General features: G+C 45.4%; 1 protein-coding gene and 3 non-coding genes across 4 annotated transcripts; 1 reads left to right on the forward strand and 3 right to left on the reverse strand.

Moving 5' to 3' along the window:
* Positions 1-9,604: 9,604 nt before the first annotated feature.
* LOC139235661 (zinc finger protein 271-like) lies at positions 9,605-116,088 on the forward strand (the record flags this gene model as incomplete). The annotated part of the gene is made up of 2 exons (XM_070866706.1): positions 9,605-10,201; positions 115,194-116,088. Coding segments are annotated over 2 exons (1,431 nt in total), but the record flags the coding sequence as incomplete, so codon positions are not given.
* On the reverse strand, positions 48,599-48,681 carry trnal-uaa (transfer RNA leucine (anticodon UAA)). The gene has a single exon. It is a non-coding gene; the product is annotated as a tRNA-Leu (tRNA).
* trnas-aga (transfer RNA serine (anticodon AGA)) lies at positions 61,929-62,010 on the reverse strand. Its single transcript has one exon. It is a non-coding gene; the product is annotated as a tRNA-Ser (tRNA).
* On the reverse strand, positions 63,853-63,934 carry trnas-aga (transfer RNA serine (anticodon AGA)). The gene has a single exon. It is a non-coding gene; the product is annotated as a tRNA-Ser (tRNA).
* Positions 116,089-144,179: the final 28,091 nt, after the last annotated feature.

Consider the following 144,179-nt stretch of genomic DNA (forward strand, 5'->3'; position numbering starts at 1 on the left):
AATTTTCAGCGTTATGGGGCAAGAGTAGGACAGGAGTCCCCTGAGTGCATCTCGCTCGCTAACCGGTTTTCCGTTCTGGATACTGTTGAGGGCGATGGTTTCTCTGGAGAGTGCAGCCACAGCCATGTCCACGACACCGTCGGTGGCTCAACTGCACAGAGCGGGGAGGAAGAAGAGTGGAAGAGCAATAGTGGGAGTGGATTTGATAGTTAGGGGAACAAACAAGCGCTTCTGCAGGCACAGACATTATTCCAGGATGGTATGTTGCCTCCCTGGTGCCAGGGTCAAGGATGTCACTGAGCGGCTGCAGGACATTGTTGAGGGGGGAGGATAAACATCCAGAGCTTGTGGTCCATATCGGGACCAATGACACAGGTAGAAAGAGGGATGAGATCCTGCAGGCACATTTTAGGAAGCTAGGAAAGAGACCTCAAAGGTAGTAATGTCCGGATTACTCCCGGTGCCACGAGCTGGTGAGTACAGAAATAAGAGGATAGAGCAGATGAATGCATGGCTGGAGTTTGGTGCAGGAGGGAGGGCTTTAAATTCCTGAGGCATTGGGAGTGTTTCTGGGGGAGTGGCACCAGTACAAGCTGGACAGGTTGCACCTCAACAGGACCGGACGACCGGACAATATCCTCACTGGGGGTTTTGATAGTGTTTGGAAGGCAGAGGAAACAAAGGCTAGAAAATAGACAATAAGGGAGTTTGGCAGCGCTAAATGCCAGTGCCAGTGTGTTTCAATGAGATCACTTCTCATTCGTCTAAATCCAGAGAGTATAGCCCCATTCCACACAACCTCTCATCATAAGATAGCTCTCTCATCACAGGAATCAATCTAGAAATATTTCAATGTCAGTGTAAGGAGTCTCGGGATTAAGGCAGATAAGCTGAGGGCACAGACAGACATGTGGGGGTATGATATTGTAACTATTAGTGAAACACAGCTAAAAGAACTGCAGGAATGGCAGCTCAATATTCCTGGTTACAGGGTTTTAAGACGAGATAGAGACAGGGATAAAAAAAAGGCGGGCGTGTCGCAGTGTTGATTAAAGAAATAATTCCAGCTGTGGAGAGGGATGATATGTTCGAAGGATCATGAAATGAGGCCACATGGGAGAAGTGAAGAACAAAAAAGGGCAATCACACTGCTGGGGATGCACAATAGACCCAAAAACAGTCAGAGGGAGACAGAAGAGCAAATATGTCGGCACATTTCTGATACATGCAAAAATAATAGGGCAGTCATAGTCGGCGATTTCAACTACCCAAATATTAACTGGGATAGAATTAGTTTGAAAGATATAGAAGAAGCAGAATTCTTAAAATGCATCCCGGAGAACTTTTTTAGCCATTACGTAGCAAGCCCAACAAGAGAGGGGGTGGTTCTGGACTTAGGTTTAATGAATGAAGCTTGGGCAGGTGGAAGGGGTATCAGTGGGAGAGTATTTTGGTGCTGGTGATCATAATTCAGTTAGATTTAGGGTAGTGATGGAAAAGGACAAAGATGGAACAGGAATAAAAGTTCTCAATTGCGGTAAAGCTAATGTTACTTCACAGAGATGTGATTTAATCAAAGTGGACTGGAAACAGCTACTTGAAGGTAAAATAGTGTCAGAGCAATGGGAGGCATTCAAGGAGGAGATAGTGAGGGTTCAGAGCAAGTGTGTTCCCTTAAGATAAATGTTGGGACTAATAAATCGAGAGCCCATTAGATGTCAAAATTAGAATATCAGAGATATGAGCAAGATTAGGTCATACGGCCCCGCGAGCCTGCTCCGCCATTCAATAAGATCATCGCACACAACTCCACTTTCCCACCTGATCTCCATATCCCTTGATTCCCCGAGAGTCCAAAAATCTATCTATCTCAACCTTGAATAGACTGAGCATCTACAGCCCTCTGGGGCAGAGAATTCCAAAGATTCACAAACCACAGAGTGAAAAAATTTCTCATCTCTGTCTTAAATGGCCTACCTCCTATCTTGAGCCCCCGAGTTCTAGTCACTCCAGCCCGGGGTAATCGAGCTCTCAGCATCTACCCTGTCAATACCCTTCAGAATCTTGTATTTTGCATTGAGATCCCCTCTCATTCTTCGAAACTCCAGAGAGTATCGGTCCATTCCACACAAACTCTCATCGTAAGACAGCTCTCTCATCCCAGGAATCAATCTTGTGAACCTCCGTTGCACCATCTCCAAGGCAAGTATATCTTTCCTTAGATAAGGAGACCGAAACTGCCCAGTACTCCAGGTGTGGTCTCACCAAGGCCCTGTACAATTGTAGCAATAGATCTTTACTCTTATACTCCACCCCCTTACTGCTTGCTGTTCCTGCATGCTCGCTTTATGTGTTTCTTGCCCAAGGACACCCAAATCTCTCTCAACACCAACATTTAAAGTTTCTCACCATTTAAAAGATATATTGTTTTTCTATTCTTCCTGCCAAAGTGAATAACCTCACATTTCCCGACATTATACTCAATCTGTCACCTTAATGCCCATTGACATCGTCTATCTATATATCTTTGCACTCTTATGTTCTGCTCACAGCTTACTGTCTCACCTAGCTTTGTATAGTCAGCAAATATTACACTCGGTCCCTTTATCTCGGTCATTAATATAGATTGTAAATAGCTCAGGCCCCAGCACTGATCCTTGCTGCACCCGACTGGTTGCAGCCTGCCGGAAGCACCGCCCCTCACACACTCCAATTGGTTGGATGACCAACCGCACATTCGGTCCTCCAGCCCCGCCCCGCTCTTCCTATTGGTAGGGAGCTGCCGTCAATCACCCGGGCAGTGTGAGCTGAGCATGTGCAGGCGGCGGTGACAGACGCTGACGCAGGAGGTGAGCGAGCTCCAGGGAGCGGGTTAAAGAAACGCTGGGGACAACAACACCGAGTGCAGCCCCGGGCCCAGATATAAACCGGGGAACATTCTCCCCACACCGGGGGGAGGGGGGGGATATAAACCGGGGAACATTCTCCCCACACCAGCGGGGGGGGGGATATAAACCGGGGAACATTCTCCCCACACCAGCGGGGGGGGGATATAAACCGGGGAACATTCTCCCCACACCGGGGGGGGGATATAAACCGGGGAACATTCTCCCCACACCGGGGTGGGGGGATATATACCGGGGAACATTCTCCACACACCATGGGGGGGAGATATAAACCGGGGAACATTCTCCCCACACCGGGGGGGATATAAACCGGGGAACATTCTCCCCACACCATGGTGGGGAGATATAAACCGGGGAACATTCTCCCCACACTGGGGGGGGGGGGGGGATATAAACCGGGGAACATTCTCCCCACACCGGGGGGGGGATATAAACCGGGAAACATTCTCCCCACACCGGGGGGGATATAAACCGGGGAACATTCTCCCCACACCGGGGGGATATAAACCGCGGAACATTCTCCCCACACCGGGTGGGGATATAAACCGGGGAACATTCTCCCCAAACCGGGGGGATATAAACCGAGGAACATTCTCCCCACACCGGGGCGGGGGGGATATAAACCGGTGAACATTTCCCACCTGCCTGCCGGGTCCTCAGTCCGCTCCAGCCCGAAGGAGCGGTCAGTGCATGCGCTGTGTCTGCGTCAAACTCTCTGCGTCTGTAAATTAACGAGAAATAGTAATGGACCAGGGAGCGTCTGTAAATGAAGGAGCGATGGTGACTGAGAAGGGAGCGCCTGTAAAGAATTCTAGAATCAGAGAATATTGCAGCACAGAAGGGGGCCATTCGGCCCATCGAGTCTGCGCCGATACTTTCGGGAAACAATCCGGTTATCCCACTTCCCCCGCTCTTTCCCCAAATCCCTGCAATATAATTCTGCTTCAAGTGTTTGTCCAATTCACTTTTGAAGGCTACTATTGTCTCTGTCTCCACCGCTCCGTCAGGCAGTGCATTCCAAATCCTAACCACTGCTTGTGGGAAAATGGTTTTCCTCATGTGACCTCTGTTTTTGCCAATCGCCTCAAATCTGTGCCCTCTGGTTATCAGTTTTAGAAACAGTTTCTCTATTGATTCTATCTCATCTTCATGATTTTTAACACCTCTATCAAATTTCGTCTTCGCCTTCTCTGCTCCAAGGAGAACAATCCCAGCTTCTCCAGTCTCCACATAAATGAAGTTCCTCATCCCTGGCACCATTCCAGTAAATCTCTTCTGTCCCCTCTCCAAAGTCTTTGTGTCCTTCCTGAAGTGTGCCAGGAATTGGACCCAATCCTCCAGCTGGGGTCGAGCTAGTGTTTTATATCGCTTCAGCATAACTTCCCGGCTTTAGTACACTGTGCCTCGATTTATAAAGCCCAGGATCCTTTATGCTTTATTAACAGCTTTGTTAACCTGTCCTGCGACCTTCAAAGATTTATTAAAATCTTTAAATATTTCAAAAAATGTAGCAGAAATGGAGAGTAGTGAGGGAGCGTCTGTAAAGGAAGGAGAAATGGAGAGTGGTCAGGGAGCGTCTGTAAAGGAAGGAGAAATGGAGAGTGGTCAGGGAGCATCTGTAAAGGAAGGATAAGTGGAGAGTGGTCAGGGAGCGTCTGTAAAGGAAGAAGAAATAGAGGTGGTTAGGGATGCGTCTGTCAAGGAAGGAGAAATGGGGAGTGGTCAGGGAGCGTCTGTAAAGGAAGGAGAAATGATGACTGCGTTCGAAGCTCAATTTAAAAATTCTCATCCTTATTTTCAAATCCCTCCGTGCCCTCGCCCCTCCCTACCTCTGTAACCTCCTCCAGCCCTACAACCCTCCAGGATCTCTGGCGTCCTGCACATTCCTGATTTTAATCACACCACCATTGGTGGCCATGCCTTCAGCTGCCTAGGCCCTAAGCTCCAGAATTCCCTCCCTAAACCTCTCCCTCCTCCTTTAAGACCCTAAGAACAGAAGGAATAGGAGCAGGAGTAGGCCATTTGGCCCCTCGAGCCTGCTCCGCCATTCAATTAGATCATGGCTCATCTGATCATGGACTCAGCTCCACTTCCCTGCCCACTCCCCGTAACCCTTTACTCCCTTATTGTTCAAAAATCTGTCTATCTCCACCTTAAATATATTCAGTGACCCAGCCTCTACAGCTCTCTGGGGCAGAGAATTCCACAGATTTACAACCCTCTGAGAGAAGAAATTTCTCCCCATCTCAGTTCTAAATGGGCGGCCCATTATTATAAGACTATGTGCTCTAGTTTTAGTTTCCCCTATGAGTGGATGCAAATATGCTCTCTGCATCCACCTTATCGAACCCCCTCATTATCTTATATGTTTCAATAAGATCACCTCTAATTCTTCTGAACTCCAATGAGTAAAGGCCCAACCTATTCAACCTATTTTCATAAGTCAACCCCCTCATATCCGGAATCAACCTAGTGAACCTTCTCTGACAGCCTCCAATGCAAGTATATCTCTCCTTAAATAAGGAGACTAAAACTGCATGCAGTACTCCAGGTGTAGTCTCACCAATACCCTGTACAGGTGTAGCAGGACTTCTCTGCTTTTATACTCTATTCTCCTTGCATACTAACTTTTTGTGTTTCATGCACAAGGAACCCCAGGTCTCTTTGTACTGCAGCACTTTGCAATTTTTCTCCATTTAAATTATAATTTGCTTTTCTATTATTTCTGCCAAAGTGGATAATCTCACAGTTTCCCACATTATACTCCATCTGCCAAATTTTTGCCCACTCACTGAGCCTTTGCAGATTTTTTGTGTCCTCCTCTCAATTTACTTTCCCACCCATCTTTGTATCATCAGCAAACTTGGCTACATTACACTCTGTCCCTTCATCCAAGTCATTAATATGGATTGTAAATTGTTGATGACCCAACACCGATCCCTGTGGCACCCCACTAGTCACTGTTTGTCAACTGGAAAATGAACCATTTATCCCGACTCTATGTTTTCTGTTAGTTAGCCAATCCTCTATCCATGCTAATATATTGCCCTGAACCCAGTGAGATTTTATCTTGTGCAGTAACCTCTTATGTGGCACCTTATCGAATGCCTTCTGGAAATCCAAATACACCACATCCACTGGTTCCCCCTTATCCATCCTGCTCGTTACATCCTCAAAGAACTCCAGCAAATATGTCAAACATCATTTCCCTTTCATAAAACCATGCTGACTCTGCTTGATTGAATCATGCTTTTCCAAATGTCCCATTGCTGCTTCCTTAATAATGGACTCCAGCATTTTCCCAACGACAGATATTAGGCAAACTGGTCTGTAGTTTACTGCTTTTTGTCTGCCTCCTTTTTTAAATAGGGGCGTTACATTTGTGGTTTTCCAATCTGCTGGGACTGCCCCAGAATCGAGGGAATTTTGGAAGATTAGAACCAATGCATCCACTCTGCAGCCATTTCTATTAAGACCCTAGGATGTAAGGCATCAGGTCCAGAGGACTTGTCCACCTTTAGTCCCATTATTTTACCTAGTACCACTTCATTACTGATAGTAATTGTTCCTCCCTACCGAAAGCCCCTTGATTATCCACTATTGAGATGTTTTTAGTTTCTTCTACCGTGAAGACCGATACAAAACATTTGTTCAACGTCTCTGCCATTTCCCTGTTCTCCATTATTAATTCCCCAGTCTCATCATCCAGGGGACCAAAATTTACTTGAGCCACTCTTTTCCTTTTTAACCCTCTTTAAAATGTGCCTCTTTGACCCTCGGTGTCAAATTCTATCTGATAATGCTCCTGTGAAGCACCAGGGGCCATTTTACAGTGTTATTTCAAGGCTGAGATAGATACATTTTTGGCGTTTGGGGAATCGAGGGATATGGAGATCGGGCGGGAAAGTGGAGTTGAGGTTGATGATCAGCCATGATGTTATTGAACGGTGGAGCAGGCTCGAGGGGCCGTATGGCCTACTCCTGCTCATAACTCTTATGTTCTTAAAGGTGCTATATGAATGAACGTTGTTGTTGTCTATAAAGGAAGGAGAAATGGTGATGGGTCAGGGAGAGCATTTTATCAGGACTGTGAGATATGGCAGATGGACAGCTTATAGGGAGCGATAGAGTGAGGGAAAGGAGAGAGAGGGAGAGACCATGTACACAAGAAATGAATTGTAAAGTTGGGTGGGGAAGAGGAGGTGGGGAAGTGACAGCAGACAAAAGGAGGCACAATGGGAGAATGGAGAGTAATTAAAGACATATAGAAAATAAAAAGACTTGCATTTATTTCGCACCTGTCACCACCACCAGATGCCCCAAAACGCTTTACAGTCAATTAAGTTATTTTTGAAGTGTAGTCACTATCGTAATGTAGGAAACGCAGCAACCAATTTACAATGTGATAATGACCAGATAATCTGCTTAACTGATGTTAAGGGAAAATATTGGCCAGGACATCGGGGATAACTCCCCTGTTCTGCCTGAAATAGTGCAATGGGACCTTTTACGTCCACCTGAGGGAGCAGACGGGGCCTCAGTGTAACATCTTATCCAAAAGACAGCACCACCGACAGTACAGCAGTCCCTCAGCATTGCACTGGAACATCAGCCGAGATTTTTGTGTTCATGTCTCTGGAGTGCGACGTCAACCGACAATCTTGTGACCCAGAGGCAAGTGTGTTACCCACTGAGTCACAGCTGACACAAATACTGACATAGTTAGAGCAGGTTAGCTCAGTTGGAGATGTTAGATGATGCATTTATCAATGCTTAGATATTTTGTCTATTCCTCAAAATTATCTCACGAACACCCTGTACAGTTGTAGCAAGACTTCTCGACTTTTATACTCCATTCCCCTTGCAATAAAGGCCAACATTCCATTTGCCTTCCTGATTACTTGCTGTACCTACATGCTAACTTTTTGTGTTTCATGCACAAGGACCCCCAGGTCCCTCTGTACCGCAGCATTTTGTAGTCTCCATTTAAATATTAATTTGCCTTTTTATTCTTCCTACCAAATGCATAACCTCACATTTTCCCACATTATACTCCATCTGCCAAATTTTTGCCCACTCACTGAGCCTGTCTATAACCCTTTGCAGATTCTTTGTGTCCTCCTCACAACTTGCTTTCCCACCTATCTTTGTATCAGCAGCATATTTGGCTGCAGTGCACTCCGTCCCTTCATCCAAGTCATTAATATAGATTGTAAATAGTTGAGGCCCCAGCACTGATCCCTGTGGCACCCCACTAGTTACAGTTTGCCAACCTGAAAATGACCCATTTATCTGTGTTTTCTCTCAGTTCGCCAATCCAACATCAATGATAATATATTACCCCCAACCCTGTGAGCGCTTATATTGTGCAGCAACCTTTTATCTGGCATCTTATCGAATGAGTTCTGGAAATGCAAATACACAACTGCTACTATTTCCTATTCATCCACTCTGCTCGTTACATCCTCAAAGAACTCGAGCAAATTTGTCAAACGTGATTTCCCTTTCATAAAACCATGCCGTCTCTGCTTGACTATTATGATTTTCTAAATGTCCTGCTACTATTTCCTTAATAATGTGCTCCAGCATTTTCCCAATGATAGATATCAGGCTAACTGCTCTATAGTTTCCTGCTTTCTCTCCCCCGTCCTCCCTTGTTGAATAGGAGTGTTGCATTTGAGGTTTTCCAATCCACTGGGACCTTGCCATAATCCAGGGAATTTTGGTCGATTCCAACCAATCCAACCACTTTCTCTGCAGCCACTTCTTTTATGACCCCAGGATGCAGGCCATCAGTTCCAGGGGACGTCCACCTTTAGTCCCAATCGTTTGTCTGGTACTTTTTCTCTAGTGATAGTGATTGTTTTAAGTTCCTCGCACCCTGTGACGCCTTGATTATCTATTATTATTGGGATGCTTTTAGTGTCTTCCACCGTGAAGACCATACAAAATATTTGTTTAAAGTCTCTGCCATTTCCCTGTTTTCCATTATTAATTCCCCGTCTCATCCTCGAAGGGACCAACGTTTATTTTAGCTATCTCTTCATTTTTATATATCTGTAGAAGCTCTGACTGTATTTATATTTCTTGCCAGTTTACTCTCAATCTACCTTCTCCCTCTTTATTATTTTTTATTAAGTCAATACTTAAAACCACACAGCAGAAGGAAAGAATGTTCCATAGAAACTAGAATTGTCTCTTCTGAAATTCGATCCTGTACTTACAGTGATGACTTTTGTAAACTCCTTTTGCAGGGTGTTAGAAGGGGAGGATTTGAAGAAGGGAAACTCAAACTAAACGCCACGTCGTGATCAGATAGAGTCACTCGATTCATCAGGACTTGAATATCATCGGCCTTTGAATGTGGAAGAATAAATGTTTTTTTGTTTTGTCTGTGGGGAAAGATTACAAACATCAGTGTGACTGAAAAACACTGAGACACACACCCGAGTGAGAGTGTATCACTGCACTGATTGTGGAAAGAGCTTTAACCAGTTACAAAGCCTGAAAAACCATCACACCATTAACAGAGGGGGAGAAACTGTAAACGTGTTGTGTGTGGAGGCGGCTTCAACTGATCATCCAACCTGGAGAGACGGAAGCACACCCGCACCACGGAGAAACCGTGGAAATGTCGGGACTGTGGGAAGGGATTCAGCTACCTGTCTGCGCTGCAAATTCATCAACACAGTCACACTGGGGAGAGGCCGTTCACCTGCCCAGTGTGTGGGAAGCGATTCACTCGGTCATCCGACCTGCTGATACACCAGCGAGTTCACACTGGGGAGAGACCATTCATCTGCTCTCAGTGTGGGAAGGGATTCAGTGTGTCATCCCGCCTGCTGGCACACCAGCGGGTTCACACCGGCGAGAGGCCGTTCACCTGCTCAGAGTGTGGGAAGCGATTCACTCAATCATCCAGCCTGCTGACACACCAGCGAGTTCACACTGGGGAGAGGCCGTTTACCTGCCCTGTGTGTGGGAAGCGATTCACTCGGTCATCCGACCTGCTGACACACCAGCGAGTTCACACTGGGGAGAGGCCATTCACCTGCTCAGAGTGTGGGAAGCGATTCACTCATTCATCTAGCCTGGTGATACACCAGCGAGTTCACACTGGGGAGAGGCCGTTCACCTGCTCTGAGTGTGGGAAGGGATTCACTGTTTCGTCCGACCTGCTGACACACCAGCGAGTTCACACTGGGGAGAGGCCATTCACCTGCTCGGAGTGTGGGAAGCGATTCACTCAGTCATTCCCCCTGCTGACACACCAGCGAGTTCACACTGGGGAGAGGGCGTTCTCCTGCTCTGAGTGTGGGAAGCGATTCACTCGGTCATCCCACCTGCTGAGACACCAGCAAGTTCACAAGTGACTGCAGGGGTTGGATTCTGCTATCATTGCAGCTGTTAATCACATCCCGACTGAATCGTGTCCATTCTGACAGTTGAAGTTTGTTTTTGATGATAATAACCCTATAAATGGGCTGGAATATAATATTTTGATATTTCAATAACCGAGTGTGTCGACATTTAATGTTCCAAGATAAAAGGAGACTAATTGATGTCCTGTTATTGACTGCACCATTTTGGGGCCTTTTCTCCTTTCTAACTCTGGATTATTTCAGATCTCATACCTTCGGTTACTCTCGTGGACAAATGCCAGTTTCCCTTACCTTCCAGAGTGCCTCTCCTAGCCTTGGTATTGTAGGAAGGTGTCGGTAACATGCCTGGGAGCCCTGAACACAAACCCCAGTCTGTGAATCACTTTCAGATACTGGACTTAGCGTGTCTCCCACAGCATCTCTCACCTTCGATGTGTGAATGGAGCATCACGCCTGCAAACCTGGGTTCAATTTAAATTTGAATCCACTCAGGAAATGTATTTAAGAAAATACAGATCACATCAAATAATTGCCAACGGTTTCGAGTCAACAATATGAACAATTAAATACATCCCGGCCCAATATTTCAGCTCTGCATTCACAGGAGAAAGTCTGTTATCAAACTCCTCGAGTAGACAGAATAGAGAACAATGCTACCTCTCAGAATATCTAGCATCTGCTGTAAATATCTTTCAAATCCCGACTGATACAATCTGGCGTTTTCCTTTCAGTTGAAGTGAATGGAAGATGAGAGGGGTGTTGGCAACGGGAACTCGGCAAATTCAGCTTCTGAAAGGTGTTCATATTTAGTTCATTTCATATCGGGGAAAATGTGGTTGTTATCATTCGAGAGAGATTTCACTGAGCAGCAGTTGGTGTTTGCAACCAGCTGGCTGAGGATAATTTCATCATAGAATGTTTAGATTAGAAATATTATGTTAGAATAAGAAGAGTTCAAAGACTAGTGGTTTGTGCTTGTCACAGGAAGACCAGTGCATCCAACATTGTTGATGTATGTTGACGAAAATGCAGACTTGTGTCTCTGGACTATGCAGTAGCCAAAGACGACCATGTTAGGCAATGCCAGTTCCAGTTGGATAAGAGGTTGATGGCATAGCAAAAGATCCAGCAGTTAAAATACAATTTTCTCCAGTTATCTGCAGACATCGAATGTCGCAGCATGCTGACAAAGTTGGACTTAAGAATTTAAAGTATTGAGTTAAATTATTGGGATTGATTGTTATAGAATTGAATTGTTATAGAATGGAGAAGTGGTGAAATTATGCTAAACTTGTATCGAATCTTGGTTAGACTTTGTGTGTGCAATTCTGGTCACCATATTACAAAAAGGATATGGAGGCACTGGAGAGGGTACAGAGAAGATTTACAAGGATGATACCAGAAAGTCGAGCGTATACCTATCGGGAAAGGATGGACAGGCCGGGTCTCTTCTCTCTTGGAAAAAAAACTGAGGGGTGACCTAATGTCTTTAAAATGATGAAAGGTTTTGATAGAGTAGACACAGTGTTTCCACTTGTGGGGACCAGCATAATTAGAGGCCATCAACATAAGATAGTCACCAAGAAATCAAATAGGGAATTCAGAAGAAACCTGTACCCGGAGAGTGGTGAGAATGTGGAACTCACTGCCACAGGGAGGGGTTGAAGCGAATAGTGTCGATGCATTTAAGGGGAGGCTAGAGAAACAAATGAGGGAGAAGGGAATCGAGGGTTATGTGGATATAGTTAGATGATGAAAGAAGGGAGGAGGCGCGAGTGGAGCGTAAACGCCGGCATGGACTGGTTGGGCCGAATGGCCTGTTTCTGTGCCGTATATCCGATGTAAGCCTATTGTCCAAGTTACACTGCTAGAAGGGGAAGATAAATGACCTGCATCCAAACGCAATTGTTACTTTTGTCTTCTTTGTAAAATGACAAACTCTGAGCATAATTTGTTTGTGAAATTAAAACTGATTTTATATATATATATATATATTGCTAAGCGTCGCTGGTCAAACACATGGGAAGGAAAATTTAGCTGAAAATTGAGATAATTAAGTTTTATTTTTGAAAAAGTCCCGTCTCTGTGGTTCTGTCCAAACTATGTATTCAGAAATAAGTTTTTGGAGGCGACTGTTATGCTAAAGGTAACTAACATCCTTCCTCTTGTAGACTGAATTGCTCTCTGGCATATTTTGGAGAATAAAAGGTCCAAGAAGAGGTTTGGTTAAATAAAATTAAACAAAGAAACTGGGTCAAAACTTGGACCAAGTGGGAATGTTTGATCGATGTTTAAAGACAGTATGATAATATTGTATTAGACAATAAAGTTCCTCCGGGCTCATGAATGAAATGGTGAACACTGTATAAAATGTAATGAGAGGACATGAGTGAGGATATAAGAGGAAAACAGGAAAGTTACACCCCCAAATAGAAATTTTTCTTAACTCATTGTTCCTGGGCGAATTGTCATAAATCACCTGGGTACAATCTGGTGTTAATGTAAATTCTTGTTCAAGTCAGGGAAGTGTAGGAAATTGCTAAGATTTCTCTGAGATGTTTGTGTCATTGCCTACACTGAACAATAAGAAAATTGAATTTGATCGCCTGGCCACTACCCGAGACATCGGGACCGTGCAGAGGGAGATGAGCAAAGATCTTCAGACACCCCACGATCTTTTGATAAGATCACATCAAATGGCTTGGGTCAGATGTCACATGTGGCATGATACTGGGATACCGCTGCGTGTGTGTGAACGAGTCTCAGGCATGCTCAGTTATCGACAACAGCACAACATGAAATGGCTAATGTGGCACAGGAGAGTGAGGGAACTGTTTAAACCATCATGGTCGTGATACATTCTCCATAGAGAAACCGACTTTGAAATAATCAGGATAGAGTTAAGCACACTGCTACCTGTCAGAGGCATTATAATTAACAGTGGCTAGAAGGCTGATCAAATTAGGATTTCCTTACAGCTAGAATGGTCGTCAGTTTCAAGGCCTCCACTACGTACTGAACAAAAAAACTTGTAGAGAGGCTAAAAACAAAAAAAGTCAGCCTGTCTCTGTCTGGACAAGGTGGCCATGGCTGTGTACAGATCAGCTACAAGCTGAAGGTGGGAGATAAGGAGGCCAGACCTCACAGGCTCCATAACAAAGCATGGATCCAAGTGAGAGGCGATCTCCAGGAGGAAGCAGAGGACCTCAAAAGGTTTACTTTTGAAATCCGTGATAAACCGAGGCAGAGACCCTCAAAAGCATACTTTTGGTGGCAATAGAGAAAGAATCCTAAAGCGTGCTCCTTGGAAATATTGGGAGACCAGGAAAACTCCACTGAACCAGGTGGGTTGGGACACACCCTGACCCCAAACGCTAAATTAATAGTGTTCACTTAAAGATTTAGTATCACTCCAGGACAATAAGTAATTCAAGACCATTAGAAAATACTTCAATACAAACTAAAAGTAATGACGGCAGGTTATTTTAAAGTAAGGCATGTCGTATGTTGATCAGTAATGTTAACTATTGGTTTGCCAATTCCAAATGCTGATAGTGATCATCATATATGGGACATAAATAAAATTACATTGCACCTCACAAAAAGAACTTGACCTGTCCGATTCAGTAAAAGAACCCACATTTTAATGGACTAGAAGTAACTGAATCAGGAAATGTATTATATAACAATGTGTGTTTTTAAATTGTGAATTGAAATCAAAAGATTTAAACATGAGCTTGAATCTATCAACTAGATTATGTGAAGGGAGATATTCATAGTTAATAGACAAAATTGGAAGAGAATTAGTAAAGGATGTGTTAGTAAAGAATAGAAAACAGGAACCAAGGGATGAGGAAGATGGGGAACACAAGGAGAATCAGTTTAAATCGCAAGGAAAGTGAGAGCTGACAGGATAGCTCAGAATAGGAGCCACAGCAAGGTTAGCAGGAGTAAACAGAATAGATATAGAACGTGAATGGGAACACGATGTGGCTTACTGGAGGTATCATGTGTAGCCTCTGATACATTTATGATGAATGTGGTACAGAAGGGACTAGACAAGAGAGAGAGTAATCAAATCCCTTTGTTTATTCATGAAGGACAACTGAGAAAATGGTTTAGGGGAATAAAGTCATAGGCTTTGATGTGATGCAGCCAATAGGAATGGGGATTTTGTCCCCTCGGGAAGGAGAAAGAAGTGAAGATATTACACCAGTGAGATTGGACTTGCCTTTGCTAAGGAAAAATGGAAATGAAACGAAACCTTGGACGGTGTAAATGGAAGAATCGTTTGCAAGGGTGGAAGACTGAGTTAGGTCCGATCATGAACAGTATGAGGAATATCCAAGATATCTGATTAAGAAGGGAGGAACTTGGATAGCAGCAGATATGTAGTGTTGTACTCTGAAAGGAGCAACATGGCTGTAGCATTGACGGGGAAGGAGGTAATCTGTATAAAGAATTAGAAGCGGTAAGCTGCAGGACAAGTTATAACGAACCACAGAAGGCTGAAAACCAAGGGTGGGATCGGTGTTTTGCCTGAAAAAGAAGGAATACAACTAAAGGGAGAGTGTACCCCAGCGATCGTTAGAGGAAATATACGGCGTATGACCTGAAGCGTGACATGGTAATAACACAGTGAAGCTGGTATTGATCATGCGTAGTGCAAGCAAGAAGGAATTCGAGCTAAAAAGTGGGGTGGGACCCCAGGATCCTAGGAAAACTGGCCAGTGGGATAAAATGCCAGCTGAAATAAATGCAAAATTAATAAAAGAAAAGAAAAATGTTGGAAAAGCAAATTGAATTTACAAAGGACAGTTTGTTTTTACCAAAAGATACAAATGCGAACTTGAAAGCTGCAGCAGCTTGAAAGAGAAACAAAGATGTTGAGGGAAATGGACTGGAGGAAGATCATCAAATTACAAAAACTAATTTAAAGAAACGAGATTTAAATAGGCTGTGAAAAAGATATTGGTTTAAATATAAAAACTTATGAGTTAAACCCGACAACGCTTTGTGCTGAGAAAGAGAAACAACGATGTTTAACTATGGACTGGAGTAAGGTCATCAAAAAATGATTAAGTTCGGATTCAAAAGGGCGAAAAGTAGTAAGCTAGGCGAACTCAGCACAGAAAGAAAAAACTGGGAGTCACAGAATTCTTAAAAAAGATGGACCGGCACCGAAGTTTAGATTTTGTGCCGAGAGAAATAAAACCTAAAATTTGCTCAGTGAACGGGATCGTAAAAAAACCAAACTGCTGGAATGTATATAGATTGCGTGGAAATTGGATTTCTGTAAACAGAATAGCTATTAAAAATGTGTGGTCTCGCTTTAAATCAATGAAAAACTCGTTGGCAAGTATTTGAATTGGATGTGCAGAGAAATTGGAGTTTAATCTAAAATGCTGCCTTTCCCGCTGAGAAGGTTTTATTATGACAACTTTACTAATAATTTCTGCTATTTTAACGGATTCCTAATTTCTTATCAAGTTTTGAAATCACAAAGATTTGGGGAAATATTTTCAGCTGAATTCCCGAAGACACGTAATGACGTCAGACCTTCTTACAAACCTGTAGTGGAGTTAACCCATTCCATTGACAGCTGTTTTATTTATACTGGACATTATTAGTTTGCATTTCTTAATGAAAGAAAGAAGACTCACCCGACAGACAGAGGACATGGTGGGATAGTCAGAATAAAAATAAAACGAAGAAAGCCTATGCAATAATATTTGCCTGCTATGGAGAACAGATAGATACTCAAACAAAACAATTCAAGAGTTAGAAGCTAAGATAAATAAGCTGGAAGAGATAAAGACAGGACCAGACGGATAGTGCAGTGCACTATCCCTACGGTGTACCCCACGGTGGGTAAGTGTAGTCCACAAACCCAACCTAACCGTCAATCAGACAGGGATAATGACTGCGGAGTGGAGGGGCACCGGCACATGATAATGGCTATTTATCAGTGACACGATACGCACCACCACCATTCGCTCCAGCGGATGTAGAGCAGCCCACATTACCAAGCAGGAGGTGCCCCTCAGCCCACAGGAGACAAATTATATTGAATAAGTTACTAACCGCTAAAGCAAAATAGTAGAAATACAGAATTCTGACAAAAGTTTGGAGCAGAATATTTTGACTCAAAAGGCAGGGAAAAGGGTTGGGGAGTATGGGGAACGAAAGTGGATTGAATATAAAAACCACTCTGAGGCTGATGACCGCAACAGAAATGATGCAGCATTCTTGAAAATGTTTAAGGATAGACTATGAAAGGCACATCAAAAGATAATTAAGTGAGTATTTAACATTGGAGATGATTATGATGAAACTTTGGAATGGGCAGAACATGCAGAGGAGTTAAAGTTCGAACAAAGGGAAAAAAGAGCAAAAATAGCAGCTACAGCTGTAGCAGCCGAGACGAAGGAGGAAGAGATGCACTCCCGGCCAGCTCAACTGATATGTTTAAACTGCAATCAGGAAGGCAACTTCAGTCGGGATTGCCCGCAGAAAAGCAGAGGTTACGGAAATTCTAAAGGAAGATGTCAAAATTGTGGTAAACTTGGACATTTGGCCAAAGATTGCTGGTGTAATGGGGGAGGCGCAGGAAGGTGATACCACCAACAGGCAAAGAAGGGAACACCATTAACCAGGGAAGATCTGATGGACATGCTCAGGCAGGTACCAGCACCACTGGTACTACTGCCACCACTGCCCCAACCCGAAAACACCCAATAACCAACTTAGATTTGCCCCTGACCCATAGGACCATCAACGTACAAATAGAGGGTGGGGGATATCAGAAAGCAACCCGACGTGAGATGGTGTTGTTAGAAGTACAGGGGTAATGCTACCTGCTCAGTTTTGTTACTGTCAGAATACAGAAGACAACATATTGGGCATCGATACATTAAGGGAGATAGGGGTACTGATAGATCCTCAGCATAACCGGATAATTTTGGGGGATAAGCACGAAAACCGAATTAAGTTCGAACATCCGGGACACCAGCAGCAACGAGTGGTCGGAACAACCATAATCCAACCCGAGTGGGAAACAAAGGCTGTATGGAGTAGCGTGTGCCAATTATACCCGACTCTGTGGGCACAATGCAACAAGATTATGGATTAGCAGAGATGTCACCCATCAAAATTCCTGGACCCGAACACAACGCTCACCGACAGTTCCAATTAACACCAGAAGCTGAGGTAGCGGTCTTCAGATAGTGCAAGAATTAGAGGAGCAAAGTATATTGAAACATGTAATAGCCTCCATTAATTCACCAGTGTGGCTGATAAAGAAACCCAACAGGGCTTACCGACTGACTATCGATTAGACCGCCCTGAATAAGGTGACTTCAGGAGAACAACCTATAGTGGCAAATCAGGCCACAGTTTTTAATGGCCTGGATCCAGATCATAAGATATTCACCGTGTTGGTATAATGAATTGAACTTAGACCATCCCCTTAGACAAAGTATCCCAAGGAAATGTTGTCTTCACTGTAAAGGGAACACAATACACATGGGCCAAGGTACCACAGCGATTCAATAACAGCCGGAGCAAAATTCATCGAATATTTTCAGGGATTTTGAATCCAGTAGACGTAGGAGAAGGAAGGAGCGAAGTAACCTATCTGGGATACATAATATCGTAAGGGAAGAGCCAGATGCCCGAGAACAGTAAGGAAGCAATTCAATCAATCCCCAGGCCAGGAACCGTGAAAGGGGTCAGGCAGGTACTAGGGCTATTCAACGACTGCAGAAATGTTATTCCCGAATATGCCAAGATGACCTAACCTATATTGACCAGGTCAAAGGATGGAAACCCTCCTAAGAGCCAGTAAACTGGGGCCTAGATCAAGAAACTGCATGTGTGCGGTTAAAACAAACTCTCACAAGTGGTCCAGCCCTGGGACTACCAGACCAGAATTGGCCCTTTCACGTCCATACCTACCATATTAACCATCATTATAATGCGGTGGTGATTCAATTACATGGAGACAGGCATAGAACGTGGCATATTACTTAGATAAACAGCAGCCTGTAGCTGCAGGACTGTCCAGGTGCGTTGCTGCCCTCGACTGTGCGGCTTGGGCCATCAGAGTTAACGAACCAATAATAATGTCAGGGTGCATTATTCTACACACCCAGCATACCTTAGTAGAATTACTTAAAACTGGAAGGCTAAAAACGGTATTCGATGCACAAAGGGCAAGGTGGCAAGGTGGAAAATAATGCTCTCCCCCATCCTCTCACCCCCCCACCCCACCCAACGGGACGGTAACAATAATAAAAGACGCCTGCAGGGTGGATCATTACAGAGGGAGAGGAGCATCAGTGTAGCCCAACAGAAGAAGATGAGGGAAGTAGTCAGGCAAGTGAAACCCCGCTTGAGGAGGCAGACGTGGATCTATATGTAGATGTGTTTCGGCGCTATATCAATGGGACACCACAGACGGGATGGGCAGTGGTAGATAGCAGCGGTCAGGCCAAAGGGGAAGGATGGTTAGAAGAGAATCTGTTAGCTCAAGTGGTTGAATTAGTGGTTCTCACTGAGGCTCTGAGGCTTGCTGGGGGAAAAAGAGTAAACATCTACACAGACAGTCGATACGCTTTCGGAGTAGAGCATGATTATATGATAGCCTGGAGCAGACGGGAAACACGACCTTAGGAGGAGACCCGATTAAACATGAGGAGATTGATAAACATCTAGTGGAAGCCTCTCTCCTACCCGAGGAGTGTGCGATATTAAAGGTCAAAGCACACCTAAAAAATAATGATCAGTATGAACAGGGGAATGCATGGACAGATGAAGCAGCCAAGCGAGTGGCAGGTACACTGGCCGGAGAAGCCCAAGGCGGAGCATGTACAATCGGGCCTGAGGAAGTAAACATGCTTAAGGTACAAGGAGAAGCTACTCCGCAGGAACAGGAGGGATGGAAGCAGAGAGGGCCCAACAAGGGACCGACGGGATATGGAGAAAGATGGGAATGTGGTGGCCCCAGAATGCATCCAGGGGAGCCTATTAAATTTATTCCACGGGTATGTCCATACTGGTAGAACCAACATGATAAGCTCGATGTCCAGATGCTGGTGGTGGAAGGAAATAGGTAGAGATATAGAGCACCTCTGCAGCAGTTGCATGATATGCGCAAAATACAACCCATGGGAAAAAGTAAAGATCAGAATGGGACATCAGCCCCAACCGAAGGGAATCTGGGAAAATTTGCAGATAGATTTTACTGGACCATTATCCAGCAACAAGGGGAAGACATACTGCTTAGTTATAATACACCAGTTTACGAAGTGGGTAGAAGCTTTCGCCACTGGGAATTGTTCAGTAGAAATCAAGGCCAGGATCCTAGCAAAAGAAATAATGGCACAACAGCTGAACTCAGATCAAGGTACACACTTCACAGGGAAGATAATGAAACAGGACTGCGCCTAGGGTTTAGGCAGAAATATCCCACATAAAAGAGATTGGAAAGAGACGGGTAGACAGGATACCCCGAGTATAAATAAAGCTCAAAGCAACCCCTAGTCGGACGACAGGAATGATACCTTTGAGCTAAAAAAAAATGGAAATTTGTAATGGAACTCTGTAAGCAGTTACATGATTTAAAGACACAGGCTAGAGATTAGCAAATCAAGGATTTAGCTAGCGACACTAAGAAACAGAAGTTCCAAACAACCCAAATAGGCAGTCAAGACATTACCCCAGAGAGGTCCTGGCTCGCATCCAAATGGACCGGACTCTATCAGGTAATCATGGTAAGTTATCGTACTTATAAGGAGTATCAGCAAGTGGAAACACTGGACCAAGTTAAAGAAGCGTGGTCACTAACTAACCGGTGACGACCGGGAAATATTGTTTTTTGTAGGACTCGAGAGCTCGTGGAAACAACGTGGGGTAAGGTAGCCTCATATCAGGGACAACAGACTGAGGGATGGCAAGGCCAGTATTACAGGGACTTGGGCGACATTAGTTTAATAAAAAATCAAAAACACTGATGGTGACGGACAGAACAATAGTCGAGTTAAATCATGGGCATAAAACAACGTTACAAGGAAACGAAACAACATTGGGGATGGGTCAATAATACGGGACCATAATTAGTGGGAATAAGAAAGCAGTGTGTTTTATAATCAGGAAGGACAAATATACTGCACCCGGGGAAGGGGGTGCAGATTTCACTCAACATCTATGAATGGTGGTGGATGGATATCTCCAGAGACAGACCCACCAACACGGCCCCACCCACTACTTTAGCAACAGTGAGAATAACCAGGGCCTCGACCATCTGAACGCTGGGGCAAAAGAGAAATTGCAATGCAGACCAAGGATAAGATACACTTCAGGGTACGTCAGCGAATAATTACTGTATCCGTAAATTTAAACAATATAACTATCCCCAACATCTACAGGTTAAACAGTATAAGTCTGTGTAGAAACCTGACCCTGCGAGCACTTAAAGGCCCTGAATCAAAAGCCATGAAGTTTATTGTGGAAAGAGGGTCAGATAAAAAACGGGACAGGGGAAAAAGAGGGATACCAGAAATGGTACACGGTGGGATACGTTGCGGGAGTTGCAACACTATAGAGCCAGACACGATAGATGATCGAGTTAACGCCCAAACACAAACATTACAGGGATTGCTGGAAAGGGATGAGGATCATGAAAAGTTACAGACACAACTGGGTAATGGCGCAGAAAGGGAATTATTAAAGTGGCCCACACATTGCGAGACCACGCCAGAACTATAAATGAATAGAGCAGAAACGAACTTAAGTAAAACCATACAGACAGAACTAGTTTGTATAGGATATGGAATATGGTTGCTGAATGGAATACAACATAACATTGAATAGCTTCAGAATGGAAAGGTGCCGGATTGGATAACACTCGATATATTTACCAACTGGACCTTAGACAAAAACATGACTCATGCCTGCGAGGTGTAGAGAAACAATCATGCTTGGGTCCTAAAGCCCTGCTGTGTAACCGGACATTAAATAGATATTTTATTATCTATATGACAGTATGGTGTGACAATGGTAGATACTCTACATCAAACAATGTAGGAGAAATAAGGAATCAAACTCGCGTGCGGTACAATGAAAAACCAGAAATTTAATTGAAGAGAACAACAGTACGAAGATTCCCAGCATATGTAGATTGTTATAAAAATAACCACGTTGCTTTATGTCGAGATCCACTAAGAATGATCAAAGATGACTGTGGATATAACCAAGTGGACAGGTGCACCTTACGTATCACCCCCCTAACACAAGACTACTAAATTATCGCTGTTCCACGAGGATATGGAGATTGATGTGTGAGCACCACGGCAACTGAAATGAAGAAAGGAACACCTCATGCACCATTATGGATATTGACTTCTGCTTTACTCCACTTAACGAGACAGATATAAACGGGTTTATTATAACCCCTGAGCTAAAGGATGAAAGATCAATGGGACAATGATGGACATTACCTGAGGAGGTCATGCGAAGGCCATCGGACAACAAGGAAAACCGATACTCGACCTGAACGAGAAAAAAACTGGACTGAATTGGACGCCATTCGACAACATAGAGGATACCCCAGGCAGGGCAGAAATTCGGTAGAATAGAGAAGACCCCAAGTGGAGGAAAAATAGAAGAAAGAGAGGATACCCCAGGCGGGGCATAATTCGAACACCGAGAAAATATTGGCTAGAAAGGACTTATACACGAACTATGCTGGACTCAATGTACTGGTTGTAGTTCAAGAGAACTCACCTTGCTAATATTATCCTTTAAAAAGCTGTAACCGACGTAAGAGGCAGGCCCTAGTCCCTACTATGGATAAAACATTGAAGAAAGCGAAATCAGACAGTCCAGCAGAAAGGACTTACATAGTATAACCTTGATGGGAAAACCAACAGATAGGTCCAGGAGCTCGGAAAGTAGCACTACCGAAGTAAAAGGACACCCCTGGAAGCTCACCCATGTGGAATTAATTGCGAAATTGCCTATCTTGGGCATATAGCCATGGGCCATTAGGGGGAATTGTAAAAGAGAAATAGTAAGGTTGTAGATAAGGGGTCAGAATTATGCTGAAGGTTGTGAACTTATCAATTACCTATGTATGTAACACTTGCTTATAAAGGTATAAGACACTTATACGCATTATATTATAACTTAACCTTAGTAAGACTTAAGCAGCCAAAGTCAGCAGTTTTCTTTACAAGTCCCTGAGAAGAGATAAAGAAGCCAGGACAACCACACCAGGCATCGGATAGACTGGGGTAGAGGGCAAAATGGAACAAAACAAAGATGAGAGATGGGCAGTTGCATGTTCCACTCAGAGCCCGTCTGATAAGAGTCAACAAATCAATGTAACTTCGCTAAGAGCAATAGACCTATCGAGGATTTTGTAGGAGGAAAGCTCCTGTCCAACACCTGTATAAATTATGCTTCAAAACTCTTCTATTTCAGAGGTTCCAAGATTGAACCTTCCCGTGCATTGCTCGTAATAAAACCAATAAACCTGAGGTTTCGTTTTTTTACTTCCTTGGTCGTTATACAGTGGGAAGCTGGGCGAGGTGTCGTTTTACTATATCAGTTAGTCCATCCCGAGGGAGAGAAGCCTCCTTTTAGCTCAACGAACGGGCATGTATCGATTAACTACATCAGTTTGTCCAACTTAAAGGAGAGAAGCCTCCTTTTTACCCCAACACCTCCCCTCCTCACCCCTCCCCTCTCCTCTCCTCTCTCCTCACTTCTCTCCTATGCTTGTCTCCTCTCCTCTCCCCTACCTTCTCCCCTCCTCTACTCTATTCTCCTCTCCTACCATCTCCTCTCCACTGCCCAGTCCTCTCCTCTTCACTCCACTTTCCTCTCCTCTCCTCTCATCACATCCACTCTCCGTTCCTCTACTCTCCTCTGCTCTGCTTTCTTCTCACCTCTCCTCCACTACACTCTCGTCCCCTCCCTGCTCATCTCTACCCTCCTCTCTCCGCTCGTCTCTCTTTTCCTCCCCTCTCCACAACTCTCCTCCTCTCGCCTCCCCTCTCCTACACACTCCTCTCATCTCCTCTGCTCACCTCCTTTTCCTATCATCTTCTCTCCTCCTCTCCCCTCTCCTCCTCTATTCTCTCCACTCAGCTCATCCCTTCTCCCATCTCCTCCTCTCTCCTCTCCACTTCTGTCCTCACCTGTCTTACCGTTCTCTCCTGTCTCCTCTCCCCTCTACGCAACTCTCCTCCCCTTTCAGCTGTTCTCCTCACCTCTCTTGTGTTCTCATTTTCTCCCCTCTCGCCTACCTTCTCCACGCCTCCATTCCATTCTCCCCTCTCCCTGACCCTCTTCTCCTCCCCTTTCCTCTCCTCCATTCTACTCTCATCTCCTCTCCTCCCCTAACCTCTCCTCTCCCCTGTTTTCAAGTCGCTTCTATCTCCACTCTCCTCTCCACTCCAATCATCTCTACTCCGCAACCCTAAATTCTCCCCTCCTCCTCACCTCTTCTCCCCTTTCATTTTAACTCCTCTCCTCAACTTGTGTCCTCTGATGTTCTCCCCTCTCTTCTCCTTCCCGCTCCTCTTGTTCCCTCTGCTCTCCTGTACCCTCTCTACTCCTCTCTTCTCCACTCCTCTCCTCGCCCTCCTACCCTCTCCTCCCATCTGCTCTCCTTTCCTCTACCCGCTTTTCACCTCCTCCTCTCATTCACTGTCTTCTCTCTCCTCTCCTCTCCCCTAACTTCACCACCCCTCTTTTCCATTCACCTCTACTCACCTCTGCACTACCCACTCTTCTATCCTCTCCTGCCCTCTCTTCTACTCTCCTCTCTTGTCCCATCTCTTGTCCTCTCCTCTCCTCTAATCTACCACCCTCCTCTCTCCACTCAGCTTTCTTTTTTTCTCTCCTCTCCTCTCATCTCCTCGACTCTCCACTCCGTTGCTCGACTCTCCACAGCTCTTCTCCCCTCCATTCTCATCCCCATTTCCCCTCTCTTCTCCCCTCTCCTGCCCCCCCTTCTCATCACTTCTCGCCCCTGCTCTCCCCACTCTCTTCCTCTCTTCCCTTCTGATGGTCTCTCCTCTGCTCTCCCGCTGCCCTTCCCCTCTCCTCTGCTCTACTTTCCTTCCCTCGCATCCTCTCTCCCCTCTCCACTTCTCTCCATTCCTCCCTTCTGCGCTCCGCTCCTCTCCTCCTCTCCCCTCTCATCTCTCTTCTCTCCCCTACCTTCTCCCCACCTCTATTCCACTCTCCTCTCCTACCATCTCCCCTGCACTCTCATCTCCATTCCCCTCCTCTCCTCTCTTCCCCTTTCCTATCTCCTCCTCTGCCCTCTTTTCTCCTCTCTTGTCCTCTCCTTTCCTCTTATCAACTCTCCTCTCCATTCCTCTACTCATCTCTGCACTGCACTCCTCTCTACTTCCCCTCTCCTCTATCCTCTCCTCCACTAAACACTCCTCCTCTTCCTGCTCATCTTCTCTCTTTCCTCTTCCCACCTCTCCTCTCACCTCCTATCCTCTACTCTGCTCTGCTGTCTTCTCCACTCCACTCATCTGCTCCCCTCACCTCTGCTCTCCTATTCCCCTCCTCTCCTCTCCTCCACACTCATCTCCTCTCGTCTACTCCCCTCCCGCGTCCTGTCCTCTCTCTTCTCCCCTCCTCACCTCTCTGCTCCTTTCATCTCCTTTCCTCACCTCAAGTCTCTCCATTCCCTGCTCTGAGGAAAATAAACGATAGGATGGCGTGTGACTATCTGTATGGCATCGGTCGCCATGAATCCTTACTGAGCACTGTATTATCTGACCCCATGAACCATTACTGACCAATATATTATCTGCCCCATGTCCCCTTACTGACCACTGTATTATCTGTCCCCTTGTATCCTTACTGACCTCTGTATATTCTATACGCATGTATCCTTACTCACGATTATATTAACAATCACCATGTACCCTTACTGACCATTTTATTATCCTTCCCAATGTAACCTTTAATGACCATTGTATTATCTGTCGCCATGTATCCTTATTGACCACTGTTTTATCCATCCGCATGTACACTTAGTGACCACTGTATTATCAGTCCTCATGTACCTTTACTGACCACTGTATTATCTGTCCCCATGTACCCTTACTGACCACTGTATTATCAGTCCCCATGTTCCTTACTCGCCATTATATTAAAAGTCGCCATGTACCCTTACTGACCATTGTATTATCAGTTCTCATGTACCCTTACTGACCACTGTATTATCAGTCCCCATGTACCCTTACTGACCATTGTATTATCAGTCCTCATGTACCCTTACTGACCACTGTATTATCAGTCCCCATATCCTTACTGATCATTGTGTGATCAGTAGTCATATATCTTTACTGACCATTGTTTTATCAGTGCCCATGTATCCTTAATTAGCACTGTACTGTTAGTGCCCATGTATGTTGCTGACCTTTACTTAGCCTACATCTATCCTTCCATTTGTTTTATTTCACTTCTGTCACCCCGAGATAAATTGAAAATCTGAAATTACAGAGTTATTTTACATCTCAGTAATAATAGAAACTCCCTAAATGAAGTTGCTCCCTTCACATGCATGCTGTGATTCTTTGGAATTAACTATTTCTGCTTTTAGCAATAGTGCTTGGTTTTGGATAAGGTTATTTGATCTGATAGCCACGTTGCTTTTAAGATATTTTGCAATTGAAAGTGATGCAAAGAAAACGTTCGGACAACTTGTTTATTCAGTGACTGTGATTAATATGCTTCAGTGTGCAGTTTAATTGTCTCACTGGAGAGTTCCCTCAGGCTATAAATAGGGATTTTTTTTCAGTCTGTACAACAATGTTTGACTGAAGTTGTCGTCTAAAACGAACAGCGCTCATTGGAGGTCACATAAAGTCAAATCATGTTCTGGGAGATTCCAACTGAGCTTTGGATCCTGTGGGCATTTTTCAAAGTGGAACGTATTTATTACCCGCTCCTCGCTGCTGTTGGTGTTCCTGGTGAGTCCTTCATCTGCAATTAATTACGTAACCCATGTTTCTCTGTATTTGCTGTCCTTGTCCTTTAGATCTAGTTATTAATTGTATTCAATTTCAACCTCTTGTTCTGAGTCTGGCAATGAAAATAAGTTTCTGTCATGTAATGTTTGATCATTTGTTAATTCGCTGCTCCCTGTTCAATGAACAGTATGTTGTTTTCACAATTTAAACATGTTTTCTGTGTCTGACAATGCACGGAAGTTTCTGTCATGTAATGTTTGATAATTTGCTGATTCGCTGATCCCAGTTCAATGAACAGTATGTTGTTTTCACAATTTAAATCTCTTGTTCTGTGTCTGGCAATGCACAGAAGTTTCTGTCATGTAATGTTCGATCATTTGCTGACTCGCTACTCCCAGTTCAATAAACAGTGTGTTGTTTCCACAACTTGTTTCCAGTGATAGTGGTTTACAGGATTTGACAGAAATTTGATTTTATTGACACAAGATATGTTAGTGAACGATTATATTATTGAACAGCTTGCAGTCAGCTTTCTGCACTGATGCCCAGTGTTGGATAATAAGTATGCATTCAGTGGCAATAAGTATTTTAAGGACCGCGGGTTATTGTTAATGACACTGATCTGTGGAAATCAGCGTTGAGAGATCCTTCACAAATACACTGAGATATGAGACATTATTCACTAATGATTCAGCTATAGACAGTTGTCGTAATTTCCACCGCCTCCCGCTCTGCCTCACAGTCACTAATTCCAGATGATCAGGACAGGGTTAAAACTGCAATACGTCTTCCAGTAAAATGTTTATTCAGTTGTGTTTGAATTGATTTATTTCCTTTGTTCAGCCACAGTTCAGGAGATCTCGGTGTGGGCCGCACGAAAGCAACTATTCAAAAGGTAGCACTATATTGTGAAATATTTTGATATTTCCAGTATCAAACTCTTTCTGTCAACTGGAAGTTTGTAACTTTCTCATACCCGGTGACAGGCAGCTGGTTGACATGGTTCCAGCTGTAAACAGACACGTTCGAAAATCTTCTGTTACATCATACAACATGGGTCATCATCAGTCTATTGTAAAGCGACAGTCCCTTCTTTAAAAATTATTTGCAATATTCTTCGAAAGTCAGCTTAAGCCAGTTACAAAGTGTTCTTACAATAGGTTCTGATTTCGATACATAATGCAATTCAAGTCATCTTCTTCAGCCTTCGACACAATCGCTATAATCTCGCCAAAGACTCCATTCCCCTCTCTGGCAACAGATTTCATTCCCCACCTTGGCCACAGACTCCATTTCCCTCCCTGTACAGACTCCATTCCTTTTCTTGGCCACAGACTCCATTCCTCCCTTGGCCCACAACTCCATTCTCCTCCCTGGACACAGATTCCATTCCGCTCACTGTCCCCAGACTACATTCCCATCACTGGACAATGACTCTATTCCCCTCAATGGACACAGGTTACACACAAACTCGCGGATTCTTGTGCTGAATTATTGCTTCCTCTGACTTGGATATGGCGTTATATCATAGTCTCATTCGGAGCTTTACCCACCTGGCAAAAGTCCAATACATTAATTCTTTCAGTCATGACCCAGCACCCACATATCACATCCACCGCTTCACTCACTCGCTGTCACAACACCCAAACATCCCATCCACTGGTACATTCAGTCCATACCCAACACCCACACGTCCCATCCATTGGTACATTCAGTCCTTGTCCCCACACCCACACGTCCCATATATTGGCTCTTTCAATACCTGTGCCAAACACCACACGTCCCATCCACTGGTGTAATCAGTCCTGTCCCAAAAACCACACATCCCATCCGATGATTTCATCAGTCCTGACCCAAACACCACAAGTCCCATTGGCTGGTTCATTTAATCCAGACACATTTCACACATAATTCTTTGAGACAGCTGTTGTTGCTCTCAATCTGAAATATAAATTCCCTATTTTTCTCTTTCTTGCAGTGAACTTAGTGACAATAATGATCCTTTCTCGAGGAAGGTGCTGTCTCTCCAAGTGTGTCAGCCGTTACCTGGTGGCAATGGCAGCGGCAGATCTACTGGTCGTTATCCTCGACCTGATATCCAGGCAGATTCCTATTCGTTATTGGACTGCATTTGAGTTCATGTGGAAGATTAAAGTTTGTAATATCCATGCTATCCTGCTTTACGCAGTCACAGACTGTTCCGTCTGGGTCACAGTTGCTTTTACCTGTGATCGATGTATAGCCATTTGTTGTCAGAAGCTCAAAACCAAATTTTGCACCGAGAAAACGGCGACTGTGGTTGTGGGAACAGTGAATGCGCTGTTCTGTGTAAAGAACACTTTATGGTACTTTATGTTTGGAGGTATGTATCAGATTGGCAATAGTCCCCTGGTTTTGTTTTGTTAGATGGGAAGTCTCTGAGTCACTAGTATGGGCAGTAATTGAATTCCTTCATTATAATATAACACCGTTTATTCCATTTGTTCTGATCCTTCTGCTCAATGCTTTAACTGTCAGATATGTTTTAGTGTCGAGCAGAGCCCGCAGGAGACTCCGGGCCCACAGCAGTGGGGAGAGTCCCAGTGACCCAGAGATGGAGAAGCGAAGGAAATCCATCATTTTACTGTTTGTTATATCCGGCAATTTTATCCTCTTATGGGCAGTTTTTCTGTTGTATTCTGTGGCTGTTCGATTGTATTTGTTAAACTTTATTCCTATGTATCTACCTCAATATGTACAGGAAATTGGATTTATGCTTCTGCTCCTGAGTTGCTGCACCAACACATGTATTTATGCCGTGACCCAGACGAAATTCAGAGAGGAGTTGAAGAATGTGGTGAAATATCCCTTTACTGTAATTGTTAAATACATTAAATAATAAGAATCACACAATGTTTTGGGCGTGTATTCTGCCCAATCCGGTCATCTCTGTGATACACACACAGTGAGGCCTGTTTTCATCTTTCACCGCGCGGATTCAGCGACTAACAAAAATGATAGAGGTGGGGAAGTCCACGGAGATCAGTCCCGCTGGACTCCTGCAGGTTTTATCCCCACTAAGACGTCTGCTGCGGCCTGGGACGGGTTTATAAAGCTCCCGACAGCCAGGCTCGTGTTGGATGTGTTTACCCAAAGGGAGCGGCAAGGGGAAGGTGGCTCTGTTACTTTTCAGTCCACGGGCGGAAGGGCCGCTCAGTCCCCAGCACTCCCAGGGAAAGCTGGGGGGAAATTGCCTGGGACCAATCAACAGCCAGAGAGGGAAGGTTTCAAAGGCTCAAATGCCAGTGCTTTCATCCTTTTGCAGGCTCCTTGTGTTTTTCTCCCAGTGGGGTTTAACCTGAGCAGCCCCTGCGCCTGGTGATACCGACGTATCCTTGTTTCAGATAATCTACCTTTGGGATTAAAGGGTCTCCTGCAGACGGAGTATATCCCAGTGACATTCACCACTATAATGTTCCTTTGTAAGTTTGCCTGAGCAATGCGGTGAGCTGCAGGATGAAGTGTTCCCCGCACACACTCGACACACATTGAACTCAGCTCCTCCTCACTCTCTGTATAATCTCCGTGCTAAATATAGCCCATAATATGCAGTGTTCAGGGAGGGTGGTAACGAGCTTTGTTGCTAGGTATTGCAGTATGTGTGATGTAATAAAACGCATGACACTGTGCCTTAGCATTGTGACATCACAGACCTGCCCTTCTGACCATGCCCTGGTCTGTGGTTGACCCAGAATTGCATTTCAGACATCCCATCTCCTCACTTTACATAGAGTTACTTAATATCTGCAGCACAGAAATAGGCCATTCGGTGCTCGCGGCTGCAAACTGGTCTGAGACGGTTCCACTGAGGTTTCCCTGGGGGTGCTGGGAGTTAGCAGCCCATCTGCCTGTGGACTGCAAATTTACAGAGTGACCTTCTCCACCCCGACCCTTTCGGCCCAGCAGAGCATGCCAGAGTTTACTCTATCACCACATCCTGATCTGAAACGGAGTGCACAAAGAGAGTGGTAAACTTGGGAACGTCGAGAAAGTGAGATTCAGTGGTCAGTCCGGGGTGAGTCTGGCTGAGTATTAGATGTAAGAAGGGAAATTTAGTTTAACGTTTTGAATTGAACTTAGAACTTTAAATACAGAAGTTAGCAGAAACTGCCTGTTAGTGGTAGTTAACTATCAGTCAGCTGTAAGTGTTAGTCTTAAATATGTGCTAATTACTGCGAGCAATGGACATGGAGCTGAGACAGCACTTGTAACTTGTGTGTGGCTCCAAAGGTATAAAACTAAACACTAACTGCTGATGCACAGTGTGTTCTGCACAGTGATATTAAACGGAATTTGGTGAGAGTTTGAATGGGAACAGTGGTTGAAGGAGGTGCTGCTTTGGCCTCCAAAATACAGCAGGTAGATGAACGTTTGGTGAGTATTACCTTTTTTCTCGAAGCTTGGTCCACACTAAGATCTGGGAGCAATAACAATACTTTATTAAATTAATAATTTAACTATAATTACTAATTAATGAATATAATTATAAATAACCATTTGAATAAAAACTAAGTAATTAAATTAATTCAGTGTGTAAATAAGCAAATACATTTATAAAAAATAACTAAAGATGGCAGGGCAGGCAATGAGTCGAGAAGGTAGTGTGTGTGAGTTTGTGGACATCAAATCTGTCCCACATTCCCACATCTGCAGGAAATGTCTATGCTTTATTCGCTCTGGCTCAGCGTAATTGGGCTGGAGTGCGAGTTCGATACACTCTGAAACACTCAGGATAAGTGATTTAATCCAGAAAACAGTCACAGCCAACAGAAAAGCGCAGGTTCAGTAAAATCCGTGGCTGATTGGGTGCCGTGTTGCGAGAACTGAAGAGAGGCTGAGAATGAGATACTGCTCCTGCCCAGCGATAAGGATAAAGATTGCATGGAGGACATCCACAATACATACCAAGGTACGTGGCTCACAAGTTGTCCACAAGCAGAGATTGGAAGAAATATTAAACAATTACTTTGCATCAGTATTTATCAGTGAGTCAATACAGGTGGACATGACATTGGATGATATTAGAAATGAAATAACTGCATTTGAAATAACAAGACGAAAATATTATATAAACTAATCAAACCGAAAATGGATAAAATGCCGGCTTCGGACAAATTACATCGAGGGAAGAGATAGCAGAGGCATTAATAAACATATTTAATATTTCGCTGGAATAAAGTGCAGTGCCGGAGGATTGGCAGATACCTAATGTAATACCTATTTTTAAGAAGTGAGGTAGAACTATAATCCAGTCAACTTAACGTCGTTGGGAGGAAAAATAATGGATTCCCTACTAAAGGAGAAAGTGGAAGAACAACTAGAAACCAAAAATGAATAGTCAGCATGGATTATAAAATGGAAAGTCATGAATTGACCAAATTCTTTGAATTTTTCGAAGAGGTAACAGATAGCGTAAACTAACGTAATGTAGTCGATGTAATGTATCTAGATTTCCAAAGGCCTTCGATAAGATACCCCATAATAGACTGAAGGGCAGATCACAAATCGTAATTACAATTAATAATAATAATTGGGATGTTTTAAAATGGAGTTAACAGAATTTTAAAATGGATCCCACAGCCTGTTTTTCAGACTGTGTGAAGCATGTGTGGGATGCCTTCCACAGAGGAGCAGATGTTCCAATTCATAGACCAAAGGCCTTGGGAGCTGGGCACAGACACAGATAACATAGAATTTGAATTCTGTAACAAGATACAAGTTAAATAAAAAGAATCATAACAACATGTATCCTGAATTACCAATTCAAGTATATAGAGGCCAGATTGGAGGAAGCTACCTACCAGATAACCATGTATTAATCAATCAGCACATATTAATTGTAACTTGCGTAATTAAGTAAGACTATAATCTGAAACTGTATAAAATAAGATGTCTCTGGCAGTTTCTCTGAGCATTCCTTCAAAGATAGATCCCCTGCTAGCTTGTTTCTTTTATTGATAAAAACAGCATTTACTTTAAGACTAACGGACTGCGAGTGGTGGATTGAAGTTAACCCTAACAACCTGGCACAGTCAGCAGGATCTACTGGACGGGCAGATTCGACTCAAAAACCAAAAGTAGAGAATTACCTTGAGAAATTCTCCTTGCAAAGTAAACAGAGATCCAACGAATCTGAGGTAGAGTCCATGCAGCCAGTAAATCCAGTTGAGGGGCGCGTCAGGACACTGTAAGTAAATACTGTAAGTGTCGGTACAATAAGTACGTATACGGGATATCGGGGAAAAAGCCTCAGGGTAAATAGTTCCGCATAAGTAAAGGCGGAAAAACAGCACTGATTAAAAAGCCTTGGTGTAAAAAGTTCTGCTTAAGTAAAGATGGTAAAACAGGAATTGGGATAAAAGCCCTAATGTATGAAATGGCAAAGGAATCTGCCAAGGCCCTTGGAGGGTTGAGGTATAAACTACCAGAAGAGTTTCTGAGCGATAAAACTGAAAGGGTCATGAATATGGTTAAGGCAGGATATGATGAAGGGAAAAAGATAGTTTTAACAGCCGGAAAGATGAATAGAAAGATACTCGAAGGTGAGATGGACAGAGAAAGTGACAAAATACAACAGGATGTATGTATAAAAATAGATATAGATGACAGAAGGGAATGGAAGAGGAATTTGGCCCAAATTTGTATCCCCCACTAACAGGGTTATGATTAGGACCTGATGAAAATGAAGGATTGATTGGGGGCCAGAAGGCTCGCTTAGTAGATATTTTTCGGAAGTCCATAACAAAAACTGTTAGTGACTTTCTTAAGTGAAGTATGGATACAAAAATAGAGCCGGCCAAACAATAAGCTTTGTTGAATGAAGCAAAACTTTTGTGAATGTCTGTCTTTGAATGAAAGTGCTTGTGTGATTTTTGACTGCGAAATATTTGAGGTGGGAATTAATGAATTTTTCATGTGTCTGAAAGCTTGATTCAGAAAGTGGTAGAGCTGTCTGTTGTTTTGGTCCCACCCACTTTTTCAGACAGAGTGAATTTTTTTTAAGCTTTTGCAGTGTTGTCCTGTATGAAGGAAGTTTTAAGAAAGTGTGAACCTAGAATTGAATTACATTTTAATTTAGAAACCCAGGTGTGGATTTATTCAGATGATATGTTATGGAGCAAGGAAATACACAAAGGATAGGTTTGTTGAGCAAAAGATAAAAAATGTGTGGTCCCGATGGTTTTTAAAAAAGAATTTCGACATGCTCACTTGTCAAAAGATTACATTTGTTTGAAAGACAATACATTTAGTCTAGGAATGAGATAAATAACGGAGAAGGGAAATTGTAATGCCTTAAAAAAAGAATCCTGCGTGGGTGTCTCAAGGCTGCGGGCTGGGGAAGTACGCACCCATATTTCTTTGTGTAAAATCTTGATGCAAAACTTCGATCTCAGTAAAAAGATTTTTAAATAAAAGATTGGCAGTACAATATTTCAATTGGCATTTTGAGATATTTCTGGTGATTCTCCTTGATAAACATTTTGGTTTTATTGGAAAATCTTGGGTTTGGAAGACTTTTAATAAAAGTAAACATACTGCGTCAGAAGCTGAAGCTTAAAAAGTTGACATTTATGAGGTATTACAAAATTGAAGTTACAGCGCAAAAGATTAGAGTTTTTGATGTTCAGCTTCTAAAACAGAAGTTAGGCACGTAATTATAAAACATGTACTTTGCATTCTGTGATCTGTGAGTCACTATAAGCAGAAATGATAAGTCCGATTAAAAACAGTATTACCATATTTGACATTTCATAATCCAACAATAAATACAAATACTACAAAAGGGGAGCAGAAATTAGGATGGGAGCAGTGAAGAGTTAATTTTGTTGTGAAGATTTCAAGTACCACTTTTTAAGAAAATACACACAAAATTAGATACATTTAATATAAAAAGTTAAATCTGATCTCTTTAAAAAAAAGAAATAAAGCTATAATGTTTGGAAACAATGTAGAAATACCTTTAGGGTTCAGGTCAAACTCCTGGGCAAGTGGGGAGCTTTCTGCGAAAGTGTAAAATGAATTTTGAAAAATATTAAATGTAAAAACGGCAGTCTTTAGCAGTTTAGAACAAAGGAAAATATAAGTTGAACTTGTGACTTCAGATACGGTGGTTGAAGAACCACAGAAAGTGAGACGTAAAGGCTTTGAAACTGGAACATTTGAGATAACGGAAAGCAGCTATCAAGGCCTACGTGCTAGACTCTGTTCTAGTTATGAAAAATACATTTGAGATAATGGAAAGCAGGATTTAAAGTAAATCCCAAAAAGGCACAAATTGGACAAGCTGTGGTACAGTACCTGGGACACGCAATGTCCCAAGGAACTCGGACCATGTCCAATGACAGGAAGGAGGACATTAGGATTATGCCCCGACCAAAACCAGTCTGAGGGGTTTGTAAGGTACTGGGGTTCTTTAGCTATTGTCGGGATTTTGTGCCTATCCACAGCAATTGCAGAACCAATACAGTGGCTAGTGAAAGGAAAATCCGGTTTAAATCGAAATGGTAAGAATCTAAGTAAAACCTGAAATATCCAGGATGTGTTTTATCAACAGTATATAAACGTGATCATCACCGTCCTTCAGATTCTACAAGGACAAGCTACAAGGCCGCCCCGAGGGGGCCCAGAAGCATTTAACCACAGCGGAGGGTACAACAACTACGCAAAGCAGCCTCTAGAGGGCGGCATCTAAGTGTCAGGAGCGTTTGTCTTGAAGCCACAAGATAAGTGTGCAGAAAATGTTACCTGAATATTGTAAACCAGGGGAATTAACCTTGGGAAATTGCGTGGTAGTTAAACCTGGAACAGAAGTAATGTTGTTATATGACAATGTGCAGCATGAAATGTTAGCTGTGAGCATAAATTAAATAGCCCTATACCTGCCAGAAAAAAATAGCCACAAGACTAAAGTGTTGTAAATACGATTGCTAGACACAATCCTGAGAATAGCTAGTGACACATCAGGAGGAAGAGAGTAACACAAGAAGCTGAGACACAAAGAAGGAAAACGGAGGAGATTTACAGCGAATGACGTATTAACTTTACAGGGACATCTCTAGTAGATGCACCAGATATACAGGCGATCCAGGCAGGTGTAGATAGTTTGAGGGGAACAACGGAGGTACTAATCAGGAAACAGGCCAGGATTGGGATAGAATCTTCAGAGTTAGGATCTAAAACATCCAAAAAAAATGCTAGAGGGTGTATCCGTATTGGAAGGCCATGCACGAACAATTAACGAGCAAAATAAGCAGGAATTGAGAGGACGATGCCGAGGACAGGAAAAGAGACACATGTCATGCCTATGGGAGATGGATGATTGGTCAGGTGAGACACAATATGGATCAGATACAAACCGGGCGAGTTAAAGGTTCAATAAATAGCACCCAGTTGAAAGAAATGCCAAAGCACACTGGGCCGTTAGATGCATGCACCCTGAAACATAGAAACATAGAAACATAGAAAAAGGTTGCAGGAATAGGCCATTCGCCCCTTCGAGCCTGCACCAACATTCAATAAGATCATGGCTGATCATTCACCTCAGTACCCCTTTCCTGCTTTCGCTCCACACCCCTTGATCCCTTTAACTTAAGGGCCATATCCAACTCCCTATTGAATATATCTGATGAACTGGCATCAACAACGTTCTGCGGAAGAGAATTCCACAGGTTAACAACTCTCTGAGTGAAGATGTTTCTCCTTATCTCGGTCCTAAATGGCTTATCACTTGTCCTTAGACTGTGACCACTTGTTCTGGACTTCCCCACCATCGGGAACATTCTTCCAGCATCTAACTTGCCGAGTCCCATCAGAATTTTATGTTTCTGAGGTCCCCTCTCATTCTTCTAAACTCCAGTAAATACAGACCCAGTCGATCCTATCTCTCCTCATATGTCAGTCCTGCCATCCCGGAAGTCAGTCTCGTGAACCTTCGCTGCACTCCCTCAATAGCAAGAACGTCCTTCCTCAGATTAGAACAAAACTGAATACAGTATTCCAGGTGAGGCCTCACCAAGGCGCTGTACAGCTGCAGAAAGACCGCCCTGCTGCTATATTCAAATCCCCAAGATATGGGGCCAACATGCTATTTGCCTTCTTTCTGTCTGCTGCACCTGCATGCCAACCTTCAATGACTGATGTACCATGACACCCGGATCTCGTTGCACTTCCTCTTTTCCGAATCTTCCGCCATTCAGATAATATTCTGCCTTCGTGTTTTTGCCACCAAAGTGCATAACCTCACATTTATCGTTATTACACGAAATCTGCCACGCAATTGCCCACTCACCTAACCTGTCCAAGTCACCCTGCAGCCTCTTAGCATCCTCCTCACATATCACACCGCCATCCAGCATAATGTCATCTGCAAAATTGGAGATATTATACACAATTCTTTCATCTAATTCATTGATGTATATTGTAAATTGCTGGGGTCCCAGCACTGAGCCCTGCGGCACCCAACTAGTCACTGCCTGCCATTGTGAAAAGGAACCGTTTATCCAGCCTCTGTCAACCAGTTCTCTATCCACATCAATACATTACCTCCAATGCCATGTGCTTTAATTTTGCACACCAACCTCTTGTGTGGGACCTTATCAAAAGTCTTTTGTAAGTCCCACTACACAACATCCACTGGTTCTCCCTTGTCCGCTCTACTAGTTACATCCTCATAAAATTCTAAAATATTTGTCAAGCATGATTTCCCTTTCATTAATCCATGCTGATTTGGACCGATCTTGTTAGTGCTTACCAAATGTGCTGCTATTTCATCTTTATTAATTGATTCCAACATTTTCCCCACCACTGATGTCAGGCTAACTGGTCTGTAATTACCCGTTTTCTCTCTCCCTCCTTTTTCAAAATGTGGTGTTACATTCGCTACCCTCCAGTCCATACGAACTGATCTAGAGTCGATGGACTGTTAGAAAATCATCACCAATGCATCCACTATTTCCAGGGCCACTTCCTTAAGTATTCTGAGATACAGACCATCAGGCCTTTATCGGCCTTTAGTCCCATCAATTTTCCGAACATAATTTCCCACAAATAAGGATTTCCTTCAGTTCCTCCTTCTCACTAGCCCCTCGGTCACGTACCATTTCCAGAAGGTTATGCGTGTCTTCCTTCGTGACTGCAGAACCAAAGTATTTGTTCAACTGGTCTACCATTTATTTGTTCCCCATTATAAATTTACCTGAATCTGACTGCAAGGGACCTACGTTTGCCTTCACTAGTCTTTTTCTCTTCACATATCTATAGAAGTTTTTATGTTCCCAGCAAGCTTCCTCTCATACTCTAATTTCCCCCTCCGAATTAAACCCTTTGCCCTCCTCTGCTGAATTCTAAATTTCTCCCCGTCCTCAGGTTGATGCTTTTTCTGACCAATTTATATGCCTCTTCCTTCGATTTAACACTATCCTTAATTTCCCTTGTTAGCCACGGTAGAGCCACCTTTCGCGTTTTATTTTTTACTCCAGACAGGGATGTCCAATTGTTGAAGTTCATCCATGTGATTTTAGATGTTTTCCTTTACCTATCTGCCGTCTACCATTTAAGTATCATCTCCCAGTCTATTCTAGCCAATTCATGTCTCATACCATCGAAGTTACCTTTCCTTGAGTTCAGGACCCGAGTCTCAGAATTAATTGTTTCACTCTCCACCTTAACAAAGAATTCTACCTTATTATGGTTACTCTTCCCCAAGGGGTCTCGCACAACAAGTTTGCTAATTAGTCCTTTCTCATTACACATCAACCAGTCTAGGATGGCCAGCCCTCTAGATGGTTCCTCGACATATTGGTCAAGTAAACCATCCCTATTACACTCCAGCAAATCCTCCTCCACCGTATTGCTACCAGTCTGGTTAGCCCAATCTATATGTAGATTAAAGTCGCCCATGATAACTTCTTTACCGAAATTGCACACATCCCTACTTTCTTGTTTGATGCTGTCCCCAAACTCACTACGATTGTTTGGTGATACACAACTCCCACTAGCGTTTTCTTCCCTTTGATATTCCGCAGCTCCACCCACACAGAATCCACGCGAATGTCCTTCCTTACTGTTGCGTTAATTTCCTCTTCAACCAGCAATGCCACGCCACCTCATTTTCCTTTCTGTCTATCCTTCCTGAATGGTGAATATCCCTGGATGTTGCGTTCCCAGCCTTTGTCACCCTGGAGCTATTTCTCCGTGATGCCAATTACATCATATTCATTAATTGCTGCCTGTGCAGTTAATTTTTCCAACTTATTACAAATATTCCTCGCATTGAGGCACAGTGCCTTCAGGCTTGTTATCTTAACGCACCTTGTCCCTTTAGAATTTGGCTGCAATGTGGCCCTTTTTGATTTTTGCCTTGGATTTTTCTGCCCTCCACCTTTACTTTTCAGCCCCCATTTTACTTCCCTCTGTCTCCCTGCATAGGTTCCCATCCCACTGCCATATTAGTTTAACCCCTCCACAGCAACACGAGCAAACTCTCCCCCGTGGACATTGGTTCTGCCCAGGTGCAGAGCGTCCGGTTTGCACTGGTCCCAGCTCCCCCAGAACCGGTTCCAATATCCCAGGAAATTGAATCCCTCCATTCTGCACCACACATTCATCTGAGCTATCCTGCTTTTCCTACTCTAACTAGCAGGTCTCAGTGGTTGCTATCCTTAAATTGCTACCTTTGATGTCCTATTTGTTAATTTAGCTCCAGCTCCCTAAATTCAGCTCGTAATTCCTCAGACAGAGAGAGTCAGACTCAAATACAAACACATAAAGAGCTCTTTTAAGACAGAGAGTGAGAGGCACAGCAACATTGCATAATCCCATTTCTTTGTCAGTTGAGAATGTTATAAATTTATCGACATGCACAGATTCAACAGAATAGATTCGGATCTAGCTGAGCAGGATGGGTGGAAGTCGGTTTGAACTTAAAGATTTACCAGGAGTGGGGTATCGAACCCACGCAGCAATACACCTATTGGATTTTACGTCCAACGCCGAAACCACTCGGCCATCCTGGTTTTGTCAGTATTCGGATTTTGTCTCTGTGAGAATCTGGGCTGCAGCTCCACTCTCACAGATACAGGTTTTCAATGAGCATTTTCAAATATTTATCATAATATTGACACAGGGTCAACTCTCCGATTCTTTTTCGAGTAATGCTCTGGGAACATTCACATACACCCGAGGGTGCAGACGGAGCTTCAATTTAACATTTTATCCGAAAGTCAACAGCTTCAACAATGCAAAATTCCCGAAGTACAGCATTTGAGTGTCAGCCAAGATTATATGCTCAAGTCTCAGGAGTAGGACTTACAAACACAACCTCCTGATTCAGTCGAGAATGCTGCCACTGAACCAAAGCCGATACCAAAGCTCACATCCGTATTAATTGCCCCAAGTCTTTTTTCAAGTTCCAGGACATATAGAAGTAATATTCAACATTTTGAAAAAGCTCCATCCTCGTCGGGGAATTGACCCCCCACCTCACGCGTGACAGGGAGGGATACTAACTACTACACTAACGAGGAACAGACGGGTATTTGTTTTGTCAGAGCAGGAATCCAGCTGTGAACAGAACTGGACACCATGTGAAGTCGACAGGCACATTGAGAGACAGAGACAAACCGACAAACAGGGAGAGACAGACAGCGTGATGGAGACAACGTGAGACAGAAAGTATGTGACTGAGAAGGAGAGGCAGACTGAATGAGAAAAAGACTCAAACACACACATATACAGAGATGTGTGTGTGTGTGCTCTATAAAGAGAGAGAGGGAAAGATGGAGAGAATGACAGTGACAAAGACAGTGACAAAGAGAGAGACATAGAAAGAGTGAGCGACAGATAGAGAGATAGACAGAGAATATAAAGAAAAAGTGATGGAAATACTCAGCAGGTTAGAGACAGGAACTAACAGAGTCAGGCAAAGAGAGAGACAGGTAGAGACATTGACAGACAGAGATGATGGGAATGAGAGAGACAGTCAGACAGAGAGACTGAGAGAATCCTTTTGGAACAGAACTGGACATCGTGAGAAAGAGGCAGATAACTTGAGAGACAGGGAAATAGGGAGAGACAGTCAGCGAGATAGAGACAAAGAGAGAAAGAAACTTTGAGACTGAGAGGGAAGGTCAGACTGAATAAAAGAAAGACTCAAGCACATACATATACAGAGATGTGTTTGTGTGCTCCATAAAGAGAGGGAGGCAAATAGTGATGGAATGACAGAGACAAAGACAGGGACAAAGAGAGAGACAAAGGGGGAGACAGATAGAGAGAAATACAGATATAGAGAGAGATAGAGACAATAATTCGGTTCTGTCTTTACAAAGGAAGATACAAAAAACCTTCCAAATGTTCTAGGGGACTGTGAGTCTAGTGAGAATGAGGAACTGAAAGATATCCTTATTGGCGGGAAATTGGTTTCGGGAAATTGATGGGACTAAAGGCCGATAAATCCCTGGGTCCTGATAGTCTGCATCCCAGACTACTTAAGGAAGTGGCCCTAGAATAGTGGATGCATTGGTTATCATTTTCCAACAATCTATCGACTCTGTATGAGTTCCTATTGACTGGATGGTAGCTAATGTGATGGCACTTTAAAAAAAAAGGAGGGAGAGAGAAAGCGGGTAATTCTAGACCGGTTCGCCTGACATCAGTAGTGGGGAAAATGTTGGAATCAATCATTAAGGATGAAATAGCAGCCCATTTGGAAAGCACTGACAGGATCGGACCGAGTCAGCATAGATTTATGAAAGGGAAATCATGCTTGAGGAATCTTCTGGAATTTTGTGAGGATGTAACGAGTAGAATGGACACGAGAGAACCAGTGGATGTGGTGTATTTGGACTTTCAATAGGCTTTTGACACGGTTGCGCACAAGAGATTGGTGCAGAAATTCCAAGTGCATGGTATTGGGATTAATGTACTGACGTGGATAGAGAACTGGTTGGCAGACAGGAAGCAGAGAATCGGGATAAACAGGTCCTTTTCAGAATGGCAGGCAGTTACTAGTGGGGTGCTGCAGGGCTCAGTGCTGGGACCCCAGCTCTTTACAATATACATTAACGATTTGTTTGAAGGAATAGAGTGTAATATCTCCAAGTTTGCGGATGACACTAAACTGGGTGGCGGTGCGAGCTATGAGGAGGATGCTCAGAGGCTGCAGGGTGACTTGGACAGATTAGGTGAGTGGGAAAATATATGGCAGATGCAGTATAATGTGGATAAATGTGAGGTTATCCATTTTGGGGGCAAAAACACGAAGGCAGAACATTATCTGAATGGCGGCAGACTAGAAAAAGGGGAGGCGCAACGTTACCTGGGTGTCATGGTTTATCAGTCACTGAAAGTGGGCACGCAGGTACAGCAGGCGGTAAAGAAGGCAAATGGTATGCTGGCCTTCATAGCTAGGGGATTTGAATATAGGAGCAGGGAGACCTTACTGCAGTTGTACAAGGCCTGAGTGAGGCCAGACCTGCTATATTGTGTTCAGTTTTGGTCTCCTAGTCTGAGGAAGGACGTTCTTGCTATTGAGGGAGTGCAGCAAACCAGTTGCCAAACAGTTCTCTATTCACGTCAGTGCATTAATCCCAATACCATGCGCTTGGACTTTGTGCACCAATCTCTTGACCACATCCACTGGTTCTCCCTTGTCCACTCTGCTCGTTACATCCTCAACAAATTCCAGAAGATTCATCAAGCATGATTTCCCTTTCATAAATCCATGCTGACTCGGTCCGATATTGTCAACAGACTGATTCCAGGGATGGCAGGACTGTCATATGAGAAGAGATTGGATCAACTGGGACTTTATTCACTGGCGTTTAGAATGATGAGAGGGGATCTCATAGAAATATATAAGATTCTGATGGGACTGTACAGGTTAGATGCGGGAAGAATGTTCTCGATGTTGGGGAAGTCCAGAACCAGGGGACATAGTCTTAGGATAAGGGGTAGGTCATTTAGCACTGAGATGAGGAGAAACTTCTTCACTCACATAGTTGTTGACCTGTGGAATTCCCTGCCGCAGAGAGTTGTTGATGCCAGTTCATTGGATATATTCAAGAGGGAGTTGGATATGGCCCTTACGGATAAGGGGGTGAAGGGGTATGGAGAGAAAGCAGGAAAGGGGAACTGAAGGAATGATCAACCATGAACATATTGAATGGCGGCGCTGGCTCGAAGGTCCTAATGGCCTACTCCTGCAGCTCTTTTCTATGTTTCTATGTTTCTAAAACAGAAAATGATGAAAACACTCATCAGGTTAGAGACAGGGACAAAGTGAGACAGGCGAAGACATGGGCAGAGATGATGGGAAAGAGAGAGACAGTCAGACAGAGAGTCTGAGAGAATCCTATTGGAACAGACGTGGGCACCGTGAGAAAGTGACAGATTGAGAGACAGAGACAAACAGAGAAACAGGCACAAACAGAGTGAGTCAGAGAGAGGCAGACTCAGATTCAAGCACACAAACACATGCACAGCTCTCTAAAGAAAGAAAGGCAGAGACTGAGATACACAGATACATTTCACAATTTCATTTCATGATCGGCTCAGAGTGTCACAGAGTAACAGAAAATTGTTGATTCAACAGATGAAAATCAGGTATCACTTATCAGCATTGGGGAAATCAGTGATAAATTAAAGAGATTCGAGGAGTGGGGTACGAACCCTCGTGGGAAAATCCCACATGAATTTTAAAGCCAACGCCTTAACCACTCGGCTATCCTGGTCCTTCCAGTGTTTCGATTCTGTCTCTGTGAGAATCTGGGCTTCAACTCCACCCCACAGACAGACACATACACATCCGGTTTCACTGAGTATTTAGGAACATTTTTTGTAATATTGACACGGGGGCAACTCTCCTATTCTTTTTCGAGTAATGCTGTGATCCACCCGAGATTGCAGACGGAGCTTTAATTTAACATTTCTTCCGAAAATCAACAGCTTCAACAATGCAAAATTCCCCAAGTACTGCACTTGAGTGTCTGCCAAGATTATCTGCTCAAGTCACAGGAGTGGGACTTAAACACACAAGCTCCTGATTCAGTCGAGAATACCGCCACTGAACCAAAGCCGATACCAAAGTTCACAACCGTATTATTTTCCTCAAGTCTTTTTAAAAATTTCCATGACATACCAAATTCATGGTGATGATTTATAAAGACAGTTGCACATACACAGATATATATATATATATAAAGATAGAAAGACACAGAGACATACACATAAGCAAAAATATACTCGCACCAACGGACATGTACAGATGTCTTAGACATATAGAGGTATAGACAGGCTGAATCACTGTCGCAACTTTGGCTGATTTTTGCGTTTTTCAATACGTAAGTATCGTGAATATTGCAGTTTAATAACAATTATTTAAAAAATTAAAGTTTTGAAAGGTGTGGGACGTTATTCCATCTATCTCAGGATGAGTTTTGCAGAGACCTGGTTAAATTGTGAAATGGAATGAAAAATGCTGCGAATCGTAGTCGGCAGGATTCGACCGGTAGGGGGAAAAATACAATGGATTTTCTAGTCCATCACTGTAACCTCTTGGCCACGACTACTGAATCGTTGTTTCTTTAAATGTTACTCAGATAAAACTCAGTCATCCACCTCTCTGCAGCAGATGACATAAAATTCTGAAAAAATCTCCTCTTCCTGTATTTTTACTGTTCTGTTTTGAACTGGAACTTTTTAATATGAATCTATACCAAGAAACAGAAGTAAAATCCAGCATTTTGAAAAAGCTTCCTGCCCGTTGGGGAATTGAAACTCTGTCTTCTGAATAACAGGCCGGGATACTAAGCACTATACCAACGAATGTGGGTTTGGTCATAGCAGGAATCGAGCTGTGAAGAGAATTGGACTCCATGAGAAGTAGAGAAACACATTAAGAGACAGAGATAAACGGACAAACAGGGAGAGAAAGACAACGAGATAGAGATAACGAGAGACAGAAAGTGTGAGATTCAGAAGGAGCGGCTGACGCAGTGAGAAAAAGACTCAAACACATACATATACAGAGATATGTGTGTGTGCTCTATAAAGAGAGAGAGGGAAAGAGTGAGACAAAGACAGTGTTAATGACAGTGACAAGGACAGAGAGAGATAGAGAGAGAGCGACAGATAGAGAGAGAGACAAAGATATAAACAGACAATGATGGAAATACTCAGCAGGTTAGAGACAGGAACTAACAGCGACAGGCAAAGAGATACAGACAGGCAGAGGCATAGACAGACAGAGATGATGGAAAAGAGAGAGACAGTCAGACAGAGAGATTGAGAGAATCCCATTCGAACAGAACTGGACACCGTGAGAAAGAGACAGACACATTGAGAGACAGAGACAAACAGGGAAACAGGGAGAGACAGACAGCGAGATAGAGACAGAGAGAGACAGAAAGTTTTAGACTGAGAGGGAGGGTCAGACTGAGTGAGACAAAGACTCAAATACTTACATACACAGGGATGTGTTTGCGTGCTCCATAAAGAGAGGGGGGCAAATAGTGATGGAATGACAAGCAAAAGACAGAGACGAAGAGGGAGACAGATAGAGAGAAAGACAGATAGAGAGAGACAGACATAGAAATAAAAACAGAAAATGATGGAATGACTCATCAGGTTAGAGACAGGGACCAACACAGACAGAGATGATGGGAAAGAGAGAGACGGTCAGAAAGAGAGTCTGAGAGAATCCCTTTGGAACAGTATTGGACACAGTGAGAACGAGACAGAGGCAGACTTCGAGAGATAAAGACTCAAACACATACACAGCTTTCTAAAGAGAGAGGCAGAGACTGAACGACACAGATACATTTCATTATCTGCTCAGAGTGTCACCGAAACATGCAAATGCAACAGATGAAAATCGGGTATCACTGAGCAGCATGGGAATTAATCTCTGTTTAATTAAGCAATTACCAGGAGTGGGGTTCTAACCCGCGCGGTTATAAATCCATTGGATTTTAAGTCCAACACGTTAACCAGTCGGCCATCCTGGACCTGGCAGAAACAGACTTTGTCTCTGTCGGAATTTGGGCTTCAACTCCACCCCCACAGACACACACATGCACAGGTGGTTTCAGGGTGCATTTTCGAACATTTTTCGTGAAATTGACACGGGGCAACACTCCTTTCTTTTTCGAGTAATGCACTGGGACCTTTCACATCCACCCGAGGGTGCAGGCAGAGCTTCAATTTCACATTTCATTCGATGGTCAACAGCTTCAACAATGCAAAATTCCCGAAGTACTGCATTTGAGGGTCAGCCAAGATGATGCGCTCAAGTCTCATGAGAGGGACTTACACACACGACCTTCTGAATGGAGCCATTGAAACAAAGCCGATACCAAAGATCACAACCGTATTATTTTCCCCAAGTTTTTTAAAAAGTTCCAGGACATACCAAATTCTTGGTGATGATTTCCACAGACAGTTGCACATACACAGCGACATACATACAGATAGACATACACAGAAACACACACACATAAAATAACCAAAAATATACACGCATCAACATAGAAACATAGAAACATAGAAATTAGTTGCAGGAGTTGGACCTTCGAGCTGCACCACCATTCAATAAGATCATGGCTGATCATTCAACCTCAGTACCTATATCCTGCTTTCTCTCCATACCCCTTGATCCCTTGAGCTGTAAGGGCCATATCTAACTCCCTCTTGAATATATTTAACGAACTGGCTTCAACAACATTCTGCGATAGAGAATTCCACAGTTTAACCACTCTCTTAATGAAGCCGTTTCTCCTCATCTCGGTCCTAAATGGCTTACCCATTATTCTTAGACTGTGACCCCTGGTTCTCGAACTCCCCAGCAATAGAAAAATTTGTCCTGCCTCTCACTTGTCCAATCTCGTCAGAATGTTATATGTTTCTCTGAGATCCCCTCTCATTCTTCTAAACTCCGGTGGATACCAGCAGAGTTGATCCAGTCTCTCCTCATATGTCAGTCCTGCCATCCCTGGAATTAAGCTGGTGAACCCTCGCTGTGCTCCCTCAATAGCAAGGACGCCTTTCCTCAGATTTGGAGACCAAAACTAACAAAATATTTAACGTGTGGCTTCACCAATGCACTATACAACTGCAGGAAGACCTCCCTGCTCCTATATTCAAAGCACCTAGCTATGAAGGCGAACATGCCATTTGCCTTCTTCACCGCCTGCTGCACTTGCATGCCCACTTTCAATGACAGATGTACAATGACACCCAGATCAAGATATACACAGAGTGCCTTAGACAAATAGACGGATAGACAGGCAGGGTCACTGTCGCTAATTTGGCTGGCTTTTGCGTTTTTCCGTCGACAATGCTGCCACTGAACCAGAACCGATACAAAAGTTCACAACCGTATTATTTTCCCTAAGTCTTTTGAAAAAGTTCCAGGACATACCAAATTCATAGTGATGATTTCCACAGACAGTTGCACATACACCGAGACATATATACAGATAGACCGTCACAGTGATACACACACACACATAACCAGAAATATACATGCACCAACGGACATACACAGATGCCTGAGACATATCGAGGGATAGACAGGCTGAGTCACTACTTTGGCTGATTTTTGCATTTTTCTATCCGTATGTATCGTGAATATTGCAGACTAATAGAAATGTGAAAAAATTGTCAGTGTTGAAAGGTGTGGGACGTTATTCCATCTATCTCAGGATCAGTTTTGCCAAAACCTGGTTAAATTGTAAAATGGAATGAAAAATGCTGAGAATCGTAGTCGGCAGGATTCTAACCTACGCGCAGAAAACCCAAAGTATTTCTAGTCCATCGCTTTAACCACTCGGCCACAATTAGTGCGTCTCTGGCACTTTAAATGTTACTCAGAAAAAACTCAGTCGTCCATCTCTGTGCAGCAGACGGCCACAGAATCATGAAAAAGTCTCCGTTTGCAAAAAATCTGGAAGAGGCAATCGCCTCTTGCTGTATTTTTACTGTTCTATATTGCTCTGGAACTTTTTAATAAAATCTATGCCAAGAAACAGAAGTAAAATTCGACATTTTGAAAAAACTGCTGCGCCATCGGGGAATTGAACTCGGTTCTCCCGCATAACAAGCAGGGATAATCACCACTATACGGACGAGGTTGCGTTAGAGCAGTAATCGAGCTGTCAACAGAAGTCGACAGACACAGTGATCGATAGAGACAAACCGACAAACGGGGATAGACAGACAGCGAGACAGAGAGACAACGAGAGACAGAAAGGGTGAGCTGAAAAGTGAGGCAGACTCAGTGAGAATAAGACTCAAACACCTACATATACAGAGATGTGTGTGTGTGATCTATAAAGAGAGAGAGGGAAAGAGTGAGAGAAAGACAGTGATAAAGACAGTGAGAAGGAGAGGGACAGATAGAGAGAGAGCGACAGATAGAGAGAGAGACAAATATATAAACAGAAAATGATGGAAATACTCAGCAGGTTAGAGACAGGAACTACCAGCGACAGGCAAAGAGAGACAGATCGGCAGAAACATAGACAGACATAGATGATGGAAAAGAGTGAGACAGTCAGACAGAGAGACTGAGTGAATCCCATTCGAACAGAACTGGACACCGTGAGAAAGAGACAGACACATTCAGAACCAGAGACAAACAGAGAAACAGGGAGAGACAGACAGTGAGATAGAGACAAAGAGAGACAGAAAGTTTGAGACTGAAAGGGAGGATCAGACTGAATGAGAAAAAGACTCAAACACATACATACACAGAGATGTATTTGCGTGCTCCATAAAGAGAGGGGGGAAAATAGTGATGGAATGACAGAGAAAAGGACAGGGACAAAGAGAGAGAAAAAGAGGGAGACAGATAGAGAGAAAGACAGAAAGAGAGAGCGACAGAGAGACAAAAACAGAAAATAATGGGAATACTTATCAGGTTAGAGACAGAGACTAACAAGGACATGGACAGACAGAGAGAATGGGACAGAGAGAGGCAGTCAGACAGAGAGTCTGAGCGAATACCATTGCAACAGAACTAGACTGAGAAAGAGACTGATTGAGAGACAGCGACAAACAGAGAAGCAGGGACAGACAGAGCGGGTTAGAGAGAGACAAAGACTCAAACACATACACAGCTCTCCAAAGAGAGAGAGCGACAGAGACATTTCACAATTTCATTTCATTATCGGCTCAGAGTGTCACATAGTTGCAGAAAATTGGAGATTTTGCAGATGAAAATTTGGTATCACTGAGCAGGGTGGGAACAATCTCTGTTTAATTAAGGAATTACCAGGAGTGGGGTTCGAACCCACGCGGGTATAAACCCATTAAATCTTAAGTCCAACGCCTTCACCACTCGACCATCCTGGTCCTGATCCTAGCAGTGGTGGGACTCTGCCTCTCTGAGAATCTGGGCTTCAGTTCCACCCCCACAGCGACACACAGACACATCGGATTTCAGGGAGCATTTACGAATATTTTTCTTAATATTGACACGGGCGCAACTCTCCTATTCTTTTTCGACTAAGGCTCTGGCTACTTTCACATGCACCCGAGGTTGCAGATGGAGCTTCAATTTAAAATTTCAGCCCATGTTCAACAGCTTCAACAATGTAAAATTCCCCAAATACTGCATTTGAGTGTCAGCCAAGATGATGGGTTCAAGACTCAGGAGTGGGACTTACACACACAACCTCCTGATTCAGTCGAGAATGGAGCCACTGATCCAAAACCGATACCAAAGTTCATATCCATATTATTTTCCCCAAGTTTTTTTAAAAGTTCCAGGACGTACCAAATTCATGGTGATGATTTCCACAGACAGTTGCACATACACAGAGACAGACATACAGATAGACATACACAAACATACACACACATAAAATAACCAGAAATATACACGCATCATCATAGAAACGTAGAAATTAGGTGCAGATATATGCCATTCGGCCCATAGAGCCTGCACCACCATTCAATAACATCATGGCTGATCATTCAACCTCAGTACCCCTTTCCTGCTTTCTCTCCATACCCCTTCATCCCTTTAGCCGTAAGGGCAACAACTAACTCCCTTTTGAATATATCTAAAGAACTGGCCTCAACGACTTTCTGCAGTAGAAGCTTTCACAGATTAACCACTCTAAAAGTGAAAACGTTTCTCCTGATCTCATTTCTAAATGGTTTACCCCTTACTTAAAGACTGTGATCCTTGGTCCCGAACTCCCCAGCAGCGAGAACATTCTTCCAGCCTCTAAGCTGTAAAATCTCGTCAGAATTTTATATGTTTCTTTGAAATCTCCTCTCATTCTTCTAAACTCCAGTGGATACCAGCCCAGTTGATCCAGTCTCTCCTCATATGTCAGTCCTGCCATCCCGGAAATCAAGCTGGTGATCCTTCGCTGTACTCCCTCAATAGCAAGGACGTCCTTCCTCAGATTCGGAGACCAAAACTGAATACAATGTTCCATGTGTGGCCTCACGGAGGACCTGTACAACTGCAATAAGACCTCCCTGCTCCTATTCTCAAATCCCCTAGCTATGAAGGGGAACATGCCATTTGCCTTCTTCACCGCCTGCTGCACCTGCATACCAACAGTCAATGACTGATGTATCATGACACCCAGATCAATATATACAAAGATTGCCTTAGACAAATAGATAGATAGACAGGCAGGGTCACTGTTGCAACTTTGGCTGTCTTTTGCGTTTTTCAGTCGAGGATACTGCCACTGAACCAAAGTTCACAAGCGTCTTATTTTCCCCAAGTCTTTTTAAAAAGTTCCAGCACTTACCAAATTCATGGTGATGATTTGCACAGACAGTTGCACATACACAGAGACATATATGCAGATAGACAGACTCAGAGACACACACACCCACACACATAACCAAAAATATACATGCACCAACAGACATGCCTTTGACTATAGAGGGATAGACAGGCTGAATCACTGTAGCTACTTTGGCTGATTATTGCGTTTTTCTATCCGTATGTAACATGAATATTGCAGATTAATAAAAATGAGAAATAGATGTCAGTGTTGAAATGTGTGGGACGTTATTCCGCCTATCTCAGGATCAGTTTTGCAAAAACCCTGTAAAATTGTAAAATGTAATGAAAAATGCTTTGATTTGTAGTCGGCAGGATTCGAACCTACGTGCAGAAAACCCAAAGGATTTCTAAACCATCGCTTTAACCACTCGGCAACTACTGCTGCCTCTCTGGCACTTTAAATGTTACTCAGAAAAAACTCAGTCATCCATCTGTGTGCAGCAGACGGCCACAGAATCCTGAAAAAGTCTCCTTTGCAAAAAGTCTGGAAGAGGCAATCTCCTCTTGCTGTATTTTTATTGTTCTATATTGCTCTGGAACTTTTTAATATGAATCTATACCAAGAAACAGAAGAAAAATTCGACATTTTGAAAAAGCTGCTTTTCCGTCGAGGAATTGAACCCGGTTCTCCCGCGTAACAGTGGGGCATAATCACCACTGTACAGACGAAGAAACGTGTTGCGTCAGACCAGTAAACAAACTGCCAACAGAAGTCGACAGACACATTGATAGACAGACACAAACCGACAAACAGGGACAGACAGACAGCGAGAGAGAGACAACAAGAGACAGAAAGGGTGAGACTGAAAAGTAAGTCAGAGACAGCGAGAAAAAGACTCAAACACTTACATATACAGAGATGTGTAAGTGTGATCTATAAAAAGAGAGGGGAAGAGTGAGAGAAAGACAGTGATAAAGACAGTGACAAGGTGAGAGACAGATAGAGAGAGAGCGACAGATAGATAGAGAGACAAAGATTTCAACAGAAAATGATGGAAATACTCAGCAGGTTAGAGACAGGAACTACCAGCGACAGGCAAAGAGAGACAGACAGGCAGAAACGTAGACAGACAGAGATGATGGGAAAGAGTGAGACAGTCAGACAGAGAGACTGAGAGAATCCCATTCGAACAGAACTGGACACCGTGAGCAATAGACAGACACATTGAGAACCACAGGCAAACAGGGAAACAGGGAGAGACAGACAGTGAGATAGAGACAAAGAGAGACATAAAGTTTGAGTCTGAAAGGGAGGACCAGACTGAATGAGAAAAAGACTCAAACACATACATACACAGAGATGTATTTGCGTGCTCCATAAAGAGAGGGAGGCAAATAGCGATGGAATGACAGAGAAAAGGACAGGGAGAAAGAGAGAGACAAAGAGGGCGACAGATAGAGAGAAAGACAGATAGAGAGAGAGACATAGAGACAAAAACAGAAAATAATGGAAATACTTATCAGGTTAGAGTCAGGGACTAACAGAGACAGGCAAAGACATGGACAGACAGATATAATGGGACAGAGAGAGACAGTCAGGGAGAGGCAGACTGAGAGAGACAAAGATTCAAACACACAAACACAAACACAGCTCTCGAAAGAGAGAGAGCGGCAGAGACCGAACGACACAGATACATTTCGCAATTTCATTTCATTATCGGCTCAGAGTTTCATATCGTTACAGAAAATTGGAGATTCAGCAGATGAGAATCGGGTATCACTGAGCAGGATGGGAAATATCTACGTTTAATTAAGGAATTACCAGGACTGGGTTTCAAACCCACGCGGGTATAAACCCATTACATCTTAAATCCAACGCCTTTATCACTCGGCCATCCTGGTCCTGATCCTGTCAGAGTTTGGACTCTGCCTGTGAGAATCTAGGCTTCAGCTCCACCCCCACAGCGACACACAGACACACAGGATTTCAGGCAGCATTTACGAACATTTTTCTTAATATTGACACGGGCGCAACTCTCCTATTCTTTTTCGAATAAGGCTCTGGGAACTTTCACATCCACCCGAGGTTGCAGATGGAGCTTCAATTTAAAATTTCAGCCGATGGTCAACAGCTTCAACAATGCAACATTCCCCATGTACTGCATTTGAATGTCAGCCAAGATGATGTGTTCAAGTCTCAGGAGTGTGACTTACACACACAACCTCCTGATTCAGTCGAGAATGGAGCCACTGAACCAAAACCGATCTCAAAGATCACAACCGTATTATTTTCCCCAAGTCTTTTTAAAAGTTCCAGGACGTACCAAATTCATGGTGATGATTTCCACAGAGAGTTGCACATACACAGAGACATGCATACAGATAGACAAACACAGACACTCGCACACACAATAACCAAAGATATACACGCATCAACATAGAAACATAGAAACATAGAAATTTGGTGCAGGAATATGCCATTCGGCCCTTCGAGCCGGCACCACCATTCAATAAGATCATAGCTCATCATTCAACGTCAGTACCCCTTTCCTGCTTTCTCTCCATACCCCTTGATCCCTTTAGCCGTAAGGGCCCTTTTGAATATATCTAACGACCTGGCCTCAACGACATTCTGCGGTAGAAAATTTCACAGGTTAACCACTCTCTGAGTGAAGAAGTTTCTCCTCATCTCGGTCCAAAATGCATTACACCTTATTCTTAGACTATGATCCTTGGTCTCGAACATCAACGGGAACATTCTTCCAGCCTCTAAGCTGTCCAATCTCGTCAGAATTGTATATGTATTTATGAGTTCCCCTCTCATTCTTCTAAACTCCAGTGGATACCAGCCCAGTTGATCCAGTCTCTCCTCATATGTCAGTCCTGCCATTCCGGAAATCATGCTGGTGAACCTTCGCTTTGCTCCCTCAATAGCAAGGACGTCCTTCCTCAGATTTGGAGATCAAAACTGAACACAATATTCCAGGTGTGGCCTCACCAAGACCCTGTACAACTAGAGTAAGACCTCCCTGCTCCTATACTCAAATCCCCTCACTATGACGGCGAACATGCCATTTGCCTTCTTTACCGCCTTCTGCACCTGCATACCACCAATCAATGACTGATGTACCATGACACCCAGATTAAGATATACACAGTTTGCCTTCGACAAATAGATGGATAGACAGGCAGGGTAACTGTCGCTACTTTGTCTTGCTTTTGCGTTTTTCAGTCGAGGATGCTGCCACTGAACCAAAGCCGATACCAAAGTTCACAATCGTATTATTTTTCCCAGCACTTTTTAAAAAGTTCCAGGACATACCAAATTCATGGTGATGATTTCCACAGACAGTTGCACATATACAGAGACATAGATACAGATAGACAGACACAGAGACACACACACACAAACATAACCAAAAATATGCATGCACCAACGGACATGCACAGATGCCTTATACATATAGAGGGATAGACAGGCTGAATCACTGTAGCTACTTTGGCTGATTTTTGCGTTTTTCTATCCGTATGTATCTAGAATATTGCAGATATTGAGATATTGCATAAAAATGAGAAATAGATGTCAGTGTTGAAAGGTGTGGGACGTTCTTCCTCCTTTCTCAGGATCAGTTTTGCAAAAACCTGTTTAAATTCTAAAATGGAATGAAAAATGCTGAGATTCATAGCCGGTAGAATTGATTCATGCGCGGGGAAAACCCAAAGGATTGCTGGACCATCGCCTTAACCACTCGGCCACAACTACTGCGTCTCTGGCACTTTAAATGTTACTCAGAAAAAACTCAGTCATCCATCTCTTTGCAGCAGACGGCCACAGAATCCTGAAAAAGTTCTGTTTGCAAAAAATCTGGAAGAGGCAATCTCCTCTTGCTGTATCTTTACTGTTCTATATTGCTCTGAAACTTTTTAATATGAATCAATACCAAGAAACAGAAGGAAAATTCGACATTTTGAAAAAGCTGCTTTTCCGTTGGGGAATTGAACCCGGTTCTCCGATGTAACAGGCGAGGATATTCACCACTATACGGATGAAGGTACGGGTTGCGGCAGAGCAGTTATCGAGCTGTAAACAGAAGTCGACAGACACATTGAGAGACAGAGACAAACAGGGAGAGACAGATAGCGCGAGAGAGAGACAACGAGAGACAGAAAGGGTGAGACTGAAAAGTCAGGCAGACTCTGAGAAAAAGACTCAAACACCTCCATATACAAAGATGTGTGTGTGTGATCAATAATGAGAGAGAGGGAAAGAGTTAAAGAAAGACAGTGATAAAGACAGTGACAAGGAGAGAGACAGATAGAGAGAGAGCGACAGATCGAGACAGAGGCAAAGATATAAACAGAAAATGATGGAAATACTCAGCAGGTTAGAGACAGGAATTACCAGCGACAGGCAAAGAGAGACAGATAGGCAGAAACATAGACAGACAGAGATGATGGGAAAGAGTGAGACAGTCAGACAGAGAGACTGAGAGAATCCCATTCGAACAGAGCTGGACACCGTGAGAAAGTGCCAGACACATTGAGAACCAGAGAAAAGGACAGGGACAAAGAGAGAGACAAAGAGGGCGACAGATAGAGAGAAATACAGATAGAGAGAGAGAGACATAGAGACAAAAACAGAAAATAATGGAAATACTTATCAGGTTAGAGACAGGGACTAACAGAGACAGGCAAAGACATGGACAGACAGAGAGACACAGTCAGATAGAGAGTCTGAAAGAATCCCATTGCATCAGAACTGGACACCGTGAGAAAGAGACAGATTGAGAGACAGAGACAAACAGTGAAACAGGGACAGACAGAGACGAAGACTCAAACACATACACAGCTCTCTGAAGAGAGAGAGCGACACAGATACATTTTACAATTTCATTTCATTATCGGCTCAGAGTGTCACATCGTTACAGAAAATTGGAGATTCAGCAGATGAAAATCAGGTATCACTGAGCAGGATGGGAAAATTCGCTGTTTAATTAAGGAATTACCAGGAGTGGGGTTTGAACCCCCGTGTGTATAAACCCATTACATCTTAAGTCCAACGCCTTTGCCACTCGGCCATCTTGGTCCTGATCCTGTCAGTGGTTGGACTCTGCCTCTGTGAGAATCTGGGCTTCAGCTCCACCCCCACAGCGACACACAGACACATTGGATTTCAGGAAGCATTTACGAACATTTTTCGTAATGTTGACACGGGCGCATCTCTCCTATTATTTTTCCACTAAGGCTCTGGGAACGTTCACATCCAGGGGGCAGATGAAGCTTCAATTTAAAATTTCAGCCGATGGTCAACAGCTTCAGCAATGCTACATTCCCCAAATAGTGCATTTGAGTGTCATCCAAGATGATGTGTTCTAGTCTCAGGAGTGGGACTTACACACACAATCTCCTGATTCAGTCGAGAATGGAGCCACTGAACCATAGCCAATATCAAAGATCACAACCGTATTATTTTCCCCAAGTTTTTAAAAAAGTTCCAGGATATACCAAATTCATGGTGATGATTTCCACAGACAGTTGCACATACACAGAGACAGACATACAGATAGACATACACAGACACACGCACACACAATAACCAAATCTTTGCACGCATCAACATAGAAACATAGAGACATAGGGATTAGGTGCAGGAATATGCCATTCGGCCCTTCGATCATGGCTCATCATTCAACCTCAGTACCCCTTCCCTGCTTTCTCTCCATACACCTTGATCGCTTTAGCCGTAAGTGCCATATCTAACTCCCTTTTGAATATATCTAACGAACTGGCCTCAACGACTTTCTGCGGTAGAAAATTTCACAGGTTAACCACTCTCTGAGTGAAGATGTTTCTCCTCATCTCTGTCCTAGGTGGCTCACACCTTACTCTTAGACTGTAATCTTTCGTCTCATACTCCCTAGCAACGAGAACATTCTTTCAGCCTCTAAGCTGTCCAATCTCGTCAGAATTTTATATTTTTCTGTGTGATCCCCTCTCATTCTTCTAAACTCCAGTGGATACCAGCCCAGTTGATCCAGTCTCTCCTCATATGTCAATCCTGCCATCCCGGGAATCATGCTGGTGAACCTTCGCTGTACTCCCTCAATAGCAAAGACGTCCATGCTCAGATTCGGGGACCAAAACTGAACACAATATTCCAGGTGTGGCCTCACCAAGGCCCTGTACAACTGCAGTAAGACCTCCCTGCTACTATACTCAAATCCCCTAGCTATGAAGGAGAACATGCCATTTGCCTTCTTCACCTGCTGCACCTGCATGCAACTTTCAATGACTGATGTACCATGACGCCTAGATCAAGATATACACAGGTTGCCTTACACAAATAGATGGATAGACAGGCAGTGTGACTGTCGCTACTGTGGCTGCCTTTTGCGTTTTTCTATCCGTATGTATCATGAATACTGCAAATTAATGAAAGAAAGAAAAAAGCGGCTGCGTCGAAAGATGTGGGACGTTGTTCCATCTACATCAGAATCAATTTTGCAGTAACGTGGTTAAATTGTGAAACAGAATAAAATATGCTGAGACACATAGTCGGCAGGATTCAAACCTGCGCAGAGAAACCCCGATGGATGTTTTGTCCATTGTCTTACCCACTCGGCCACGACTAGTGGCTCGCTGCATCATTCAATGTTACTCAGATAAAACTCAGTCATCCATCTCTGTGCAGCAGACGGCCACAGAATCCGGAAAAAGTCTCCGTTAACTAAAAATCTGGAAGAGGCAATCTCCTCTTCCTGTATTTCTACTGTTCAATATTGCTCTGGAACTTTTTAATATGAATCAACACCAAGAAACAGAAGTAAAATTCTGCATTTTGTAAATGCTGCCACCGCGTCGGGAAGTAGAACCACGGTCTCCGGCGGAACAGGCGGGGATACTCACCACGATACTAACGAGCATGAGTTCTATCAGAGGAGGAATCGGGCTGTGAACAGAACTGGACACCATGAGAAGTCGACAAACACATTGAGAGACAGAGACAAACCGACAAACAGGGAGAGACAGACACCGAGAGAGAGACAACGAGAGACAGAAAGTGTGAGACTGAGAAGGAGAGGCAGACTGAGTGAGAAAAAGACTCAAATATATACATATACAGAGATGTGTGTGTGTGATCTATTAAGAGAGAGAGGGAAAGAGTGAAAGAAAGACAATGATAAAGACAGTGACAAGGAGAGGGACAGATAGAGAGAGAGAGATAGAGACTAAAACAGAAAATGATGGAATTACTTCTCAGCTTACAGGCAGGGACTAACAGAGACAGGCAAAGACATGGACAGACCGAAATGATGGGAAAGAGAGAGCCAGTCAGACAAAGAATCTAGAGAAACCCATTGGAACAGACGTGGGCACCGTGAGAAAGAGACAGATTGAGAGGCTGAGACAAACGGAGAAACAGGGACAGACAAAGTGAGTCAGACTGAGAGAGACAAAGACTCAAACATACAAACACATACACAGCTCTGTGAAGAGAGAGAGAGAGGCAGAGACCGAGCGACACAGATACATTTCACAATTTCATTTCATTATCGGTTCAGAGTGTCACATAGTTACAGAAAATTGGTGATTCAACCGATGAAAATCGGACATCACTGCTCAGAATGGGAGGAAATCCGCGTTAAATTAAATAGAAACCAGTAGTGGGGAAGAACCGTCGCTGGAAAAACCTTTGACCTTTAAAGCCAACGCATTAACCACTCGACTATCCTGACCCTGTGAGAGCTTGGATTCTGTCTCTGTGACAAACTGGGCTTCAACCCCAAGCCCACATACAAACACATGCACATAGTCTTTTAGTGAGCATTTACGAACATTTTTAGGAATATTGACACGGGGGCAACTCTCCTTTTCTGTTTCGAGTAATGTTCTGGGACCTTTCATATCCACCCGAGGGTGCAGACGGAGCTTCAATTTAACATTTCATCCGAAAGTCAACAGCTTCAACATTGCAAAATTACCCAAGTGCTGCACTTGAGTGTTAGCCAAGATGATATGCTCAAGTTCAAGGAATGCGACTTGAACACACAAACTCCTGATTCAGTCGAGAATGCTGCCACTGAACCAAAGCCGATACAAGTAGGACCTCAAAATTAGTAATCTCGGGATTGCTACCAGTGCCACGTGCTAGCCAGAATAGGAATCGCAGGATAGCTCAGATGAATACGTGGCTTGAGCAATGGTGCACCAGGGAGGGATTCAAATTCCTGGGGCTTTGGAACCGGTTCTGGGGGAGGTGGGACCAGTACAATCCGGACGGTCTGCACCTGGGCAGAATCGGAACCAATGTCCTCGGGGGACTGTTTGCTAGTGCTGTTGGGGAGGAGTTAAACTAATATGGCAGGGGGATGGGAACCAATGCAGGGAGATAGAGAGAAACAAAAAGGAGGCAAAAGCAAAAGACAGAAAGGAGATGAGGAAAAGTGCAGGGCAGAGAAACCCAAGGCGAAGAACAAAAGGGGCCATTGTACAGCAAAATTCTAAAAGGACAGAGGTTGTTAAAAAAACAAGCCTGAAGGCTTTGTGTCTTAATGCAAGGAGTATCCGCAATAAGTTGGATGAATTAACTGTGCAAATAGATGTTAACAAATATGATGTGATTGGGATTACGGAGACGTGGCTCCAGGATGATCAGGGCTGGGAACTCAACATCCAGAGGTATTCAACATTCAGGAAGGATAGAATAAAAGGAAAAGGAGGTGGGGTAGCATTGTTGGTTATGGAGGAGATTAAGGCAATAGTTAGGAAGGACATTAGCTTGGATGATGTGGAATCTATATGGGTAGAGCTGCAGAACACCAAAGGGCAAAAAACGTTAGTGAGAGTTGTGTACAGATCTCCAAACAGTAGTAGTGATGTTGGGGAGGGCATCAAACATGAAATTAGGGGTGCGTGCAATAAAGGTGCAGCAGTTATAATGGGTGACTTTAATATGCACATAGATTGGGCTAACCAAACTGGAGGCAATACGGTGGAGGAGGATTTCCTGGAGTGCATAAGGGATGTTTTTTTCGACCAATATGTCGAGGAACCATCTAGGGGGGAGACTATCTTAGACTGGTTGTTATGTAATGAGAGAGGATTAATTAGCAATCTCGTTGTGCGAGGCCCCTTGGGGAAGAGTGACCATAATATGGTGAAATTCTGCATTGGGATGGAGTACGAAACAGTTAATTCAGAGACCATGGTCCAGAACTTAAAGAAGGCTAACTTTGAAGGTATGAGGCGTGAATTAGCTGGGATGGATTGGCGAATGATACTTAAGGGGTTGACTGTGGATGGGCAATGGCAGACATTTAGGGACCGCATGGATGAACTACAACAATTGTACATTCCTGTCTGGCATAAAAATAAAAAAGGGAAGGTGGCTCAACCGTGGCTATCAAGGGAAATGAGGGATAGTATTAAAGCCAAGGAAGTGGCATACAAATTGGCCAGAAATAGCAGCGAAACTGGGGGCTGGGAGAAATTTAGAACTCAGCAGAGGAGGACAAAGGGTTTGATTAGGGCAGGGAAAATGAAGTATGAGACGAAGCTTGCAGGGAACATTAAGACGGATTGCAAAAGTTTCTATAGATATGTAAAGAGAAAAAGGTTAGTAAAGACAAACGTAGGTCCCCTGCAGTCAGAATCAGGGGAAGTCATAACGGTGAACAAAGAAATGGCGGACCAATTGAACAAGTACTTTGGTTCGGTATTCAAGAAGGAGGACACGAACAACCTTCCGGTTATAAAAGGGGTCGGGGGGTCTAGTAAGGAGGAGGAACTGAGGGAAATCCTTATTAACTGGGAAATTGTGTTGGAGAAATTGATGGGATTGAAGGCCGATAAATCCCCAGGGCCTGATGGACTGCATCCCAGAGTACTTAAGGAGGTGGCCTTGGAAATAGTGGATGCGTTGACAGTCATTTTCCAACATTCCATTGACTCTGGATCAGTTCCTATAGAGTGGAGGGTAGCCAATGTAACCCCACTTTTTAAAAGAGGAGGGAGAGAGAAAATAGGGAATTATAGACCCGTCAGCCTGACATCGGTAGTGGGTAAAATGATGGAATCAATTATTAAGGATGTCATAGCAGTGCATTTGGAAAGAGGTGACATGATAGGTCCAAGTCAGCATGGATTTGTGAAAGGGAAATCATGCTTGACAAATCTTCTGGAATTTTTTGAGGATGTTTCCAGTAGAGTGGACAAGGGAGAACCAGTTGATGTGGTATATTTGGACTTTCAGAAGGCGTTCGACAAGGTCCCACACAAGAGATTGATGTGCAAAGTTAGAGCACATGGGATTGGGGGTAGTGTACTGACATGGATTGAGAACTGGTTGACAGACAGGAAGCAAAGAGTAGGAGTAAATGGGTACTTTTCAGAATGGCAGGCAGTAACTAGTGGGGTACCGCAAGGTTCTATGCTGGGGCCCCAGCTGTTTACACTGTACATTAATGATTTAGATGAGGGGATTAAATGTAGTATCTCCAAATTTGCGGATGACACTAAGTTGGGTGGCAGTGTGAGCTGCGAGGAGGATGCTGTGAGGCTGCAGAGCGACTTGGATAGGTTAGGTGAGTGGGCAAATGCATGGCAGATGAAGTATAATGTGGATAAATGTGAGGTTATCCACTTTGGTGGTAAAAACAGAGAGACAGACTATTATCTGAATGGTGACAGATTAGGAAAAGGGGAGGTGCAAAGAGACCTGGGTGTCATGGTACATCAGTCATTGAAGGTTGGCATGCAGGTGCAGAAGGCGGTTAAGAAAGCAAATGGAATGTTGGCCTTCATAGCAAAGGGATTTGAGTACAGGGGCAGGGAGGTTTTGCTACAGTTGTACAGCGCATTGGTGAGGCCACACCTGGAGTATTGTGTACAGTTTTGGTCTCCTAACCTGAGGAAGGACATTCTTGCTATTGAGGGAGTGCAGCGAAGGTTCACCAGACTGATTCCAGGGATGGCGGGACTGACCTATCAAGAAAGACTGGATCAACTGGGCTTGTATTCACTGGAGTTCAGAAGAATGAGTGGGGACCTCATAGAAACATTTAAAATTCTGACGGGGTCAGACAGGTTAGATGCATGAAGAATGTTCCCAATGTTGGGGAAGTCCAGAACCAGAGGTCACAGTCTAAGGATAAGGGGTAAGCCATTTAGGACCGAGATGCGGAGGAACTTCTTCATCCATAGAGTGGTGAACCTGTTGGAATTCTCGACCACAGAAAGTTGTTGAGGCGAATTCACTAAATATATTCAAAAAGGAGTTAGATGAGGTCCTTGCTACTAGGGGGATCAAGGGGTATGGCGAGAAAGCAGGAATGGGGTACTGAAGTTGAATGTTCAGCCATGAACTCATTGAATGGCGGTTCAGGCTAGAAGGGCCGAATGGCCTACTCCTGCACCTATTTTCTATGTTTCTATGTTTCTATGTGAAAGTTCACAACCGTATTATTTTCCCCAAGTCTTTTTTATAATTTCCAGGACATACCAAATTCATGGTGATGATTTCCACAGACAGTTGCACATACAGAGCGACAAAAATAGAGATAGACAGACACAGAGACACACACACACAAAACCCAAAATTTACACGCACCAACGGGCATGCACAGATGCCTTCAACATCTCGAGCGATAGACCGGCTGAATCACTGTCGCAACTTTGACTGATTTTTGCGATTTGGTTAAACGGATGTATCGTGAATATTGCAGATTAATAAAAATGAGAAACAAATATCAGTGTTGAAAGGTGTGGGACGTTATTCCATTTATCTCATGATCAGTTTGGCAGAGAACTGGTTAAATTGTGAAATGGAATGAAAAATGCTGAGAATCGTAGTCGGCAGGATTCGAACCTGCGCAGGAAAATCCCAATGGATTTCTAGTCCATCGCCTTAACCACTCGGCCACGACTACTGCGTCGCTCGCTTTTCAAACGTTACTCAGAAAAAACTCAGTCATCCATCTCTGTGCAGCAGACGGCCAAAGAATCCTGAAAAAGTCTCCGTTTGCTAAAAATCTGGAAGAGGCAAACTCCTCTCCCTGTATTTTCACAGTTCGATGTTGCTCTGGAATTTTTAATATCCATCTCCACCAAGAAACAGAAGTAAAATTCAACATGTTGAAACAACTGCCTCCCTGTCGGGGAATTGAACCCCGGTCACCCGCGTGACAGGCGGCGATACTGACCACTATACTAACGAGGAACTGACTGTTATTTGCTCTGTCGGAGCAGGAATCGAGCTGTGAACAGAACTGGACACCATGAGATGTCGACAGACACATTGAGAGACAGAGACAAACCGACAAACAGGGAGAGACAGACACCGAGATAGAGACAGCGAGAGACAGAAAGTGTGAGACTGAGAAGGAGCGGCAGAATGGGTGAGAAAAAGACTCAAACACATACAGAGACAGAGATTTGTGTGTTTGATCTATTAAGAGAGAAAGGGAAAGAGTGAGAGAAAGACAATGATAAAGACAGTGACAAGGAGAGAGACAGATAGAGAGAAAGAGATGGAGATTAAAACAGAAAATGATGGAAATACTTCTCAGATTACAGCCGGGACTAACAGAGACAGGCAAAGACATGGACAGACCGAAATGATGGGAAAGAGAGAGCCAGTCAGACAAAGAATCTGAGAGAATCCCATTGGAACAGACGTGGGCACCGTGAGAAAGAGATAGATTTAGAGACTGAGACAAATGGAGAAACAGGGACAGACAGAGTGAGACAAAGACTCAAACATACAAACACATACACAGCTCTGTGAAGAGCGAGAGAGAGAGGCAGAGACCGAGCGGCACAGATACATTTCACAATTTCATTACATTATCGGTTCAGAGTGTCACACAGTTACAGAAACTTGTTGATTCAACCGAAGAAAATCGGACATCACTGCTCAGAATGGGAGGAAATCCGTGTTAAATTAAATAGAAACAAGGAGTGGGGAAGAACCACGCTGGAAAAACCCTTTGTCGTCGAAGGCCAACGCCTTAACCACTCGGCTATCCTGGCCCTGTGAGAGCTTGGATTCTGTCTCTGTGACAAACTGGGCTTCAACCCCAATCCCACAGACAAACACATGCACATTGTCTTGTAGTGAGCATTTACGAACATTTTTAGGAATATTGACACGGGGGCAACTCTCCTACTCTGTTTCGAGTAATGCTCTGGGACCTTTCATATCCACCCGAGGGTGCAGACGGAGCTTCAATTTAACATTTCATCCGAAAGTCAACAGCTTCAACATTGCAAAATTACCCAAGTGCTGCACTTGAATGTTAGCCAAGATGATATGCTCAAGTCCAAGGAGTGCGACTTGAACACACAAATTTCTGATTCAGTCGAGAATGCTGCCACTGAACCAAAGCCGATACAAAAGTTCACAACCGTATTATTTTCCCCAAGTCCTTTTTATAAGTTCCAGATTTCCACAGACAGTTGCACATACACAGAGACAAAAATAGAGATAGACAGACACAGAGACAGACACACACATAACCAAAAATTTACACGCACCAACGGGCATGCACAGATGCCTTAGACATCTCGACAGATAGACAGGCTGAATCACTGTCGCAACTTTGATTGATTTTTGCGATTTTTAAAACGGATGTATCGTGAATATTGCAGATTAATAAAAATGAGAAACAAATGTCAGTGTTGAAAGGTGTGGGACGTTATTCCATTTATCTCATGATCAGTTTGGCAGAGAACTTGTTCAATTGTGAAATGGAATGAAAAATGCTGAGAATTGTAGTCGGCAGGATTCGAAACTGCGCAGGAAAATCCCAATGGATTTCTAGTCCATCGCCTTAACCACTCGGCCACGACTACTGTGTCGCTGACTTTTTAAACGTTACTCAGAAAAAACTCTGTCATCCATCTCTGCAGCAGACGGCCAAAGAATCCTGAAAAAGTCTCCGTTTGCTAAAAATCTGGAAGAGGCAAGCTCCTCTACCTGTATTTTTACAGTTCGATATAGCTCAGAAATTTTTAATATGTATCTCTACCAAGAAACAGAAGTAAAATTCAACGTTTTGAAACAACTCCCTCCCCGTCGGTGAATTGAACCCCGGTCTCCCGCGTGACAAGCGGGGATACTCACCTGTCTCAACGAGGAACTGACGGGTAGCTACTCGGTCGGAGCAGGAATCGAGCTGTGAACAGAACTGGACACCATGAGAAGTCGACAGACACAATGAGAGACAGAGACAAACCGAGAAACAGGGAGAGACAGACACCGAGATGGAGACAACGAGAGACAGAAAGTGTGAGACTGAGAAGGAGAGGCAGAATGGCTGAGAAAAAGACTCAAACACATACAGAGACAGAGATATGTGTGTGTGATCTATTAAGAGAGAGAGGGAAAGAGTGAGTGAAGGACAATGATAAAGTCAGTGACAAGGAGAGAGACAGATAGAGAGAGAGATAGAGACTAAAACAGAAAATGATGGAAATACTTTTCAGGTTCGAGGCAGCGACTAACAGAGACAGGCAAAAACATTGACAGACCAAAATGATGGGAAAGAGAGAGCCAGTCAGAAAAAGAATCTGAGAGAATCCCATTGGAACAGACGTGGGCACAGTGAGAAAGAGACAGATTGAGAGACTGAGACAAACGGAGAAACAGGGACAGACAGAGTGAGTCAGACTGAGAGAGGCAAAAATTCAAACATACAAACACATACAAAGCTCTGTGAAGAGAGAGAGAGAGGCAGAGACCGAGCGACACAGATACATTTCACAATTTCATTTCATTATCGGTTCAGAGTGTCACATAGTTGCAGAAAATTGCTGATTCAACAGATGAAAATCGGACATCGCTGATCAGAATGGGACGAAATCCGTGTTAAATTAAATAGAAACCAGGAGTGGGGAAGAACCCAAGCTGCAATTATTAATATGTATCTCTACCAAGAAACAGAAGTAAAATTCTCCATTTTGAAACAACTGCCTCCCATCGGGAAATTGAATTGCGGTCTCCCGCGTGACAGGCGGCGATACTCACCAGTATACTAACGAGGAACTGATGTGTACCCCCGCTGTCACAGCAGGAATCGAGCTGTGAACAGAACTGGACACCATGAGAAGTCGACAGACACAATGAGAGACAGAGACAAACCGACAAACAGGGAGAGACAGAGAGCGAGATAGAGACAACGAGAGACAGAGAGTGTGAGACTGATAAGGAGAGGCAGACTGAGTGTGAAAAACACTCAAATACATACATATACAGAGATGTGTGTGTGTGATCTATTAAGAGAGAGAGGGAAAGAGTGAGAGAAAGACAATGATAAAGACAGTGAAAAGGAGAGAGACTGATCGAGAAAGAGAGATAGAGACTAAAAGAGAAAATGATGGAAATACTCAGCAGGTTAGAGACAGACTAAAGAAAGACAGGCAGGCAGAGACATAGACAGATAGAGAGAGACGATGGGAAAGAGAGAGACAGTCAGACAGAGAGGGATGATGGGAAAGAGAGAGCCAAATAGACAGGGAGACTGAGAGAATCCCATTGGAGCAGAACTTTGACACCGTGAGAAAGTAAGAGACAGATTGAGAGATAGCGACAAACAGAGAAACATAGAAAATAGGTGCAGGAGTAGGCCATTCGAGCTTTCGAGTCTGCACCACCATTCAATAAGATCATGGCTGATCATTCAGCTCAGTACCCCTTTCCTGCTTTCTCTCCATATCTCTTGATGCCTTTAGCCTTCATGGCCATAGCTAACTCCCTCTTGAATATAGCCAATGAACTGGCATCAACAACTCTCTGCGATAGGGAATTCCACAGGTTAACAACTCTCTGAGTGAAGAAGTTTATACTCACTTCGGTCCTAAATGGCCTGCCCCTTATCCTTAGACTGTGTCCCCTAATTCTGGGCTTCCCCAACATCGGGAACGTTCTTGCTGCATCTAACCTGTAAAGTCCCGTCAGAATGTTTTATGTTTCTATCAGATCCCCTCTCATGCTTCAAAACTCCAGTGACTACAAGCCCAGTCGATCCAGTCTCTCCTCATATGTCAGTCCTGTCATCCCCGGAATCAGTATGGTGAAACTTCGCTGCACTCCCTCAATAGCAAGAAAGTCCTTCCTCAGATTACGAGACCAAAACTGAACACAATATTCCAGGTGAGGTCTCACAAAGGCCCTGTACAACTGCAGTAAGACCTCCTTACTCATATACCGAAAACCCCTAGCTATAAAGGCCAACATACCATTTGCCTTCTTCACCGCCTGCTGCAACTGCATGTCAACTTTCAATGACTGATGTATCGCGAAACGCAGCTCCCATTGCACCTCCCCTTTTCCTAATCTGCCGCCATACAGATAATATTCTGCCTTCGTGTTTTTGCCACCAAAGTAGATAACCTCGCATTTATCCACATTATACTGCATCTGCCATGCATTTGCCCACTCACCTAACCTGTCCAAGTCACCCTGCATCCTCTTAGCATCCTCCTCACAGCTCATGCCGCCACCCTGTTAGTAAAATCTGCAAACTTGAAGATATTACACTCAATTCCTTCATCTAAATCATTAATGTATATTGTAAATAGCTGGGGTCCCAGCACTGAGCCCTGCGGCACCCCACTAGTCACTGCCTGCTTTTCTGAAAAGGACCCGTTTATCCCGACTCTCTTCTTCCTGTCTGCCAACCAGTTCTCTATCCACGTCAGAACATTACCCCCAATGATATGCACACCAATACGTGTGTGGGACCTTGTTGAAAGCATTTTGAAAGTAATTACACCACATGCACTGGTTCCCCTTGTCCACTATACTAGTTACATCCTCAATAAATTCCAGAAGATTTGTCGAGCTTGATTTCCCTTTCATAAATTCATGCAGCTTGGACCGAACCTGTCACTGCTTTCCAAATGCACTGCTATTTCATCTTTAATAATTGATTCCTACATTTTCCCCACTACTGATGTCAGGCTAACCGGTCTATAATTATCCATTTTCTATCTCCCTCCTTTTTTAAAATGTGGTGTTACATTAGCTAATCTCCAGTCCATACGAACTGATTTAGATTCCATGGACTGTTGGAAAATGATCACCAATGAATCCGCTATTTCTAGGGCCACTTCCTTAAGGACTTTCCAATGCAGACTATCAGGCCCCGGGGATTTATCGGTCTTCAATCCCATCAATTTCCATAACACAATTACGTGACTGATAAGGATTTCCTTCAGTTCTTCCTTCTCGCTAGATGCTCGGTGCCCTAGTATTTCTGGAAGGTTATGCGTGTCTTCCTTCGTGAAGACAGAACCACAGTAATTGTTCAACTGGTCTACCATTTCTTTGTTCCCCATTATAAATTCGCCTGAATCTGACTGCAAGGGACCTACGTTTGTCTTTTCTAATCTTTTTGTCTTCACATATCTATAGAACTTTATTATGTTTCCAACAAGCTTCCTCTCATAATCCAATTTCTCCATCCTAATTAAACCCTTTGTCCTCCTCTGCTGAATTCTAAATGTCTCCTAGTCCTCAGGTTGCGGCTTTTTCTGGCCAATTTATATGCCTCTTCCTTGCACTATCCTTAATTCCCCTTGTTAGCTACGGTTGAGCCAATTTCCCAGTTTTATTTTTACTCCAATTGTTGAAGTTCGTCTATGTGATCTTTAAATGTTTTCCATAGCCTATCCACCGTCAACCCTTTAAGTATCATTCGCCAGTCTGTTCCAGCCAATTCACGTCTCATACCATCGAAGTTACCTTTCCTTAAGTTCAGGACCCAAGTCTCTGAATTAACTGTGCACTCGCCACCTTAAAAAAGAATTCTACCTTATTATGGTCACTCTTCCCAAGGGGCCTCGCACAACAAGATTGCTAATTTGTCCTTTCTCATTACACACCATCCAGTCCAGGATGGCCAGCCCTCTAGATGGTCCCTCGACATATTGGTCGAGAAAACCATCCCTAATACATTCGAGGAAATCCTCCTCCACCATATTGCTTCCTGTTTGGTTCGCCCAATCTACATGTAGAGCAAGGTCGTCCTTGATAATTGCTGTATCTTTATGGCACGCATCCCTAAATTTCTTGTTTGATGCTGTCTCCAACCTGACTACTACTGTTTGCTGATCTGTACACAACTTCTCTAGCGTTTTCTTCCCTTTGGTATTCCGCAGCGCCACCCATACATGTTCCACATCATCCAAGCTAATGTCGTTCCTGACTATTGCCTTAATTTCCTCTTTAAGCAGCAACGCTACCCCAACACCTTTTCATTTCTGTCTATGCTTCCTGAATGTTGAATTCCCAGCCTTGGTCACCCTGGAGCTATGTCTCCGTCATGCCAATTATATCATATTCAGTAATTGCTGCTTGTGCAGTTAATTCATCCGCCTTATTATGAATACGCCTCACAATGAGGCACAGAGCCTTCAGGCTTGTTATTTTGGCACATTTTGAACCTTTAGAATTTGGCTGTAAGTGGCCCTATTTGATTTTTGCTGTGGGATTCTCTGCCCTCCACCTTTACTTTTAATCTTTTGTTCTGTGCCCATTCGACTTCCCTCTGTCTCCCGTCGCCCTGCCATATTACTTTAAACCCTCCCCAATAACACTAGCAAACACTCCCCCTTGGACATTGTTCCTGGTCCTGCCCAGGTGCAGACCATCCGGTTTAGTTCTGGTCCCACGTCCCCCAGAACCGGTTCCAAAGTCGCAGGAACTTGAATCCCTCCCATCTGCACCACATTTCAAGCCACGTATTCATCTGAGCTATCCTGCGATTCCTGCTCCGACTAGCAGGTGGCACTGGTCGCAATCCTGAGTTTGCGACCTTTGAGGTCCTACTTTTTAATTTAACTCCGAGCTCCCTGAATTCAGCTTGTAGGTCCTCAGACAGAGTGAGTCAGAGAGTGACAGAGACTCAAACACATAAAGATATACAGGGCTCTCTAAAGACAGAGAGTGAGAGGCACAGATACATTTCACAATCCCATTTCTTTGTCAGTTGAGAGTGTGACAGAGTTACAGATTCAACAGAAGGTATTCGGGTAACACTGAGCAGGATGGGAGAAAATCTGTGCAAAATTCAAGAGCTACGAGGAGTGGTGTTCGAACCCACGCGGGTATAAACCCATTAGATCCTAAATGCAACGACTTATACACTCGGCCATTCTGGACTTGTGACCCTTCACATTCTGTCTCTGTGAGAATCTGGGCTTGAGCTCCACCCTCACAGACACACGCATATACACAGGTTTTCAGTGAGCATTTCAGAATATTTATATAAAAGTGACACGGGGCAACTCACTACTCTTTTTCGAATAATGCTGTGGGAACTTTCACATTCACCGGAGAGAGCAGACGGAGCTTCAATTTAACATTTCATCCAAAAGTCAACAGCTTCAACAATGCAAAATTCCGCAAGTACTGCACTTGAGTGTCAGCCAAGCTTATATGCTCAAGTCTCAGGAGTGGGACTTGAAGTCGAAAATACTGCCGCTGAACCAAAGCCGATATCAAATGTCACAACTGTATTATTTTCCCCAAGTCTTTTTAAAAAGTTCCAGTTCATACCAAATTCATGGTGATGATATCCACAGACAGTTGCACATACACATTGACATACATACAGATAGACAGACACAGAGACACACACACACACACATAACCAAAAATATACACGCACCAATGGACATACACAGAGTGCCTTAGACATAAAGAAGGTTAGACATGCTGAATCACTGTCGCTAATTTGGCTGATTTTTGCGTTTTTCTATCCATATGTATCGTGAATATTGCAAATTAATGAACATGAGAAAAAAATGTCAGTGTTGAAAGGTGTGGGACGTTATTCCACCGAACTCAGGATCCGTTTTGCAGGGATCTGGTTAAATTGTGAAATGGAATGAAAAATGCTGAAATCGGTAGTCGACAGGATCGAACCTGCGCGGTGAAACCCCAATGGGTTTTTTGGTCCATCGCCTTAATCACCCAGGTACGACTACTGGGTTTCTACCTTTTAAATGTTACTCAGATAAAACTCAATCATCCATCTCTTTGCATCAGAACGCCGCAGAGTCCTGAAAAAGTCTCCGTTTGCTAAAATTCTGGAAGAGCCAATCTCCTCTTGCTGTATTTTTACTCTTCTATGTTGCTCTGGAACTTTTAATATGAATCTATACCGAATAACAGAGGTATAATTCTACATTTCGAAAATGCTTCCTCCCGCGTGACAGGCGGGGATACTCACGACTATACTAATGAGGTACTGAGAGGTGTAGATTTTGAGACAGCAGGAATCGAGCTGTGAAAAGAAGTGGACATCATGAGAAAGAGACAGACACATTGAGAGACAGACACAAACAGAGAAACAGGGAGAGACAGACAGCGAGCTAGAGAAATAGAGAGAGATCAAGTGTGAGACTGAGAGGGATAGGCAGACTGAGTGAGACAAAGACTCAAACACGCACATACACAGAGATGTGTGTGTGTGTGCTCCATAAAGAGAGGGAGACAAAGAAAACCAGAGACAAAGAAAAAAACATGGACAAAGAAAGCGACAAAGAGAGAGAGAGAGATAGTGAGAGAGAAGATAGAGAGAGAGAGAGACAGAGATAAAAACAAAAAATGATGGAAATACTCAACAGGTTAGAGACAGGATCGAACAGAGACAGGCAAAGAGAGACAGGCAGACAGAGACATAGACAGACAGTAATGATGGGAAAGAGAGAGACAGTCAGACAGAGAGACTGAGAGAATCCCATTGCAACAGAACTGGACACTGTGTGAAAGACACGGACAGATTGAGAGACCGAGACAAACAGAGAAACAGGGAGAGACAGAGTGAGTCAGAGAGAGGCAGAGTGAGAGAGACAAAGACTCAAACACGCAAACACATGCACAGATCTCTAAAGATACAGAGGTAGTGAGTGAGGCAGAGACTGAGAGACACGATTCCATTTATTTATCGGTTCAGAATGTCATAGAATTGCAGTAAAATGCAGATTCAACAGATTCTTACTGCAGTTGTACATAGCCTTGGTGAGGCCTCACCTGGAATAGTGTGTTTAGTTTTGGTCTCCTAATCTGAGGAAGGACGTTCTTGCTATTGAGGGAGTGAAGCGAAAGTTCACCAGATTGATTCTCGGGATGGCTGGACTTTCATATGAGGAGAGACTGGATTAACTGGGTTTTTTACATTGGAGTTTAGAAGGATGAGAGGGGATTTCGTAGAAACATAAAGATTCTGGCGGGACGGGACAGGTTAGATGCAGGTAGCTTGTTCCCGATGTTGGGGAAGTCCAGAACCAGGGGACACAGCCTTAGGACAGCCATGTCTCCATGGTGCCAATTATATCATATTCATTAATTGCTACCTGTGCAGTTAATTCATCCACCTTATTACGAATACCCCTCACATTGAGGCACAGAGCATTCAGGCTTATCTTTTTAACACACTTTGTCCCTTTAGACTTTTGCTGTAATGTGGCCCTTTTTGAAAGAAATGACAAGGCTGTATGCAGTTACAGGAGGATGTGAGGGGAAACAAACATAATACTAGGGGAAGAGTACATCCGTGATGGACCAGTATCAGATCAAAAAGAATGGAAATATAAGGGTAATATCTTTATCCGTGTGCCGGAGAGGAGGAAGCCTAACTATAGGTCCTCATCCAGTGGGAGACGGGAGCAAGGATAGATGCGGGTTTGACAATACTACGGAAGGATGCGTCATTGGAATAAAACTTGCCCGAACCTACATTACACGTATCAAGGGTGAGGAGAATATTGTGTGGTAACTAGTCTGGGAATTACGTTAATCCAAGACTGTCGGTGGCAGCGGGAAAGCACGCATGACATGCCAGGAAGACAATGATATGAAATATAAGTGATGAGATGAAGCAAGATATTGATGTTTACATGGAAGAGCAAGCACAATCAATTCCCCTGTTACTTGAAGATTTAACTAGCTGAAGAAATAACATTAAAATATATTAAGAGCTGAAGGAGAAAGCTGAAGAACTGGACAGTGAAATAAAGGATAACCTGAAAAACCCGCCTTGGTACTTGAGATTATACATCCCTGGATAAGGATCCTTTCCCATACCCTAGTGGCAGTACAGATAGTAATAGCCTTGAGTTAGTTGGTGATGTTATGTAACAAGTGCAAAGACAGGTGAGGCTTACCCGAGCAAAGTTACAAGATAGGGATTAGAATTATATCCCATGTGTTAGTCCTAGTGCAGCTGATAGTGGTGTTGATGCTCCTGGGAGACTGTACAGGCAGATATAAGAGACGTAGAAAGAAGAGATTGGCCAAGACCCGTAACCAAGAACGCAGAAAGCCTTTGCTAGATCTAAAGAAGGTTAATCAAACAAAAAGACGGCATGAATACCTGATCTGAGTCATGAGTGTCCCAATCCTGTCGCCTGACCAACGAAACGGAGGCGGGAGAAATAGGAATCAGGACAGGATAAGGCAGGGAAAGGAAAATTGTTGTTCATGGTGGGTTTTTTAAGGGCTGATCACCTAAAGCCTACGCAGTCCTCAAATTGATGTGGCATTCAATTGTGGTAATAATGGTAGTGGAAGGGATATGTATCGTGATCCAACTATATCTGATGTGGAAGATCAGAGAGATATACAACCACGTGGTTCTAGCCGAACAGCAAACAGCCTTGTTAATTATGTAATGTAGGCATGATAGGGAGGCGAGTGACTTTGTAACGCATTAGGGAAACAACCAAGACCCCGAGCTTATGCACTGTATGTACAAAAATAAATATAAGTGGCGTGCCAATATCCCAGGGAAATGGTCAGGGGTACTTTGTAAAGACTCCGCAAAGATGGAACTACAAGTGATCCCAAGGGTATGGACTTGATATCACCATTTCCAGCAGATGGTTCAGAACATATATGTGGTAAGCTAATTATTTAGAAATAATCAGGGATCAACAGGAGGGACTGAAAGGGCAGATTACAAATTGTAATTACAATTAATAATAATAATTGCGATGTTTTAAAATGGAGTTAACAGGTTTTTAAAATGGAACCCACAGCCTGTTTTTTTTGGGAAGCATGTGTGGGATGCCTTCCACAGAGGAGCAGATGTTCCAATCCATAGAACAAACGCCTTGGGAGCTGCGCATGGACACAGATAACATGGAATTGGAATTGTATAACAAAATAAGAGTTAAATAAAAGAATCATAACAAAATGTATTTGGAATTGCCAATTAAGGCATATAGATGCCAAATTGGAGGAAGCGCTGTACCAATCAATCATGTATTAATCAATCAGCATGAATTAATTGTAATTACTTAATGCTATAATCTGAAACTGTATAAAGTAAGATGTCTCTGGCAGTATCTTCGAGCATTCCTTCAAGGATAGCTCCCCTGCCGTCTTGTATTAATAAAACCTGCATTTACTTTAAGGCTAACAGAATCCTAGTGGTGGTTTCAAGTTAACCCTAACAAGGTTAGAGAGATAGGGAGAGCTGTCGGGGCTCGAAGAGGTTAGAGAGATCGGGAGGGGTGTAGGGCTGGAGGAGATTACGGAGATAGGGAGGGGTGTAGGGACTGGAGGAGGTTACAGAGATAGGGAGGGGTGTAGTGGCTGGAGAAGGTTACAGAGAGAGGAAGGGGTGTAGGGGCTGGAGGAGGTTACAGAGATAGGGAGGGGCGGGGACATCGAGGGGTGTGAACAGGATGCTGAGAATTTAAAAATCAGCGCCTCACTGGGGCCGAGGAGGGGGGAGAAGTGCAGGAACACAACCCCCTCACTACCTACCATGCACTAACCCCCATCATCTGTTAAATCACCGGGAGTTCCAGCGACACTCCTCCCCCTCTCTCTCGGTATTTATCTACTCACTGCCTCACTCAAAGCTTATCTCCCATTGACAATCCATGTGAGTGCCCTCGTTGTCCCAGAATTGCTCCCCGTGGACACCGACTGACCTTTCCCGTGCCTCCACCACCCTCCTCCTGTTACGTGACGGCCGACAAATTCAGGTTGTGTTCCACTCAGCAAGCAAAATATCGGGGCTGGGGCCGGGGGGGAAGGGGGTCACATAAATTAAAACACGTGGCGGCCAGAGGAAGGGCCTTGCGGGACCGTGTCCGGCCCACGGGCCGTATGTTTGACACCTCTGATCTACACTGTGAAGCCCCGTAAGAATTTTGTATATTTTAAAATGAGATCACCTCTCATTCTTCTATCCTGTACAGAATATAGGCTTAGTCTACTCAATCTCTCCTCAAAGGATAATGCCCCATCCCAGGAATCAGTTTGGTGAACCTTCGTTGCCATCCTCAATAGTAAGTACATCCTTCCTTAGGTAAGCAATCAAATCTGTATACAATACTCCAGGTGTAGTCTCACCAGTGTCCTATATAATTGCAGTAAGATGTCTAGGAGCAAGCTATTATTTAAATTGAGAAAGATTGCAAAGTGCCGCAGTACAGCAGGCCCTGGGGTTACTTGTGCATGAAACACAAAAGGATAGCATGCAGGTACAGCAAGTGATCAGGAAGTCCAATGTATCATGAACTTTTTTGCAAAGGGGATGGAGTATAAAAGTGGGGAAGTCTTGCTACAGCTATATAAGGTTTTGGTGAGGCCACACATGGAATACTGCATGCAGTTTTGTTTTCCATATTTACGAAAGGATATAATTGCTTTGGAGGCAGTTCAGAGAAGGTTCACTAGGTTGATATAAGGGATCAGCAGGTTGACTTATGAAGAAAGGTTGAGTAGTTTGGGCCTCGACTCATTGGAATTAAGAAGAATGAGAGGTGATTTGATCGAAACAAGGTAGATGCAGAGCTGTGTTTCCACTGATGGGGGGAGACTCGAACTAGAGGGCATGATCTTCGAAGTAGGGGCCGCCCATTTAAAACAGATGAGGAGGAATTTCTTCTCTCAGAGGGTTGTAAATCTGTCGAACTCGCTGCCTCAGAGAGCTGTGGAAGCTGAGACATTGAATCAATTTAAGACAGAAATAGTTTCTTAAATGATAAGGGGATAAGGGGTTATGGAGAGCGGGCGGGTAAGTGGAGCTGAGTCTATGATCAGATCAGCCATGATCTGATTGAATGGCGGAGCAGGCTCGATGGTATGGCCTACCCCAGTTCCTATTTCTCATGTTCCTTTTCTTATGTTTACTAGTATCCTCAACTCCTCTTGTAATAAAGGCCGACATACCATTTGTTTTCTTAATTGCTTGCTGTGCCTGCATTTTAACTTTCAGTGATTCGTGTACAACGACACAAAGGTCCCTCTGAACACCAACATTTCCCAATCTCGCACCATTTCAAGTAGCTGTTTCCAGTCCACTTTGGCTAAACCACATCTCAGTTTAGTAAAATTGGCTTTTCCCCAATTGAGAACTTTTATTCCTGGTCTATCTTTGTCCTATTCAATAGCTACCCTAAATCTAACTGAATTACGATCACTAGCACCAATGCTCTCCCAATGATACCCCTTCCACCTGCCCAGCTTCAGTCCCTAATACTATGTCCAGAACTTCCCCCTCTCTTGCTGGGCTTGCTACATACTGGCTAAAAGGTTCAGCTGGTTGCTGACCCCTCTGCAAAGGGAAATAGGTCCTTCCTATCCACTCTATCTAGGCCTCTCATAATTTTATACAGCTCATTAACGTCTGCCCTCAGCCTCCTCTGTTCCAAAGAAAACAAACTTTTAAGAGGGGTGGTGGGCTGGAGGATGTTACAGAGATAGGGAAGGGTGAGACCCTGGAGAGATTTGAAAAAGAGAATGTATATTTTAAAGGCTGATGCCACCAGCCATCTCGCCCAGCACAGAATGTAACTCAATACCAACCGGAAGGATGTTACGTTTACTACTACGCATGCACAATGAGAGGAAATCAATCTATGTCCCTTTAACTAACAGCGGCATGGAAAGAGGAAAATGAATGACCTTTAAATACCTGGTCCACTTGGCACTGAAGTGTCTGAAACTCATAATAGGAACTCATAAATGGAAATAAAATACTGACAGATGTTAAACTGTTTTGTTGACAAAAGAAATCTCGATTTCACTTTTAAAAGATAAATTGTTTAACAGAGGTTGACACATACTTACCCGATTGGCCGACTCAGGATCCACACCTCAAGCACCGCGATTGATTGCAGAACACGCTGCTCCTGGACCCTCCGGCCTCTGACCTCTCTTCCTGTTGGTTCCCAGGGCAATCAATCACCACTCGCCAACATTACACTGCCAGATAAAGTTGAGGGGCTCGGAGGAAGAAATAAAATGAGGCCGTGAATCTGAGTTGAAAAATACAATTAGAAAAGCATGATTAAATGAACGAGGAGAGACAATACAAACTAAAGGGTACAATCCTAAAGGGGATGCATGAACAGTGAGATCTGCGGGTATATGTGGACAAATCGCTGAAGGTGGCAGGACAGGTTGGGAAAGCAGTTAAAAAAGCTTACAGGATCCTGGGCATCACAGAGTACAAAAGCAAGGATGTTATGATGAAAATTTGTAAAACACTGGTTCGGTCTCAACTGGAGCGTTGTGTCCAATTCTGGGCACCGCAGATTAGGGTGTGATGGCCTGAGAAAGGGTGCAGAAAAGATTGACAAGAATGATTCACGAGATGAGGGACTTCAGTTACGTGGATTGACTGGAGAAGCTGGGGTTTTTCTCCTTGAAGCAGAGAAGGTTGAGAGGAGAATTGATAGAGGTGTTCAAAATCATGAGGGGTCCGGACAGAGTAGATAGAGAGATACTGTTCGCATTGATGGAGGGTCGAGAACCAGAGGAGACGGATTTAAGGTGGATGAGCAGAAGAACCAAAGACAGTGTGAGTAAAATCTATTTTAATGCAGTGAGTCGATCGGATCTGGAATGCACGGCCTGACAGGTTGGTGGAGGCAGACTCAATCACAGCTTTCAAAAGGGAATTGGATAAGTATCCGAAAGAAAACATTTGCAGGACCGGGGGAAAAGGGCGGGGTAATGGGACTAGCTGGGAGCCGGCAAGGGCTCGACGGGCCGAATGGCCTTCCGTGCTGTAACCATTCTCTGATTGTGTGAGCATAACCACTCTGTTCCCTGACTCAATCTGAAGCCTTCCTTATTGTGAGCACCTCTGTTAAACCTGTCGACATTAGCTTTAAATATATTCAATAACCAAGCCTCCACAGCTCTCTGGGGCAGAGAATTCGACAGATTACAACCCTCTGAGAGAAGAAATTCCTCCTCATCTCAGTTTTAAATGCTCTGAGGAGAAAAGCTGCATTTGTAACTAGAACAGAATTTACTGGGATTGCTTTGGGCACTGAACCATGTTCATTGTGGCAGCTCTTGTTTGTTTCTGATTATCTTAATAACCCCTATATATGGGCTGGAGATTAATATCTTGTATAAATGTTGAACAAATTGTCTTCGTTTCAAACACAGTGTGTCGAATATTTGATTCCTCCATGATCAGAGGAGACTAATTGATGTTCTGTTACCGACTGTTCCATTTTAGGGCTTTATCTTAATCTCACTTACATCACTTCTCACCTAGTTCACCTTCTATTATATCAAACCCCAAACTTGTTCCGTTTGAGCACACGAGTTGTAGTTGTGGTAGACTTAACTGCAGTGTCTTACTTTAAACTCAGCTGAAATCCTTTGAACCGCCCCTTTATTGAACTGCCTTGCATTAGATTTGAAATCCGTTACTTTCTGTAACCTGGTTTTGGAACCGATTGAATTTTAAAATGCATCCACACATTTTCCACATGATAGTCTGTGAAATATTCTGAATTTGTAATTTTCATTGCCACAAACTCAGTTCCCTGGCCACCGACTCAATCCCTCTCCCCAACTTGTGCCTGTGCCTGAACCGGACTGTTTGCAACCTTGGCGCCATACTTAACCCTGAAGTATGTTTTTGACACATATCCACACCATAATTAAGAATGCATATTTGCACCTCTGTAACATCGCCCTTGCCTCAGCTCATCCGCTGCTGACCCCTCATCCCTGCCTTTGTTATTTCTGGACATGACTATTCCAACGCAGTCCTGACACATTCTCATCTGCATAAACTGTAGTTGATCCAAAATTAGGTTGCCCGTGCCCTAACTCTCACCAAGTACAGCTCACCCATCAGCCCTGTGCTCGCTGAACTTCATTGGCTTCTGGTTCAGCAATGCCTTGATTTCAAAATTCTAATACTTATTTTCAAAACTCTCGATGGCCTCGCCCCTCCCTGGCTCTGTAAACTCCTCCAGCCCCAACCAGCACCACACCGCCACCAGCCACCACCCCCCCACCCCCCACACAGCCTATGAAATATCTGTCTTCCTGAGCATCCCTAATTATAATTGGTGGCTGTGCCTTTTGTTGCCCAGGCCCCAAGTTCTGGAAAACCCAGCCTAAACCTTTCTGTCTCACCAATGCTGTACCTGCTCTGGCAGTTCTTGATGCGATAGTGGAAAGCAAGCTTTTCTCTCTTATCTAATCTATGCTGCATCTTTCCATGGAGTGTTTGATAGGAGTTTGTAGGGTGAGCTTTATTCAGTATCTAACGCGTGTTGTTCCTCCCCTGGGTGTGTTTGATGGGACGGTGCAGAGGGAGATTTACTCTGTATCTAACCCGTGCTTTACCTGTCCTGGAAGTGTTTGATGGACAGTGTCGGGGGAGCTTTACAGTGTATGTAATCTGTGCTGTACCTGCGCTGGGAGTGTTTGATGGGACAATGTCGCAGGAGTTGTACACTATATCTAACCCATGCCGTAACTGCGATGGGAGTGTTTGATGGATAAGTCTATGGAGAGCTTTACTCTCTGACTAACCCATGCTGTGCCTATTGTGCGCGTGTTTGATGGGACAGTGTACAGGGAGATTAACTCTGTATCTAACCAATACTGTACCAACCCTGGGAGTGTTTGGGACAGGCTAGAAGGAGATTTAACCTTCAAAAACCAAAACTGTCTCTGCCTGGGAATGTCTGGTGAGACATTGTAGAGGGAGCTTTACTATGCATCTAACCTGTGTTGTCATCATCATCATCATAGGCAGTCCCTCGGAATCGAGGAAAACTTGCTTCCACATCGGAAGTGAATTATTTGGTGGCTGAACAGTCTAATACGAGAGCCACAGACTCTGTCACAGGAGGGACAGATAGTCGTTGAAGGAAGGGGTGGCTGGGACTGCTTTGCAGCGCGCTCTTTCCACTGCCTGCACTTGTTTTCTGCATGCTCTTGGTGATGAGACTCCCGGATGCATTTCCTCCACTTAGGGTGGTCTTTGGCCAGGGACTCCCAGATGTCAGTGCGGATATCGCACTTTATCAGGGAGGCTTTGAGGGTGTCCACGTAACGTTTCCGCTGCCCACCTTTGGCTCATTTTCCGTGAAGAAGCTCCGCATAGAGCACTTGCTTTGTGAGTCTCGTGTCTGGCATGCGAACTATGTGGTCTGCGTAGCGGAGCTAATCGAGTGTACTCAGTGCTTCAATGCTGGGGACGTTAGCCTGGACGAGGACGCTGATGTTGGTGTGCCTGTACTGCCAGGTGAATTGTAGCATTTTGCGGAGACATCATTGGTGATATTTCTCCAGCGAGAAAAATTGTCTACTGCAGTGTCCATGCCTCTGAGCCATACAGGAGGGCGGGTATTACTACAGCCCTGTAGACCATGAGCTTGGTTGTACCTGCCCAGGGAATGGTTACTGAGACAGTGTAGAGGAAACTTTACTCTGTCTCTAACCCATGCTGTGTCTGTCCTGGGAGTGTTTGATGGGACAGTGTAGAGGGAGATTTACTCTGTATCTCACCCGTGCTACACCTGCCCCGCGAATAAACACTGGAACAGTATAGAGGGAGATTTTCTCGACATCTAACAGATGCTGTATCTGCCCTGGAATGGCTGGGACAAGTTAGAGAGAGATGTCGTCTGTGTCTAACCTGTGCTGTACTTGCACTGGAAACGTTTGATGGAACAGTATAGAGGGAGCTTTATTCTATATTTAACCTGTTAAGTCCAGAAAACGTAATGTGATTGAGTACTGTAGACGTGAGTAAGTGTGACCTGTCTCTTTATTCTAACTTCAGAGTGCACGTACAACATGGAATGTCTGCTTATATACAGTGCTCACAAGGGACGCTGGGATCCCTTGGGACTCCAACATGTACGCCCTGTGGTGGTGGTAGAATTCTGGTTACATAGGCTTATATACATCACATCACTCCCTCCCAATGTCAATAGTACACTTATTTGCAAGTTGAGGCGATCTGGGGCATTTCGCTCCCGAGTCGATCGTCTCGGTACAAATGCAGGTGCAGGTGAGTTGGTTGGTTCTTCGCTGGTCTGCTGCGTAGCTGACCTTGCTGGGCTGCTGGGAATGATGAGTTCAGCTTCGTGGTCAACCATGATGTTGGTTGCCACTTGTGCGTGTGTCGAATGGTCGAAGTTGGTTGCTTGTGGATGTCTGTGAATCGCGGTTTGGTTTGGTCCAAATGCTTTCTGCAAGTTATTCCATTTACGAGTTTGACCTGAAACATCCTCCTCCCTTCTTTGGCTATGACAGTGCCAGCAAGCTATTTGGGACCAGGTCCATAGTTAAGTACAAATACAGGGTCATTGACTTCAATATTGCGTGACAGATTTGTGCGATCACGGTACATGCTTTGTTGATGCCGCCTGCCCTCGACTTGATCATGGAGATCAGGGTGAACGAGAGAAAGCCTTATTTTGAGCATCCTTTTCTGGAGCAGCTTAGCTGGGGAACCCCTGTGAGAGAATGGTGTCTGGTGCAGTGGCTGAGCAGGACTCGGGGCAGGTGGGTCTGCAGGGAGCCTTTTGACATATGTTTCAAGCTTTGCTTGATGGTTTGGACTGCACGTTCTTTCTGGCCATTGGATGCGGGCTTGAATGGGGCAGATGAGATGTGCTTGATCCCATTGCGTGTCATGAATTCCTTGAATTTAGCGCTGTTGAAGCATGGCCCGTTGTCGCTGATAAGGACATCAGGCAGGCCGTGCGTGGCTCGTAGGTTTTCGAGGGTGGCAGTGGACGTGCTTACAGACATTATTACACACTCAATCCAGTTAGAATAAACAACCACAAGAACGAAGAACATTTTGCCTAGAAATGGGCCGGCAAAGTCAACGTGGATCCGAGACCACGGTTTGGAGGGCCATGACCACAAACTTGGGTGCCCTGGGTGCACTGCTCAGTTGTGAGCAAGTGGTGCATTGGCACACGCAAGACTCCAAATCTCAGTCAATTTCGGGCCACCACACATGTGGTCTGGCTATAGCTTTCATCATTACTATGCCTGGGTGGGCACAGTGTAGGTCGCGTTTGAACATTTCCCTGCCTTTCGTGGGCAAAATCACGTGATTACCCCAGAAAAGACAGTCCGTCTGTATGGACATTTCGTCTTTACACTGCTGGAACAGCTTGATCTCTTCATCCATCTCCGCTGGGGCGCAGGACTAGCTCCCATGGAGGACCCCGTTTTTACAAAGGACAGTAAAGGATCCTGGCTGCTCCAGGTCCTCATCTGGCGGCCGTAATGGGTGACTTTTCATTTTCAAATGCATCCATCACCAAGAGCAATTCTGCAGGCTGTGCCATTTCCACCCGCAGTTCTCTGTGCCTGGCCAGCGGTGAATTACATACTTATATGCATACAGCATGAGCGCCAATCTTTGGATGCGAGCAGAAGCATTTGTATTAATACCTTTGCTCTCTGTGAATAGCGATATGAGCGGCTTATGGTGAGTTTCTAACTCGGACTAAAGCCCAAAATGATACTGGTGCATTTTTCACCCCGTAACGCATGCCAGAGCTTCTTTTTCAATCATGCTGTAGGTCCTTTCGGCCTTGGACGATCTCCTGGACGCATAGGCGACCGGTTGCAATGTTCCCAATTCGTTTGCATATTGTAACACACGCCCGAGCTCGTACAAAGATGCATCGCAAGCTAGCACTAAACATTTTCATGAATCATACAGGACAAGCAGTTTGTTGGAACATAACAGATTTTTGGCTTTCTCAAAAGCAGTCTCTTTTGATCTTCCCCATGCCTAATAATCTCACTTGTGCAGCCATATGTGTAGAGGTTCTAGCAAGGTGCTTAACCCGGGTAGGAGATTACCAACATAATTGAGAAGACCCAGGAACGACCGCAGCTCCGTCACGTTCTGTGGTCTCGGCGCGTTCTTGATGGCCTCCGTCTTGGTGTCAGTGCGTCTGATGCCATCTGCCACGATTCTTCTCCCTAAAAGCTCGACCTTGGTCGCCAGGAAAACACACTTCGAACGTTTCAACCTGAGTCTCACATGATCTAGCCGACTTAGAACCTCTTCCACGTTCTGCACGTGCTCGATGGTGTCCCGACCTGTGACCAGTATATCATCCTGGAAAAGCACGATGTGCAGAACCGACTTTAGCAGACTCTCCATTTCTCTTTGAAAAATAGCCACGGTCGATCGAATTCCAAACGTGCATCTAATGTCGATGAACAGACCTTTGCGTGTTGATGCAGGTGAGGCCTTTTTAAGATTCCGCTAGCTCCTGCATCATGTCGGCTGAGGTCAGGTCCAACTTGGTGAATGTCTTTTCTCCTGCCAGTGTCGCTAATAGTTCATCTGCCTTGGGTTGCGGGTACTGGTCCTGCAGCGAAAAATGGTTAATCATTACTTTATAGTCCCCGCAAATTCTGACCGTGACATCGCCCTTGAGAACCAGAACAACCTGACTGGCCTACTCGTTGAACTGCACTAGTGCGATGATGCCCTCTCGTTGCAGCCTGTCTAACTCGATCTCCACTTTCTCTCGCATCATAGATGTCACTGTCCTTGCCTTGTGATGGATGGGTCATGTTCCGGGAATCAAGTGGATCTGCACATTCACCCTCAAGAAACTTCCGATCTCTGGCTCAAACAACGATGGAAACTTGCTCAGATGTTGGGCACATGAGGCATCATCGATGGATGAAAGCGCTCAGATGTCCTCCCAGTTCCAGCGTATTTTTCTCAGCCAGCTTCTGCCGAATAGTGTGGGGCCATCTACTGAATCTATCCTTAGTGGTAGTTCGTGCACGGTTCCATCATAAGAGACTTTTAATACTGTGCTGACAATTACAGGGATCAGCTCTTTAGTGTAAGTTTTCAGTTTGGTGTGAATGGGGCTCAGCTTGGGCCTGTCGAAGGCCCTTTTCCCATGATGGACTGACTCGCACCCACGTCCAATTCCATGGATACTGGAATTCCAATCAGTTCAACATTTAACATGATCGGTGGACATTTCTTGATGAAGGTGTGTACCCCGTACACTTCTGCCTCCTCGGTTTGAGTCTCTAATTCAGTTTGATCCACCATGGATCGGTCTTCCACTGCAATGTGGTGCTTTGCAGTGTTTGCAGATCATCTGCACATTCGCTGGAGGTGTCCCATTGTTCCACAGCCTTTGCATGCATCGTGTTTGAGGCTGCATTGATGGGCTCGATGATCAGCTCCGCAGTGCCAACAAGCTGTTAACTGCCTCGCATTAATGTTTGATGGCAGACTCTGAGTCATCTGAGATCATGCAGCTGCAGGCGTGCACATTCTGCCATATGCATTCCTGCCTGAAAACGATTACTTTGTGTACAGTACTTGCCGAAACATCTGTACGCTGCGAAATCTGTTTGATGTTATCGCTGGTGGACATAAATGCCTAGGCTATCGTTATGGCTTTGGTCAGGTGCAGTGTTTCAACAGTCAATAGTTTGCGAAGGATATCCTCATGGCCAATGCCAAGCACAAAAAATCTCTCAGCATTTACTCCAGGCATCCATCAAATTCGCAATATCCTGCAAGGTGCCTTATTACGTCGACGTAGCTCGCCACTTCCTGGCCTTCAGACTGTTGACATGTGTAAAATCGATACCTTGCCATCAGAATGCTCTCCTTCGGATGTAGGTGCTCCTGGACCAGTGTACACAGTTCTTCATACGATTTGGTTGTTGGTTTCACCGGAGCAAGAAAATTATTCATGAGGCCATAGGTTGTTGCCCCGCAGAGAGTGAGGAGGATCGCCCTTTGTTTGGCAACATTCACATTCCCTGCCAGCTCGTTGGCCATGAAGTATTAGTCGAGTCGCTGCATGAAGACCTCCCAATCGTCCCCTTCTGAGAATGTCTCCAGGATACCAACAGTTCTCTGCATTTTCACATGATGGTTCATTATCTCGTCGCCAATTGTTATGTCCAGAATAAAGTAACGTGATTGAGTACTGTAGACATGAGTAAGTGTGATCTTGTCGTCGTTTTTCGAACTCCAGTTTGCACATACAGCATGGGAGACCTGCTTATATACAGTGCTCCCAAGGGATGCTGGGATCCCTTGGGACTCCAACAGATATGCCCTCTGATGGCGGTAGATTGCTGGTTACATAGGGTTGCATACATAACATAACCCCTGTTGTACTTGCCCTGGGAATGTCTGATGGGACAGTGTAGAGGGAGTTTTAATCTGTATCTACTCCATGTCCATTGTACTCCGTAGAGGACGAAATCCACATTGTGACTCCAGGAGGAGCTCCTCAGCCACAGAGGAAGACGGTTGAGGAGGATTCTAGCGATGTCTTTCCCAGTGGCTGGTAACAGGGAGACTCATCTGTAATTGCCACAGTCGGACTTGTCCCCTTTGTTAAAGATGGTCACAATTACTGCATCTGTGAGATCTCCAGGCCTGCTCTCATCCTTCCAGATGAGAGAGATGAGGTCATGCATTCATGCCAATATTGCCTCTCCACCATACTTTAGTGCCTCAGCGGGGATTGCATCCGCTCCCATTGTCTTGTTGTTCTTGAGCTGGCGGATGGCCTTTTCTACCTCGTGCAGGGCTGAGGTTTTGCTGAGATGTTGGCGGGTAGCATGCTGCAGGATGGAGTCGAGGACACTCGAGTCAAAGGCAGAGTCTCGGTTAAGGACATCTTCGAAGTGCTCCTTCCAGCGGGTCCTGACTGCCTCAGTGTCCTTGATGAGTGTTTCCCCATTCTTGGCCAGCAGTGGGGCGGTGCCTTGGGTGCTTGGACCATAGGTGGCCTTGACTGCGATGAAGAATCCTCGCACATCATGGCTGTCGACCAGCTGCTGAAACTCCTGTGTTTTCTCCACCCACCATCTATGCTTACGGTCACAGGTTTTTTTCTTGGACCTCAGCCTTAAGCCGTCTGTAATGCTGCTTTGCTGCTCCCGAGTTGGGTTGTTGTTTTAGGTTCAGAAATACCCTGTGCTTGTGATTAATTAGCTCTTGCATCTCCTGGTCATTCTCATCAAACCAGTCCTGGTGTTTCCTCGATCAGGCTAACATCCCCAGCATCGAAGCACTGACCACACTCGACCAGCTGCATTGGGTGGGCCACATTGTTCACAACTATTTTAAGTAGAACAATAATCAGGTTCCTCCTGATTAAAGCGTGGAGGGGGGTCACACTCCAGAAACTTTCATTAAAGTGCCCCCTTGTTTTATTGGGGGGAATCAAAAACACAAATTAACAATTCAACATAAAGATAAGTTTTGTCAAATCAAATCAAATGAATTAAAATTACAATTCCGTTCCCTCTGGAATCATGCACTCCAGTCTCTCTGGTGCTCACCTCTGATGGAAGGCCACGAGTCTACCGGTGGACACTGCATGCTCAATCTCCAGGGATACCCTGGCTCGACACATTGTTCAGCTGCCTGACACAAGACTCCCAAAGCAAGGCTCTACTCGGAACTCCTACATGGCAAGCGAGCCTACAGTGGGCAGAGGAAACCTTTGAACGACACCCTCAAAGCCTCCTTGATAAAATTCAACAACCCCCCGATACCTGGGAGTCCCTGACAAACGTCCGCCCTAAGTTGAGGAAGTGCATCCGGGAGGGCTCTGAGCACCTCGAGTCTCATTGCCGAGAACATGCAGAAACAAAACATAGGAGCATGCGGCAAACCAGTCCCACCCACCCTTTCCTTCAACGACTGGCTGTCCCACCTGTGACAGAGACTGTAATTCCCGTACTGGATTGTTTAGTCACGTAAGAACTCACCTTTAGAGTGCAAGCAAGTCTTCCTCGATTTTGACGGACTGCCTGTGATGTTAATGATGCGTACCTAACCTGTGTTGTGCCTGTCCTGTGCATTTGTGGATTGGCTGTTTAGAGAGAGATTTACCCCGCATCTAAATTATACTATACTTGCCCTGGGAGTGTTTGATGGGACAGTGTAGAGGGAGCTTTACTCCATATCTAACCGGTGCTATACCTGACCTGGGGGTGTTTGATTCATCACTGTAGATGGAGCTTTACTCTGTATCGAAGATGTGCTGTACATACCCTGGCAGTGTTTGATGGGACAGTGTAGAGCGAGCTTTACTCTGTATCTAACCCGTGCTGTAGCTGCCACCAGTACGCTTGCCGCCTTCTGTAAGAGGTCGGCACCGGAGGGACTGGAGTGCATCATCACCTCCAGCAAGCAAAATTTTAATTTGATTTAAGTTTATCGTCCAAAATTTAATTGATTTATTTTGTCGGTTATAGTTCCCCTCCCTCCTTTAATCAGGATTCTTTTGATTTACAGGTCAACAACAAAATAGTTGTGATGTACCTGCCCTGGGATTGTTTCTTGGGACAGTGCAGAGGGAGCTTTATTCTGTATCTAACCTGTGCTGTGCATACCCTGGGAATACCTGGTGGGACAGTGCAGATGGATCCTTGCTGAGTATTTAATATGTGCTGTACCTGCCCAGGGAGTGTTTGATGAATCAGCGTACAGCAAGCTTTAAATTGTAACTAACCCGTGCTGTACCTGCCCTGGGATTCTTTAGGACAGTAACGAGGGAGCTTTACTCTGTATATAACCGTGCAGAATCTGGCCCAATCCTGCTCCGTTTCTCATAGTCCTATGTACCCAGCATGCCCCGCGGGGGAGAATGTGCCGCACCCAGACTACAGGATTTCAGTGCGCAGGCGCGGGCCCAGACAGTGTTTGGAGCATGCGCGTTGCAGTTAATGGCGGAGGGACATGTTTTTCAGAGGTTCCTGAGAAGTGTCCATTTAGGCGGGGCAGAGGGGAGTAATCGACAAGCAGGGAGTCGCAGAGGTTTCATAAACAACCGGTGCCCGCCGCAAGCCCGCAATAATAACCGAAATATCGGCGGTTGCAGCTTCGGGGCTTTCTCCCGGTCACAAGTCCAGGCTGACGGCGGCCATCTTCGTGCGGGAAGGCAGGTTCAGCGCTCAGCCATTTTGATTCAGTGAGTAGCACCGCGCATGCGCGGCCATCTTGGTGCAGGAACAAAGTGAATGATGTCAGTGTCTGGAACTGAACCCAGCCAGAGTCAGTACCTTCAGGGGAGGGGAACCAGTGAGTGCAGCACTGAACCCAGCCAGAGTCAGTACCTTCAGGGGAGGGGAACCAGTGAGTGTAGAACTGAACCCAGCCAGAGTCAGTACCTTCAGGGGAGGAGAACCAGTGAGTGTAGAACTGAACCCAGCCAGAGTCAGTACCTTCAGGTGAGGGGAACCAGTGAGTGTAGAACTGAACCCAGCCAGAGTCAGTACCTTCAGGGACCAGTGATTGATTGGTGCCGCGGCCCCGCCCCCCCACCACTGATTGGCGCGGAGCAGCGCGCTGGGTGAGCTGGTGCCCCGCGCCGCCTCGCCATTGGCTGCGGGCTGAGTGTTGCGGTTGGGGGGTTTGTTGGTGGGCTCAGCTCGCAGCCGTTGAGCTCGGGCCCAAGTGAGGCGAGGCGGAGTTGTGCGCAGGCGTGGGGCCAGTCTATTGTGGGAGATTAGCTGCGGACGGACGATGTTTTGCCCCCACGCGGAGGATGGATGAGCAGCCTGGGCAGTGCGCTCAGCCTCCCTGAGGACTCACATTCTCACGGACACGCGCGGCCGGTGAGATTTGGCCGCCGAGTCGGCATGTGGCGGCTGTGGGGCACCTTCGGATGGGGACGGGCCTTGGTTACCGTCGGAGGTTGCCGGGAGTTCGGCCGCCATCTTTGGGCAGCACGGGGCCGCCCGCCATGGGGGGCGGGGCTTCCTCAAAGTCACAATACTTTCCATTGTCCCGCTACAGGGCAGGGAGCATGCGCGGCGGCCATCTTACTGCAGGGAGCAGGTGCAGGATGGGGACCAGTGACATGAACACATGAGAACATCAGAAATAGGAGATGAGTCGGCCCTTTGGCCCCTCGAGCCTGCCGCCATTCAATAAAATGATGGCTGCAGCATCTGGGGTGGTTTTCCTTGGAGCAGTGAAACTCTTTTTGGAGTTCATCTGCAAAACAAAAAACATTAAACGGTGCCACCCGACCTGGGTGACACTCCAGACATTTACAAGGCCCTTTTTTTTTCCCCCTTTTATTTTTTTTTTTTTTTGTATTTTCCTTTTTTTGTTTTTTTTTTGGGTACTAAAATCACAATTTTCCCCAGTGCCCCCTATAAAAGGGAAGGGGGACACTAAAAGCACCGGCAATTAAAACAAATTAAACTTAAAAAACGTAAAATCAAATTAAAATTTGGTTGCCGGGCATGATGATGCACTCCAGTCCCTCCGGTGCCCACCTCTCGCGGAAGGCCGCAAGCGTACCGGTGGACACCGCGTGCTCCATCTCCAAGGACACCCTGGACCGGATGGAAGAGCGGAAGAGAGGCAGGCAGTCAGGTTAAACGACCCCCTCGACCGCACGCTGCCTGGACCGGCTGATGGCACCCTTGGCCGTGCCCAGGAGCAGTCCTACGAGGAGGCCTTCGGACCTACCCGCTCCCCTCCGCACAGGGTGCCCAAAGATCAGGAGAGTGGGACTGAAGTGCAGCCAGAATTTCAGGAGCAGCCCCTTCAAATAATAAAACAGGGGCTGCAACCTTTTGCATTCCATAAAAACATGGAACACGGACTCTTCCAGACCGCAGAAATTGCAGGCGGCCTGGGAGTCCGTGAACCGGCTTAAAAATTTGTTGCACGGCACTGCTCCGTGCACCACCCTCCAGGCCAAGTCCCCGATGAATAGTGGGAGGACCCCTGCGTAGAGTGCCCTCCATCGGGGACCCCTGCCTCCTCCGGACGGCAAGATGGTACGCCATGGCGTGTCCGGACGGCCGGCGAGGATGGCAAAGTTGAGGGTGTGCAGGAGCAGACCGTACAGGAAACCCCTCCGCACGGAACTGAAAGGCACGGAGGGGATTTCCCCGAGGAGGCTCAAGTTGTGAGGCGCCGGCCCCCGAGGGAGGTTCCGGGGTTTGGCGCCGATGAGGAATTCCGTCCGGACGGGGGTCAGTTCGGACGGGATCTCCCCACGTGCTTGAGCCTCCTCGATGCACCTAACGGAGTCAGGGCCCAGAGCTGTTTTTAGCGACTCGATGGCATCGGCCGCGTGGCGGACGTTGGCAGAGTTTAGGCGCCGCGCCAGCGTGTCTGGCGCCATCCAGCCCGCTCCTCCGCCATCGAGCAGGTCCCTGACCCTGGTCACCTCACCAGCCACAGCCCTCTCTTCCGACCGCCACATAAAACCTCGGTCGTGGAGGTACGGATTCCCGAGCAGCGGCTCCTGCAGGACGGCCACCACTCCAGCCGGCGGAGAGCTGCGCTTGGTGGAGACTTTGTTCCAGACCCTGACGAGTTCCCTGTAAAAGACAGGCAGCTCCCGGAGGGCGGTCCTACCAGCCCCCAAGTTCACAAACAGGAGCTGCGTGTCATAATTGCGGTCGCGCTGCTGGCAGAAGAAATACCTCGCCAGAGCACACCACCTAGGAGGGGGCTCGACGTAAAGGTATCTCTGCAGGGTCTGAAGACGGAAAGGCGTGAGCTGGGCGCTGACGCACACCAACGACTGACCGCCCTCCTCAAGCGGGAGACTCAAGACCGCAGCAGAGACCCAGTGCTTCCTGTTGTTCCAGAAGAAGTCCACCAGCTTCTTCTGTATCTTGGCGACAAACGCAGGGGGAGGGGTCAAAGTGACCAGCCAGTACCACAACATTGCGGCCACCAGCTGGTTTATGACTAGCGCTCGACCCCTGTAGGACAGCACTCGGAGCAGTCCTGTCCAGCGCCCTAGGCGAGCGGCGACCTTGGCATCCAGCTCCTGCCAGTTCGCCGGCCAGGCTCCCTCGTCGGGGCTAAGGTAGACTCCCAGATAGAGGAGATGGGTCGTGCTCCAGGCAAAAGGCCTGAGCTCCCCCGGCAGGGAGTCCACCCGACACTGACCCACCAGGAGTCCGGAACATTTCTCCCAGTTGATCCTGGCGGAGGACGCGGCCGAGTAAATCTCCTGGCAACACGCATCCTCCGCAGGTCAGCGGGATCCTCTATCGCGAGGAGCACGTCATCGGCGAAAGCCGAGAGGAAGACCTCCACGCCCGGCCCTTGCAGAGCCAGTCCCGTCAACCTCGTCCGCAAGAGGCGCAGGAAAGGCTCCACACAAACAGCGTATAACTGGCCGGTCATGGGGCATCCCTGGCGCACCCCTCTCCTAAAGCGAAGGGGCGCTGTCAAGGACCCGTTAACCTTAATCAGACACTCCGCGCCGGCGTACAAAAGTCGGATCCGGGCGACGAAATGCGTACCGAACCCGAAAGCGCGCACCCTTGGAGCAGTGAAACTCTTTTGAGTTAAACTGCAAAAACATAAAACATGTATCCGTGCCACCCGACCTGGATGACACACACAAGACATTTACAAGGCCCCTTTTTTATTTATTTTTTTTGTGTTTTTTTTTTTTTTGGGGCACTAAAATCAAATTTTTCCTTTTTCCAGTGCCCCCTATAAAAGGAGAGGGGGACACTAAAAGCACCGGCAATTAAAACAAATTAAACTTTAAAACGTAAAATCAAATTAAAATTTGGTTGCCGGGCGTGATGATGCACTCCAGTCCCTCCGGTGCCCACCTCTCGCGGAAGGCCGCGAGCGTACCGGTGGACACCGCGTGCTCCATCTCCAAGGACACCCTGGACCGGATGTAAGAGCGGAAGAGAGGCAGGCAGTCAGGTTGAACGACCCCCTCGACCGCCCGCTGCCTGGACCGGCTGATGGCACCCTTGGCCGTGCCCAGGAGCAGTCCTACGAGGAGGCCCTCGGACCTACCCGCTCCCCTCCGCTCAGGGTGCCCAAAGATCAGGAGTGTGGGACTGAAGTGCAGCCAGAATTTCAGGAGCAGCCCCTTCAAATAATGGAACAGGGGCTGCAACCTCGTACACTCAATAAAAACATGGAACACGGACTCCTCCAGACCGCAGAAATTGCAGGCGGCCTGGGAGTCCGTGAACCGGCTTAAAAATTTATTGCACGGCACTGCTCCGTGCACCACCCTCCAGGCCAAGTCCCCGATGAATAGTGGGAGGACCCCTGCGTAGAGTGCCCTCCATCGGGGACCCCTGCCTCCTCCGGACGGCAAGATGGTACGCCATGGCGTGTCCGGACGGCTGGCGAGGATGGCAAAGTTGAGGGTGTGCAGGAGCAGACCGTACAGGAAACCCCTCCGCACGGAACTGAAAGGCACGGAGGGGATTTCCCCGAGGAGGCTCAAGTTGTGAGGCGCCGGCCCCCGAGGGAGGTTCCGGGGTTTGGCGCCGATGAGGAATTCCGTCCGGACGGGGGTCAGTTCGGACGGGATCTCCCCACGTGCTTGAGCCTCCTCGATGCACCTAACGGAGTCAGGGCCCAGAGCTGTTTTTAGCGACTCGATGGCATCGGCCGCGTGGCGGACGTTGGCAGAGTTTAGGCGCCGCGCCAGCGTGTCTGGCGCCATCCAGCCCGCTCCTCCGCCATCGAGCAGGTCCCTGACCCTGGTCACCTCACCAGCCACAGCCCTCTCTTCCGACCGCCACATAAAACCTCGGTCGTGGAGGTACGGATTCCCGAGCAGCGGCTCCTGCAGGACGGCCACCACTCCAGCCGGCGGAGAGCTGCGCTTGGTGGAGACTTTGTTCCAGACCCTGACGAGTTCCCTGTAAAAGACAGGCAGCTCCCGGAGGGCGGTCCTACCAGCCCCCAAGTTCACAAACAGGAGCTGCGTGTCATAATTGCGGTCGCGCTGCTGGCGGAAGAAATACCTCGCCAGATCACACCACCTAGGAGGGGGCTCGACGTAAAGGTATCTCTGCAGGGTCTGAAGACGGAAAGGCGTGAGCTGGGCGCTGACGCACACCAACGACTGACCGCCCTCCTCAAGCGGGAGACTCAAGACCGCAGCAGAGACCCAGTGCTTCCTGTTGTTCCAGAAGAAGTCCACCAGCTTCTTCTGTATCTTGGCGACAAACGCAGGGGGAGGGGTCAAAGTGACCAGCCAGTACCACAACATTGCGGCCACCAGCTGGTTTATGACTAGCGCTCGACCCCTGTAGGACAGCACTCGGAGCAGTCCTGTCCAGCGCCCTAGGCGAGCGGCGACCTTGGCATCCAGCTCCTGCCAGTTCGCCGGCCAGGCTCCCTCGTCGGGGCTAAGGTAGACTCCCAGATAGAGGAGATGGGTCGTGCTCCAGGCAAAAGGCCTGAGCTCCCCCGGCAGGGAGTCCACCCGACACTGACCCACCAGGAGTCCGGAACATTTCTCCCAGTTGATCCTGGCGGAGGACGCGGCCGAGTAAATCTCCTGGCAACACGCATCCTCCGCAGGTCAGCGGGATCCTCTATCGCGAGGAGCACGTCATCGGCGTAAGCCGAGAGGAAGACCTCCACGCCCGGCCCTTGCAGAGCCAGTCCCGTCAACCTCGTCCGCAAGAGGCGCAGGAAAGGCTCCACACAAACAGCGTATAACTGGCCGGTCATGGGGCATCCCTGGCGCACCCCTCTCCTAAAGCGAAGGGGCGCTGTCAAGGACCCGTTAACCTTAATCAGACACTCCGCGGCGGCGTACAAAAGTCGGATCCGGGCGACGAAATGCGTACCGAACCCGAAAGCGCGCACCCTTGGAGCAGTGAAACTCTTTTAGAGTCTACCTGTGAAAACATAAAACAATAACGGTGCCACCCAACCTGGGTGACACTCCAGACATTTACAAGGCCCTTTTTTTCCCCCCCTTTTTTTGTTTTTTTTTGTGTTTTTCTTTTTTTGGTTTTTTTTTTTGGGCACTAAAATCACAATTTTTCCCCAGTGCCCCCTATAAAAGGGAAGGGGACACTAAAAGCACCGGCAATTAAAACAAATTAACTTTAAAACGTAAAATCAAATTAAAATTTGGTTGCCGGGCGTGATGATGCACTCCAGTCCCTCCGGTGCCCACCTCTCGCGGAAGGCCGCGAGCGTACCGGTGGACACCGCGTGCTCCATCTCCAAGGATGGAGCAGTGAAGGTGCAGGACAGGTTTAACAGGTGCTCACAATCAGGAAGGCTTTAGATTGAGTCAGGGAACAGAGTGGTTCTGCTCACACAATCAGAGAATGGTTACAGCACGGAATGCCGTTCGGCCCATCGAACCTTTGCCTGCTCCCAGCTAGTCCCACTGCCCGCCCTTCCACCAGCCCTGCAAATGTTTTCTTTCAGATACTTATCCAACTTTTTTTTTTGAAAGCTGTGATTGAGTCTGCCTCCACCACCCTTTCAGGCCGTGCTTTCCGGATCCTAACCCCTCGCTGCGTAAAATAGATTTTCTGATGTCACCTTTGGTTCTTTTGCCATTCACCTTAAATCCATCTCCTCTGATTCTCTACCCTACTGCCAGTGGGAACAGTATCTCTCTATCTACTCTGTCCACACCCCTCATGATTTTGAACACTTCTATCAATTCTCCTCTCAACCTTCTCTGCTCCAAGGAGAACAACCCCAGCTTCTCCAGTCAATGCACGGAACTGAAGTCCCTCATCTCGTGAATCATTCTTGTCAATCTTTTCTGCACCCTCTCTCAGGCCTTCACATCCTAATGTGCGATGTCCAGAATTGGACACAATGCTCCAGTTGAGGCCGAACCAGTGTTTTACAAAGGTTCATCATAACCTCCTTGCTTTTGTACTCTGTGGTGCCCAGCAACCTGTAAGCTTTTTTAACTGCTTTCCCAACCTGTCCTGTCACCTTCAGTGATTTGTGCACATATACTCGCAGGTCTCACTGTTCATGCACCCCCTTTCGGATTGTACCCTTCAGTTTATATTGTCTATCCTTGTTTATTTCATCATGCTTCTCTAATTTTATTTCTTCACTCAGGTTCACGGTCTTGTTTTATTTCTTCCTCCAAGCCCCTCAACTTAATCTGGCAGTGAAATGTTGGCGATTAGTGATTGATTGCCTTGGGAACCAACAGGAAGAGAGGTCAGAGGTCAGAGGCCGGAGTGCCCATGGAGCAGCGAGTTCTGCAACCAATCGCGGTGCTTGAGGGGTGGATCCTGAGTCGGCCTGTCGGGTGAGTCTTTGTGAACCCCTGTTGAACAATTCATCTTTTAAAAGTTAAATCGTGATTTCTTTTGTTAACAAAACAAAGTAACATTGCTCAGTTTTTTGTTTTCCTGGAGCTCCTATTATGAGTTTCAGACACTTCAGTGCCAAGTTGATCAGGTGTTTAAATGTCATTGATTTCCCTCTTTCCATGACGCTGTTAGTTAAAGGGACAGAGATTGATTTCCCCGCATTATGCATTCGTAGTATTTAAAGTAACATCCTTCCTGTTGGTAGTGAGTTACATTCTGTGCTGAGCGAGATGGCTGGTGGCATCAGCCTTTAAAATATGCATTCTCTTGTTCAACTCTCTCCAGGGTCTCACCCTTCGCTATCTCTGTAACCTCCTCCAGCCCACCAACCCTCTTTGAAACAAAGGAGGCTGAGGGGAGACCTTAATGAGGTATATAAAATTATGAGCGGCCTAGATAGAGTGGAGAGGAAGGACCTATTTCCCTTCACAGAGGGGTCAGCAACCAGCAGACGTTTTTAGCCAGTCCGTAGCAAGCCCAAAAAGAGAGGGAGAAGTTCTGGACTTAGTATTAGGGACTGAAGCTGGGTAGGTGGAAGGGGTATCGATGGGACAGCATTTTGGTGCTAGTGATCATAATTCAGTTTGATTTAGGGTAGTTATGTAAAAGGACAAAGACAGACCAGGAATAAAAGTTCTCAATTGGGGAAAAGCCAATTTTGCTAAGCTGAGATGTGATTTAGCCAAAGTGGACTGGAAACAGCTATTTGAAATGGTGAGAGATTGGGAAATGCTGGTGTTCAGATGGACCTTGGTGTCCTTGTACACGAATCACTGAAAGTTAATATGCAGGTACAGCAAGCAACGAAGAAAGCAAATGGTATGTTGGCCTTTATTACAAGAGGATTTGAGTAAAGGAGTAAAGACGTCTTACTGCAATTATATAGGGCCCTGGTGAGACTGCAGCTGGAGTATTGTGTACAGTTTTGGCTGCTTACCTAAGGAAGGATGTACTTGCCATTGAGGATGGCAACGAAGGTTCACCAAACTGAATTCCTGGGGTGGGAGGACTGTCCTATGAGGAGAGATTGAGTAGACTAGGCATGTATTTTCTAGAGTTTAGAAGAATGAGAGATGATCTCATTGAAACAGACAAAATTCTTACAAGGCGTGACAGGATAGATGCAGGGAGGATGTTTCCTCTGGCTGAGGAGTCTAGAACCAGGGGTCACAGTCTCAAAATAAGGGGTTGGCCATTTAGGACTGAGATGAGCAGAAACATATTCACTCATTAATCTTTGTAATTCTCTACCCCAGAGGGCTGTGGAGGCTCTGTCTTTGAGCATATTTAAGAGAGAGATCGATAGATTTTTGTATATTAAGGGAAACAAGGGATATGGAATAGTGCAGGAAAGTGAAAGTTCTTCCTATCCACTCTATCCAGGCCCCTCATAATTTAATACACTTTCATCAGGTCTCCCCTCAGTGTCCTCTGATCCAAAGAAAATGGACTCTGCATCTCCAATCTTTCCTCATAGCCAAAATTCTCCTGACCAGGCAACATTCATGTAAATCTCCTCTGTACCCTTTCCAGTACAATCACATCTTTCCTGTAATGTGGTGACCAGAACTGCACACAGTATTCCAACTGCGGCCTAACCAGTTCAAGCATAACCTCCTAGCTCTTGTATTCCATGCCTCGACTAATAAAGGCAAGTATTCCATTTGCCTTCTTAACCACCTTATCTACCTGGCCTGCCACCTTCAGGGATCTGTGGACCTACACTCCAAGGTTCCTTTGTTCCTCTACAATTTTCAGTGTTGTAGCATTTAATGTATATTCCCTTGCCTTGCTAGACGTCCCCAAATGTATTACCTCACACTTATCCGGATTAAATTCCATTTACCACTTTACTGCCCACCTGACAAGTACATTTATATCTTCCTACAGTCCGCAGCTTTCTTCTTAATTCTCAACCACACAGCCTATTTTAGTGTCACCTTCAAACTTCTTAATCATGCCCCCAACATTGAAGTCCAAGTCATTGATATATACCACAAAAAGCAAGGGACCCAGCACTGAGCCCTGCAGAACCCCACTGGAAACAGCCTTCCAGTCACAAAAACACCGAATGGCCCACTCCTGCAACTATTTTCTATGTTTCTATGACCCAACTTCCACAGCTCTCTGAGGCAGCAAATTCCACAGATTTACAACCCTTTGAGAGAAGACATTCCTCCTCATCTCAGTTTTAAATGGGTGACCCCTTATTCTAAGATTATGCCCTCTAGTTCGAGTCTCCCCCATCAGTGGAAACATCCTCTCTGCATCCACCTTGTCCCGCCCCCTCATAATCTTATATGGTTCGATAAGATCACCTCTCATTCTTCTGAATTCCAATGTGAAGAGGCCCAAACTACTCAACCTTTCCTCATAAGTCATCCCCCTCATCTACGAAACCTTCTCTGAACTGCCTCCAAAGCAAGTATATCCTTTCATAAACATGGATCAGGAAGGCCAAGATTCCGTTCGCCTTCCTGATCACTTGCTGTACCTGCATACTCTACTTTTGTGTTTCATGCACAAGTACCCCCAGGTCCCGCTGTACTGCAGCACTTTGCAATCTTTCTCCATTTAAATAATAACTTGCTCTTTGATTTTTTTTCTGTCAAAGTGCATGACCTCACACTTTCTAATATTATACTCCATCTGCCAAATTTTTTCCCATTCACTTCGCCTGTCTATGTCCTTTTGTAGAATTTATGTGTCCTCACATATTGCTTTTCCTCCCATCTTTTTATCGCCAGCAAACTTGGCAATGTTACACTCAGTCCCTTCTTCCAAGTCCTTCAATATAGAATGTGAATAGTTGGGGTCCCAGCACTGATCCCTGCAGCACTCCACAAGTTACTGGTTGCCAACCAGAGAATGAACCATTTATCCGACTCTCTGTTTTCTGTTAGTTCGCCAATCCTCTATCCTTGCTGATATATTACCCCCAACACTGTGAACTTTTATCATGTGCAGTAACCTTTTACATGGCACCTTGTCAAATGCCTTCTGGAAGTCGAAATACACCACACTCACTGGTTCCCCTTTATCCACCCTATTTGTTACATCCTCAAAGAATTCAAGCAAATTTGTCAAACATGCCTTCCCCTTCATAAATCCATGCTGATTCTGCCTGACCGAATTTTGCTTTTCCAAATATCCTGCTACTGCTTCTTTAATAATGGACTCCAACATTTTCCCAACCACAGAAGTGAGGCTAACTGGTCTATAGTTTCCTGCTTTTTTTCTGCCTCCTTTTTTAAATAAGGACGTTAAATTTGCAGTTTTCCAATCGCTGGGACCTCCCCAGAATCCACGGAATTTTGGTAAATTATAACCAATGCATCCACTGTCCCTGCTGCGACTTCTCGTAAGACCCTAGGATGCAAGCCATCAGCTCCAGGGGATTTATCCGCCTTTAGTCCCGTTATCTTACTGAGTACCACCTTCTTAGTGATTGTGTTAAGTTCCACCCCCCTGTAGCCCCTTGACTATCCACTGTTGGGATATTGTTAGTGTCCTCGACCGTAAAGACTGATAGAATATATTTGTTCAGAGTTTCTGCCATCTCCATGTTCCCCATTACTAATTCCCCGGTCTCGTCCTCTAAGGGACCAACATTTACTTTAGCCACTCTTTTCCTTTTTATATACCTATAGAAACTCTTGCTATCTGTTTTTATATTTTGTGCTAGTTTACTTTCATAGTCTATCTTCCCTTAATCATTTTTTTTAGTCATTCTTTGCTGGCTTTTAAAAGCTTCCCAGTCTTCTGTCCTCCCACTAGTTTTGGCCACTTTGTGTGCCCTTGTTTTTAATTGGATACCGTCCTTTATTTCTTTAGTTAGCCACGGCTGGCTATCTTTTCTTTTACACCCTTTCCTCCTCACTGGAATATATTTTTCTTGAGAGTTGTGCAATATCTCCTTAAATGTACACCACTGTTCATCAACCGTCCTGCACTTTAATCTATTTTCCCAGTCCACTTTACCCAACTCTGCCCTCATACCTACATAGTCTCCTTTATTTAAGATTAGTACGCTGGTTAGCGATCCAACTTTCTCACCCACCATCTGAATTTCAAATTCAGGTCATGCTATGATCACTCATTCCAAGGGATCCTTTACTAGGAGATTGTTTATTAATCCTGTCTCATTACACAGGACCAGATGTAAGATAGCCTGCCCCCTAGTTGGTTCCATTACATACTGCTGAAGGAACCCATCCCTTATGCACTCTATGAACTCCTCCTCAAGGCTACCCTGACCAATTTGGTTTGTCCAATTAATATGGAGGTTAAAATCACCCATGATTATTGCTGTTCCCTTTTTACAAGCCCCCACTATTTCCTGGTTTATGCGCTGACCAACAGAGTAGCTATTGTTAGGGGGCCTATCGACTACACCCACCAGTGACTTTTTCCGCTTATTGTTTCTTATCTCCACCCAAACTGTTTCAACATCCGGATCATTTGAGCCAATATCGTTTCTTACTATTGCAGTGATTCCATCCTTTATCAATAGAGCTACTCCACCTCCTTTTCCTTTCTGTCTGTCCTTCCGGATTGTCTAGTACCCCTGAATATTTAATTCCCCAATTGTTCACCTTGCAACCACGTCTCTGTAATGCCTATCAGATCATACCCATTTGTATCTTTGTGCCGTCAACTCATCTATTTTGTTACAAATGCGACGTGCATTTAGACAAAGTGCCTTGTTTTTTTACACTTTTTTCCTGCTTGTTTCCTCTCTCCTCCAAACTCACTTTCTTTCTTTTTGCTTCCTAATTCCAGCTTTACTCCCCACCCTACTGACTCTATTTTCAGGTACCCATCCCCCTGCCAAGCTAGTTTTCAACTCTCCACAACAGCACTAGCAAACCCCCCCGCCAGGAGGATATTGGTCCCGGCTCTGTTAAGGTGCAACCCGTCTGGATTGTCCATGTCCCACCTCCCCCAGAAGTGGTCTCAGTGCCTCAGGAAACTAACGCCCTCCCGCCTGCACCATCTCTCCAGCCAGGCATTCATCTGCTCTATCCTCCTGTTTCTGTACTCACTAGCTCGTGACATTGGGAGGAATCCGGAGATTACTACCTTTGAGGTCCTGCTTTTTAATCTCTCTCCTCACTCCCTGAACTCTGCGTGCTGGAGAGGGGAGGGAGGGGAAACAGTGAGCGTGGAATTGAACACAGCCAGAGTTAGCGCCTTAAGGGACGGGGCAGATGGGAGGGAGGGGAACCACTGAGTATTCAACTGGACCCAGCGAGAGTCAGCACCTACAGGGGAGGGGAACCAGTGAGTGCAGAACTGAACCCAGCCAGAGTCAGCACCTTCAGGGGAGGGGAACCAGTGAGTGTAGAACTGAACCCAGCCAGAGTCAGCACCTTCAGGGGAGGGGAACCAGTGAGTGCAGAACTGAACCCAGCCAGAGTCAGCACCTTCAGGGGAGGGGAACCAGTGAGTGTAGAACTGAACCCAGCCAGAGTCAGCACCATCAGGTGAGGGGAGGGAGGGGAACCAGTGAGTGTAGAACTGATCCCAGGCAGAGTCAGTACCTTCAGGGGAGGGGAACCAGTGAGTGTAGAACTGAACCCAGCCAGAGTCAGTACCATCAGGGGAGGAGATGGAGGGGAACCAGTGAGTGTAGAACTGGACCCAGCCAGTGTCGGCATCTTCAAGGGATGAGAGGGGAACCAGTAAGTGTAGAACTGATTCCAGCCCGAGACAGCACCTTCAGGGGCGGGGACAGAGGGGAACCAGTGAGTGCAGAACTGAAACCAGACAGATTCAGCATCTTCAGGGGAGGAAAGGAGAAACAGTTGAGAGAAGGTTCATGAGGTTGATTCCGGAGATGAGAGGGTTGACTTATAAGGAAATATTGAGTCGGGATAAATGGTTCATTCTCAGTTTGGCAATCAGTAACTAGTGGGTTGCCGCAGGGTTCAGTGCTGGGACCCCAACTATTTACAATCTATATTAACGACTTGGAAGAAGGGACCGAGTGTAGTGTAGCCAAGTTTGCTGATGATACAAAGATGGAAAGAAATGCAATGTGTGAGGAGGACACACAAAATCTGCAAAACGACATTGACAGGCTATGTGAGTTGGCAAAAATTTGGCAGATGGAGTATAATGTTGGAAAGTATGAGGTCATGCACTTTGGCAGAAAAAAAATCACAGAAGAAGTTATTATTTAAATGGAGAAAGATTACCAAGTGCTACTGTACAGCGGGACCTGGGGGGACTTGTGCATGAAACACAAAAGATCAGTATGCAGGTACAGCAAGTGATCAGGAAGGCCAATGGAATCTTGGCCTTTATTACAAAGGGGATGCAGTATAAAAGCTAGGAAGTCTTGCTACAGTTGTACAGGGTATTGGTGAGGCCACACTTGGAATACTGCGTGCAGTTTTTGTTTCTGTATTTACGAAAGGATATACTTGCTTTGGAAGCAGTTCAGAAAAGGTTCACAAAGTTTATTCTGGAGATGAGGTGGTTGAACATGTTGGGCCTCTACTCATTGGAATTCAGAAGATAGAAAAGTGATCTTATCGAAATATATAAGATTATGAGGGGGCGTGACAAGTTGGATGCAGAGAGGATGTTTCACTGATGGGGGAGACTAGAACTAGAGGGCATAATCTTAGAATAAGGAGCCCCCATTTAAAACTGAGATGAGGAGAAATTTCTTCTGAGGGTTGTGGATGTGTGGAATTCACTGCCTCAGAGAGCTGTGGAAGCTGAGACATTGTATAAATTTAAGACAGAAATAGACACTTTCTCAAATGATAAGGGGTTATGGGGAGCGGGCAGGGAATGGGATTTGAGTCCATGATTGGATCAGCCACGATCGTATTAAATGGTGGAGCAGGTTCGAGGTGCCGCATGGCCTACTGCTGCTCCGATATCGTATGTTAACCAGTGAGTGCAGAACTGAAACCAGACAGAGTCAATTTTTCAGGGGAGGAGAGGGGAACCAGTGAGTGTCGAACTGAACCCAGCCAGAGTCAGTACCTTCAGGGGAGGGGAACCAGTGAGTGTAGAACTGAACCCAGCCAGAGTCAGTACCTTCAGGGGAGGGGAACCAGTGAGTGTAGAACTGAACCCAGCCAGAGTCAGTACCTTCAGGGGAGGGGAACCAGTGAGTGTAGAACTGAACCCAGCCAGCATCAGTACCTTCAGGGGAGGGGAACCAGTGAGTGTAGAACTGAACCCAGCCACAGTCAGTGCTTTCAGGGGAGGGGAACCAGTGAGTGTAGAACTGAACCCAGCCGGAGTCAGCACCTTCAGGGAGGAGGCACAGATGTTTCGGGAGGGTGTTCCAGAGCTTGGGGCCTCGGCAACAGAAGACAAGGCCACCAATGGTTGAGCGATTATAATCAGGGATGCTCAGAAGGCAGAATTAGAGGAGCACAGACATCTCTGGGGGTTGTGGGGCTGAAGGAGATTACAGAGATAGGGAGGGGAGAGACCTTGGAGGGATTTGTGAACAAGGATGAGAATTTTGAAATCGAAGTGTTGCTTAACCGGGAGCCAATGTAGGTCAGTGAGCACAGGGAGTGATGGGTGAACGAGACTTGGTGCGAGTTAGGAGACGGGCAGCCTAGTTTTAGATGAGGTGAAGATTACGTGGGGTAGAATGTGGGAACCAGCCAGGGGTGTGTTGGAATAGTCAAGTCTAGAGGTAACCGAGGAATGGACGAGGGTTTCAGCAGAGGGTGAGCTGAGGCAGGGGTGGAGACGGCCGATATTACACAGGTGGAAATAGGCGGTCTTGGTTTTCTGGGGATATGTGGTCGCAGCATTCTGGATAAGATCATCCGCCATTTTCATAGAATGAAAGCGCAGGAGACCATTCGGCCCATCGTGCCTGTGCTGGCTCTATGGTCGAGCTATTCAGTTAGTTCCACTCCCCTGCTCTTTCCCCATAGCTCTGCAAATATTGTCCCTTTAGTATTTATCCAATTCACTTTTGAAAGCCACTATTGAATCTGCTTCCACCGCCCTATCAGGCAGTGCATTCCAGATTGCAACAACTCGCTGCTTATACAATGGTTCCTCATGTCGCCTCTGCTTCTTTTGCCAATCACCTGAACTCTGTGTCCTCTGGTTACCGACCCTTCTGCCACTGGAAAGTGTTTCTCCTTATTTAGTCTATTAAAACCATTCATGATTTTGAACACTCTATCAAATCTTCTCTTAACCTCTTCTGTTCCAAGGAGAATTACCGCAGCTTCTCCAGTATCTCCACATAACTGAAGTCCCTCCTCCTTCGTACCATTCTAGTAAATCTCTTCTGTCCCTCTCTAAGGTGTAGATACCCTTCTGAAAGTGTGGTGCCCAGAATTGAACACAATGTGTCAGCTGAGGCCTAACCAGTGTTTATAAAGGTTGAGCAGAACTAAACATCCAATGCTGCTATTTGTGTGATGGGGTTTAGACGGGCGAGGTTTATCCAGTCAGTTGGATGTGAGCTGAAACATGTGCACTTGGAGCGGGGAGCCAGGAACACGCTGTGTAACTGGACACAGACACTCTGCACAGCCCACACATCACTTGTTTCCCACTTGGCCCAGAAGGATGTATTAAATGCAACAATTCATTTGATTTGACTTTAAATAGTTTTGTTTATAAATTTAATTATGCTTCTCTAATTTTATTTATTAACTCAGATTCACGGGCCCATTTTATTTCTTCCTCTGAGTCTCTCAACTTAATGTGGCAGCGTAATGTTGGCGAGTGGTGATTGATTGTCCTGGGAACCAACAGGAAGAGAGGTCAGAGGCCGGAGGGCCCAGGGAGCAGCGTGTTCTGCAACCAATCGCGGTGCTTGAGGGGTGGATCCTGAGTCGGCCTGTCAGGTGAGTCTTTGTGAACCCCTGTTGAACAATTCATCTTTTAAAGTTAATCGAGATTTCTTTTGTCAGCAGAACAGTTTAACATTTGTCAGTATTTTGTTTCCCTGGAGTTCTTATTGTGAGTTTCAGACACTTCAGTGCCAAGTGAGGTGTTTTAAGGCCATTCATTTCCCTCATGTCGCTGTTAGTTAAAGATACAGAGATTGATTTCCCTTCATTATGCATCTTTTGTAAGTGAACAAAAATCCTTTCTGTTAGCAGTGAGTCACATTCTGCACTGGGGGAGATGGCTGGTGGCTTCAGGCTTTAAAATTCTCATCCTCTTGTTCAAATCCCTCCAAGGCCTCGCCCCTCCCTATCTCTGTAACCTCCTCCAGCCCGCCAATCCTCTTAATAAGGAGAACCAATTTTTCAGTGTCAGAAAGTTCAGTAACCAGAGGCACAGACTTAATGTGATTGGTAAATGAACCAGATGCTACATGAGGGGACTAATGAAGCAGCGAGATGTTCTGGCCTGGAACGCACTGCCTGTTCGGGTGCTGGAAGCAGATTCACTTGTAACTTTCGAAAGAGATAAATATGAGTTGAAAACATTTTCAGCGTTATGGGGCAAGAGTAGGACAGGTGTCCCCTGAGTGCATCTCGCTCACTAACCGGTTTTCAGTTCTGGATACTGATGAGGGCGATGGTTTCTCTGGGGAGTGCAGCCAGAGCCATGTCCACGACACCGTGGGTGGCTCAGCTGCACAGGGCGGGGAGGAAGAAGAGTGGAAGAGCAATAGTGGTGGTGGATTTGATAGTTAGGGGAACAAACAAGCGCTTCTGCAGGCACAGACATGGTTCCAGGATGGTATGTTGCCTCCCTGGTGCCAGGGTCAAGGATGTCACTGAGCGGCTGCAGGACATTTTTGAGGGGGGAGGATGAACATCCAGAGGTTGTGGTCCATATCGGGACCAATGACATGGGTAGAAAGAGGAATGAGATCCTGCAGGCAGATTTTAGGGAGCTGGGAAAGCGATTAAAAAAACAGGACCTCAAAGGTAGTAATGTCCGGATTACTCCCGGTGCCACGTGCTGGTGAGTACAGAAATAAGAGGATAGAGCAGATGAATGCATGGCTGGAGTTTGGTGCAGGAGGGAGGGCTTTAGATTCCTGAGGCATTGGGAGTGTTTCTGGGGGAGGTGGGACCAGTACAAGCCGGACAGGTTGCACGTCAAGAGGACCAGACAATATCCTCACTGGGGTTTTGCTAGTGTTTGGAAGGCAGAGGAAACAAAGGCTAGAAAATAGACAATAAGGGAGTTTGGCAGCGCTAAATGCCAGTGCCAGTGTGTTTCAATGAGATCACCTCTCATTCGTCTAAACTCCAGAGAGTATAGGCCCATTCTACACAAACTCTCATCATAAGACAGTCCTCTCATCACAGGAATCAATCGAGAAATACTTCAATGCCAGTGCAAGGAGTCTGGGGATTGAGGCAGATAAGCTGAGGGCACAGACAGACATGTGGGGGTATGATATTGTAACTATTGGTGAAACACGGCTAAAAGAACTGCAGGAATGACAGCTCAACATTCCTGGTTACAGGGTTTTAAGAGGAGATAGAGACAGGGATAAAAAAAGGAGGGCGCGTCGCAGTGTTGATTAAAGAAACAATTCCAGCTGTGGGGAGGGATGATACGTTTGAAGGATCGTCAAATGAGGCCACATGGGAGAAGTGAAGAACAAAAAAGGGGCAATCACACTGCTGGGGATGTACTATAGACCCCCAAACAGTCAGAGGGAGACAGAAGAGCAAATATGTCGGCACATTTCTGATACGTGCAAAAATAATAGGGCAGTAATAGTCGGGGATTTCAACTACCCAAATATTAACTGGGATAGAATTAGTATGAAAGATATAGAAGGAGCAGAATTCTTAAAATGTATTCAGGAGAACTTTTTTTAGCCATTACGTAGCAAGCCCAACAAGAGAGGGGGTGGTTCTGGACTTAGGTTTAATGAATGAAGCTTGGGCAGGTGGAAGGGGTATCAGTGGAAGAGCATTTTGGTGCTGGTGATCATAATTCAGTTAGATTTAGGGTAGTGATGGAAAAGGACAAAGATGGACCAGGAATAAAAGTTCTCAATTTGGGTAAAGCTAATGTTACTAAGCAGAGATGTGATTTAATCAAAGTGCACTGGAAACAGCTACTTGAAGGTAAATTCGTGTCAGAGCAGTGGGAGGCATTCAAGGAGGAGATAGTGAGGGTTCAGAGCAAGTATGTTCCCTTAAGATAAAGGGTGGGACTAATAAATCTAGAGCCCATTCGATGTCAATATTAGAATATCAGAGATAGGAGCAGGAGTAGGTCATACGGCCCCTCGAGCCTGCTCCGCCATTCAATAAGATCATCGCCCTCAACTCCACTTTCCCACCTGATCTCCATATCCCTTGATTCCCCGAGAGTCCAAAAATCTATCTATCTCAGCCTTGAATAGACTGCGCATCCACAGCCCTCTGGGGCAGAGAATTCCAAAGATTCACAACCCTCTGAGTGAAGAAATTTCTCATCTCTGTCTTAAATGGCCTCCCCCTTATCTTGAGCCCCCTAGTTCTAGTCACTCCAGCCCGGGGTAATCGACCTCTCAGCATCTACCCTGTCAATACCCTTCAGAATCTTGTATGTTTCAATGAGATCCCCTCTCATTCTTCTAAACTCCAGAGAGTATCGGTCCACTCTACACAATCTCTCATCGTAAGACAGCTCTCTCATCCCAGGAATCAATCTTGTGAACCTCCATTGCACCATCTCCAAGGCAAGTATATCTTTCATTAGGTAAGGAGACCGAAACTGCCCAGTACTCCAGGTGTGGTCTCACCAAGGCCCTGTACAATTGTAGCAATAGATCCTTACTCTTATACTCCACCCCCTTACTGCTTGCTGTACCTGCATGCTCGGTTTCTGTGTTTCTTGCACAAGGACACCCAAATCTCTCTCAACACCAACATTTAAAGTCTCTCACCATTTCAAAGATATTCTGTTTTTCTATTCTTCCTACCAAAGTGAATAACCTCACATTTCCCGACATTATACTCAATCTGCCACCTTACTGCCCATTCACATCGTCTATCTATATATCTTTGCACTCTTGTGTTCTGCTCACAGCTTACTGTCTCACCGAGCTTTGTATCGTCAGCAAATATTACACTCGGTCCCTTTATCTAGGTCATTAATATAGATTGTAAATAGCTGAGGCCCCGGCACTGATCCTTGCTGCACCCCACGAGTTACAGCCTGCCGGAAGCACCGCCCCTCACACACTCCAATTGGTTGGAGGACCAACCGCACATTCGGTCCTCCAGACCCGCCCCGCTCTTCCTATTGGTGGGGAGCTGCCGTCAATCACCCGGGCAGTGTGAGCTGAGCCTGTGCAGGCGGCGGTGGCAGACGCTGACGCAGGAGGTGAGCGAGATCCAGGGAGTGGATTAAAGAAACGCTGGGGACAACAACACCGAGTGCAGGCCCGGGCCCAGATATAAACCGGGGAACATTCTCCCCACACCGGGGGGGGGGGGGATATAAACTGGGGAACATTCTCCCCACACCAGGGGGGGATATAAACCGGGGAACATTCTCCCCACACCGGGGGGAGGGATATAAACCGGGGAACATTCTCCCCACACCTGGGGGGGGGGATATAAACCGGGGAACATTCTCCCCACACCGGGGAGGATATAAACCAGGGAACATTCTCCCCACACCGGGGGAGGGGGGGAAAATAAACCAGGGAACATTCTCCCCACACCGGGGGAGGGGGGGTATATAAACCGGGGAACATTCTCCCCACACCGGGGGAGGGGAGGAAAATAAACCAGGGAACATTCTCCCCACACCGGGGAATATAAACCGGGGAACATTCTCCCCACACCGGGGGGGGATATAAACCAGGGAACATTCTCCCCACACCGGGGGGGGGATATAAACCGGGGGTACATTCTCCCCACACCGGGGGATATAAACCGGGGAACATTCTCCCCACACCGGGGGCTGGGGGAGGGATATAAACCGGGGAACATTCTCCCCATACCGGGGGGGGGGGGGGATATCAACCGGGGAACATTCTCCCCACACCGGTGGGGGGGATATAAACCGGGAAACATTCTCCCCACACTGGGGGGGGGGGATATAAACCGGGGAAAATTCTCCCCACACCGGGGCATATAAACCGGGGAACATTATCCCCACACCGGGGGGGGGGGGAGGGGATATAAACCTGGGAACATTCTCCCCAAACCTGGGGGGGGGATATAAACCGGGGAACATTCTCCCCACACCGGGGCATATAAACCGGGGAACATTCTCCCCACACCGGGGGGGGGGGATATAAACCGGGGAACATTCTCCCCACACCGGGGGATATAAACCGGGGAAGATTCTCCCCACACCGGGGGGGATATAAACCGGGGAACATTCTCCCCACACCGGGGTCGGGGGGGGATATAAACCGGGGAACATTCTCCCCACACCGGGGGGGGGAGGGGGATATAAACCGGGGAACATTCTCCCCACACCGGGGGGGGAGGGGGATATAAACCGGGGAACATTCTCCCCACACCGGGGGGGGAGGGGGATATAATCCGGGGAACATTCTCCCCACACCGGGGGGGATATAAACCGGGGAACATTCTCCCCACACCGGGGGTGGGGGGGGATATAAACAGGGGAACATTCTCCCCACACCGGGGTGGAGGGGATATAAACCGGGGAACATTCTCCCCACACCGGGGGGTGGGGGTGATATAAACCAGGGAACATTCTCCCCACACCGGGGGGGGATATAAACCGGGGAACATTCTCCCCACACCGGGGCGGGGGTGATATAAACCGGGGAACATTCTCCCCACACCGAGGTGGGGGGGGATATAAACCGGGGAACATTCTCCCCCTGCCTGCCGGGTCCTGGGTCCACTCCAGCCCGAAGGAGCGGTCAGTGCATGCGCTGTGTCTGCGTCAAACTCTCGGAGCGTCTGTAAATCAACGAGAAATAGTAATGGACCAGGGAGCGTCTGTAAATCAACGAGAAATAGTAATGGACCAGGGAGCATCTGTAAATGAAGGAGCGATGGTGACTGAGCAGGGAGCGTCTGTAAAGAATTCTAGAATCACAGAATATTACAGCACAGAAGGGGGCCATTCGGCCCATCGAGTCTGCGCCGATACTTTCGGGGAGCAATCCGGTTATCCCGCTTTCCCCGCTCTTTCCCCAAATCCCTGCAATATCATTCTGCTTCAAGTGTTTGTCCAATTCACTTTTGAAGGCTACTATTGACTCTGTCTTCACCGCTCCGTCAGGCAGTGCATTCCAAACCCTAACCACTCCTTGTGTGAAATTGGTTTTCCTCATGTGACCTCTGTTTTTGCCAATCGTCTCAAATCTGTGCCCTCTGGTTATCAGCCGTTTCAAACAGTTTCTCTATTTATTCTATCTCATCTTCATGATTTTTAACACCTCTATCAAATCTCGTCTTAGCCTTCTCTGCTCCAAGGAGAACAATCCCAGCTTCTCCAGTCTCCACATAAATGAAGTTCCTCATCCCTGGCACCATTCCAGTAAATGTCTTCTGTCCCCTCTCCAAAGCCTTTGTGTCCTTCCTGAAGTGTGCCCAGAATTGGACCCAATCCTCCAGCTGGGGTCGAGCTAGTGTTTTATATCGCTTTAGCATAACTTCCCGGCTTTAGTACTCTGTGCCTCGATTTATAAAGCCAGGATCCTTTACACTTTATTAACAGCTTTGTTAACCTGTCCTGCGACCTTCAAAGATTTCTTAAAATCTTTGAATATTTTAAAAAATGTAGCAGAAATGGAGAGTGGTCAGGGAGCGTCTGTAAAGGAAGGAGAAATGGAGAGTGGTCAGGGAGCGTCTGTAAAGGAAGGAGAAATGGAGAGTGGTCAGGGAGCGTCTGTAAAGGAAGGAGAATAGGTGAGTGGTCAGGGAGCGTCTGTAAAGGAAGGAGAAATGGAGAGTGGTCAGGGAGTGTGTGTAAAGGAAGGAGAAATGGAGAGTGGTCAGGGAGCGTCTGTAAAGGAAGGAGAAATGGAGAGTGGTCAGGGAGCGTCTGTAAAGGAAGGAGAAATGGAGAGTGGTCAGGGAGCGTCTGTAAATGAAGGAGAAATGGTGATTGGTCAGGGAGCGTCTGTAAATGAAGGAGAAATGGAGAGTGGTCAGGGAGTGTGTGTAAAGGAAGGAGAAATGGAGAGTGGTCAGGGAGCGTCTGTAAAGGAAGGAGAAATGGAGAGTGGTCAGGGAGCGTCTGTAAAGGAAGGAGAAATGGTGACTGGGCACGAAGCTTCGATTTTAAAATTCTCATCCTTGTTTTCAAATACCTCCGTGCCCTCGCCCCTCCCTATCTCTGTAACCTCATCCAGCCCTACAACCCTCCAGGATCTCTGGCCTCCTGCACATTCCTGGTTTTAATCACACCACCATTGCTGGCCATGCCTTCAGCTGCCTAGGCCCTAAGCTCCAAAATTCCCTCCCTCTCCTTTAACACCCTAAGAACGTAAGAAATAGGAGCAGGAGTAGGCCATTTGGCCCCTCGAGTCTGCTCCGCCATTCCATAAGATTATGGCTGATCTGATCATGGACTCAGCTCCACTTCCCTGCCCGCTCCCCATAATCCTTTACTCCCTTATTGTTCAAAAATCTGTCTATCTCCACCTTAAATGACCCAGCCTCCACAGCTCTCTGGGGCAGAGAATTTCACAGATTTACAACCCTCTGAAAGAAGAAATTTCTCCTCGTCTCAGTGCTAAGTGGGCGGCCCCTTATTCTAAGACTATGTCCTTTACTTTTAGTTTCCCCTATGAGTGCAGATATCCTCTCTGAATCCACCTTATCGAGCGCCCTCATTATCTTATATGTTTCAATAAGATCACCTCTCATTCTTCTGAACTCCAATGAGTATAGGCCCAACCTCTTCAACCGATCTTCATAAGACAACCTCCTCATATCTGCAATCAACCTAGTGAACCTTCTCTGACAGCCTCCAATGCAAGGATATCTCTCCTTAAATAAGGAGACTAAAACTGTACGCAGTACTCCAGATGTGGTGTCACCAATACCTGTACAGGTGTAGCAGGACTTCTCTGCTTTTATACTCTATCCCCCTTGCAATAAAGGCCAACATTCCATTTGCCTTCCTGATTACTTGCTGTACCAACATACTAGCTTTTTGTGTTCCATGCACAAGGACCCCCAGGTCTCTCTGTACTGCAGCACTTTGCAATTTTTCTTCATTTAAATTATAATTTGCTTTTCTATTATTTCTGCCAAAGTGGATAATCTCACAGTTTCCCACATTATACTCCATCTGCCAAATTTTTGCTCACTCACTGAGCCTTTGCAGATTTTTTGTGTCCTCCTCACAATTTGCTTTCCCACCCATCTTTGTATCATCAGCAAACTTGGCTACATTACACACTGTCCCTTCATCCATGTCATTAATATGGATTGTAAATAGTTGAGGACCCAGCACCGATCCCTGCGGCATCCCACTAGTCACTGTTTGCCAACTGGAAAAAGACCCATTTATCCCGACTCTGTGATTTCTGTTAGTTAGCCAATCCTCTATCCATGCTAATATATTACCCCCAGCCCAGTGAGCATTTATCTTGTGCAGTAACCTCTTACGTGGCACCTTATCGAATGCCTTCTGGAAATCCAAATACACCACATCCACTGGTTCCCCCTTATCCATCCTGATCGTTACATCCTCAAAAAACTCCAGCAAATTTGTCAAACCTGATTTCCCTTTCATAAAACCATGCTGACTCTGCTTGATTGAATCATGCTTTTCCAAATGTCCCATTACTGCTTCCTTAATAATGGACTCCAACATTTTCCCAACGACAGATGTTCGGGTAACTGGTCTATAGTTTCCTGCTTTTTGTCAGTCTCCTTTTTTAAATAGGGGCGTTACATTTGTGGTTTTCCAATCTGCTGGGACCGCCCCAGAATCCAGGGAATTTTGGTATCCACTATCTCTGCAGCCATTTCTCTTCAGACCCTGGGATGTAAGGCATCAGTTCCAGGGGACTTGTCCGCCTTTAGTCCCATTATTTTACCTAGTACCACTTCATTACTGATAGTGATTGTATTAAGTTCCTCCCTACCTGTAGCCCCTTGATTATCCACTATTGGGATGTTTTTAGTTTCTTCTACCGTGAAGACCGATACAAAATATTTGTTCAACGTCTCTGCCATTTCCCTGTTCTCCATTATTAATTCCCCAGTCTCATCCTCCAGGGGACCAACATTTACTTGAGCCACTCTTTTCCTTTTTAACCCTCTTTAAAATGTGCCTCTTTGACCCTCGGTGTCAAATTCTATCTGATAATGCTCCTGTGAAGCACCAGGGGCCATTTTACAGAGTTATTTCACGGCTGAGATAGATACATTTTTGGCGTTTCGGGGAATCAAGGGATATGGAGATCGGGCGGGAAAGTGGAGTTGAGGTTGATGTTCAGTCATGATGTTATTGAATGGTGGAGCAGGCTCGAGGGGCCGTATGGCCTACTCCTGCTCATAACTCTTATGTTCTTAAAGGTGCTATATACATGAAAGTTGTTGTTGTCTATAAAGGAAGGAGAAATGGTGATGGGTCAGGGAGAGCATTTGATCAGGACTGGGAGATATGGCAGATGGACAGCTTATAGGGAGCGATAGAGTGAGGGAAAGGAGAGAGAGAGAGACCATGTACACAAGAAATGAACTGTAAAGTTGGGTGGGGAAGAGGAGGTGGGGAAGTGACAGCAGACAAAAGGAGGCACAATGGGAGAAGGGAGAGTAATAAAAGACATATCGAAAATAAAAACACTTGCATTTATTTCGCACCTTTCACCACCACCAGATGCCCCAAAGCACTTTACAGTCAATTCAGTTCTTTTTGAACTGTAGTCACTATCGTAATGTAGGAAACGCAGCAACCAATTTACAATGTGATAATGACCAGATAATCTGCTTTACTGATGTTAAGGAAAAATATTGGCCAGGACATCGGGGATAACTCCCCTGTTCTGCTTGAAATAGTGCAATGGGACCTTTTACATCCACCTGAGGGAGCAGACGGGGCCTCGGTTTCACATCTTATCCAATAGACAGCACCTCCGACAGTACAGCAGTCCCTCAGCACTGCACTGGAGCATCAGCCGAGAGTTTTGTGTTCATGTCTCTGGAGTGCGACATCAACCCACAACCTTGTGACCCAGAGGAAAGTGTGTTACCCACTGAGTCACAGCTGACACAAATACTGACATAGTTAGAGCAGGTTACCTCAGTTGGAGATGTGAGATGATGCATTTATCAATGCTTAGATATTTTGTCTATTCCTCAAAATCAGTAACATTTTGGAACGTTCAGGTCAAGGTTCACAGATTAACAATAAGAAATAGGAGCAGGAGGAGGCCATTGGATCCCTCGAGCCTGCTCTGACATTCAATAAAATCATGGCTGATCTGATCTTGACCTCAAGTCCACTTTCCTGCCTCCTCCCCATAACTCTTGACTCCCCTATATTTCAAAAATCTGTCTATCTCCCTTTTAAATATATTGACTGACTCAGCCTCCACAGCTCTCTGGGGGAGAGAATTCCAAAGATTCACGACCCTCAGAGAAGAAATTCCTCCGCATCTCCGTTTTAAATGGGCGACCCCTTATTCTGAAACTATGCACCCTAGTTCTAGATTCCCCCAAGAGGGGAAACATCCTCTCTGCATCTACCCTGTCAAGCCCCCTCAGAATCTTACACGTTTCAATAAGATCACCTCTCATTCTTTGAAACTGCAATGAGTACAGGCCCAACCTGCTCAAGCTTACTTCATAAGACAACCCCTTCATCTCAGGAATCAACCTCGTGAGCCTTCTCTGAACTGCTTCCAATGCAAGTATATCCCTCCTTAAATAAGGAGACCAAAACTGTACGTGGTACTCCAAGTGTGGTCTCACGAACACCCTGTACATTTGCAGCAAGACTTCTCTACTTTTATACTCCATTCCCCTTCAATAAAGGCCAACATTCCATTTACCTACCTGATTACTTGCTGTACCTGCATGCTAACTTTTTGTGTTTCATGCACAAGGACCCCCAGATCTCTCTGTACCGCAGCATTTTGTAGTCTCCATTTAAATAATAATTTGCTTTTTTATTCTTCCAACCAAAGTGCATAACCTCACATTTTCTCACATTATATTCCATCTGCCAAATGTTTGCCCACTCACTGAGCCTGTCCATAACCCTTTGCAGATTCTTTGTGTCCTCCTCACAACTTGCTTTCCCACCTATCTTTGTATCAGCAGCATATTTGGCTGCAGTGCACTCCGTCCCTTCATTCAAGTCATTAATATGGATTGTAAATAGTTGAGGCCCCAGCACTGATCCCTGTGGCACCCCACTAGTTATAGTTTGCCAACCTGAAAATGACCCATTTATCCCGACCTCTGTTTTCTCTTAGTTAGCCAATCCTACATCTATGCTAATATATTACCCCCAATCCTGTGAGTTCTTATATTGTGCAGTAACCTTTTATCTGGCACCTTATCAAATGCCTTCTCGAAATCCAAATACACAACTGCTACTGGTTCCTCTTCATCCACCCTGCTCGTTACATCCTTAAAGAACTCGAGCAAATTTGTCAAACGTGATTTCCCTTTCATTAAACCATGCCGTCTCTGCTTGACTATTATGATTTTCTAAATGTCCTGCAACTATTTCTTTAATAATGGCCTCCAGCATTTTCCCAATGATAGATATTCAGCTAACTGCTCTATAGTTTCCTGCTTTCTCTCTCCCTCCCTCCCTTGTTGAATAGGGGTGTTGCATTTGAGGTTTTCCAATCCACTGGGACTTTGTCAGAATTCAGGAAATTTTGGTCGATTACAACCAATCCATCCACTTTCTCTGCAGCCACTTCTTTTAACACCCCAGGATGCAGGCCATCAGGTCCAGGGGACGTCCACCTTTAGTCCCAATAGTTGGTCTAGTACTTTTTCTCCAGTGATAGTGATTGTTTTAAGTTCCTCGCTGCCTGTGACCCCTTGATTATCTATTATTATTGGGATATTTTTAGTGTCTTCCACCGTGAAGACCACACAAAATATTTGTTTAAAGTCTCTGCCATTTCCCCGTTTAATCCTCTCAGGGACCAACGTTTATTTTAGCTATCTCTTCCTTTTTATATATCTGTAGAAGCTCTGACTGTATTTATATTTCTTGCCAGTTTACTCTCAGTCTATCTTCTCCCTCTTTATTATTTTTTTAAGACAATACTTAAAACCACACAGCAGAAGGAAAGAATGTTCCATAGAAACTAGAATTGTCTCTTCTGAATTTCAATCCTGTACTTAGTGATGACTTTTGTAAACTCCTTTTGCAGGGTGTTAGAAGGGGAGGATTTGAAGAAGGGAAACTCAAACTAAACGTCACGTCGTGATCAGATAGAGTCACTCGATGCATCAGAACTTTAATATCATCGGCCTTTGAATGTGGAAGGAGAAATATTTGTTTATTCTGTCTGTGGGGAAAGATTACAAACATCAGTGTGACTGAAAAAGCACTGAGACACACACACCCGTGTGAGAGTGTTTCAGTGCACTGATTGTGGAAAGAGCTTTAACCAGTTACACAGCCTGAAAAACCATCGCACCCTTCACAGCGGGGAGAAACTCTAAACGTGTTGTGTGTGGAGGAGGCTTCAACTGATCATCCAACCTGGAGAGACGGAAGCACACCCGCACCACGGAGAAACCGTGGAAATGTGGGGACAGTGGGAAGGGATTCAGCTACCCGTCTGCACTGGAAATTCATCAACACATTCACACTGGGGAGAAGCTGTTCACCTGCCCCGTGTGTGGGAAGCGATTCACTCAGTCATCCAGCCTGGTGAAACACCAGCTTGTTCACACTGGGGAGAGGCCGTTCACCTGCTCTGAATGTGGGAAAGGATTCACTCAGTCATCCGACCTGGTGGCACACCAGCGAGGTCACACTGGGGAGATGCCGTTCACCTGCCCCGTGAGTGGGAAGCGATTCATTCAGTCATCCTACCTGCTGAAACACCAGCGAGTTCACACCGGGGAGAAGCCATTCACCTGCTCAAAGTGTTGGAAGGGATTCATTTGGTCATCCACCCTGCAGAAACACCACCGAGTTCATACAGGGGAGAGGCCATTCACCTGCTCAGAGTGTGGGAAGCAATTCACTCAGTCATCCAGCCTGGTGAAACACCAGCTTGTTCACACTGGAGAGAGGCCGTTCACCTGCTCTGAATGTGGGAAAGGATTCACGCAGTCATCCGACCTGCTGGCACACCAGCGAGTTCACACTGGGGAGAGGCCGTTCGCCTGCTCTGAGTGTGGGAAGCGATTCACTTGGCCATCCCACCTGCTGACACACCAGCGAGTTCACACTTGGGAGAGGCCGTTCACCTGCTCGGAGTGTGGGAAAGGATTCATAGTGTCATCCCGCCTGCTGACACACCAGCGAGTTCACACTGGGGAGATGCCGTTCACCTGCTCTGAGTGTGGGAAAGGATTCACTGTATCATCCAGCCTGCTGAGGCACAAGCGAGTTCACACTGGGGAGAGGCCATTCTCCTGCTCTGAGTGTGGGAAGGGATTCACTCGGTCATCCCACCTGCTGAGACACCAGCAAGTTCACAAGTGACTGCAGTGGTTGGATTCTGCTATCATTGCTGCTGTTAATCACATCCTGACTGAATCGTGTCCATTCCGACAGTTGAAGTTTGTTTCTGATGATAATAACCCTATACCTGGGCTGGAATATAATATTTTGATGTTTCAATAACAGAGTGTGTCGGTATTTAATGTTCCAAGATAAGAGGAGACTAATTGATGTCCTGTTACTGACTGCACCATTTTGGGGTCTTTTCTCCTTTCTAACTCTGGATTATTTCAGTTCTCATACCTTTGGTTACTCTCGTGGACTAGTTCAAGTTCCCCATATCTTCCAGAGTGCCTCTTCTAGCCTTGGTATTGTGGGATGGTGTCGGTAACACACCCGGGATCACTAAACACTAAATCCAGTCTGTGAATCACTTTCAGATACTGGACTTAGCGTGTGCCCCACAGCATCTCTCTCACCTTCGATGTGTGAATGGAGCATCACGCCTGCAAACCTGGGTTAAATTTGAATCCATTCAGGAAATGTATTTAAGAAAATACAGGTCACGTCAAATAATTGGCAACATTTTCGAGTCAACAAGATGAACAAGTAAATACATCCCGGCCCAATATTCCAGCTCTACATTCACAGGAGAAAGTCTGTTATCAAACTCCTCGAGTAGACAGAATATAGAACAATGCTAACTCTAAGAATATCGAGCATCTGTTGTAAATATCTTTCAAATTCCGACTGATGCAATCTGGTGTTTTTCTTTCAGTTGAAGTGAAAGGAAGATGTGAGGGGTGTTGGTATAGGGAACTCGGTTAATTCAGCTTCTGAAAGGTGTTCATGTTTAGTTCATTCCATATCGGGGAAAATGTGGTTGTTATCATTAGAGAAAGATTTCACTGAGCAACAGTTGGTGTTTGCAACCAACTGGCCATGGATATTTTCATCATAGAATGTTTAGATTAGAAATATTATGTTAGAATAAGAAAAGTTCAGAGACTAGTGGTTTGTGCTTGCCACAGGAAGACCAGTGTTTTACGTGCTTCTAACAGTGTTGATGTATGTTGAAGAAAATGCAGACTTGTGTCTCTGGACTATACTATAGCCAAAGACTACCATATCAGGCAATGCCAGTTCCAGTTGGATAAGAGGTTGATGGCATAGCAAAAGATCCAGCAGTTAAAACAAAATTATCTCCAGTTATCTGCAGACATCGAATGTCGCAGCATGCTGACAACGTTGGACTTAAGAATTTAAAGTATTGAGTTAAATTATTGGGATCGATTGTTATAGAATTGAATTGTTATCGAATGGAAAAGTGGTGAAGTAATGCTAAACTTGTATCGAACCTTGGTTAGACTTTGTGTGTGCAATTCTGGTCACCATATTATAAAAAGTATATGGAGGCACTGGAGAGGGTGCAGAGAAGATTTACAAGGATGATACCAGAAAGGCGAGCGGATACCTATCGGGAAAGGATGGACAGGCCAGGTCTCTTTTCTCTTGAAAAAAGAAGGCTGAGGGGTGACATAATATCTCTAAAATGATGAAAGGTTTTGATAGAGTAGACACAGTGTTTCCACTTGTGGGGACCAGCATAATTAGAGGCCATCAACATAAGATAGTCACCAAGAAATCAAATGGGGAATTCAGAAGAAACCTCTACTCAGAGAGTGGTGAGAATGTGGAACTCGCTGCCACAGGGAGTGGTTGAAGCGAATAGTATCGATGCATTTAAGGGGAGGCTAGACAAGTATATGAGGGAGAAGGGAATCGAGGGTTATGTGGATATAGTTAGATGAGGAAAGAAGGGAGGAGGCTCGAGTGGAGCATAAACGCTGGCATGGACTGGTTGGGCCGAATGGCCTGTTTCTGTGCCGTATATCCGATGTAATCCTATTGTCCAAGTCACACTGCTCGAAGGGGAAGATAAATGACTTGCATCCAAACGCAATTGTTACTTTTGTCTTCTTCGTAAAATGACAACGTCTGGGCATAATTTGTTTGTGAAATTAAAACTGATTTTATGTATATATATATATATATATATATGTATATATATTGCTAAGCGTCGCTGGTCAAGCAGCATGGGAAGGAAAATTTAGCTGAAAATTGAGAAAATTATGTTTTATTTTTGAAAAAGTCCCGTCTCTCTGGTTCTGTCCAAACAATGTATTCAGAAATAACTTTTTGGGGGTGACTGTTATGCTAAAGGTAACTAACATCCTTCCTCTTGGAGACTGAATTGCTCTCTGGCATATTTTGGAGAATAAAAGGTCCAAGAAGAGGTTCGGTTAAATAAAATTAAACAAAGAAACTGGGTCAAAACTTGGACCAAGTGGGAATGTTTGATCGATGTTTAAAGACAGTATGATAATATTGTATTCGACAGTAAAGTTCCTCCGGGCTTATGAATGAAATGGTGAACACTGTATAAAATGAAATGAGAGGAAATGAGTGAGGATATAAGAGGAAAACAGGAAAGTTACACCTCCAAATAGAAATGTTTCTTAACTCATTGTTTCTGGGTGAATTGTCATAAATCACCTGGGTACAATCTGGTGTTAATGTAAATTCTTGTTCAAGTCAGGGAAGTGTAGGAAATTGCTAAGATTTCTCTCTCAGATGTTTGTGTCATTGCCTACACTGAACAATAAGAAAACTGAATTTGATCGCCTGGCCACTACCCGAGACATCGGGACCGTGCAGAGGGAGATGAGCAAAGATCTTCAGACACCCCACGATCTTTTGATAAGATCACCTCAAATGGCTTGGATTGGATGTCACATGTGGCATGATACTGGAATAACGCTGCGTGTGTGTGTGAACAAGTCTCAGGCATGCTCAGTTATCGACAACAGCACAACATGAAATGGCTAATGTGGCTCTGGAGAGTGAGAGAACTTTTTAAACCATCGAGGCCGTGACACATTCTCCATAGAGAAACCGACTTTGAAATAATCCGGATAGAGTTAAACACACTGCTACCTGTCAGAGGCATTAGAATTTATAGTGGCGAGAATGCTGATCAAATTAGGATTTCCTTACAGCTAGAATGGTCATCAGTTTCAAGGCCTCCACTAAGTACTGAACAAAGAAAGCTTGTAGAGAGGCTAAAAACAAAAAAAGTCAGCCTGTCTCTGTCTGGAAAGGTGGCCATGGCTGTGTACAGATCAGCTACAAGCTGAAGGTGGGAGATAAGGAGGCCAGACCTTACAGGTTCCATAACAAAACATGGATCCAAGTGAGAGGCGATCTCCAGGAGGAAACAGAGGACCTCAAAAGGGTTAGTTTTGGAATCCTTGATAAACCGAGAAGAGACCCTCAAAAGCATAATTTTGGTGGTAATAGGGAAAGAACCCTAAAGCCTGCTCCTTGGGAAGATTGGGAGACCAGGAAGACTCCCCTGAACCAGGTGGGTTGGGACACACCCTGACCCCAAACACTAAATTAATAGTGTTCACTTAAAGAGTTAGTATCACATCAGGACAATAAGTAATTCAAGATCATTATAAAATATTTCAATACAAACTTAAAAGATAATGACGGCAGGTTATTTTAAAGTAAGAAATGTTGTATGTTGATCAGTAATGTTAATTATTGGTTTGCCAAGTACAAACGCTGATAGTGATCATCATATGTGGGACTTAAATAAAATGACATCCCACCTCACAAAAAGAACTCTACCTGTCCGATCCAGTAAAAGAGCCCACATTTTAATGGACTAGAAGTAACTGAATCAGGAAATGTATTATATGACAATGTGTGTTTTTAAATTGTTAATTGAAATCAAAAGTTTTAAACATGAGCTTGAATATATCAACTCGATTATGTGAAGGGAGATATTCACAATTAATAGACAAAATGGGAAGAGAATTTGTAAAAGGATGTGTTAGGAAAGAATAGAAAATAGGATCCAAGGGATGAGGAAGATGGGGAACACAAGGAGAATCAGTTTAAATCACAAGGAAAGTGAGAGCTGACAGGATAGCTCAGAATAGGAGCCACAGTAAGGTTAACAGGAGTAAACAAAATAGATATAGAAAGTGAATGGGAACACGATGTGGCTCACTGGTGGTATTGTGTGTAGCCTCTGTGACATTTATGATGAATGTGGTACAGAAGGGACTGGACAAGAGAGAGTAATCAAATCCCTTTGTTTATTCATGAAGAACAACTGAGAAAATGGTTTAGGGGAATCAAGTCAGAGGCGTTGATGTGATGCAGCTAATTGGAATGGGGATTTTGGCCCCGAGGGAAGGAGAAAGAAGTGAAGATATTAGACCAGTGGGATTGATCTTGCCTTTGCTAAGGAAAAATGGAAATGAAACGAAACCTTGGACGGTGGATAGGGTAGAATCGTTTGCAAGGGTGGAAGACTGAGTTAGGTCCGATCCATAAACAGTATGAGGAATATCCAAGATATCTGATTCAGAGGGGAGGAACTTGGATAGCACCAGATATGCAGTGTTGTACTCTGAAAGGGACAACATGGGTTTGTAGATGTTCCAGCTTGTGGGTTCACCTTCGACAAAGAATCTCCAGAATGCCAGATTGAAATAAATAAATGGGGCAAAGGCCAAACTAATACCGTGTATAAAGGAAAAGGACAGTATTGTGTGACTACTACTGTCACGTATATGACTGTGGGTTCAACCCGATGCCCCATACTAGAACATCACTTTAGCTTGATTCCACCGAGGAACACATGCATCGGTGCTAAACGTTGGTTCTGGTACATCATCACAACGCAACTTATCTGCAGACAAGACTGCCTCTGGAGGATGAAGCCAGTCGAGTCATTCCACACATAGGACACTATATGCTCCTTGTTTCTGGCTTTAAAGCTCATAATTCTGCGAATTAGGACATCCCAGAAACACACAGTGCAAATCATATAGAGGAATAGAGAGACAGAACAGGCAATCCCGAGACTTGCCAATCAGGAATGGTGGAAAGTCGGATCTAGTTAGATTGTTTCAGCTGGGATTGGTGATAGCACGGATAATAGCTTCAGGGATTCTGGTCATTGCATTATGCTGTAAGGAAGTCAATAAGGGACAATGAAAATATAAGGAAAGGGAAGGACGCTGAGAGGAAACCAGGATTAGTAAAGACAAAGAAAGATATAAAACACTTTTTCAACAGGTAATGTAACTCATAAAAAAAACCTGTGGGACAGGTTGACATGTGGACCCTGGTTAATTCAGCTTCTGAAAAGGGTTTATGTTTCATTCATTCGATAGAGGAAAAAATGTGTTTCGTATTATTAGGGAGAGAGAGACAGATTTCACTTAGCAACAGCTGGTGTTTGCGACCAACCAGGCTTCGATATTCATAACAGAATTGATTAGAAATATTGTTTGGATAAGAAAAGTCAAGAACTGGTGGTTTATAATCACCGTAGCCAGGCCGCAATGCTTCTAAATGTGTTGCTGATGTAAACTTGTGTCTCTGGACTATGCAGTAGCCAGAGACTACCATATTAGGCAATGCCGGCTCCAGTTTGATAAGAAAACAGTCTATAAATGTAAGCTTTTTCCTTTGTTTGTTAGCGTGGAGATACTCGTGCCTGGTTACACGTGCTCCATCTGTGACTATACTCCACTTGTAAATTGATTATAAACAAGACTGAATTCGTTACTACTCAAGTGAACAAACAGAAGTTTGTTTTAAATCAACACTTGGTTCTTTTTTTAAGTTTGGAACTTCAAAACTTCCTTCGGAATTAAAAATTCGTTAAATCAGCAGAAATCATTCGTAAAACTATCATTATTGACCTTGAATAAAACATAGCTTAGTTAATTTCAATAACTCCAATTTAATTTAGATTAATATTTTATGAACTAAACACAATACAGTGCAGAAAAAATAAAACAAAATAGCAAATGCTTACAGAACACAGTAAATTACATCATTGTTACCTTCAGGTGCTTTTAAGGAAAGATAAACTTCCTAAAGAGGGAGTGCAATGAAGATTCACCAGACTGATTCCTGGGATGGGGGGATTGTCCTATGAGAGATTGAGTAGACTAAGCCTATATTCTCCAGTGTTAATAAGAATGAGAGGTGAGAGGCGACACCCACATCCCATGAACGAATGTTTAAAAAGAGATGAGTTATTTAAATTTGATCAAGGACACCAACCAAATTAATAGAGACACTCCCTGTCCTTCAGGACCTGTGTCCAGGGGAGAAGCTGATGGGTGTATCTGATCATCTTTGAGTTAAATGTTGTGCTCATCGAGCTGAGCAGCCCATGTCAGCATCAAACACTCTCCAGTCAGGCACAACACAGGTCAGATACAGAGTGAACCCATCGGTCGCTCCCTGACACAGATACTGAGGGACAGGGAGTGTCCGGGACACTGACATTTCTCACTCAATAAGGTATAAATTGATCCTGTACCTCTCCCCATTGATCCTGGGCTCCACATGGCTCGAATCCTGCTCCTGGTTCCCTTCCTGTAACAGCACTGAGCTCAACCCAGCCCATAATGATCAGGGCTCAGGGAGGGTGGTTGCTCGGCACTGCAGTGATGTCATAAAGCAGGGCCATTCAGCCCAGCTGGTCCTCTCCTTGTCCCTTTAAAGGTGGAGAGCTGGGATATCCTGTCTCAACACACATCCCCCTGTTCATACTGAGAATCCCCGGGGAAGGCCCAAGGCCCAGAGTGTGGAACACAACCAAGGGGGAAAGAGGAGGAGAGAAGGGGAGGTAAATCAAGGAGTGGGGACTGAGGGCCACCAAGCTTCAGTTTTAGAGCCTGTAGAATTCAGGAGGGATCAGTGAGTTCTGTAGTTTCAGGATCCAGGGAGAGAACAAGGAGCAGATGGGGAGACTGGTGTGGATTCCAGCACAGTGAGGATGTAGGGGGAGGAAGATTGTGTCGGGCCGTGTATTAGGGGTGTAGGAGGGACAAGAGAGGAAAGGTCAGAGGAGCAATTACTGCAGCAGTGTCCATCAATAGTGAGAGAGAGAAGGTGGGGGTCAGAGTGGGCCCTGGACAGGCCGGTAAACAGTTTGTTTGCTGTGACCAGCTTTCCTTCTGCCACAAATAGCCTCCTGTAGCCCAGTGACACAAACAGCCCATTAAACGCCACCAATGTCCTTTGGTCTGGTGAGGTCTCCCTTTGTGAAACATCTGCTGTTGTTGAAGCTTCTCATTTTGACTCGCTCACAGTGAGACAGTATCCACTGTCCCTTTTATTCCATGGGCTTCATCTTTGCTGGTATTGGTAACACGCCCGGGATCACTAAACACAAAACCCAGTCTGTCAATCACTTTCAGCTACTGGACTTAGCGTGTTCCCCACAGCATCTCTCTCACCTTCAATGTGTGAATAGAGCATCACACCTGCAAAGCTGGTTTAAGTTTATATCCAGGCAGAAAATCTATTTAAGAAAAGCCTGTAGGCCAATGAAACACTGTTCAGGTGCCAATGTGCTGCTGGTTTGTCCGGAATTTTGCCTGTAATGGAAAATAACTGATCATTTCTCCCAATGTAACCTTTGCTGCAATGAAATATGTATTGTAATAAGCCTCAGGGCCTTGCTCATGTCTGCTGCAATTGTGTAGCAAGGTGATGTGTGAAGAGATGGTGTTTGTATGGAGATGTGAAACAAGGAAACGGTATCTCTGTGTGGCAGTGACACAGCCTTGTGGTCACAGGCAGAACCATGCACCGATATCCTTGTGCTTATGGTTTGAGCAGGGTCAGTTCATGAATGCTCAAGCTAAGAGGTGCCAGGGATTGGGAGCAGCGGCAGTAAATAAAATCTAAATGTAAATTCCGATGTAGTTTATCTTCAATTATTCCTATTTTAATAGCTTTTGCTGAATGTGTCCCATGCCAAGTGCCAGGATATTGGATCAGGCCCACCCTCGAATATGAGTTTGACACCTTGAGGTAGACAATGTCAACCAGATTCCCCCATCCACCAACCTAACAACTTCTTTACAGACTCAAGCTAGTTTGTAAGACGTGACATTTTTTTTCCGGAATCCATGTTCAGTATCTCTAATGGCCCCTTCACTTTCCCCATGATGGAAAACAGCATCTCTCAGGATCCCTTCAAGCACCTTCCCAGTGATCAAGGTCACGTTGATGGGCCTTCAGTTTCCGAGCTCTGGCTTGTGCACAATTGAAAAATGGGAACTACATGTGCTACCATCCAATCTCAGGGAACAACCCATGAATCTACTGATCTGTTGGCGATATGAGCAAGAGGCTGGCAGAGCTCCCATCCTATCTCTTTTAGCACCCTTGGGTGGATATCATCCGCACCTTACACTGTCAAGATTGGCCCGCACGGGTTGCTGTCAGTGAAGAGAGATGAGAAAGAACAAAGTGCCATTTTCCCCTCTCAGTATGACCCTGAAGGACTGTGTCCATGCTGAAGTTCTTCACCCATATGATCCTCCCCCCAGATTGTCCTCTCTGAGCTCCAGCCAGGTGATGCTAAACACTCGGGTGGGAAAGAGAAAAGCCTGCAGCAATGCGTTGAAAGCAACATGAATTCATTTGTCTATATCCCGAATATTACAGGAGTTTTCATCAGTGGAAACATACCCCAATTGTCAGAATGAACATGGTTCAGTCGGGTTGTGATTAACAGCAGCAATAACAGCATAATCCAACCCCTATAATCATTTGTGAACTCGCTGGTGCCTCAACAGGTGGGATGACTGAGTGAATCCCTTCCCACACTCAGAGCAGGTGAATGGCCTCTGCCCAGTGTGAACTCGCCCGTGCCTCAACAGGTGCGATGACTGAATGAATCCCTTCCCGCACTCATAGAACAGGTGAACGGCCTCTCCCCAGTGTGAATTCGCTGATGTATCAGCAGCTTGGATGACTGAGTGAATCCCTCCTGACACTCAGAGCAGGTGAACGGCCTCTCCCCAGTGTGAACTCGCTGGTGTGTTTCCAGCTGGGACGGGTAGTTGAAACGTTTCCCACAGTCCCCACATTTACACAGTTTCTCCCCAGTGTGACTGCGCTTGTGTCTCTCCAGGTTGGATGATCGGCTGAAGCTTTGTCCACACGCAGAGCACGTGTACACTTTCTCCCCACAAAGAACAGTGCTTTTTGCATCCATAGCTGCTGGATGATATTCCATTCACGATGAATCGAGTGACTTCGTCAGATGTTAATGTGATGTTTGAGCCTCCGGTCGATAAATCCTCCCCTTTTAATACCCTGTAAAGTGAATTTCATTCATGAAAAGGGTGGATGAGAGAGAACCCACAAAAACACAAAGGCACTTTGAGAAATTGAGCTTAATGAACTTGGTAATTTCTGGCACCAGCACTAGAAATAGTAACCATGAAAGCTGCAGTTTGTGGTAAAACATAACTGGTTCATTAATGTCCTTCAGGAAAGGGAACCCACCTCCATTGAGAGCCCCACATGGGGAATTGTTGGTCCCACTGGGCCCAGAATTACTGGGGTTGAAACCCAGCAGCTTCTCCTCCATCTCCACTCCAGCTCAAACAGATGCAACAAACAGATCCACACAGGAGGCCAGGTATCCAAAGCATCTTTCTAACATTTGCAGCATAGTTGAGAGGCGATTTATTCTAAATTGCCCTAGATTTGTAGACTTGAGATTCTAGATTTTGCTTTGTACCGGAATCCAGGTCAGCGATTGGAGCATGGATAGGATCATCAGAACGGCCCAGGTACAGCAGGTGGTGCAGCAAGCAGCAGAGGAGTGGTGAGGTCCAGGTGGAGTAGCGCCGGGAGATCAGGGCTGAGAGATTGTGGCCCACAAGGCCGAGAGTTCGGGGCTGAGAGATTGGGGTCAAGGAGAAGGAAGAGTTCGGGGCTGAGAGATTGGGGCCAAGGAGAGGGAAGAGTTCGGAATGGAGAGATTGGGGCCAAGGAGAAGTGAGTGTTCAGGGAGGAGAGATTGTGGCCAAGGAGAGATGAGAGTTCAGGGCGGAGAGTTTGGGGCCCCGGAGAGGTGAGGGATCGGGGCGGTGAGATTGGGGCTCACAAGCAGCGAGAGTTCTGGACGGTGAGATTGGGCCCCACGAGAGGCGAGAGTTCAGTGGGGGAAGAGATTGGGGCCCACGAAAGGCGAGAGTTCGGGGCGGAGAGATTGGGCCCCACAAGAGACAGGAGTTTGGGGTGAAGAGATTGGGGCCACAAGAGGCGCGAGTTCAGGGCCCGGGATAGGCAAGGGCCCAGGGACAGCATGGGCCAGACCACACTGCGATCTATGGGCAGTAGGAGTATGTGCACCAGGTCTGCGCAGCAGAACTTGATCTCCAGTCATCTTGGTTAACCCTTCCCACTGGACCAAGACCTCGCTCTGTTCAGCCCGTGTGGTGGCTGGTATGCAACGGACAGACGCGTTAAAAGAATCCACGCACAGGCATCTCCCACCCTTCAATATGTAGTTCGGGACCTGGAATATCAAGTCTCATATTGAAACATCTGTGAACTCATCACGTTTTGGTGTGGAAGTGGGTCATCCTCGATTCAAGGGACTGCCTAATATTATACTGTACAGGAGACCAGGGAGTGACTTCCGCATCCAGCACCCACCCTGATACAGAGCGGCTGGGAATTGCTGGGCATGCTGTATTTCATGGTGTGGGGGAGGCACTGCCCCTGGGATTTGCTGGTGTCGGGCCCGGAGGCTTTGACACGCAGGCTGAGAGCCGCAATCGGTGTTGCCCGGGACCTGAGAGCCACAACCGGTGTTGCCCGGGGCCTGAGAGCCACACTCGGTGTTGACCGGGGCCTGAGAGCCGCACTCTATGATGCATGCGACCTGGTGCATAAGGCCTGGGAGCCACACTCGGTGCTGCCCGGGACTGAGAGTTACACTCGGTGTTGCCTGGTGCCTGAGAGCCACACTTGGTGATGCTGATGCCATGCTCGCTCCAATCAGTCCACGGGAGCCTCTCCGCACAGGGGCATACTCTCCAGGGACCAGGCCTACCCACGTTGCCACCCTGCTGATGGAGATAGGGCGTATTCGGAGCACTCTGGGTAAGATCATCCACCATTGTCACGGAGAGTACGGCACAGGAGGCCATGCAGCCCATCCTGTCTGTGCCGGCTCTTTAGTGGAGCTGTTCAATGAGTCTCACTCCTCTGCTCTTTACTCATTGCTAGATATATTTTTCCCAGCAAGTATTAATCCAATTCCCTTTTAAAAGTTACAATTCAATCCACCACCCTTTAAGACCGTGCAATCTGGATTAGAACAATTTGCTGAGTCACAATTGATCCCAAATCTCACCTCTCGTTATTTTGCCAATCATCGGAAGTCTGACTCCTCTGGTTACCTTCCCTAATGCCACTAGAAACACTTTCTCCACATTTACTCTACCTAAATCGTTCATAATTTTGTACATCTCCATCAAATCTCCTTTTACCCTTTCCTGCTCTCTGGAGAAAACTTCAGCAGGCTCTCCACATCACGGAAGTCCCATCTCCCTGGCACAATTCCTTCTGCACCTTCTCTAAAAGCTTGCCATCATTAGGAAAGTTTGGAGCCCAAACTTGAACACAATTCTCCAGCTGAGGCCTAACCAGTGTTTTATAAAGGTTTAGCAAATTAAACATCAAATGCTGATATTTCTCTGATGGGGTTTAAAGGGCGAGGTCCATCTAGTCAGTTGGATGTGTCAATGAGACTGTGAACCTAAAGAAGTGCATTTAGAGTGCAGAGCCAGGGACATGCTGTGTAACCGGGCGCAAACACTCCTGCACAGCCCACACATCACTTGTTTCCCATTTGGCATGAAAGTAATGTGTTAATTGCAACAATTCATTTGATTTGATTTCAAATAGTTTAGGATAGAAATTGAATCATGTTTCTATGATTTTTCCCCAACTCAGATTCAAGGCCTCAATTTTTCTCTTCATCTGTGTGCAGTCACAGGATTCCAAACCTGAGACTGTACATTGGGATTCCAATTCTGGGACAGCACATGGGGATTCGAACCCTGGGAGAGTACTTGGGCATTCTAACACTCGGAGAGTACATGGGGATTCTAACCCTGGGACCATACATGGGGGTTCTAACCCAGGCACTGTAAATGGGGATTCTAACCCTGGGACTGGAAATGGGGATTTTATCCCTGGGCGAGTATGTGGGCATTCTAACCCTAGGAGAGTACATGGGGAATCTAACCCTGGGACTGTACATGGGGATTCTAACACTGGGAATGTACATGGCGTCCAGCCATTCGGGCCCCCTTCAGAGATGACTGAGCCTCTACTTCCCCGCAGTGCTCCAGGTGTGGTCTAGCCAGGGCTTTGTGCAGCTGCAGTGGGATGGCAGCACCCATAGAACAGTACGAAGGCAGGTAGCTTACTACTGACTTTCATTTTAAACTTTTAATCAACTTGGGAAAACTTTTAAAACTTCAAGAGAAACTTTTAAACAACTTGGGGAAACTTTTAAAACCTCTGGAAAAAATGTTAAATAACTTGGGAAACCTTTTTTAAAACTCCGGGAGAAACTTTTAAAACTTCTGAAGAAACTTTTAAACAATGTGGAGGAACCTTTAAGAATAATTTTATTTTAAAAATGTTTTATTAAGCAATTGAATACTGTACCCCAATCTAAATAGAAAATAGTTTGGTGTGTTTTATTAGCATCATTTTCAGCCATTTGAAACAAGGTTACTCACGACGACGCCCAGCAAGCAGGTGTGCCTCCGACCAGGCGACCGTGACATCACCCGGCCCCTCCAGCGGCGGGTTTTCATCCCTCCAGCAGCGGGCCTACATATCTCTCCTCATCGACGGCTGGACCTCCCCTTCCCCACTGGTGGCCTGGCTATGATTCTTTCACCCTCCTACTCCTTGCTGACCTCCCACTTGGAACTCCAGCAGACAACTGACTTCCTAATGCCTGCCCCCAACCAAGCCTCGGACCACTTACCAACAAGGGTGCTACTCAGCGCCGAGCTTGCAGCCAACATTTCACCTTAGGCAATTAGGCTCATACAGAAGTGCCTGGTCTCCAGTCGTCTTGGATCCCTTGCCACTGGACCAAGACCTTGCTCAGCTATGCCACCCCACGTTAAAAGAACTCATACACAGGCATCTTCCACTCCGTTAACATGAAGTTCGGGACCTGAAACGACAGGACTCCCATTGGACAACTCCAACAGCAACAGGCCAGAATGCCGCACCACCATAGTTGCCCGGGAACTTAGAAGCTTTGACATCGACATCGCCACCCTAAGCGAGATCCGGCAGGCAGGGGAAGGCCAGCTCAAGGAACAAGATGGAGGTTACAGATTTTCTGGAAAAGAATACCAGAGGAAGAACGCCACCTTCGCCATCAAAATGAGCTGGTCGACAGCCGCAAAGACACCCTCTGTGGGGTTAACGAACGCCTCTTGACGCTTCAACTTACCCTATCCCGGAACCAATGCGCCACAGTCATCGGTGCGTATGGCCCAACATTGGATGCAATGGATGAGACCAAAGAGGATTTTTATTCCAACCTCGAAACATCCCTGTCCTGTGTCCCCGCAGGTGACAAACTGATCCTCCTCGGTGACTTCAATGCCAGGGTCGGCAAAGATACAGCCCTCTGGGGATGCGTGATTGGCAGTGAGGGGGTAGGGAAAGCCAACTCCAGCAGTATCCTACTCCTGACAAAATATCTAGAACATGAACTTCTCATCACCAACACCTTGTTCCGCCAGAGGGAAAAATACAAGGCATCGTGGCAATACCCTTGCTCCAAACGCTGGCACCTGCTCGACTATGTCATCATCCGAGCCAGGGATCGCAAGGGTGTGCGCATCACCCACATCATGACAGGAGCTGACGACTGTTGGCTGGACGACAGCCTGACCCATCATCGACATTAACCCCAAAGTGGAGGGGACAGCAGAAGCAGTGCCGCAAGAACGTCAATGCCGGGGCACTTAAAGTCCCAGCTAAGAGAGTCCTATACAGCCAACGCTTCACAGCTAACCTGACGTGCCTTGATAACACTGAGGTGCTGAATGCCCACAGTGCTTGGTCTGCCCTCCAGGCCTCATAACCAGTGCCTGTGAAGAGACACTTGGTCATTCAGCCAGAACACACGAGGACTGGTTTGATGAGAATGATCAGAGAGCCAAGAATTTATATTTCTGAGGCTCAAGCAACAACCCAACTCAGGAGCAGTGAGGCAACACTACAGGCGGCTCAAAGCTGAGGTCCAACAAAAAACCTGGCACATAAAGGACAGGTGGTGGATGGAGAAAGCACAGGAGATACAATAACTGGCCAACAGCCATGATGTGCGAGGATTCTTCATATCAGTCAAGGCCACCTACGGTCCAAACTCCCAAGGCCCCACCCCACTGCTGGCCAAGAATGGGGAAACACTCATCAAGTACACCGAGGTTGTCAAGGTCCGCTGGAAGGAGCACTTCGAAGATCTCCTCAATCGAGATTCTGAATTTGACTCGAGTGTTCTCGACTCCATCCCACAGCATGCGTCCCGCCCCCACTTCAGTGAAACACCAACGTTGCATGAGTAGGAAAAGCCATAAGACAACTCAAGAACAACAAGGCTACGGGAGCGGATGGAATCCCTACTGAGGCGCTAAAGCATGGCGGAGATGTGCTGATGGCATGGATACATGACCTCATCGCTCTCATCTGGAGGGAGGAGAGCATGACGGGAGATCACAGAGATGCAGTGATCGTGACCATCTTTAAAAAGGGGGGGCAAGTCCAACTGCAGCAACTACAGAGGAATCTCCCTGGTAATCAGCCACTGGGAAAGTTTTTGCTCGAGTCCTCTTCAACCGTCTTCTCCCTGTGGCCGAGGAGCTCCTCCTGAAGTCACAGTGCCCCATGGGGCACATCGGACATGTTCTTTGCAGCGCGACAGCTGCACGAAAAATGCAGGGACCAGCGCCAGCTGTGATATAAGGGCTTTTTCAACCTTACAAAGGGATTTGACACTGTGAACCATGAGGTTCCATGGAGCATCCTCCTCCATTTTGGATGCCCTCAAAAATATCTCAACATCCTTCGCCTGCTCCATGATGACATGCAGGTGATAATCCTTACCAACGGATCCATTACAGACCCAATCCACGTCGGGACCAGGGTCAAACAGGGCTGCATCATTGCTCCCACCCTCTTCTCAATCTTCCTCGTTGCCATGCTCTACCTCACATTCAACAAATTCCCTGCTGGAGTGGAACAAAACTACAGAACCAGCAGGAAGCTGTATAATCTTCGCCGCCTCCAGGACAAAGTCCAAGATAACCCCAACCTCTGTCGTTGAGCTACAGTACGTGGACAACACCTGTGTCTGCGCACATTCTGAGGCTGAACTCCAGGATATAGTCGACGTATTTACTGAGGAACTCAAAAGCATGGGCCTTACGCTAAATATTCGTAAGACAAAGATCCTCCACCAGCCAGTACTCGACGTACAACACTGCCACCCAGTCATCAAGATCCACGGTGCAGCCCTCGACAACATGGAGCATTTCCCATACTGCGGGAGCGTCTTATCAACAAAAGCAGACATTGATGAGGAGATGCAACACCACCTCCAGTGCAGCAGTGCAGCCTTCAGCCGACGGAGGAAAAGAGTGCTCAAAGACCAGGCCCTCAAAGCTACCACCAAGCTCATGGTCTACAGGGCTGTAGTAATACCCACATCCTGAATGGCTCAGAGGCACGGACCATGTACAGTAGACACCTCAAGTCGTTGGAGATATATCACCAATGATGTCTCCACAAGATCCTACAAATCCTCTGGAATGACAGGCGCACCAACATCAGTGTGCTCATCTAGGCTAACATCCCCAGCATTGAAGCACTGACCACACTCGATCAGCTCCACTGGGCAAGCCACACAGTTTGCATGCCAGACATGAGACTCCCGAAGCAAGTGCTCTTTTGTGGAGTCCTTCTTGGCAAACGAGCCAAACGTGAGCAGCGGAAACGTTACAAGGACACCCTCAAAGCCTCCCTGATAAAGTGTGACATCCCCACTGATACCTGCGAGTCCCTGGCCAAAGACCGCCCTAAGTGGAGGAAGTGCATCCGGGAGGGCGCTGAGCACCTCGAGTCTCAATGCAGAGAGCATGCAGAAATCAAGTGCAGGCAGCGGAAAGAGCGTGCGGCAAACCAGTCCCTCCCACCCATTCCCTCAACGACTATCTGTCCCACCTGTGACAGAATCTGTGGCTCTCGTATTCGACTGTACAGCCGCCAATAAACTCACTTTAGGAGTGGAAGCAAGTCTTCCTCGATTCCGAGGGACTGCCTATGATAATGATGAGATGGAGATTCTAACCCTGGGACTGAACATGGGGATTCTAACCCAAGGATTGAATATTTCTGGCCCTTCTCTGTTACAATTATGTAGGACTTAACCCATAAGGTCGGTACTAAGCATCGCCTTTAGGGGAGATGTTGAGAAATTCGAGGTGTGGAGAGTGAGAATAAAATATCTGTTTTACACCTTTACCCACTGGGACCCGGTTGGAAACAGACACGGACATCGCTCACTTTGTTCCTGAACCAAGATGGCCGCGCATGCGCGGTGCGACTCAGCGAATCAAGCTGGCCGAGCGCTGAGCCCGCCTTCCTGCACGAAGATGGCCGCCGTTAGCCTGGGCCTGCGACCGGGAGAAAGCCCCAAAACTGCAACCGCCGATATGCCGGTTATTATTCCGGGCTTGCGGCGGGCACCGGTGCTTTATGAAGCCTTCCAAGCGACCCGCTGGTCCATTGCTCCCCTCCACCCGCTCAAGTGGAACGCTTCTGCGGAGGTCATGTTGCCCGTTTCTCCTTCGCCACTACATTCGCCGCGCATGCTCCAAAACCAGCCACGACGCGCGCCTGCGCACTGAACTCCTGTAGTTTGGGTTCGGCACCTTCTCGCCCGTGGTGCATACTGGGTAAATAACCTGCCATTTACTAGCTGTATTGGTGAATAGAACAGGATATAATTTGATTGCATTGGGCATTGAACGATATTCATTCTGGCAGATATTGTTTGTTTCTGCTGATCTTAATAACCCCTATACCTGAGCTGGAGATTAATGTTCTATACAAATATTGAATAAATCAGCTTGGTTCAAACACAGTGTGTCGAATGTTTGATTTCTCCATAATAATATCTACTTAATGTTCTGTTACCGACTGTTCCATTTTGGGCCTTTTCTTACTGTAGATTATTTCACTTCTCACCCAGTTCATCTTTTATGACATCAAATCCCAAGGTTGTTCTGTTTGAGTATTCGGCTTGTGGGTGTCATAAACTGAACCAGAGTGTCTCACGTTACACTCATATAACGTTCCTTTCAACCAACTATTGATTGAACTATGATGCTTTAGACTTGAAATCTATTATTTTGTATATTGTTTAACGATTTTTGAATGTGGTTACTATATGTAATAGTCTTTGAAATGTGTGATCTTTGTAACTATCTTTGCTGATTTTGAAAGTTTTGTTGATATAATTTCTTGTTACTTACATAGCTTGCAGAATTTCTTGCATCAAGATAATTGTTTAAATATTTCCATTATCGGGTCTTTAGCTCCTCCACTGATCCCTGTGAACAACCTTTGGTTCGGGATTGGGTTTGGGTGCAAGTTTAGGGTTTAGTGGTTGTGGTTATTTGTTAGGATTGGGGTTAGTGGTTGGGATCGTCAGTAGGATATTAGGCACCTTGGAATCCCTGGCCAAAGACCACCGTAAGTGGAGGAAAAGCATGCAGGAGGGTGCTGAACACCTCGAGTCTCAGCGCCGAGAGCATGCTGCAAACAAACGAAGGTAGCGGAAGGAGCATCTGAGAAACCAGACTCCTCACCCAGACTTTCCATCAACAACTGTCTGTCCTACCAGTGACAGTGACTATAATTCCCATATTGCACTGTACAATCACCTGAGAACTCACTTTTAGAGTGGAAGCAATTCTTCCTCAATTTCGAGGGATTGTCTATGATGATGATGAGGCTTAGGAGACAGTAATTATTTGTACACCTCGAGTCTCAACGCCGAGAGTATGCAGAAGTCAAGTGTAGGCAGCAGAAAGAGCGTATACAAACGAGTCCCACCTACCCGTTCCCTCAACAACTATCTGTCCCATCTGTGACAAATCAGTGGATCTCGTATCGGACTGTTCAGCCACCAAAGAACTCACTACAGGAGTGGAAGCAAGTCTTCCTTGATTCCGAGGAACTGCCTATGATGATGAGTAATTAACATAGAAACCATTATTGACAATATAAGTGTCACTGGACGTGTCCTTTTCCATTTCATGCCTTTAACCTCATGCAGACGAGTCACAAAACTGCCTCACAAACTATTCATTCAAAGAACATTCTTTCCTGAAAGCCTCATTTCATCCCTTCTTCCACATCTCTACAAATCTCACCAAACGTTTAATTAGCGACATTAGATTTTGGTATTTTGGAACAAGAACAGACGGATACATTTGCTGCGCTGGTTACATCAAATTATCAGCCTGTCTGAAAAGTGCTTCTGACAATAACCTATTACAAAATTGAAAAAAATAGAAAAGCAAATTATAATTTAAATGGAGAAAAATTGCAAAGTGCTGTAATACAGAGGGAGTTGGAGGTCCTTGTGCATGAAACACAAAACATTAGTGTGCAGATACAGCAAGTAAACAGAAAGGCAAATGGAATGATGACCTTTATTGCAAGGGGGATGGATTATAAAAGCTGAGAAGTCCTGCTACAACTGCACAAGGTATTGGTGAATCCAAACCAAGAGTACTGCATACAGTTTTCATCTCCGTATTTTGGGAGGAATATGCTTGCATTGGAGGCGGTTCAGAGAAAGTTCACTAGGTTGCTTCCAGTGATGAGGTGATTGACTTATGAAGATAAGTTGAGTAGGTTGGGCCTATACTCATTGGAGTTCAGAAGAATGAGAGGTGATCTTATTGAAAAATACAGGATAATGAGGAAACTCGACAATGTGCTTGCAGAGAGGATATTTCCACTCACAGGGGAAACTAAAACTAGGGGGCAAAGTCTCAGAATAAGGGGCCGCCAATTTAAAACTGAGATGAGGAGGTATTTCTTCTCTCAGAGGGTTGTAAATCTATGGAATTCTCTGCCCCAGAGAGCTGTGGAGGCTCGGTCATTGAATATATTTAAGGCGGAGATACGTTGATTTTTCAGCAATAAGGGAATAAAGGTTTATGGGGAAAGGGCAAGAAAGTGGAGCTGAGTCCATGATCACATCGGCCATGAGACCGACTCCTGTTCCTACTTCTTATGTTCCTGTACCAGGCCCTACCAGTCACCATGTGATTCCACCGTGATATCTTCATCCATTACTCACCTTTTGCCCTCACTAGAGGTGGTTTCACCATCATGACCATTGCCCACACTAAGACTCTCTAATTCCCGAATGGTGCACAAAGGCCAGCATGGACTGGTTATTCTGAATGGCCCATTTGTGTGCTGTATATCCTATATAATTTTGTAGTCTCAGTGTAAGTGGTCCCTGGAATTGGTGCCTCAGGGTAACTGGTCCAAGGATCTCGTGTCGCAGTGTAAGTGTTCCCTGAATTTGGTGTCTCAGTGTAATTGGTCCCTGGATTTGGTGTCACAATGCGAGTAGCTTTTGGATTTGTTGTCGAAAGCACCTCGTCACTGGGACTGAGTGCAAACCCGCTGCCCAGCATTGCATTCAGCACAGAATGATCCCACTCAGTCTATTCCCAATTAATACGGTCCACATTAATTCAAAAGAAACAACCCAGTGCCCACAAGTAACTGCTGCCCCGCATTTAACTTCAGTGAAACACGCAATTTTAAACATTTTAAAATAAAAATGAACCGCATCAAAGCACAACAGAGGTGATTAATTTCAGTAAATCGCCCTCACTCATACACCTCCTTCATCCCGACTCTTCAACTCCCTCTCTAAATACAACTCTTCACCCCAGCTCCTCTTTCACCCATACAATTTCATTTTTACCATCACTGACAGCAATGATCCACACTGGAGGTAAATCTCAGGAGCTTCTGTGTGACGGTGCGATGATCACTGGACAATAAAGCGCAGAGATGGCGGGGAGGTGGGGGGGCTGCTCATTATCCTCGATGTGATTTAATCCGCTTTCCCACTGAATACTGCAGACAGACATGGTCACCTTGCAACAGAATGGTCAGTGTGACGTCACTTTTTGAACAAGAGCACACAAGACAATGTGTTATCAATAAATGGTAAAGTTATTAAACAGCCCACTATTGCATTGTAAACAAAATGGAAATAAATTGTTGGAAAATAATTGGTGAAGATAATTATTTATCTCTGTGCAATTGACTAGCAAACATTAAGAGTGTCGTGTTTTGTTCACACACACACATAAATATTTATATATATAGCAAAGACTGTGTGTGTGCCCTTTTCAATTGTTCTGCTCAACCCGACAATGTTCGATGTGGAATTTAGGACCCTGCGGCAGCCCATCCGGCGGTGCTTGCTGGGTCAGGATACAAAGAGACCGTGCGCTGTTCCTCCTCCCACTGCCTGGGGGAATGGGGCAGATATTTAAAGGGACAGGGACTCCCCTTTCTCTGCTACTTTATAGTTAAAGGGACAGTCCAGTTTATCTTGGGGTGTCGGAGGACTTCACTAACCGAGCTTCCATTAACAGTCTCTCCCTTCTGTACTGTGCAGTGATTGTAAAGCTGTTCATTTCAGTGACTTGAACATTTCTACAATGACTCACTGATTTTGATGATCCAATTGTATAATTTGGAAAGAGTCCAGATTTGTGCAGTGTGAGGAAGATTTCATTTAAAGGTGGAGTAAAATTTGTTTCAAAATATTCTGTTCTAACCGTTCCCCAACCCCCCAAATTTTAGAACACTACAATACTGACTGGGAAGGTCCCAAGTTCAATCCTTGATCTGGGCTGTTGGTTGACCTCAGACAAGGCAGCAGTTCAGGGGTTATAATTGTCCTCAGTAGCATTGGACTAAATAAGAGTAAAAATCAGCCACTGCCCCTGCTCTTCAGACCGATCAAGTGACGTCAACTGGGAAGTGTGTAGATGTCATTTGAGGACAGGATTTGAGGCTGTGATGCCTACCACAGTAGAAATCCTGCTGGCACTCACTGTGTCGACTGACGGTGAGGCACGAGAGGTTTACTAATGTCAGTGGAATTGCACCCAGCCAGATTCAGCACTTTCTGGAGATAATACATCTCAGGCGATGAAAGGAATGTTGATTTTAGAGAGTGAGGATGGAGGGGAGAGTCTTGAATAAGGAATTTACAGCTCAGGGGGGACAGGAGAGGACAGGATGTTCTGTAGAATCTGGAATAGTGTGTTCTGAATTTCAATCCTTTACTTAAAGTAACAACGTTTGTAACCACCATTTGCAGGGTATTAGAAGAGGAGGATCTGCAGCTGGGAAACTCAAACCAGACATCACGTCAAGATTTGACAGATTCCCTGGATTGATCAGGATCACGTTATCATCAGCCTTTGTAAAAACACCAATCACAGCGGGGAGAAACAGGACACATGTTGTGTGTGTGGATGTACCTTAAACAATCGTTCAGCCTGTGAGACTCGTGCGCCCACCTGACTCAACACTGCAAATGTGGGGACAGTGGGAATGGATTCTGTTGCACGTGGAAAGTGATTCAGTCGCTCATCTCACCAATTGACATTCGAGGCGTTAGATAACAGACTTTCTCCTGTGAATATAGAGCTAGGTTATTCGGCTGTGATTTGTTTACTTATTCATCTCGTTGATTCTAAACCTTTGCCAATTAGTTGATGTGATTGGTTTAGAGAGAGATGCTGTGGGGTGTTGTGGAAAAATATTTCCGAGACTGTATAATATATAAAGAGAGGTTTATTAAATCGGAGACAAAGCTTTGGGAGAAGTGTTAGATACCCCTGTCTCTGCACCAGCTTCTCAATTTGATATCTCCAGTGAGGTTCTTTTATCTTACAAATTACATCACTTTACATCACGTGCTTTAGCACTAGTCCTTAAGTCCAATCGTCGCATTACAAGGTTTACAAAGCTTTTCATACAATTACTGTCCAAGGCTGAGCTCTTGATATAAACCAGCCTCGCATTGTGACAGGAATTATATACATCCAAGAGGACTAGTTCCCCTTTTATCAACAAAAAAACAAGTGGCAGGCTTTTTGGCACCGGTATAGACAAACATACCCCCACTTATCTCTCCAGTCGTTCATTATCTCACTTTCCTATCTCCATAACTCAAGGTCAGCATACCTTGAAGTCTAACTGTGTTTTTTTGCAAAAACAAATTACATCAGTATTGTCCCTTACAAAATTCATTCAAGGGGAAAATAAAAACAAATGTTTGGTCCTGTATACTAGTCAAGTATATGTCCAAAAATCCGCTCCAACAATATTCCCCCTTTTGGTCCTGGTGGATGTTCACGAAATCCAGATGACCACAATGATAGTAGCATGGTGTCATATATTCGTCCTTTGGGATATGTTACTTCCCTGATGTTCCGTATGTCCACCTTGCCTGTAGCTCCAGGCTACCCTTCAAAGATAGTGGTCAGTGTCAACGTCGTCTGTTTCTTCATCCTTGGTGTTTTCAGGTATTCCATCAGGTGTGCTGCTGCTTCTTCGGCGATTACACTGGCTACTGGATCAGTCGGGCCATCATAACTTTACAGCAGATATTAAAACACCCGATAATCAGACAGCAAGTAATTATTATTACAACCAGAATAATTACTCCATGCATAAGATAGGACCCCCAGGATTCCCCTAACAGCCAGTCAAACCAGCCAGATCCTCCTGCTGTCGTGGAAAACTTCTTTACCTCCCTTCTTATGTGATCAGCGAGGTTGGTTATGTTTTCTGAATTATCGGGAATGTAAGTGCAACATTCAGCTCCAATTAAGGCACATGTGCCCCCACTTTGTACTAGTATCTAGGGCCATATGGCTCTGGAGTACCATTGTGCGTATGGCTACCATTTCAGCCGTTATGCCCTCCATTGCTTCAGCAGTGTCGTTAACTATCTGTTCCAGTACCCTCTCTAGGTTACGTAATTCATCCATGGTGCGTCCTATCCTGAATGGGAGCATCATGACCCCAAATAGCCTCTCTACCGGGGTAAGAGCTCATCTTACTCGACCTGGTGTCTGTACTTCTGCTAAAGTATGTACCCGTCTGACAAAGGGGACCACATATCCCAAATAACAGGACCCCCTCCAGTCCTGTGGCAACCATGGGTAGGCCTTGTGCTCGCACACAAAATAAGTGCCATTGTATGCTGTTAGATTCAATCCCAATCTCTCTCTCTCAACCCCCGTCGCCACCTAATCTTAGGGTCCCAGTCCTGGCAACTTGTCTGATTCTTCAAACCCTCCATTTCAAGGAACCCCTGGTTTATTGTTTCGCTGTCTGTTATGTTCCAACTGGTGAGGTTAAAGTATTGCGTACAATTGCTATATCCTGCTCAAAACCTGTTTCCTCATCAGTCAGGTTTCGAGTGAAACAAATGTCAGCGGTGGGTCTTCCAACTCCTGACGTGTTGGTCAAAACCAGGAACGGGGGTCGTACCGACCTATTGTATTCCGGCTGGTACCATCCGTCAATGCATCTAAAAGGTAACCCCCCCCCCCCCCCAATCTCCATGTTTCTTTATTACCCACTCCGCTACTTCCGAAATGTTAAGGGAGATTGACCTCAAAGGGATGCCTCCTTTGCTATGTATGGGGATGTGCGAACATACTCAGCAAATGGAAAAGTTCCCATTTTGCGCATAAACATAAGACATGTACAAAAAGGTATTCACATGTAACTCTCTTTTCGGTCTAGCTAGCAGGCCGGACCAAACACGAACTATGATAATCGCACCGATCGCAATATATAGTTTCATCTTATTACTCTATAATTAACAAATAGTCAAAATGGCCGTATGGCTTGCTTGAAGAATCTTTCGCTGTCAATCTGTAAATAGACAAACAACAACAACTAATACGTGTGCTAAACGGCTGGTTCAAAAACCTTAAGCTGGGTCCAATGCTTCCATTGTCCGTTCCCTTTAACATCGATGCAGGCACAAGTGTCCCCGCTGATTATAACCTCATATAGTCCTATCCATTTTGGGGCAAACCCCAGTTTTCCCGGGAGGACCCTTACCATAACGCGACTTCCCGCCAACGGGACTTCAGGGAGCTTTGTAAGCTCTGCTTCCGCATCTCTTTCTTCCTGATTGTACCTAACTAATTTATGCATCCCTTTTAATTGAGTACTTAGTTCCAAAACATACCGTTTTATTTTGTCTTTTAATGGGCCTACATCGGCCCCACCTGTTATGATGTTCTCTGGTAATTGCATCGCCCTTCCTGTCATTAGTTCATAAGGGGTTAATCCGGTTGTCCGATTTGTCGTGGCTCTTAACTTCATCAAAATAATGGGTAATACTTCCGTCCACGTTTTTCCTGACGTTTGCATGGCCTTTGCCAGGGCGTTCTTAAGGGTATGGTTCATGATCTCTACCATCCCAGAACTCTGCAGGTGGTAGGGGATGTGGAATTTTTGTTTTATGCCCATCAGCTGGCATATTGTTTTTACAATCTTCCTGGTGAAGTGGGTGCCTTGGTCAGAATATCCTTACCACTGTTGAGGCAGTGCAATCACGTGCGGGGACAGCTTCTACCCACCGGGTAAATTGATCTATAATCACTAGGCAATATCTTTTTTCCATGGGATGAGGGCAAAGGACCTGTGAAATCAATTTGTACGTGTTCCCATGGCCCCCGTGGATGGGGCTGGTGTCCCATTTTAATATTAATGGGCCGGCCTGGATTATATTGTGGGCACGTAACGCATCGATGGCAATGTTTGGTGATATCTCTCACCATCCCTTTCCACCACCAATCTCTCCCAAGACTCCCGGTCATGGCCTCTCATCCTGAATGAGACAGGCCATGATGCAACTCCAATAAGGTATTCTGTATCCATTCAGGCGCCATTTCCTTGTCGTTTCGTCTCCGAACGTTATCCTTCCCTTGCGTTGCGCCATGCTTTGTCCACATACCTATTTCCTCCTCAGAAGTGTCCTGGTGTAGTTTCTCAATACTTGTCTGTTCGTCTCGGGCCCCAGCGGCATTGACTTAATTTTAATAATTTAAAATCATCATCAATGGAGAGTGTTTTTTACCTCTTCAAATTCTTTTTTTTTCCAATTAAACCGATATCTTTTTCACAGCTGATATCAACTGGTATTTAGTAAGTTATGTCTTTATCCATCGCAAACACCCCTTTTTTATCCAGATCCTAATTAGTGCATTACGTCTTTTTTTTTTTTTAGATCACCTTTCTTCAAATTAGGTTTTGTATTTAAAATCATCAGACAATCGAAGACACTTTTTCTTTCCAATCGTTCAATTTGTTTATTTTCAAAGTTGCGTCTTTATCTTTTTCTTTTCTAAACTGCCAAAACTTACTGTTTTAGCCTTTTGCAACAGTCCATTTTACACCTTCACAGATAGCTCACCACTAGCCAGGAGTTTGACCTGATCCCTGAAGGTATTTCTAGATTTAAAACTTTTTTTTTTAAACTGAGCTCGAAGCTTTTGTGTCAAGGTTTTACACAAAGGAAAATGCGAGCGTTTTAAAAGGCATTCTTTATCTCATTCCTCGACTAAATTTATGTCTTTCAACCCAATTGCATGTTTTCTTTCGACAAGTAAGTGGGCGTGACAAATAAATTCTTTGTTTTTTTACTACCAGGACCATGAATTTTTATCTTTTATTCAACAAACCTATCCTTTGTGCATTTCCTAGCTCTGTAACTTATTATCCGTATATATCCACACCTGCGTTTCTAACTTAAAATGTAATACCAGAAGGTTCACACTTTCTAAAACTTCCCATATACAGGACATCACTACGAAATGTTAAAAAAACTTTCACTCTGTTTGGAAAAGGTGGGTGGAGCTAAAACAGTCAGCCACTCCATAGCTTCCCAAACAGGCTTTTCATTCATTCCGCTGTCAAAATCACTCAAGTATTCTCATTCAAAATAGACATCACAAAAGTCTCTCTTCATTCAACAAAGCTTAAGTCTGGCCAGTTCAATTTTTGGATCCATATGTCACTTAAGATAGTCACCATCAGCTTTTTTATGGCATTACGTAATTACGCAAGTTACAATTAATGATAGGAATTAATTAATGACCCGGGCAGCCCGCGTTTTACATTCCCTTCCTTACCTTCCATGTTCGCCAGTCTCGGACGTTTCCCTTTGTTTCTGTAATACTCACGGCCATGACTACTCTGTGGAGACCCTTTGTCTTCGCAACAAAGCTAGCGTGTTTCCTTACCACCGGAGTTTCGCCTCTAGGTTGGAGTGATCAGCTCCCTTCTGCACCGACCTTATTTACTAAAGGGACAACTCAAACTGGTTAGTCAGCCTCCTCCTGCTATCTACTTACTCGTATCTTATACACTATCCCATCGTGCTCATACACCTCTCTCTCAGTCTCTAACACCAGATACCAGATACTGTCTTAAGTGATCACGTCTGATGGGACAGTATCCTGTTTGTGACGCCATTTTGTTGTGGAAAAATATTTCCGAGACTGTATAATATATAAAGAGAGATTTATTAAATCGGAGACAAAGCTTTGGGAGAAGTGTTAGATACACCTGTATCTGAACCAGCTTCTCAATTTGATATCTCCAGTGAGGTTTTTTATCTTACAAATTACGTCACTTTACATCACGTGCTTTAGCACTAGTCCTTAAGTCCATTCATCGCATTACAAGGTTTACAAAGCTTTTCATACAATTACTGTCCAAGGCTGAGCTCTTGATATAAACCAGCATCGCATTGTGACAGGAATTATATACATCCAAGAGGACTAGTTCCCCTTTTATCAACAAAAAAACAAGTGGCAGGCTTTTTGGCATCGGTAAAGACAAACATACCCCCACTTATCTCTCCAGTCGTTCATTATCTCACTTTCCTATCTCCATAACTCAAGGCCAGCATACCTTGAAGTCTAACTGTGTTTTTTTGTATAAAGCACAATGCATCAGTATTGTCCCTTACAAAATACATTCAAGGGGAAAATAAAAACAAATGTTTGGTCCCGTATACTAGTCAAGTATATGTCCAAAAATCCGCTCCAACAGAGGCACACATTTAGTCCAGTATCTGAAAGTGATTAAGAGACTGGGTTTTGTGTTTAGTGATCCCGGGCGTGTTTCTGACACCTTTGCTCGATACCAAGGCAAGGAGAGGTACTCTGGAAGGTAAGAGGAACTGGGACTTGTCCCTGAGAGTAACCAAAGATATGAGACTGAAATAATGTAGAGTTAGAAAGTAGAAAATGCACAAAATGGTGCAGTCGGCAACAGGATATAACTTAGTCCCCTCTTATCTTGGAGACATCAAATATCGCCACACTATGTTATTTATAATATCAAATTATTAAACTCCAGCCCAGTTATAGGGGTTATTCACATCAGCAGAAACAAATTCCAACCAACACAAGAAACAAGATTCAGTCAGGAAGCCATTAACACCAGCAATAACAGCAGAATCTAACCCCTGCAGTCACTTGTGAACTCGCTGGTGTGTCAGCAGGTTGGATGACTGAGTGAATCACTTCCCACACTCAGAGCAAGTGAACGTCCTCTCCCCAATGTGACTGTGATGATGCATTTCCAGTTTACAAGGTTGGGTTCAGTTCTGCACCCGCTGTGCACAGAGTGAGAATAAATCAATGTGCTGCTGATTCTCTCTGCTGGACACTGCGTCTTTTGTGCTGGTCCAATAGGGTGAGCCCATGCTGCCCCAATAAGGTGAGCCCGGGATGGCCAATAGGGTGAGCCCAGGCTGGCCCAATGGGGTGAGCCCAGGCTGGCCCAATGGGGTGAGCCCAGGCTGGCCCAATAAGGTGAGTCGGGCTGGCCCAGAGTCACCAGGCAATAATCAGCTCAAGAAGACTCCCTTTCAGCGGCCACTGACCTGGTCACAAATATGTGGTCCAATCAAACTGACAGACAACCTGAAGCCCCGCCCACCCATTGTCCCTGCTGAAAAAGCCACGCATGCGCCGCGAGACCCGCCCAGACCAAGATGGCGGCCGCTCAGCACGATCTCCAACGCCCCACCCTGGCGAAGATGGTGGCCGCTGAGCCTGCTCGCCCCGCCCTGACCAA

This window comes from Pristiophorus japonicus, chromosome 23, assembly GCF_044704955.1.
Source record: "Pristiophorus japonicus isolate sPriJap1 chromosome 23, sPriJap1.hap1, whole genome shotgun sequence".
Classification (NCBI taxonomy): Eukaryota; Metazoa; Chordata; class Chondrichthyes; family Pristiophoridae; genus Pristiophorus; species Pristiophorus japonicus.